Below are 115,559 nucleotides of genomic sequence, written 5' to 3'. Positions count from 1 at the left end.
AAATGAAATTACTGACCCCGGTTTTCTCTACCCCAGGTGAGGCAGCTCCACCTGCGCCGCTCAGACTGAGAAACTTTCGGTGTCATGAACTCCTGCTCCTCTCGCCTCACACCACTCAGGTTGCAGATCAGGTTGGATTTTCAAAATCTGCCCAGAATCTGGTCACTTGTCACCATTTCCACTGCTCTACCTCTATCCCGGCCAGCACCAGCTCTCACCAGCTGCCCCACAGCCTGTTCTCCACCCAGTGGCTGGATGCTTCTCTGCCCAGAACTTTCCAGCAGGTCCATCTCAGTGTCAAAGCCAAGGTTGTCTCCACATCCGCAGGTGCCTTGGACCTGGATGCCTCACCTACATGTTACCACACATGATCCCTGTGTCTACCACCCTCCAGTCTTGCCACCTCAGGGCCTTTGCACCTACTGCTCCAGCTCTCTGGTCCCCTCCCCTCCTTGCCTCCTTCCTGGTGAAGGTGAGGCCAGCTCTGACTGCCCCAAACAGCACCCCCAGCTTATTTACCATCACGGAGAAAGTCAAGTGCACCACCATAGAACACACCCATTTATTTACCTTGTGTGTGCCCGTCCCCTCATTAGAACTGGACCTGCGAGGGCAGGACCGAGGCCTGCTCTGTTCACTCTGCAAATATTCACTGAATGACGGTGTAAACGTTGAAACGTGAGCAGGACCTCAGCAGGCAGAAGGGGGAGGACAGGCGTGTCTGAGAGAATGGGGCTTGCTCTAGGAAGTGGTATTGCCAGCAGAAACAAGGAAGTTCCTCTCCGGGTTGCTTCGTGACTGTGGGGACTTGACGCATTTGTCTCACAGTCTCTGGTTCAAGGCAACTTTTTGGTGTTTCTTAGTAGAGAAAACTTTGGAAAGGCACAGAAATGATGAAATCTGCTAAACACTTTTCTTCAAACAAAAAGAGAAGCAAAGGGTTCAGTTGGTCACACAATTCCTGCTGGTTCCATTTATTGCTTTAAAAGATAGTCAAGAAGTTTGGGAGGTTTTCCAATCTGTTCAAAATTTGTTCTTAACTTCAAAGTTTGTGAACAGTAATTCTAATCCTTCTTGTTTGGTTGAAAAACCAAGATGACAGAGTTTCCCATGATTTAAAGCCCAAGCCTTTGCTCAGGCTCTGTGTGGGCTTGTGGTCTGAGGAGCCGGTTTTTCAGAATGCTCCGGTTTGAGCCACGTTATGGTTTCCCTGAGCACAAAGCCTGTCGCTGTAACTGTGGGGCGCCAGCGTCTCTGGGCGAAGTACGTGCCTGCCCTTCCCTCCGCTTGCTGAGCGGGAGTAAAGGGCACAGCAGGACCTGGAGCTGCCCACGGGGCCGGGGTTCAGAATTCCAAGCAGCTAGAGGGCCAGGCTGGCCAAGTTGAGCACAAATGTGTGTGTCACCTTGTGCAGGAGGTCCTCCTCACGGGACCACGGGGGCTGGGAAACGGCTGCCTGAAAGGATGTGTAAGACGGCTTTGGATAAAAATGTATTTGTTTCTGAAACAGTTAAGCACCTGGCCCTCTGGCCTGCCAGGATCCTGTGCTTGGTAGAATTCTACTCTTAGGTACACTTTTCTTCTGGGCTGCCTACCTCGGCACCCGCAACCTATTTGCCACAAGTGGACCCAAGGACGTCCCTCTGCTCCTCGTGGAGTTAACACTGGATGGAGCAGAGCTCAGAGCCAGCAGTTACACAACCACTGAAGAACTTTCCAGGACCCCTCGCTTCAGCTCCTCATTGAAATTCAGGGAGCAGTGCTCCTCCTCTGGCTTAAGTGCAGTTCTGCTGGGCTTTTGTTTGTCTGTGAATAGTTCCTGCTGGAAGCCCAAGGCAGGATGACTTGGTAAGGGGAGCCCCTCACCCAGAGACCAGCGCTCCCAATGCCTGAACCACCGCAGAGGTAAGTGTACAGATGTGGACCCTTACGTGGTGCACGTCTGCGAACTCTTGTTACCACCCTGAGCGATTTAACATGCTTGGAGTAAACAGCACATCACGGGACTTGTAATTAAAGCTGCTAAGGGAAGTGAAAGTTGAAATGTACAGGGGACTGGACCAGTGAGGCACTTTTAAAGCCTAAAATCCTGCCCTGAATCCAGATTGTTCCAGTTTGTTTTCCTGGAAAAGTGATTTTATTCACTTGTGGAATTAAGTGCTTATTTTCTTCTGCAGATTCACAGTACTTCAATATAAATGATATTTCTTTTATTGAAAGCACCTTAAAAACAAGTATTTATTGAAAACAACTTATTTGGGAGATTTTTTCAGAGTGATCAGAAGTAAAATTTGTCATTTTGTCATCAAGTCCAAACTTGTTCTGCTCACTGCATGACAGGCCAGTAAATCAGGAGACCAGGTGTTGGGGCAAGGAATAATGACTTTATCTGGAAAGCTGGCAGATGGAAAGGATGGGGTACTCAGGTCCTGGAGAACCATCTTCCCCAAGTCAGAATTCAGGCTCCTTTTATACTAAACAGGGGGAGGGGGTGTGCTTGGTTGTTGCCAACTTCTTGGTGCCTGAATCTTTTGTTCTTGTAGCTGTCCACCTAGGTCAGGTCACAGTGTCCCTGTAACCCTCCAACAGCACAAATGTTATTTTCTATTCAACCTTTTAAAATCTCTGTATGAATGGGAAAGCGTTACACCCTTAAAGGTCAGAGCCTTGAGAATGGGCTCTCCTGTGTATTTTAGGCTGTAGGCAACATTCTTTTACAGAAGGTGCAGAACCAGCACGACTCAGCACGGGAAACAGAGCCCAGGGTTAGAGCCAAAGAAGCAGATCCAGTAAGGAGTCAGATTTGTTCTTCCCAGTATAATTTTATAACAATTAAGTGGACATGTAAGTACTGCGGAGCTGGGGCTGCTAACGTCAGTGTTTGCACCCCAAGCGCCATGACCCGGGAGGCGCAGTGCAGGGAGGAGCTGGGCTATGACCGGACCCCCACCCTGGAGCGTGGAAGGCCAGACGTGGGGAGCTGCACCCCAGACGCCAGGCCCAGGGACCTTCAGCTGGCAACGCGGCTCCCCCTGTGCTTCAGCCACAAGACCTGGGTCTTCTCCGTGCTGATGGGGGTGAGTAGCTCTGTGCTAGGACCATGGAAGCATTGTCCCCCAAGGGTGTCCCCTGCCTGGGTGTCCTTCTCAGGTAGCCTGGGTTACTCCTGCTTCTGGAGAGCCTCAGGGGCACAGGTGCACTTACTTGCTTGAGTTCTTTGAGTTCTTTTCCTCAGTTCATGAGCATCTATCATGCCGGCCCTGCTGGCCTCTGGGCTGTGGCTGCTCTGTGTCCCAGGGGGGCTGGAACAGCCCAGGCCCATGCTGACGGTCTGCGGGATCCTGTGTTGTGCCAGGGTGGCCTCTACGACTCTCGATTCCTGGGGGTCTGCAAAGATGGGGAGGGGCCGCTGTGCTCTCAGGACAGGCCTCTTGCAGACTGAATAGTGGGACAGTGTTCTGAGGCAGGAGGGCAGGGCCCTGGGGCAGGAGAAGGCCAAGGGGCCAGAGGGATGGGGTCAGCAGAGAGCTGGGGGGCAGGCCTGAGGGGACCTGGCCTGGGATCCTGGGACATTTCCCTTTTGACCTGCTTGGACAGGCATGCAGACACCTTGGCCTGAGTGGGCGTGGCTGCCTGGGCTGGCCGCTGGACCTGCCTCTCTGCGGCCAGGACCACAGGGCTCGCCCAAGATCCAGGGTCCAGGGCAGGACCTTGCCCCTTCCCCCACCTCGGGATGCACAGACCAGCCCTGCAGCACCCCCAGTGGTCCTGCCCTCCCATCCCCCCAAGCCGTGACCCTGTCCCACAGAGACTGGAGCCTCCACCATGTGGCTCGCAGAGGATGCTCCTCCCTCCAGGCCCTGTGGTGGGTGGTGGGCGGCTGGTCAGCCTCCTCTCACTCCTGGGGTCCTGGACTCTGTGCAGCGGCCCAGCGGCCTGCAGCCACAACACCTGGTCCCATATCGCCTCTTCACTTGGGTGTGTGCCCAGGTCTCTTCTGCCCCCCAGGCCCTCAGGCCCCAGCTCTCCCACTGTCTGGGGTGAGCACAACCCCCTGCCCAGACCCTGGGTCTGAGTGACCTCTTACTGCTGACCTCCACCCCACGGCCTCACCCTGGGTCTGGAGCAGAATGGGGTCGTGTGCTTGGCTCTGTGCCTGGACCTGGGCCCCTGAAATTGTACACATTGGGGTGAAGGCATTTTCTGGGGAGAGGTACCATTTCTTGCTTTAAATTTTGACAGTCTTCCTCCCCCAGATAAGTGTTGAGGCCCATCGTCTGGCCCTGGGGGAGGGTGGGCTACTGCAGTCCTTCAGGGAGGAGTCAGGTGCGGTGGGATCCAGGCGTGGAGGCTGGTGTTGTACAGGTAAGTTATAGCCAGAAGGCCAGTTGTTCAACCATCTGATCTTCACACCCCACTGTGTCATCACCCGCATTTGTGCTGCCATTTCACAGAGCTGCCTGCTCGTGACCTCAGGGTTTTCACTCTACCTGGGAAATGTATTTCCTTCTGAGATGGACTACCTGCGTTGTGCTGCGGGTTCGGTGAGTAATGCTCCTGTTAGCACCAAAGTCTGCAGCTCTGAGTCTGAGGTTTTAGCACTGAGATTTACCTGTTGCTGTTACTCGCTCCTCATTCAAAAATCTCTTCACATGCTTCCATTATTTTAATTTTATATTTTACTGAATTGTAGTTGATTTACAATATTAGTTTCAGGTGTACAGCAAAGCGATTCAGTTATATTTATACATACATCTATAATTCTTTTCTTTTCAGATTTTTTTCCATTATATGTTATTACAAGATATTGAATATAATTCCCTGAGCTGTACAGTAGGTCTTTGTTGTTTATGTATTTTATAGACAGTGGTGTGTATCTGTTAATCCCAAACTCCTAATTTATCCCTCCCCACCCCTTTCCCCTAAAAATCTCTTCATATACGTTGGCTTCAAATAGCATTCACGTTTGAAAATGATCGGTGAAGCAAGTCTGAGTCCTGCTCCACAGACTCCGGGGCAAGAAAGGGACACTTTGATTTCCAACCAGCAGCTGCGTGCTGCCCCCAGCTGTCCAGTGGGCTGGCAGGGAACCCGCCCTGCATGGTTTGTGGCTGCACCCCCACCCCTCCCCAAAGCTTGTGCCGGGGCCTGGGGGGCCACTGGTCCTCATGGAGAGACCACCTTGGACCCCGGCCAGCTTGAGCACAGGGCATATGCCCTGGGGTCCTGTGGGGGGGCCCTCTCGCCCCTGACTCCTGCTCCAGCTGTCAGCACCCCCAAATATGTGAAGATACAACACAGACACAGGCTTCCCTTACCCTGTGCCCCACCCCTGTTGTCCAGCCTCTGCTCTCTTAGACAGAAACTCTTGGGAAGAATGTGACCCACTCCTGCTGTTCTCTCTGGAACCTTCTAGGTGGCCCACTGTCCTCACCGCTGAGGCAGCCCTGGTTGGGGTGACCTCTGAGTCAGGCCAATGTCCCAGCAAAATCTTCAGTGTATCCTTCACCCTCAGGGGTGACAGGCTAGGGAGATGTTTCACGTGGTCCCCCAGGATCCCCCACAGCCCTCGGTGGCCCAGCTCCCCCATCCACTCCCCACTGCCCAGCCCCCCAGGCTCATCCTCTTCCTCACCCTCCACTCCAGGGTGGGGCGGTGGAGGCGAGGGGCTCCGGGGATGTTTCACCTTCCTGGGCAATTCTGACTCAGACGCACTGGGTCTCGGGCAACAGGAAGCCACATCCGACCTCCAAGCATGTCCGGCCGGGACAGGCTTCATCGCTGGACGTCTCTTCATCTCATCAGAACAAATAAAACTGTTTGCAGAATAAGTATTTTGAAAGGCTTGAGACCCTTCAGGGTGGAGCAGAACCCCTGCATCTGGTGGCAGGTGACAGGTCTCGGGCCACTGGGATTTCAGGGCACAGAGTGACAGTGGGCACACCACCTCAATCTGCTCTCTTTTCAGTGCGTCCCCTCGGCCATTGTGAGCTTTGCCGTCTCCGGGAGAAATGTCAACGTGGTGAGTCCAACCTCCTGCCCCCATTGCCCAGGCAGTGCCAGAGACCTGACAGGGGCGGGGCTGGGAGGCTGGGAGCCATGTCCCCGTCCCTAGGGTTGTCAATTAATGACCAGGAACGGGGTTGAGCAGGAAAACCCTCCTGTCTTGTTTTTCAGATTCCCAACTTTCAGATACTGTTTGTTTCCACGTTTGCTATTACCACTACGTGTTTGATCTGGTTTGGATGCAAACTGGTCCTGAACCCGTCTGCAGTAGACGTGAGTCTCTGGTCTCAAAGCCACGTGGGTCCCAATGCTTCCTGTTTCCTCTGGCAGACACAGGTGCCGAGCCCTGTGGGGCCGGAGCTGGTGTCCGAGAGCTTGATCTATTGGGTAGAAAATGTCAGTGATGGGATACACACAGGAAATGTGTATCGTCACTCTTGAGATTGACCAGTTTTGAGGCTTTTGTTTAAGCTTCTGAAGAAAAGAATTATCTTTAACTCTCACTGATTCTAGTGGACGATTTTCAGATTCTGTATCTCTTTCACAGCAGTTCTTAAACATTAATGGTAACACAATAACCTACTTCATCAGATCTGTGATGCTGCCTTTGTAAGTCTTAAGTCGCGCTGTTGCTTTATGTTCTGCTGAGAAAAATGGGAAAGTCTTGTCATTTAAATTATGGTGCAACAGAGAAGAATCTCATAGAGAAATGGGACTGATCAGAAGTGCCTCTGCTCTGTGTGCAATAGTGAACACATTTTCTTTAAGATCAGGAAAGGGTGGGGTGGCCCTGGGATGTCTCAGCCAGGCGTTAGAGACAGACAGGTGGGCCTGAAGGGAACACCTGTGCCACCTCATGTGCAGGAGAGACCATGTGCTGCTTCCTTGACATTCGGATTATTCAGCACACGTAGCAAGGTGGCTGTATGTGAACATCAATGTGAAATAATTGTTTGTGCCGGAAACAGAGTTTTGAAAACGTTATTAAAACACAGAAATCATCTTACGGAAATAAATACAAAGTTCCTGGGAATAGGTGTCACCAAAGGTCTGGAGTCTGTTTTGTAGAAAAGCATAACACCTCACTGAGAACTGTGAGGCTTCCTTCCCAAAGAGACCCTGAGTGGAGGTGGTGGTGCATGTCCAGGGCGTCCAGGGTCAGGGCGTCTGCAGGCCAGGCCCCGCAGGTCTAGGGAGACCCAGGGCCGGGGGCGGAGCCCCACTGGAGAGCAGGTGGGGACTCAGCCCCACCACTCCGCCGGGACGGGAGAGCCGCGCCCAGACCAGGTCAGCCTGAGGAGCCTCATGTGTGCCGACCGGGTGCCAGGCTTGCATCACAGCAGTGCCAGACCCTGGCTCTGGGCCTCTGCCCACTCGCCTGCCACGCAGATCCAGCCCGGAACGCCAGAGCCCAGACACGAGGGGCGCATGGTGTAAGGATGGGGACCAGTTCCCTTGGGACGGTGGCCAGTCCCAGGGGAGGTGAGAAGCTCTGGCCACAGAACCTGGGAGAAAGTTGAGGACAACAGGAGTCCACGCAGAGCACTCGCTGGGGAGGAGGCCACAGCGCCAGCAGGAGGGAAATTAAAACCACAAGGAGATGCTGTTTCCAGTATCAGATGGGCAGAAGCCCCAGGGTGCTTCCCTCAGTCTGGCCACTCTGTACCTGCTGCTGGCTCTTTGGAAAACAGTCTGGAATTCGCAGGCCCTTCCAAAGAAGCACACACACTTGGAAACCTCACAGCACAAACCCTGGAGAAACACGCATGCGTGTGACCAGGTGGTGTGTTCCCAGCCGGGGAAGCCCCGAACCCAAACAAAGAGCACAGCACTCGTTACCCAGAAGAGCACCCCGACACACAGTATGACGAGGACGTGGTGAAGGATGCTGCCCAGCCTTCTGCAGCGTGGCCCGTGGGCCCACGGCGTCCCTCACCGGCCCTCCCTGCCGCACCCCCGACAGAAGCCACGGCGCCAGCACCTGCCGCTCACTGGGCCCTCAGGCTCCGCCCCCGGGGGTGGAGCCAGGCTGCGGGAGGCCTCGCAGCCCGGACACCCGGACGCGCGGAAGGACGTGGGACCACAGGTCGGCACCCCTGGCATCCAAGCACAGCGTCACACGTGGAGACACAGGAGGCCCTGCAGAGCTGAGCTCGAGGCCTTCACGGGCTCCCGCCCTCCCTCCGGGGCTTGCCCCTCCGTGGGCCGTTCGCACCCCCGCCCGCTCCTGCCCTCGGGCCGAGGACTGGCTTTCACACCCTGGGTCAGATTCCCCCACGAGCTGCTCGCTGCACAGGCGACACCAGGCTTCTTACCGAAGCTTCCTAACTCCAGCTGCCTTCCTGCTTCAAAGGTGACCTCTCCTACTTCAGACATGTTTCAGAATAAGTTTACTGGGCGCCTCAAAAAATACAGCAGGGATTCTGTTCTGGTCACTCGGAGTTTCACAGAATAATTTTGTGAGGATGGACCTCATTGTTATGTTGTCACCAACACGTAGACGGTCTCCCCACTTACTCACCCCATCTCCTCGGTCCTCTATTAGTATCGAATGTTCTGTGAATTCTTGGGTAGGTAATTCCTAGAGGAGTCACAGATTTTGTTACTGGTGCAAATGGTGTTTTATTTTTTTAAGTTATATTTTCAGATGGATTATTGCTGGTGCAGAGAGAGGCTATCAGTTTTAATTTTTTCTTTATTTTGTAATATTTAAAGACTAAGAAGAATTAGCACAAATAGTCCAGAGCGTTTCTGGGTACCCCTCATCCAGCTCCCCCCAGTGACGGCATCTTTCTTTGGCAAATCAGGAACGTGACATTGGCACGTGTTAACTCAGGTACAGACCTGATTCAAACCGTACCAGTTTTTTAAAATGGACTTTTTGTAAGTGGACTTTGTGCCCTGAAACTTTGCTGAAACTTTCCTGGGGGTTATGTTGGTTTTTCTGTGCAGGTCACCGTATTGTCTGTAATTAATCACAGTTTAGATGGTCCCGTTCAGTCTTGCGCTCTTTTTCCTAATAGCTTTGTCCAGGACTTTCAGTACCGTGGGCCTCTCTGTCTGATTCTGATTTTAAATGGGTCGTATCTACAGTTTCATTACGGTTTTGATGTGTGACTTTCACCAAGTTAAAACGTCGTCTTCCAGTGTTGGTTTGCTATGAATTTGTCATTTTAAAAACAAACACCAACAAACAGAGACACACGAAAGTCAGAGGTGGTGTGCCTGCCTAGTGACTGGCTTTGGACAGGAAGAGATGCCCAGACTTGGAGCAGACACCTCGGCCTGTCTGCGGGGTGGTCCACGTTGGCGGGATACAGGCTGGTTTCACAGACGGATGTGTCCTCCTTTGGCAGATCAATTTCAACCTGATTCTGCTGCTGCTGCTGGAGCTGTTCATGGCGGCCACGGTGATCATCTCCGCGCGGTCTAGCGAGGCGCATGGCAAGCGAAAGGTGGGTCCAGCCTGTGGCCTGCTGCTCCACTGACCTGGCTACAGAGCCAGAGGTCATGCTCCCCCCGCAGGCAGGTCAGAGGCCTGGGGTGGGGCGGGGGGAGCGAGGACCAGGATGCAGCACCACCTCGTTTGATCCTGATCGAGTGCCCCCACACCCAAGTGTCACAGGCAGAGACCAAGTCCGCTGACAGCATCGCCTTGTTGACTAGGATTCCAGCAGTGGAACCCAAGTCATATGCAAAGAGAAAGTCTGCACTTGAGCTTTTGCTCTCAAACCTGAAGAACCAGCAGTGACTTCCACCTGAGTGACTGCCTGGGCATGGCCCACCTGCGCCAGGGGCTGGATGGACAGATGGCCGCCCCTGTGATGAGGTCTTGTTTCTTTTTAGGGTTCCGTCTCTGAGAGTGCCAATCCTCTGTATGAAGTGACATTTCCTGCTCGGGTCCTGAAATCCTATTCAGTAAGAGGAGCTTTTCTTTCTCCTTGCTTCACTCCATGGCTGGGGGGTGCTGGACGGTACATGGTACATAAACATGGTGCAGGCGCGTCCGTGCTGACTCGCACTGTCCTGGTGGACGGGACGTCCCCTTTACTCTCAAAGCGTCCTGGTTTGAAGGATAAGTTCTATGGCCACCCTCTCTTGTTAGTTGTGTTCTAAGTCTTTTGTGCCTTTTTCAAAACAGCTCAGTCTACGCGTCCTGTTACTGAGCTGTCGGCACTAAGGTCTCTCTGGGTCCCTCTGCAGCTTTTCTCCCTGCAGTTTTGGGGCCTGGGTTTTAGTTACAGATGAGGTTGACCTTCCTTCCTCTTTCCTTGTTTTTCCATCATTCCGGGCAACTCTCTTCAGTAGAGGCTTTTGCCACGAAACCCACACTGTTTTAGGATGCCAGTTACCTTCTGGCCAATACTTCCTAGTGTGCCTTCCTGCCCCACTCAGGGCCTCCCAGCCTCCCGAGTGGGTGGTTTGCACGTGCTGGGCTCTGCTCATGGTCTCTCCAGGCCCGGGCCCGTTCACCCAGAGTGCGATTCCTGACACTGTCACATTTATTCCTCCATCTTTTTGTTGCCTATTTTCTGTGCCTTTTCTCACCTTCCTTGAACTGGCAGGAGCGTCTTCCTTCCTTTTCCCACAAGTTTGGGTTGGAAATACGCATTTTCAGTATTCCTTGGGAGATTATCCTCAACATCTCAGCATGGGTGCCAGCTCCTCCGCCCTGAGCTCTCAGGGACCCGCCCCTGCCTCCCCTCCTCGCTCTCAGGGACCCCGGGGAGCCGCCCCCTCCACCCCATGACACAGATGATCTGCCTCCAGGTCATCGAGGTGATCGCTGGCATCTCCGCTGTCCTTGGAGGGGTCATCGCTCTGAACCTGGACGACGCCGTCTCGGGCCCCCACCTCTCCGTGACGTTCTTTTGGATCCTAGTGGCCGTGAGTACCTCCTGGGCGGCCCTTGTCCTCGAGGCTGGCCGGGCCGCACAGCCACCCCACTGCCCTGGGCTATGCATCCTGTTGGCCCTTGAGCCCAGCTTTGTGGGAGTCAGGCCGGGCAGGAAGCAGCTGGAGGAGAAGGGGGTGGTCGCAGGCAGTCGGAGCAGGACACCTCCTACCCTGGCTGCTGGACTGGGGTCCTTGGGGCCCAGGCTGGAGGGACCTGGGAACCCAGAATTCAGTGGGCGATGTGTTAGCTGCTGTTGTTATTTTATATTTTTTGTATTATTTTTCCTGAAAAGCACTTAAAACAATAATTGTATAACATATAACCTTCAAATTGTTTTATACTACATTTTACGAAGTGTAACATATATTTTCCTTATCAAATGCTACCATAGTCAATGCTAAGATCACACCTAGTGCTTGGGAAGTGCTTACTACGTGGTCACTGTTTTCACCACAGCCCTTTTTGTCATTTTATAAGGAATTCCAAGCTTACTTACATACTTTGATGTTGTTTCCTGTTAAGTGAAGCGCAGCCTGTGGAGCCACAGCCCCCAGACTGCAGCCTCCTTTTGGCTGGGCCTCCCAGCGGGGTCTGGGCCCCCACAGATGCTTGGGACAGTTGCCATGTGCCCGTCACTCCCGAACTTCCAGGTGTCACGAGACGCCCCCCAAACTGACACCCACCTGTGCTTTGGGCTCCTGGAGTTTGGGGTTGATCCTGCAAGTGCCAGGCCCTGAGCGTCCTCAGCCACCTGCTCCTCGCCCGAAGCTGCCGCAAGGGTGTGGCCTTCACGCTGACCTTCACCTCCGCCTCCTGGAGGCTGAGAGACGGGTGCTGGGGCTGCATGGCCACTGGGTCCCAGGGCTCAGCGTCCCAGTGGTGCCTGTGTGGCCTCCCTGGGACCCAAGACTGGCTGGCTTGAGGGGCTCCCCTAAGACAGGGCCCAGGGAGAGAGAGCCACACCCAGGCCGCTGCAGCCGGGGCACAGGCGGGACTTGCAGACAAGCGACGGGCCTGCTGCTCCAGGGGAGGCTTGTCTGTCTGCATGTCCGGCCTCTGTGATGAGGAAGTCCCGGAGTCATGGCCTGTGGGGCGGCTGGTGAGGATGGATGGAGCCTGCCCCCATCTGGGCAGATGGCAGTGGGAGAGGCCTCCAGCATAGACCAGGGGTGCCAGGCAGGGGTCCAGGGCTGAGGGCCCCTGACACCCTGTCCCTGGGGCCTGTCCTGGGCTGGGTGATGTACGCACTGCCCTGACCTGTGGCCAGATTTTCTGCCAGGCCAGGGTTAGGCTGGACTGGACAGAAAAGCAGATGCTGCCCTTCCCTGGGCTTGTCGGGCCACTGCAGGTGGTTCTGAACTGGTTGGTCCCACCCATGGCCCATCCTCTGCTCTCACTCCTGCTGGGCAGAAAGCCTGCTGGAAAAACAGCCCAGGAGAGACCCCTGCATTGACACCTCAGCCTCCCCAGCACCCCCGCCAGGCCCACACTCCCCACCTGGCCCCACTCAGGCGCCACTGTCCCTCTCGCCCCAGGGCCTTTGCATGGCTGCTCTCGCCACCTTCTTTGGTCTGCATCCTCCTTGGTCTTCCTCCTGCTGCCCAGGCTCTCACTGCCCTGAGCCCACCTGTCTGACTCACCTTCTTATAAGCCCCTAACAAATGCAGGAGCCCCCTGGTGTGTTCAGGGGTCTGAGACAGTCCCATGGGGAGGGGTCCACCGCTGCCCAGGGTGTGGACATTTCCTCTGCCTTTGTGGGTGGGGTGTGTGGATGGGTAACACTTGGGGTCCTGGGCTCAGCAGGCTGTGCTGGGATGGGCACCTGGATCCCAGGGTTGGGGGCAAGGGGGTGGCAGGAAGGCGGGCCCAGCATTCAGCAACCTCAGAGAAGACCTATGCTCCCCTGAGCTTCCCCCTGCCGGAATCGTGTAGAACTAAAATCAAGCTCCTTAAAATAAGTGGGAAAAGGCATTTATTGATTACATAGGGGCAGGGGGGCCCACAGACCCACCGAACCCTGTGGTCAGAGCATGGTGGATGGGGGTCTGCTGTCTCCTGGGTCCCCTGGCCTAATCACCCACCTGAGCCTGCCTGCAGCCAGCTGGGCGCTCCCCAGAAATGCCACGTCTTCCCATCACGGAGACCAGCAAATGGGAAAAGGAAATAGGAAGCGTGACCACTGGCTCCTGAGCCAGCAGCAAATTCGGTTGTGACCGGACGTCCTGGGGCCAGTTCCAACACAGACCCTGCCTCAGATGGGGCTGTTGGGTCCGTGTGGTCTCCCCGGTGCGATGCTGGGTTGACCCGCACAGCAGATGTGGGGCCAGTCCCAGAAAGCAGGTGTGTGGGTTCCAGGGCACCCAGCGTCCCCCGCATGGTCCTGCAGCCTCTCTGCAGAGCTGGGGAGCAGGGAGCACAGGAGCCCTGCAGCCGCCTGGCCCGGCCCCTCTCCGCCCGGCCTCTCCTGGTGACAAGGGTGGCCCCAGTTAGAACGCAAGAGCACACGTCTGGGATCCGACTTCCTGGGCTGTCATCTCTGAAGTCTTCCTCTTTCCTATTCTCTTAGTGTTTTCCAAGCGCCATCGCCAGTCATGTGACAGCAGAGTGTCCCAGCAGGTGTCTGGTAGGTGGAGCTGGGGCTCGGGGAACTGCCTGGCTCCATGGCTGCAGTCACATGACAAAGCTCCACTAGGGAGCCAGGCTGCAGGCCCCGGCTGGGGGTGGGGTGGGGGCTGAGCTGCTGAGGGGCGTCCGCAGGCTGGTTGGGTAGGGAGGCTCGAGGCGGGCCGCGGCTGTCACAGGGCAGGACTGTCTGTGGAAATAAGCAGAAAGCATGAGTCCTGTGACTGGGCAAAGGGTGGGGCTCGGCGTGGCCTCTGGGATGGTCCAGTATCGCCCTCCGATGGGGGCAGCGTCTTAGGAGATCAGGTCTGAGGGCCCTGGAAGGAGGCTGTCCGTTCATAAGTGCTGTTTTTCAACAAAGAGAGTTGTGCATAAACTGAGAAAGCACATGTGAGACACATGGGGCACTTGGAATTAACAGGCAAACCAAGTGCAGAGACTTCAGTAGCCCCCCCCCCCCACGCTGAACTGGACTCACATCAACTCAGCAGTTCTCCCACGTGGTCCTCCCGCCGCGCCCTCCGCCTGAGCAGCGGCAGCGACACCTCGCTCTTGCCTCCCGCCAGGTGGAGGTGCTGACCGCCATCTGCAGCCTGGCGTCCCCACTGCTGTTCGCGGCCTCTGGGTACCTGTCCTTCAGCGTGACGAGAATCCTGGAGGTCTTTCAGGACTACCCGCCGGCCTTCAAGGTGCGTCTCCTTTATTTCATTCAACTGCCCGTAGAGATGCGGCGCCGCTGAGCCCTGGCACGTGTCCAGCGCCAGCTTTGCGCAGGCCTGGTGTGCTTGGAGCAGGTTCTGCTAATTTCCTTCTCTCTGGGGACAGTGAGGCGTCTGTGCACCGTTCTCTGATGCCCGTTCTGTCCCCCGACCGCAGGCTCAGCTCAGCTCCAGCCCTGAGCACTCGGTCGGCTTCTGTTCTTCCGCTTGGGGCCTCTCTGCCCAGTCTCGCCAACGCCCTGTGCCCTCGGCCACCCTCTCCACCGGCGTCTTGCATTTTCTCAGTCCTGTCAGCGTGCATTTGAGTTTTAGATCAGCCATCCGTCCAGTTTCATGACAGACCCCATTGGTGAGAGCCTCCCCCCGGGGCCGCTGTCCTCCCGCGGGCTTGGCGGGGGCCAGGGCAGTCCTCACACACACGCCCTGCTTCACTTCCAGCATAGATCCTCTTGGCTCCCAAAGGTTTGGCTCGAGAAATTTCAAACATACAGAAAAGTTGAAAGGTCAGTGCAGTAAACACCGAGGTTCTCCGTGGTTGACCTGCGTGTCCGTGCGTCTGTGTGCGTGTTTATGCTGACGGGGTGGACGCACACATGGGCATCATTTTCTGGAAGCATCTGAAAGCGAGGAGCAGACGTTCAGGGGACCCTTCACCCTTAGATACTCTGGCATTTCAAACGTAAGGGCCGTCTCCCACACCCACAGTCCCACGTGCCCCTAAGACAGCCGGAACGCTGGGTGCTCTCCTGGCGTCTCCCTGAACCATCCCAAGAAGATGCTCCCAGGGCTGAGGTTCTCAGAGCAGCGGGGGCACACCTTGCACTCCGGCCTCTTTGGACGAGGACAGTCCCGCCCTCTCCCCTCTCCCCCCGACTCTGACTGTTTGCAGTCCAGGTCCGTTGTCTGAGAGATGGTCTGTGGGCCTGTTTCCCGTGGTGTCAGCGGGCGTGAGTTCAGGAGAACGTGGTGTCGCTGTCCAGTCCGGTTCGCTGCGGCTCAGTGCTTCCTGGGAGGCAGGTGACCCCGGGCAGGAAGAAGTGCCCCAAGTTTCAGCCCCAGCACCATGCAGTGCCTCCAGCACCTTTGACCTGTGGGTCAGCACTGCTGGCCGGTCCCTGCTGGGCCTGAGGTCATGCTGGGGCTCTCACCTGTGCCTGCCTGTGCGCCCTGTGGAGGACGAGAGCTTGTCGCTGCCTACAGAATGCTGGCTGTGTCACTCCCCAATGCTCAATGCGACCCCGGCCTGTGCTCCTGGACACCACGCCGTCAGCCTCTCCCGTTGGATGCTCGAGACGGCCCGGGATCAGCTGGTCCTGTCCCTGCCCCGATGTGCCCTCATGCTTGGAGGGGAGCTGTACATAGAAATCAGGATCGGAGGGCTCCTGTACCCTTCCCTGCTGGGGTGTCACTACTTCCAAGCTCTTCAGTGGAGCTGAGAAATACGTGTATATTTAAAGATCTTGAACGTATAATCAAATTTTACATTCTAGGGTTTTTTTTTCCTTAACCTCTGTTATTTTATATTTGCATCATTTTTCTCTTAGTCCAAAAATCTTGTTTCCTGGTGACATTGAATATAGTCACGGCTTAGTTCTCTCTCACAACACATGAGTGTTCGAAAGCACCAGACCAGCGTCCTACCAGCAGTGGACCTGCAGGGGAGGCCACTCTGCCTCCCACCCGGAGGGACAGTCTCTTGTTATTGCACAGCCCTGCTGGTCTGCTGCGCAGTCAACTTGAATGGTCTCTGTCTGAATTCAGTCTTAGGCTCTGACGCTTTTTTCCCTGCTAATAGTATTTTTGAAAATACGATACTTTCACATGGCTCAAAAGTCAAACCAGCCCACAGGCAAACTCAGAGGAGTTGTGGTCCCACCATGGCTTCCCTGCTCCTCCCACAGGCAACCTTCCTTCCTTCTAAAACAGGTCACTCAGTCTAATCACATTTCTGTACTTTGCCTTTTTCCTCTTTTAAACTTAATTTATCCTGGTGCTTCTTCAGTCCCCAGAGGGATCGGGTCCCTCTGGGCTCCTTAATTACATGTGTGTACTCCCGCATGACCCAGTGCATCCCGCTGTCACCAGCGACAGAGACGGGGTTGCTCCCAGCCGACTGCCGTGATGCTTGCACTTGGTTTCGAGCCCATGGGTGCGTGGTCAGGGCGAGGAGCTGGGGGAGGGATCGCTGGGTCAGAGGGCAGATGCACCTCTGGTTTTGTCAGGTGTCAGCAGGTTCCCCCCGGGGCCTCCTATGTCCCTCCCCCCGACGGCAGGGAGGTTGTCACACTGGGTTTTGAAACGCGGGTCCAAGGCAGAGCGTCTGGCGGCTGTACGTGCATCTCTCTGAGCACCAGTGACGGTGGGGACCTGTCACGATGCCCAGTGGCGCTGCACTTCTTTTCCAGCAAACTGTCCATGTCTTTTGCCCGCTTTCCAGCGGCCTTTGAGAGTGACACAGGGAGGCCAGTCCTCCGTCTGACACAGGAGACGCAGACACGACCTCAGCGGCAGCCGTTTCGTCCTGCTTCTTGTGATTTCTGTCCCGTGGAAGTTCTGTTGTTCCGTAGTTGGATTTAGCAGCACTTTCCTTTACTGCCTCTGGATTTTGTCATAACGAGAAAGGCTGGTACCTGCATTTCCGCCGGAGTTTAGCCTGGAGCGCGGCAGGTGGGGTGGGGCCAGCTGGTCTTTGCTGGAACAACTCTTCTGTGGTTCAAACACTGTTGATTAAGAAGCCCGTCTTTCCGCGGAGACGCCGCCTTGGCCGGGTGCTGCGCTCCGGTCTGTGCCGCCCCGTCCGACTTGGGGGCTCGCGGTGGGCAGCACCAGCTGACCGCCAAGACCCCTTGCTGATGCTCGGCCTTTCTGGGCTGCTTGTTCTTCTGTGTGAATTTTAGAATCAACCTGCTGGCTCTAGAAAACACAGTGCTGTGTGTTTTTTTTTAAACTGGAGTTCTGGTTAATTGTACATAACCTAATAGGTGTTGAGTTTTTTTTTTAACCAGTGACATTGTATGGACACTGGGTTCTTCTTTGTGTTAACATTTGGTTGCTTTGTATTTCCAAGGCTGGGGGGACATCCGTGCAGCGTGGGGAGGGGGCGAGTGCTCTGGGGATGTCTTTGCAGTCCCTCCTTGGGCTTCCCCTGTGTTGGTGACAAGCCCCTGCGGGTGAGTGCCCCCCTCGCTCTCCCGTCCTGGGCACTCAGACCCTCCTCTCCAGCAACCAGTGCCGGACCCTCCGGCCTTCAGCCTGGGCTGAGCCCAAGCTGCTGCTGGTGCTTGTGTCCCTGCTGCCCCGGGAGCCCGCCCTTCTCTTTCCTCGGCTCAGGGCCCTCCAGAGCAGGCTGCTTCCCCGTCACTGGTCATGCCTGTTCGGGCACCCTCAGCGCCACCATGGGTGGTTCTGTTGGCTCCCTGTTGACCCGTGTGGCTGTCGGGGGCACTGTCACTGGGCTTGGCTGCCTGTGGGTCATTTGTGTGCTCCTCCATTAAACCCAGGACAGGACTTACAAGCGGAGCTGAGTTCCTCGGCTCTCGCAGCTGTCACTGCTCAGGTCAGTGCTGGCAGAGAACACAGGAGGGAGGCCCAGGCGCGGGGAGCGGGGAGGCGGGCGCCGCGCTGCTCACGGCCTGTCTCCGCTGCAGCAGTCCTACGACGTGCTCCTGCTGCTCCTCCTGCTGGAGCTGCTGCTGCAGGCCAGCCTCAACACGGGCACCGTCCTCCAGTGCGTGCGCTTCAAGGTGGGCGCGTCCTGGGACCCAGCACCGGCCGGCCAGCAGGAGCGCCCTGCGGGGGAGGTGAGTGGCCTCTGGGACGGGGACTCCCTGCTGATGGGGCAGCTCTCCCAGGCCCGTGCAGAGTGACTTCCTTCAAGACCTGTTGGGTCACATGGTATTTTTAAAAACACTCCGGAAAAAGCTTGAAAGGGTAAAATATGTTACACATCTCTGAAGTCAGTTAGGCAAACCCAAACCCGTTTCTGAGCAAACAGAACGGGCCGAATGCTTTGTTCCCCTCCTACAAACGTGGGAGAGGGCCTTGCAGGGATTCGCGTGGGTTAGATCCAGGGGTTTCCCTCCTCGGTCCCTCCGGGGGATGCAGCTCTGCCAGGAAGAGGGGGACTGGTCTCTCCCCTCAGAGGATCCTTCAGGGGCCGAGAGACGCTCTCAAAGTAACAGCGCCTCCTCCTGCTACCTGCCACCTGGGCCGTCCTGGAGAAGCAACGCTTGGCTGTCTTGGTCCCAGGTATCCAGAAGCCCCCTGAAGGAGTTTGACAAGGAGAAAGCCTGGAGAGCCGTCGTGGTGCAGATGGCCCAGTGACTGCGGCCCGGCGAGGAGGCCCAGGCCCGCCCGGCCTCACATGTTGCCATTCCACCGGCGGTGGTCCCTGGGGAGCTGCCACTCCCCTCTCATAGGGCAGGCCCGGCTGCAAGGTGGAGTTTTCATTTCTTACAGTAGTTTAATTCTGATATAGGCGAATGCTGACTATTTTGTGCTTGTAGGGGGGTCAGTTCAGCGCTCCTGAGGTGGTCTGACCGCAGAGGCAGTGGCCCCAGTTCGGTGGTGAAGGCGGGGCCCAGGCTGCGGCTGGACTCTCCCGGCGTGGTATTCCGGCAACCACGATTCCCCCGCTGCCGTGCCTGCTTCTCTGCACCTCTGCAGCCCCCCCTGCCCTGTCTGGTGCGCACCTGCTGTCTGCAGCCGTGTAGGTCTCACCCACTGGGCACTCCTCCTCTCAGGAGCCCGGCGGGCCCGGCGTCGTCTCCTTGACAAGGTGGCTGAGCTGAGTGCTTGCATCCTGTCTCAAGAGCCAGCAGAACCACAGGGCAGCCCCCACGGCCCTCGCTTTCCCTGCGTGAAACCCACATGGCTGCATTTCTGCCCTCCCGTTACACTTCAATGCAGTCTTTCTGGGAGGGCCCCGTTCCGCAGCACTGGTGCGCGTATGGGCACCCTGCCTGGAGCCTGCATTCGTCCTGAGCCCTCCATCAACAGCCACATTAGGGCCGACCCTGTCCTCTGTGGCAGCTCACTGCTCTCTGGGGTGGGGCCATCGTCCCTGAGAACTGGCCGCATCTCTGTGTCACGATGGCCTCTGTGTCGGGACGAGGCTGAGCCCCTCCCTCCCTCCTGCCATGCTGTCTCTGCTCCCTCAGGCCAGGCCCTGCTTAAAACGCAAGACAGCCCCCCTGACATCCTCACAGGGTGTCACTGGGCATTCTGCGGCCCTCCCCTCCTCCTAACCAGCAGTTCACCTTGGCCCGCACTCACTCACCCGAGGGCTAGCCCCAGCCAGGGCCTCCTCCATCTACCACCTGCTAGACTGCAGGGACACTTTGGGTGTGAGAATTACACTTGCTTCGATCAGAATCAGCCAAGAACCAGTTGGTGTGACATCTCTTTGTCCCCTGAATGCACCCAGAATCTTCTGGAAGAACTGCACACGTCTCTTAGTTGACGCAGCCACCAATGCACCTCTAGGGAGTTGGCAGCATCTCCTAAAAGGGGAATGCTGGTCGGTCCAGGAACTGTCTTCAGGCCTGCACACTCATTCGCAAGGCTACACATCACGGTGGTTCTGGGTCTGTCCCACCACTGGAAGGAGGCGAGCAGCTGTGTCGGAGATGCTAACGCTGGCTCTTTACTAAGTTGAGGGGCATTAATCAGTCCTCTGTGGGCTGGTGGCAACACCTGGCCACACCTGGGGCCATTCCGATCAACGGGCTACAGCGCCAGGGGACGAGGGCGGGCTGGGGCCGGCCAGCTGTGGACCTGGTGGGGGATTCGAGGGTGGCCCCTGGTTTCTCACTTCTGAGCCCTGGTGACTGGCTGCCTAGGTGTCTTCATGGTATTCACAAGTTGGGTCATGACTTTCAGTCAAATGGGGATGCAGGTGAGACACCTGGAAGGTGGAGGTGCCAGCCCCGGCGGCGTGGTCCTCAGCCCGGCGTCCTTGGCAGCTCCGGCGGTAAGAGCGTGTGAGGCGCCAGGCAGACATAGGCCTCGGTCAGGTCCCCAATCAAGCCCAGGGCAGCGAGGCGGCTCTCACCTGCACCCAAGTGACCCACCCTGCCGCAGCCAGCCGGGGCCAATTCCCTTTCCTGTGGCTCCAGGGGTAGGGCCGGGGGTCTGCCTCTGCCTGGGTGGGAGCTACAAGGATATCTCCCTGGGGATTCAGAAAGTCTGAGTCTTAGAGCTGAAATTGGGTGCCTGGGGGCTTCACACAGGCTTGCCCTTTCTTATTTCAGAGAGAGCTTGAAAAATCCAGACAAATAGGGTTTTAAAAGTATACAATCCTGTCTCTGTCAGTTTGCATTTTTGTGTGATAGAGTTAATACCACCTGAGCAATAAAGGCTAACATGTACACGTGCCCAGTGGCCTATTTAATTTTGAGTCTCCCGTATTTCCATGTGCAGGTTCGGAAGAAACTGAGAGGTAGAGCACAGGAAAGGGGTTGGGGTGACGGCCACCTTTTAATTTATTTATGACTTAGTTGCCCTGAGCCAGTCCGTGCGTGGGGTCGGATGGAGACTGGAAAGGGGCCGGAGTCAACGGTGCCTACCTAGGGGAACAGCCACCATCCCTCACTGAGTCCTCCCTGCTGCTTCAAAGTGGGTGCAGAATCTCCCTTTTGGTTATCTTGGGATGTTAAATGCAAAATAAAGATTTTTAAACCAAGTAGAGATGACATCTAAGTTTTGGAACGTTACCACGAGGAAGGCACTGGTGGGGGAGGTGATTCTTCCCTACTCACCCTCCCTCCACAAAGATGCTGGACCAGTGAGGTGGGACAGCTGGGTGGTCTGGAACACTGAACAGTGGTTGGAATCCCTGGGGGTGGCAGTGCAGGCCCCACGAGTGACCCTGAGGACACCAGAGCTCAGGCCCCTGCCCTGCTCATGACCCGGGGACCATGTGCGTCATCTCTGCCCCCCAGCTTCGGTGGGCGTCTTGTTGGGGGACGTCGTCTGTTAGGTGCAGAGGGAGGCTTGGGGTGGGGGCGAGAAGGCGGGCCCGAGGGTCGCAGGGCAGAGCGTGCCCTGGACCTCCGGGCTGGTCCTGCGGGGGCGGGGGCCTGGGTGTGACTTGGGTCTTTATGACTTGGGGGGCTCTGACTGCCAGGACTGGTCTGTGTGACCCCAACAGCCGGCGCGGGGCGGGACCGCGTGACCCCCAGCGGGGCGCCGGCCACTCGCGGGTCCTCCTCGCCGCGGACACCATGTCCCGCGCCCTGCTCCTCAGACCCCGCGCTGGCCACCGCGGCGCCTCGGACTGCGGCCCCTGCCCGGGGCCCCGCACGAGAGTCCCCGACCACGGCCCGTGGGACCCCGCGCCCTCCACACCCCCCGCGCGACACCATCCCCGGATCCGCCCTCGGAGCCGCTCCCGGAGCCGTCCCCAGACGCCCGCGCGCCCCCGGAGCCCCACTCCCCGTGCCAGCCGCCGCGCCGCGGCCCCGGGGTCCCGCCGCCCGCGCCCCTGGGCTGCACAATGGGCCGCGCGGCTCCGGCCCGTCGCCCCGGGCAACTGCAGGACGCGGGGCAGCGCTACGAGGGGCAGGGGCACGCGGCCTGGCCGGGGTGAGCACGGGCCACCTCCGCTCCGAACCCTGGGCCGGCCCTCCGTCCTCCGCCCCGCGCGCGCCCCCGGGATTCTAGACCAGCGCGGAGCCCCAGACCTACCCTTCCTTCCGAACGCCAGGGTTCCCCTTCCACCTGCCCAGCCCTCCAGCCCTCCGAGCCCGGACCTGCGCACGCCCCCCCCCCCCCCCGCCCTCGGACCGCAGACCTGCGCACGCACCCCCCCCCCCCGCCCCGGCCTACCCCCAGCGACCCGCTCCCCGCTTCGATCCAGCACTGACACCCCGCCTCGCAGGGGCCCAGGCGGTGGAAGGGAGCAAGGGCGAGGTGCTGGAAGCCGGAATGGAACCAGGAGAAAGGAAGAGGCTCCCGTCGGCGGCGGCGTCAGAAGGAGAGCAGAGAGAACACAGTCAGTATTGTTCTGCGCCAGCCGCCCTGGGCGTCCCGGGGGTGGCCGGCGAGCTCAGGCCTTCAGGGAGGTGGCATCTGTCTGTTCTGTTGCTCTGCCTGCCCGTCCTTACTCCGAACCGTCCTGGTTTAATTCCAGTAGCCTTGCAATAAGGCTTAATATTTTGTGGTGTAAGTCTCTGACTTTGTTCTTTAAGATGTATCCAAGTTTTCTCGGATTTTGCATTTTTAGAGTCAAATTGTTAATTTAACACTCCTCCACCCCACCCCACCCGTCCTTGATTTTGATTGTGAGTCCACTGATTGTCTAGATCAATCTGGGGAGAGTGGAGTTCAGTTTCCTGGCGTGGTGTTTGGTGACCCTGCTAAATACACTTACTGCTTCGAATCATTGGATTGGTTGCATACACCAACATGGTCTGCAGACCTTTTTGATCCTTGGACCCCATTTCCTTTTCTCGCATCACTGCACAGGCTGGCGTTTTGTGTGTAGTGTTGAATACATATGGTATAGTGGACACCTCTTTTTGTTTCCAGACGAAGAGGGAAAGTGCTCGGTGTTTCACCATGAAGTATGATGTTGCTGTAAGTTTTAAAGGAAGTTCCATTTTGTTCCTGGCTTACTGAGAGTTTTAAAATGAAGAGTTATTACATTTTATCACATGTTTTCTCCCACAGTTTTTCCTTTAGTCTGTTAAAGGGTCATGCAGTGGCTTTCTCAAATATTAAGCAAACTTTGTATTCCTGGAATGAATACCACATAGTCATGTTGACCTGTTTTATGTGTCACTGGATTTGATTTACAAATGTTTTGTTTAAGATTTTTATATCTATTTTTATGAGCAAGATTGGCCTGTACTGTTCCTTACTTGTAATGTCCTTGTCAGGTTTTGGTGTTAAAGGTATGGCCTCACAAAAAGACTTGAAAAAGAAAAATAAAGGAAAAAAAAAGACAAGTAGGGTTTTCTACTTTCCTCTTCAGTGAAAGGGTTTGTGTAAGGTATTTCCTGAAATATTTGGATAGATTGACCTGTAATGCCATCCAGGCCTGGCTTCATTGTGGGAAACATTTAATTATGGAGTTGATTTCCTTAACAGAAATAGGACCATCCAGATTTTCTGTTTCTTTCATGTCAGTCTTGATAAGCTGTGTCTTTCGAGAAAAATGTCCATTTATTGTGAACTGCCAAGTTACTGGTATGTGGATGTTCACAGTGTCTTATTTTAATATCTGTGCAGTCGCCAGTGATGCCTCACTTTCATTCTTGACATTGGTAACCCAGGTTTTCTCTTTTTCTTTGTTCAATCTGTTAAGAGGTTTATCAATGAAAAAAAATTGTTTCTATACAGGACCTTATTAAAATTTGAGTACCCTTAAAAATTTTAAAAAATTGTTTCAAAGATCCAACTTTTGGTTTTGTTCATTTTCTCTATAGTACATTTTTTTTTTCTTATTTAATTGAATTCGGCCCCTATCTTTATTTCCTGTCTTCTACTGTCTTTTTGTTTAACTGTTGTTCTCTTTGTAACCTCTTGGGGTGGTAGCTTAGATAATTAATTTTCAGTTTGTTTTCTAATATGTGCATTTAAAATCTGTGTATTTCCCTCTGATCATGAGATTAGCCGCATTATAATGCTTTATGTACCATATTTTCATTATCGTTCAATTCACATCATTTCCATTTGATTTCTCCTTTGATCCATATCTTATTTGAAAAGGGTGCTGCTTAATTTTTTACACTTAGGAAAATTTCTAGTTACCTTTTTGTTATTCATTTCTAGTTTGAGTCAATAGTTGTCAAAGAATTTAATCCATATTATTTCAATCCTTTGACATTAGTTGAGACTCTCTAGCCCAGCAGGTGATTAGTGTTGGAAAATGTGTCTGTAAAGAAAGCATGTTCCCGGCTGTGGAACTTAATGTCTCTGCAGGTCCTTTAGGGCTGGTTGGTTAATCATGTTGTTCAAATCTGCTGTATTCCACTGATTCTTTTTTCACGCTTTCATATACTGAGAGAAGTGTGTTAAAATATTTCAGTATGATTGTGGATTTTCTATGTCTTTTTTTAGCTCTGTCAACTTGTGGTTTTATATATATTGAAGCTATATTATTAAGTACAGATACTTTTGAAATTTTCATATCTTCCTGACCAATCGATCTTTTAAATATTATGAAATGTCTCTCTTCTGTCTTTAATAATGGTTTTATTAAAACTTTATTCATATTTTCTAACTAAATATTGGTATGTGCCTAAATATTTACTACATAGCTCCAAAAATGACATTTTTATGGAACCAAACCTTTTTTCACACTCAATGAAATTAATAATAATTCCTTAATAAAATCCCAAGGTATATTCATATATCTCCAGTAACTCCCCAACTAATTTTATAGTTGGTCTGTTCAAATCAGAGTCCAGTCAAGGACCACATGTTGCATTTGGCTGTCTTGTTTCTTATCTATCTTTTATCTGGAATAACCAATCCTCTTGCCTTACGTTTGCAAGATGTAGGCTTATCCATGGGACAGCCCCTTTTCTGTGGATGGCTCTGCTTCGGGGTTTGCCTGACTGTCCTCGTGGTGGCATTTAGCCTGTCCGTCTGTCCCCTGTGTGTACCTGGTGGTCTGGAGGTGAGACCCAGAGGCTTCATGGGATTCCAGTCAAGCATTTGGCTAAGACGCCTCCAGCAGTGATTCCGTGCACCTAACTTTGCCCACAGTGCTGGCTTTCCCATCGTCAGTGCTGCCGGGCACCGGACCAGCGCTGGCCAGACCGCTCTGTTGTGGAACTGCCTTTCCTGTGGCTACTCTGAAGGGTGGCACTTTGGCATCTTGTGGCTGTCTGAGCCCTGGGCTGTGAGTGGGGCTCCCTGGAGAATCCCTCTGAATTGGAATCAGGGTGCAGAGGTGGTTGGGACAGGGCTTCTGGATCAGTGCCTGGGAGGTGGTGACGATCACAGGCCCGGGCATTGGGCAGGGAAGGGGGAGGGGAACTTCGAAGTGGTCATAACGACCCCACTGGGAGCTCTGACCTGGTGTCCTCGGCTCCTGCCGCACCACCTCCTCCAGGGCTTCAGCTGCCCAGGGGGGCCCCTGCCAGAAGGGGCTGCTTCCCACGCTGAGCAGCTGAGCAGCTGCACTGGTGACAAGCACTGCCTTCCCCCGCAGGCCTGCTGGGCCTCCCTGAAGTTCAGGGCCTCCTGGAAGGTCAGCTTGGGTGCTTCTTTCTGCCCCTTAGCTGTGGGTTTCTAGAGAAGGTGTTGGCATGCCAGGCTCTTTGTGTGGCTTTCTCACTTTGAGACCCTTGCTGGACGTCTGGACCGTGTACAGTCAGGGACGCTCATGTTCTGTGCTGCTCCAGGGTCTCCCCTCAGCCCTCTGGGCCCCACGAAGCCGTTTCTGCACCTGTTTGCTTCCCCTTCCCCCAAGACACCTGAGATGACCTGGGCGCAGAATCCCAGGTCTCCTGAGCGCTCTGGCCCCGACTTCCCCCGGGGCTGGGGGCCAGGATGGGGTTTAGAAGAAAGGCTGGGTGCTCAGGAGGGTCACTGCTGGGCTGTGTATGTGTTTTCTAGTTTGTGGGAGGTTCTCAGCAAGAGTGGAGATTAATGTTTAATAGTGAGTTTCTGCAGCTATTTATCCTTTTTCTTTATCCTCTTGACGTGGTGGACTTCACAGTGCTTGGTTTTCTAGTCCAGCCGTGGGCTCTCTCGTGCATGGCTTTATCATCTGTGTGTGTGAGTCGCGCTGGCTGGAGAGTTCACCGTCTGCAGCTCGCTGGCAGCAGTCAGACCATCCCCGCTGAGAACGCCCGGTGCAGGATCTGGTGGGCGGCACTCACCCCTGAGGCCATCAGCCCTGGAGTTTTCCTAACAAGAAGGTTGTAAGATTCAGATTTAGTTTCTGTGTTAGTAGCAAATTATCGATGACTTGTATTCCTCCTTGTAGTAATCTGCGTGTCTCCCGGATTTGTCCATTTTGTCTAAAGTTCTAATTTATTGCTGTAAAGTTCATAGCGTCCTCTTAGTATTTGACCCCCTAAGGAGTTTTCCTCTCCTGTTACTACCTTCTTATGCCTTTTCCCTGTTCATTATTTATTAATTTTATTCGTCTCAGATGCTTGGTCTGGTTGAGCTTCTTTATTGAATTAAAGGTATTTTACTAAATGTCTCCTCTTCATTCATGTTCTGGTAATTTCTTCGGTTTTGAATCTGCTGTGTTCTTCCTCACTGTCCTTAGCTTTATTATTCTCTAATATTTGCACCTACAGCTAAAAATCTCTTTACAAAAGAGCTGAACAGAGAGGCTTGGTACTTGGTACCCTGCCCACCGCTCAGTTAGGGCACACGCCCCGCTCTCCCATCGCTTCGCTGACGCATTGCTCAGAGGCGTTTTTTAGGCGCATCCAGATGTGTGTTGCTGTGTTCCCGGGTGAAACTCCCTCACTTCACGGCTCTGACCAGGGGACCTGAGCTGCATGTCTGCCGTCCCTCTGAAAGTGGTCGAGACCTTCTCTGTGATCAACGTCTAATAAATAGTAATAATAATTAATAAATAATCAACACTTAATAAATGCCCCCAGGTGCTGGCGCTAGCGGGCTCGGGGCCGCTGGGCAGGTGCTCGTGTGAGCCCGGGAGGCGGGGTGTGGACAGTCTCGCTCCGTCCAGCCCGTTTTGCCAGCCCTGCCCTCCCACCCCCGTTCCAGTTTGCACCCGACCTTGTCCTGAGATTCCCGAGGCGGGAGCCCCCCAGGACACGCCCCGGTGTGGGCTTTGTCAGTTACTGTACATTTTTTCCCCACTCTAGAGTTTGGCTTTTCATTGTCTTAGTAGAGCAGAACATTTCAGTTCTGATAAAGTCTGATTTGCCCATTTTAGCTTTGACAGTCGGTGCTTTTGTGTAACCCCGGCCTTGCTGCCTAGCCGGAGGCTGTGCCTCACGGCTGCCCGGTCCCCCGGGGGGGGGGGGCTCGGGCCCTCGCCCTCCGTGTGAGCGCGCTGTGCGTCTGCGTCTCCGCTGCACTGCCTGGGTGGCCTCTCCCCACCGACAGCGCGTCCACACCTCCGAGTGCTCTCTTGGCCACATCGACTGGCCACGTGGATGGGGGGCTCTCGGGCCCATGGCATGGTGGGGGCTGCAGGAGGAGCAGGTGGGTGGGTGGATGGGGTGTCGCTGCCTGCCTGTCCCGCCAGGGGTGCTCCTGAGGTTCCAGAAGACATCGAGAAGGTGGACGGTTTGGGTGGGACATGTCCACCCCAGAGGAATTTAAGCCACTGTCTGGGATGAGATGGCCCAGGGGTGGGCATGGAGGTGTCACGCAGAGGTCTGAATCCAGGCCTGGTGTGTCCATGGTTAGGGCAGTGAGGAGTGGCGGGGCCAAGGGAGAAGGGGCAGGCTGGGACCAGGCGCATGACCATGGGATGGCCTGTGCTCCTGTGGCTCTAGGCTGAGCCATGTCTGTGGTGGAGCCAGCAGATGGGGCTGTGGAGGGAGCGGAGCAGAGAGTGGGAAGAGGGGAGTGTGCAGGGTGCTGAGTGTAGGGTGGAGGGTTTTGATTTTAATTTTTAACACGGACGCTATGGCACTTTGTGTGCTGCTGGGAGTCTGGTGGCCAGGCTGGGACAGGGGAGCAGAGAGGGGCTGGTGGCGGGGAGGGCAGGGCCAGGCTGAGGCTGAGGGGCGACTGAGTGGCTGACAGAGGGTGGGGATCCCAGAGAGCAGAGACAGGCCACAAGGCCAGAGCAACCGGGGAGCGCAGGCAAAAGGCACAGAGCTGGCGAGGCCCGGGGAGCAGGGTGCAGCCTGGAGAGGGGCCCGAAGAGGTGCAGGGGGAGGGTCTGGGGGCTCGAGCCGAGTAGGGGGCAAGGGGGCATGGAGGCAGGGTTGTGGGGGCCCTGCGTGGCCCCTGAGGTGAGGACGGAGTTGGGTACGGGCGGGGTGGGCAGTGGGCGGACTGGACGCTGGGGTTAGGCTGGTGTCTCCGCGTCAGGTGTCACTTCGCTCTGCCCTTTGCCCCGATGTCCATTTCTCTCTTGCAGAGTTAAAACGAGGAATTCCCCAAGACTTGCTTTCTTCCCCCAAGTTAGACAAATACAAAATAGCAAGACAATTGACGGACAAGGCGGTCAAGGTAAGTGCTGTTTGGGGCTGGGGTGTGCAGGGTGCTTTGTATGTTTATTTGGAAGCATGAGTCCCTTGCCTCTGACACACTCAAGCCAGCCTTGTTTCCTGCCCCAGTCCTGGTCCCACGTGGAGACTCACAGCTGAGGCACTACATTTCGGCTGCACTTCTGAAATAGAAATACTTCCAAAACTCAAGAAATGCAGACACACCCGGTGAAAATCTCTCCCGCAGCCACGCGGTCAGTGTGCCCCCATTGTGTGACTGCAGCTGTGGGCTCCTCCCGGACGAGGTTTCTGGGTCAGGGACAGACTCCTGGTGATCCACAGAAGCCCCGCCCCCCGCCCCCAGGCCCCCCAGGGGGACAGGGCCGGCAGCTCCCGTGTGTGAGAGGGCTTAGTGCCGGGACAGGACCCTTGTAGGGCTCGAAGCTCGTGGGGACAGCTGGCACGCCCACCCACTGCCCCGTCCTCCCCAGGGGGACACCTTAACTTTTAACAGAATGGAGGTGTCTTGGGGCGATGAGGGCAGCACAAGCATTCTTCAGGTGGGGCAGGTGCTCCAAGGCAACTGCTCTGAGGACGTGCTTCTCTGTCCTTATCACGTTGGGGAGCCCCGAGTCCCACACTCAGCTTCACGTGGGCGCGCGCTCATCCCTCAGCTCTCTTTGGAAGCACGGTGCACACACGCAAGTGCACAGGTCGTCAGCGCACAGCCCGGCCGTGATGGGCTGGATGCCCGGAGAGAGAAGCACCGCACAGGTGGTGCCGATCAGCCCGCGTCAACCCCCGCCCGCATCCGCGACCGAGCACGTCCACCCGCGGAAGCTGCCTCCTGCCCAGCTTGTTCCGGGATCCTGGCAACCACGGCTGTGCTTTGCAGGCTGCCTCTCACTGTCCTTTCTGCGATTTCACATACACTGAACTTAACTTTCAGGTTTTCTCCGGAGACCTTCAAAAATACAAACATTGTCCAACCTGCAAACATCCCTCTCAGTGCTGCTTTAGCTGCGTTTCACAAAATTTCATTTTGTAGTATTTTTGATGAGATTCAGTTCAGAGTACTTTATGATTCATGCTGTCACTTTTTATTGATCGTAGGTTACTTAAAAGAATAGTTCTTAATTTCTATGCTGGTGATTTTTTCTAGTTATTTTGTTATTGGTTTTTAGTGTGATTGCCTTGTGGTTGAGAATGTAATCGGTACAATGTTATTCCATTAACAAGTGTGTTCAGACCTGCCTCGTGCCTGGAATCCTGTTAGTTTATGTGGAAGTTGGTGTCGAGTGTGGAAGTCACAGCCATCAGGGTGGACTTTGTTATTTGAGTTGTTCAAGTTTTCTAGCCTTATTGAATTTCTTGTCTCTGTGTTCTAGAATTTACTGAGAGAAGCATGTTAAATATCCTGTTGTGGTTGTGGATTTGTTTACTTTGTGTTTCTGCCAATTTTTGCTTTATATAATATATCCCTCTTAATGGGTGCACACAAGTGTATCTTTCTGGTGGGTTGAACGTTTTCTTTAAATTTCGGGGTGACTTTCTTTACTTCAGTGATGTTTATTTGTCCCAAGTCTATTCTGTCTCATATTTAGACCCTTCCATTTTCTGCCTATCTGTAGGCTTGTGCTTTTGAGTTTCTCCTGTAAACAACACAGATTCAGATAAAAAAAGATATATTCTGGTGCTCTGTGCCTTGTCCCTGGAGCACTTTGGCTGTTTATCTATAATTAGACTGTGGAATAGCCCCATCCTATTTCGTTCATCCGGTTTGTCCTGTCTGCCCAGTTTCCTCTCCTTTCACGCCTGCTGGTGGGCCGGTTCCTTTTCTAAGCCCCCTTTCCCTCTCTGTCAGAGGTCTTGTGCCCTTCCTTGTCCCTTTGTAGCTCCTTAGGTGTTGCACTCTGCTGGCTCATTACTCAAGTTTTCTAAAGCTGCTCAGTTTGACTCCAGTCAAAGGGACAGAGGGCTGAGAGTGGCTCGGGGTCTTGCTGGAGCTGCAGACGGCTGACATCCTTCCAGCCGTCACGGTCCCCCACCCCGCCTCTCCTCACAGCGGCCCCTCTCAGGGTGCATGGCCCCGTGGGGGCAGGATGGGCTTTGGACCAATGTTCTGGGTAGAAGGAAGCTCACAGATCTTTCATGTGGGTGCTAGAACCTGAACCCACCACTTCAAGCTACAAGCCCATCTTGGTGTGTGCTCCTGGTCCTCCACTGGGACCTGTGTTAGCTACTGATGCTGTGTAACAAGTCGTTACGAGCTGAGCTGTCCAAACACACCCAAGTGTTATCTCACAGCTGCTGTGGGTCAGCACTCAGGCTGGGCCCTCTGCGCGGTATCTCTCAAGGCTGAAATGAAGCATCAGGTGGTTGGGGTCTCATCTGAAGGCTTAACAGGGTCGGATCTGCTTCCAAACTCCCTCCGCCTGTTGGCAGAATTCATTCCCTTGTGGCTGTGAGTTCGTGGCACCAATGGAGAGAGACAGTGTCTGCTCTTGTCAGCCTCTAACTTGAGAGAAGCCTGGGCCCTCTTTTAAGGGGCATACCTGATTAGGTCAGGCCCACCCAGGATAATCTGTCTTGTTTATTAATTGAGTCTATGTAGGGACCCCAGTGAGTTCGAACCACTCCCTGCTCCTGCCCTGACTGCCTCTCCTGCTCTCACAAACTCATGAGGCCCTCTGCCCACTGCTGACCATGCACCTGTTTCTTGACCCCGCCCTGCAGCCACCACCCTCTGTGACCCCAGTGAACTTGTCCCAGCTATGTCCCCAGCATGACCATTACTCTCCTGCCCCTCAGCCAGGAAGGGAGGGGCCACCAGCCGCCATCTTCCTGCCTGGTCCCCATGCAGCTGAGCTCATCCTCATGGGGATGGGCAGCATCTGCAGCGTCCCCTGGCCCTGGGCCCTGGGCACTGCCCTTCCAGCCTTACTGGGCATTTGAATGGCTCCCCCTCCTCAAACCTTGGATACCTCCACCCCAAGCATGAGGGACAGTCACTTTTGTAGAGAAAAGAAAGCCTGACTGTGTTGTGCCTCCTGGGCTCTGTGTGAGTGTGGGTGTGAGGCCGCCTGGGGCAGTGGACAACCGCGAGGGAGGCGGCCTGCTGGGGGCTGCCGGCCCCGTGTCTCCACCCTGGGCAGGACGCGGTGTCTTCTGCTGGCGCGGCCTGTCGCATCCTGGCTGGGGGCTCCTCCTACAGAGAAGGGATGAACTTGTTTTCAGCTCTTTAATTTAAAATATACTCTTGCAATTTGAGGAGAAGAAGATTTTCTCCATCTACGGACACTACCCGGTGATCCGAGCCGCCCTGCGGAGGAAGGGCTGGGTGGAGAAGAAGTTCTACTTTCTGCCCAAGCCCGTGGCAAAGGTCGAAGGCGATGGGGAAGGGGTGGCAGGTAGCGCCTCGGACATCTGTGTGACTATCCTCAGACCAGAATGGGGTGAGACCGAGCAGCCCATGGTTCCTGGACGTGGGCCTCACCCTCAGGCAGAGGTTGCCTCTGGGCCTCCCCTACCCGAGGCGTCCACCCTGGGCAAGCCCCTTAAACCCTGGCACTGGTCACTTCTCTGTGTCCCCGCTGTCCACGCCTGGGCCTCTGCCTGTGTCTGGAAGGCTTCCTTCGTCCTTTAGTCCCTGGCCTTGACTGCCCCCCTCCGGCCCCAGCCCCACCCTGGTCACTGCTTAGCCTCTCACAGTGCCTGGTCACCTGGCCCTCCCTGACCCCCACCCCTCCTGCTCCGCACAGAGTCTGCACTCTCTTGGCTCCAGGGTGTATACTGGGCCCCCTCCCAAACAACCCAGGCCCTGCTCAGTCCCCTGCTGACGTCTGGGTCCTCGATCCTGGCACGGCTCCTGGGGTGGTGGGGGTGCCATGCGGTGGACACTTGGATGGTACCGTGGCCCGAGCCTGACTCAGCTCTGCTCCCTTTGGGACCCACAGGGGCACCTGCTCAGCAGAGGGGTGGCCTCTCCTGGGGACAAGGTTGCCGAGAGGTCCACAAGTGCTGCCTGGCTGCAGGGGGCTCTGTAGGGGGCTCGGCTGTGGTCAGACCTTCAGGCCACGACGCACTGACATCTCCTGTGTGTTGTATTTGCAGAAAACAGATGTTCTGAAGGCAAAGAAAATCAGGAGGAGGCTTTGGAGAACACAGATGACATCCATGATGTGATGGTAGGTCCCGTGAGCTCCCGAGGGCCTTGCCGCTGCCTGCCGTCTGCCCGCCATATGCCCCACTGCTTGCCTGCCGTCTGCCCCACTGTGTCCGGGGCGGGGTGCAAAACCACAGTTACACCTCAGTCTCTCGAGCGGCCTCGCAGAGCCGGGGACACCACAGGACGTGTGTGCATGTGCACAAGTGTGTGTCCTGTGTTCCTATGTGTCCATACGTGTGTGAGTTGACAAGCTGTGTCTGTAAGTCGGCGAAAATCCTGTAGGAAAGGATCAGAACGGCCCCAAGGCTCCTGAGGAGCAGGATTCTGAGATCGTGAGTTGATGACTGTGGACACAGGGCCGTGGACATGCGCCTGCGGGGGCGGATAGAGCCCCAGGGCTCAGCCCATGTGGCCGTGATGTCGGCCAGGTGGCAGATCAGCCGTCAAAGACGGACTTCCCAGGGCCGGTGCTGGACAGGGTGGCGTCCATGGAGGGGATGCTGGAAGGCCAGGGAGGGTCAGTTTGCAGCTCACAGGGAGGGAAGGAAGTTAGAACAAGACCAGACAGTGCTCACTGTGGGGAGAACGCAGTGCGTGTGACCGTTGAATCAAGGACACCACAGAGAGCAGGGAGGCATCTGCAGCGCATGGGATCTGAAAGGTCTGATAGTCACAGTATGGACCAACGGACAGCGTGGTAACAGAATGACAGTCAGACAGGAAACCGGGAAAGACCAGCTGGGCAACGGGCATGTGATGGCAGGTTCCCGCGTGGATGCTCCCGGGGCGCTGGGCAGGCGGCGGGGGAGGGGTGCGGGGAGCCTGGAGCGCAGGTCCCGGCCTGGTCAGGAGCCTCAGCTCCGGACCAGCGGCTGCTGTGTCCCGGGCGCGGGCGGTCCCCCTGCAGCTCTTCATCCGTGTGTCTGAGCCGCCTCGCCACGCACCTCACCACACAGCTACAAACGAGGCTGACGTGGGAAAGTGGCCACAAAGGCACAGCCGCCCCCTTAGGGCAGGAGAGAGAGCGAAGGGCTTGAGCCCCACGCTCGGGGAGCCCGCGAAGGTGAGTTTTGGAAGCGACGTTGGCATACCGCCCCCCGGGACAGCAGCCCCCACCCCGGGCCCTCTGGGCCGCAGGACTGGTGTCGAGTGGGAGGAGCCGGTCCTGCTGGAGCGCCTGGTGGGGGCTGACTGATCCATGTCACAGACGGTGAGGTGGTCCTCCCTCTGCTGGTCTGCGGAGAGGGACCCTTAAGGGTCTTCGCCCAGGTGTCTGGCTCATCTCTGGGGGCAGGATTTTGGATCTTTTCCTTTTCTAGTATCTCTTTGTATGGTCAGAATTTTTGACCAAACGTGTGAAAACACAAAAGCGCAGACACCAAGGACACCCCAGGCTGGCTTCAGCAGGTGCAGGGGAGGGGAGGAGCCCGTGCCCCAGAGGCCAGAGAGGAGCGTTGTCCCAGGTCACAGAGCGTCACAGCTGCTCCCCGTGCACACATGGCGTGTCCCTGAGCCCGGCACGGGCACCCACGGGGCGAGCAGCCCAGAGCCTGAAGCCCCTCCTCGCTGCACTGGCTTCCTGAGAGGGAAGCCCTGTGCGGTCGCCGCTGCTCCCACACGAGCCGCGGGTGTGCCGAGGAGCGTGCGGGGAGTGAGTGAGGCTGCGGTCAGTCGGGTGGGGACTCAGAAACCACCTGCTCCTCCCTTAACCCTGGCTCTTCCTCTGGGTGTTTCCCACCATCAGAGGAACGAACCTCGGATGCTGGATATTGATGAAGGGTTTTCTTGCCAGTCCAGGTTGGTAAAAAATGAAATGCCGTACTTCCTCTGGACACTCAAAAGGGACATCGTTGACTATCACAGCCTGAGCTGTGACCAGATGCTGAACCACTACGGGAAGACAGCGGCCTTCACCACCAAGGTGAGGGGAGGGCTTGGGCAGGCGCGGGGCCGGCGGCGGGGAGCGCCCTCCCTGCTGAAGCACTAGCGCCCTGGAGCTGGGAGAGCCACGCGTGGCCTGCTCACCTCCGGGCTCCTCTCCCGGACGCTAGCCTCTGCTGGCCTGGCCAGGGGCTGCCACCTGGCATCAGTGCCCAGAGTCACTCAGCACCTGCTCGCCACAAACTGCCCCCTAGAGCCCTGGTGCCCCTCGCTCTGCGTCTGGGTGGCCCTGTGGCCACAGAAGCCCTCTCTTCTGGGCTCCAGGCCAAGCCTAAGACGGGGCAGGTGAGGGCTGCCACCACAGCCCGGCCTGGGCTCTGGGCCCTGGAGGGCCTCCAGATCTCAGGAGGACGGGGCCACCTGGCCTGCACTGTGACTTCCAGCCACTGGGGGGCCTTGGCACAGTGTCTACTACACCAGGCACTTCCCCCTCATCTCCTTTCAGCCCCACAGCCCCTCCTCCAAGCAGCCATCCCTTCTTTACCCTGAAGGCTGAGGTTCAGGGACAGGGCCAGCCCAGGATGGACTGGCCTGCGTGTACCCTCTTGGGAGAGATTGGGTGGAGGGACTTCCCTGGCAACTAGGGGGCCACCCCCTTAACAGTCAAGGATGACATGGGGGGTCAGGGATTAGGCTCATGGCCACGCCCAGGGCTCCCGGTGGGGGTCTGGCCTCCACGCATCCTGGCCAGGCCTCAGACCGCCAGTGTCCTTCCAGGTGTGGGCAATACTGCCAACACCCCATGCAGGGCACTCGCCCGTGTGCCCAGCAGCCAGCAGGCACTGTGTTTCCCTGGCACATGGCGCTTTTCTCCAAACGGGGCAAGCTGGTCCTGGGCCTCTAACAACCAGGCGTTGTGCCCAGAGGGCAGAGTGGGGGTGCGGCTGCACTATAGCCCTGCGAACTGGTTCTCCCTCCTCTCCTGGGCCCGAGCCTGGCCATGCAGGACCCTGGGAGGGGAACGCTGCCCTCCATCCCGGGTGCCTTCAGACACCCCCGCCCTCCCTTGGGCCTGTCTCGCCCGCCACTGACCAGAGGATGAACCCAAGGCCCTGGCCTGCACATGGGGTCACTCTGCTGCCCGGACTGACTGGCCAGAGGTCAGGGAGGCTGGGGAGGGGCCCCTCCTGGAGCTGGTGCCACCCAGTCAGGCCCGCGGGCTCTCAGACTAGTCACCATGGCCTGAGGGCCTAACGGGCCGCTGTCTCTGGAGATCGGGCTGTGCATGAACATGCGGACCCTGCCGTGGTATGTCCAGGCCGACCCCGACTCCTTCTTCCCCCGCTGCTACGGCCTCTGCACCGAGAGCGACAAGCAGGAATTCCTGGGTAAGTGGCTGGAGGATGGGCGGAAACCCAGCAGGACCTCTCCCGTCCTCCTGCCCGGGAGGCCGCAGGGCTAGGGGCTGGGGGCAGGCTAGGGTGACGGCGGAGGGCCTGGTCCCACGCAGAGACCCAAGGCCTTACCTCTTTTCCACGTGGTGAGAGCCGGTCTAGAAATGTCCATGAGCAGCCTCTGCAACGCAGGAGGGGAGGCTGGGAGGCAGATGGAGGCTGGGGAACCCGATGCCGGGAGCCTGGTTCTGAGGGGACTGTGGGAGAGGTGGGTGTGGGGAGGTGCTGGGACCCGAGTCTGGGCACCTGAGGCGCACTGTGGATGACAGGCTCTGGACTGGGGACAAAGAAGGGTTCCTGGTTCCACTTGCCAGGAAGCCACAGGAGAGAGGAGGGGAGGCCTCGGCAGGAGGGGTGGGGTTGTTCACAGGGGCCCATGTTTCCCGAGCACCCCATCTGGGGGACTGGGAAAATGCAGCCCAGAACCCCTGCCCTGTGCCCTGAATCCACCTGGGCTCCCAGGAGGCAAGCAGGACAAGGCAGGGTCCTGGGCTGAGGTGAGAGTGCAGTGGGGGCCTCACAGGGGGAGCTCGAGCGGAGACTTGGAGGGAAGGGAGCTCTGGCCGCTGGAGCGGGGGGTGTGCCTGTGTGTCCCGGGGCAGAGGCACTGTTGTCTGGGGAGGGGGCGTTCTGATGGAGAGAGGAGGCTCCGGTGAAGGCCCTGGGGCCGTGGGGGAGGCTGCGAGGGGACTGAGGTTCTGGATGTTTCCAGGGTGGGGGTAACTGCTGGGCCGGTGGATGCCAGGTGGGGTGGCCTTCAGTGCGATGAGGAAGGAGCAGGTTTGAGAGAGAAGGTGCTGGAATATCTCTCAGACCTCCCAGATGGCTTGGATTAGGGTCTGGGCTGTGGTCGGGAGCAGCCTTGTGACCTGGGCCCACTCACGAGGGCAAGGCTCCCCTGCTGTGGCCCTGGTGTGTGCCAGGTGCTCAGAGCCAGCCTGGGCCCCAGGCCCCAGATCTGGGGGACCCCAAGCTGCCTTCTGCACTGAGTGGGTGCCTCAGGATCCCCAGGCATCCAAACTTAGAGCTGTGGAAGCCAGCACGTCCAGGGAGGCCCAGGGACGCTCCTGTGATGGGGAGGGTCCTGTGCTGTCAGCCGGCAGGCTTCTAGAAAGATCCCTGTGTGCAGGACTGAGGACACAGGGGCAGGGAGAGGCGGCGAGGCTGCCCACGAACCATGGCCCTGGGGGCACAGGACAGGTCCAGGAAAGGGAGGGCCTAGGTTCTGCCTCTGGGCCTGCAGTCAGGCTGGGTACATCGCTGGGGTGGAGGTCCCAAGGTGTATGAGACTCCCATCGCGAGGGGTGGGGACGAGGCTGGAGGCGGAGACTGTGGGCGGAGTGGGCCAGTCCTCTGAGGGCTGTGATGCAGGAAGTGAGGCCCCGCACGCTGCCCAGCGCCTGGGCTGAGAGTGGCTGGCGCTGGCTGAGGCCGCCATCCCCAGCGCAGGCAGAGGGGTGAGGCCTCGGTGTCCTTCCAGACGACTTCCGGCGCACAGTGGCCTCCAGCATCCTCAAGTGGGTGGTCAGCCAGCAGAACGGCAGCAAGAGCAAACGCAAGAGCAGCAAAGGGGAGGCCGGTGACAGTGACCCCAGCAGCAAGCAAGGTGTGTGTGGGGCCGAGGCCGGACATGCTGGGAGGGCAGTGGGGCGGCGGGGGGCAGGGTGTGCACCCAGGGTGGGACTGCAGCTCTGCCCCGACCCCCAGTCTCTTCCAGCAGAATGCCACTGCGGAGGACAGTGGGTGGCACTCTCATGTGGTGTAGGGAGACCTGGGCACAGTGGCTTTAGGCCTATGAAACCCCAATAAGTGTTTTGTTGTTGTTGCTATTTGCTTTTTAGAGCAGTTTTAGGTTCACAGCAAAATTAAGCAGAAGGTACAGGGATTTCCCACGCATGCCCACAGCCCCCTCCAGCCCCCACTGCTATCAACACCCCCCACCAGATGGGACATTTGTTACAGTGGATGAACCTACACTGACACATCGTCTTCACCCGGAGTCCGTGTTACATCAGGGTTCAGCCTTGGGTTGGACCACCGTTACTGTGTCGCAGAGAGTAGGTTCACTGCCCCCAAGGCCGCTGTGTGCCCTAACCCCTGGTCTTTTCATTGTCTTTTCCGGAATGTCACAGAGTTGGAATCACGCAATACATAGGTTTTCCAGACAGGCCTCTTACACTTACTGACACATCTAAGGTTTCCCCATGTCTTTTCATGACTTGATAGCTCATTTCTTTTTAGCTGAGTAACATTCCGTTGTCTGGATGGACCACAGCTTCCCTATCCTTTAATCTCCTGGAGGGCTCCCTAGTTGCTTCCAAGTGTTGGCAGCTGTAAATAAAGCTGCTGTGAACATCCATATATAGGTTTTTGTGTAGACATACGTTTTCAACTCATTTGGTAAATCCCAAGGAGCACGACTGGGCAATATGGCAAGAGTATGTTTAGTCTGGTAAGAAACTGTAACTGTCATCTAAAGCGGCTGCACCACTTTGCAGCAGTGGTGAGAGTTCCCGTTGCTCCACACCCTTGCCAGCATCTGGTGATGTCAGTGTTCTGGGCCTTGGCCCTCCGACAGGCGTGCAGTGGTGTCTCGCGGATGTTTTAATTTGCATTTTCCTGAAGTTGAACATCTTTCATTATATTTATTTGCCGTCTTCATATCTTCTTTGATGAGATGTCTGTTCAGCTTCCCTGACCATTTTTAAAAGTTGGGTTGTTTGTTATCTTGTTGTTGAGTTTAAGGATTCTTTGCATATTTTAGATATCAATCCTTTATCAGAGGGGTCTTTTATGAATATCTTCTCCAAGTCTGTGGCTTGTCTTCTAATTCTCTTGATGATGCTTTTCACAGAGCAATTTTTAACTTCAGTGAAGTCCAGCTGCCACTTATTTCTTTCATGGATGATGCCTTTGGTGTTGTACCTAAAAAGTCACCGTCCTACCTGAGCTTACCTTGGTATTCTCCTGTTATCTTCTAGGAGTTTTAATAGTTTTGTGTTCCAGCTTAACTCAAACTATCCATTTTGAGTTAATTTCTATGAAGCATGTAAGGTTTGTATCTAGATTGATTTTTTTTTTGCATGCAGATGTCCAGTTGTTCTAGGACCATTTGTTTAAGAAGACTGTCTTTGCCCCGTTTAGTTGCCTTTGCGACTTTGTCAAAGATCAGCTCCTGTATTTGTGTGGGCCTGTTTCTGGGCTGTCTGTTCTGTGTCATCGATCTGTTTGTCTAGTTTTCATCAACACCACACTGTCTAGATTACTGTAGATTTACAGTAAGGCTTGAAGTCGGATGGTGTCAATCCTCCAGCTTTGTTTTTCTCCAGCATTGTGTCGGGTGTCCTGGGACTTTTGCCTCTCCATGTAAAGTTTAGAATCAGTTTGTCAGCATCTACAAAATAACTTACTGGGGCTTTAATAGGATTGCCTTGAATCTACAGATCAATTTGGGAAGAAATGACATCTTGACAATGAGTCTTTCCTATTCATGGACACGGAATACCTGTTAATTTAGTTCTTATTTGATTTAATTCATCAGTTTCGTAGTTTTCCTCATATAGGTCTTGTACATACATAGTTAGAGTTATTTATTTATGTATTTATTTTCTGTTTGTAGTGCTGGTGTAATGGTACTGTGTTTTCAACTTCAAATTCCAACTATTTATTGCTAGTATATAGGAAAGTGATTGACTGTAACCACTTACTAATTCCAGAAGGTCTTTGTCAGTTCTTTCAGATTTTCTACATAGACAGTCATGTCATCTCTGAATAAAAGCAGTGTTATTTCTTCCTTCCCAATCTGTATCATTTCCCTTACCGTGTCAGCTAGGGTGTCCAGTGTGAGTGGTGAGCGGCGTACTCGTTTCTCACCACAAAGTGTAACGTCAGCTGCAGGTTTTGGTAGCTACTCTTCATCAGTTTGAGGCAGTTCCTCTCTGTTCCTGCTTTGTCGACACTTTATCACGATTGGTGTTGGGTGTCGTCAAATGCCCCGTCGCAGTGTGGATAAGATCCTGTAATACTGCTGCTTTAGCTCATCCATGTGATGGATCACATTAAGTGATTCTCAGATGTTGAACCAGTTTTGCATAACTGGGATAAATGCCACTTGGTCATAACGTATAATGCTTTTTATACACTGTTAGATTTGATTTGCAAATGCTTTGTTGAGGATTTCTGCCAATGTGTTCACAGAGATTTTGGTCAGCAGTTTTCTTTTCTTGTAATGTCATTGTCTAGTTTTGGTAATAGGGTAATGCTGGCGGCATAGAATGAGTTGCAAAGTCTTCCCTCAGCTTCTGAAAAAGATTGTAGATAATTTGGTGCAGTTTCTTCCTAAATGCTTGGTAGAAATCATCTGTGACCCCACTGGGGCCTGGCACTTTCTGTTTAGGAAGGTTATTAATTATTGCTTCTATTTCTTTAATAGAAATAAGCCTATTCAGATTGTCTGTTTCTTCTTGTGTGAGCATTGGCAGATTGTGTCTTTCAAAGAATCAATTCATTTCACCTAGATTATAAAATATGTGGGCAGAAAGTTGTTCATAATAACCCTTTATTACCCTTTTAATGTTCATGGGATCTGTAGTGATGTCTCCTCTTTCTTTAATGATATCAGTAATTAATGTCATCTGTATCTTTTTGTTTTTAGTTAGCCTGGCTAAAGATATCGATTTTATTGATCTTTTCAAAGAAGCAGCTTTTAGTTTCACTTATTTTCTCCATTAATTTCCTGTTTTCAATTTCATTGATTTCTACTCTCATTTTTACTAATTATTTTCTTCTGCTTCTTTTGTGTTTGTTTTTCTTTTTCTGGTTTCGTAAGGTGAGAGCTTAAGTAACTGGTTTCAGATCTTTCTTCTTTTCTAATATATGCATTCAATGCTGTAAATTCCCCTCTAAGCACTGCTTTCATTGCATCCCACAGATTTTGATAAATTGTATTTTAATTTTCATTTAGTTCAAAATATTTAAAGTTTTTCCTTGAGATTGTTTTCCTTTGACTTTCGTGTTGTTTAGAAGTATGCTGCTCAGCCTCCAAGTCGTTTGGGATTTTTCCTGCTGCCTGTTGCTAGGCACGTAGCTGTTGAAGATTGTTGTGTCTTCTTGGAGTGCTGGCGCCTCCTCGCTGTGTAACGTTCTTTTCCTCCCTGGTGGTTTTCTTTGCCCCGAAATCTGTTCCGTCTGAAATTCATGTATCTGCTTCCGCTTTCCTTTATCGGTGTTGGTGTGGCTCATGTGTCTCCGTCCCTGTTCTTTCAGTCTGTATGTATCTTCATATTTAAAGTGGAATTCTTGTTCAAAGCATACAGTTGGGTCTTATTGTTTGATCCACTCTAAAACTCTCTTTTTAATTGGTACATTTACATCGTGAACATTTAAAGTGATTATTGATATGGTCAGAGTAACAACTACCATATTTGTTACTCTTTTCTATTCATTGCTCTTGTTCCTTGTTTCTATTTTTTCTTCTACTCTTTTTCTGCCTTTTGTGGTTTTAGTTGAACATTTTATATGGTTTAATTTTCTTTCTTTTCTTAGCATAGCAGATGTGTATATATATGTATAAAATCTCAGATGTATTTATATACATATAAATATATATTTAGTGGTTGCCTTATAGTTTGCAATATAAATTTACAATGACTCCAACTTCATTTTCAAGTAACACTGTCCACTTTAATGTGAATATTTTATAGCAAAATGTTCCTAATTCCTCCCTCCCGTGCCTTGTATCTTTGCTGTCATTTATTTCACTTATCCATAAGCTATAATCTGAATACATTATTGCTATTATTTTTTAAAATAATCATCAAATTACTATGTTCTGTCAGATCAATTAAGAATTAAAAGAATAAAAGTTTTATTTTACCCTTATTTATTCCTTGTCTAATACTCTTCCTTTCTTTATGTAGATCTGAGTTTCTGACCTTGCCTTTTAACTTCTCTCTGAAGATTTTCTGTCTTTCAACATTTCTTGCCAGGCTGATGGGTGTCCCGTCCCTGGAGCTCTTTCCCACAGAGGCTCTGCTCAGTTGGACTATGACTCTGTACCTGCTTGTCCGTCTCCCAGTCTGGGCCAGCGATTTGCCCTGTGACCTCAGTTCTTGGATGCATCTAAGAGCAGCTGGTGATCTTCCAGTCTGTTCAGCTTTTTACTTGTTCTTAGGATGGAGAGGCAACTTCCATGCTCCTTACATGCTGGACCAGAAACCAGAAGTGCGGTTTTCACTTTAAAAATGGTTATTTTAATGTTTTGTGAACTCACCTCAGTACATTTAAAAATGCACCCTGCAGTCTGTGCAGCAACCCCAAAGCTCAGGTGCCCTGTCCTGGGTCCGTGATTGCTGGGGCTGCTCCGTCAGGGCTGCCTCTGCAGGCGGTACCCGAGGCCCGTGGAGGTGTTTCCATACACCTTGTTCTCCGGGCTCGTACCCTGCAGCCTCACGGCAGTGCTTGTTCTCAGCCCATTCTCTCATCCAGGTGGGGGGCCGGCTTGCTTTATGTGAGGGGCAGGGCACTGCCTGAGGTTGGGAGCCAGATGCGTGGGGCCCACCTTCACCTGGAGGGCCTCCCTGTGTTCAGTGCTCCCAGAGCAGCAGTGATCTTGGCTCATGGGCTCCAGTAGGAGAGGGAGATGCCATGTGAGAGGCCAGACACACAAAGCTGCCAAGCACACGTGTGCTGGGCCTGAGCCACGCTGGATGGATAGGGAGATGCCCCTCCAGCCCCTGTGGGGCTTGCGGGCATCACTGCCCAAGTGGGGTTGTTCACGAACACCTGTTCGTTGTGCTCAGAAGAGTGGGGTTTTCTGGAGAGCTCATCAGAAGTGCCACTTCATTCCCATCCGAGGGGCTGAGAGTCTGGCTGGAGGGAATGAGGGGTGGAGGGAGGGGGCGCTCAGAGCCATGGAAGGGCGGCTTCGGGAGGGGAGAGGTTACCTGCTCAGACCCAGGTGTGGGACCCAGGATGGCTGCTCAGAGGCATGAGCCGTCACCGTGAAGCCTTGCGGCTAGAGGGGTGGGGTGGCCCCTGCCAGCACCCCCAGCAGTGCCTCCCCACCGGGCGGGTTGTGGCTCCGGCTCCACATGCCTGTGCTTGGATTTCAGTTCCTGAGAACACGAGATCGAGGCTCATGGGCCTCTCGGGGCAGCTTGTGGATGCCGCGTGCAAGGTGTGCGAGGCCTACCTAGGGCGGCTGGAGCACAAGGACATTGACCTTTCTGAGGATGCCGCCGAGGACCTGACAGAGGACGAGTGGAAGGACCTGACCCAGCAGTACTACTCCCTCGTTCGGTGAGACGCAGGCCAGCACCCGGGGGGGCCTGGCGCCCCTGCTGGAGGTCGCGGGCAGCCGTCAGGAGTCGTCTAGGGGAGTCCAGCCTGCGGGCGTCTGGGCGCCTGCAGGAGGTGGGGTGCCTGTGTGGGTGGGGGGTGCCTGTCTGGAAGTTGGGGCTCCTTCTGGGAGTTCAGGTGCTTGTCTGGATGTTGGGGCATCTGTCTGGGAGTTGGGGCACCTGTCTGGGTGTTGGGGTGCCTGTCTTGGAGTTGGAGTTCACAGCTCCCTGTTGGCTGATAAGAGGACCACACCCCTTGGGGGTGCCTTTGGGTAATAGTTGCTGTAAGCGCCTCCCAGCCTCTGTGTCCTTTGCGTCATTGGAGTCCCCAGCAGACTTGGGGTCCCTGCCGCGGCCAGACCGCCTGCTGGCTCTGGGTGGTGGGGACTAGCAGAGCCATTGCGTGGCTTCCAGTCTCCACGACCTTCAGCTGCCCCTCACTGCCTGGGGGTCGGGGGGGAGGGCCCAAAGGCTGAACCTGGCTCTCCTCCCCTCTGCCAAGGGCTGTGCCCTCTCACGGGGGTGACAGAGAGGAGCTCGGGCAGCGGGGGCGCACCGGGGGCGGGGCAGCTGTCGCCGAGGGCCCAGACCAGGAAAGCCAGAGCCCTCCTCTGGAGGGTCTGCCTGCCGCCCACGTGCACCATCCCAGGTTGTTTCCATTCTTTTATTCCTTCCTTCCTTCTTTTGGATCCCGTATTTTCTTCTTTCTTGGATATAAATACAGTAAAGGGGTGTTTGTCCAGTGGATGAAACGTTGCACGTGTGCTCCCTGGGTAGCTACAGCCCAGATCAAGATAAAAGACACCCCGGCTCCCAGGCCCCCGCAGCCCCCCGCAGCCCCCCCCCCCCCCCGGCAGCGCGCACGGACGCCACGCCCCCGATTCCCGCCACCTCCCCCAGGGGCCCTGTGGGAGTTCACGTGCACGGAGCCGTGCAGGCTGCGCAATCTCGGTGTGACTCCCGCACGACGTAAAACCTGTGGGACTTCCCCGCGTCGGTGCGGGTGGCGGGAGCTCCATCTTCAGCCCTGTCAGCGACCGCAGAGCGCCGGCCCGGCCCGACGTGGGCCGACGCGGGGCGCAGTGGCGCTGCCGCCCCGTTTTGAGCGGTTTCCCGCGCGGCCCTGCAGATTCGCACACGGCGCTCCGCGTCGGCAGGCGTTCCGGTTTCCTCTTGCTGGTCATCTCACCGGGCCTGGTTTGTGCTCCTCTGACGACGGCGCTGAACAGTTTCAGATGCTTATCGGTCACGCGGACATCTTCTCTGGGAACTGATTGTTCACATCTTTTGCTCATTGAAAAACAGGTGGTTTGTCTCTTTACGACTGATTTCTAAGCGTTCTCTCCGTATTTGTCACCAAGTCCTTTGTGGGAGCTGTGCGTTCAGGATGCCTTCTCCCAGTGCGTGCCTTGTCTGTCATCTCTGAGTGGTAGTTTTTGATGAGGTCCCGTGTGCAGTTTCTCCTGTTGTGGCAGGGCCTTCAGGGTCCTCGTTAAGGAACCTTTTTCTATTCAGGGTCGTGAGGGTGTTCCCCTGTGATCTCTTCCGCACACTGTACTGTTCCCTTTCACTTCTAGCTTTCCATGAGTCACTAATGTTATATTAATTCTTGTGTAAAGTAAGAGATAAGGATCAAGGGGGTTTTTGTGTGTGTGTGTGTATACACACCCACTATGGATAAAGAATCAGCGTGAATTTTGCTGCACTCACTTCTGGCCCAGCACTAACCTGTTGGGTGAATGTTCCATGTATTCCTGAATACAGTGAGTGTTGGCTTATTTCACTAATTCTCATGTCCTCACGTTTCACCAGTGCTGTAGGTGTGCTGGGCACTTGTGTACCAACGTCTCCTTCCTTTCAAAGCTGAATAGTAGTCCACTGTGCGTGTATACTGCAGTTTGTTTATCTGTTCATCTGTTGGCGGGCTTGGGTTGCGTCCGTGTTTTAGCTATTGTAAACAATGCTGCTGTAAGCACGGGTGTACAAGTGTCTCTTTGAGACCCTGCTTTTAATTCTTTTGGGTATGTACCCAGAAGTGGAGCTGCCGGCTCAGATAGTAATTCTAATTTGAATTTTTTGAGGGCCTTCCATCTGTTTTCCATAGTGGCTGTGCCATTTTACATTCCCAGCAGTGCACAGTGGTTCCAGTTTCTCTGTGTCTTTGCCAACGCTTTTTATTTTCTGTGTGTTTCGATAGTCCTTATCTAGTGGGGCATGGTGGTATCTCACTGCAGTTTTGATTTGCGTTTCCTTAGTGATCAGTGACGTTAAGCATCATTTCTTGTGCATGTTGACCATCCGTACGTCTTCTTTAGAGAAATTTCTGTTCAAGTCCTTTGCCCATTTTGGAATCAGGTTGTTCTGTTGTTGACTTTTAGGAGTTCTCTGTACATTCTGGGTACTAACCCCCTATCAGATATATGATTTGCAAACACTTTCTCTCATTTTGTGAGTTGCCTTTTTACTCTGTTGATGTTGTCTTTCATTACATAAATTTAAAAACCTTTTCTATAGTCCAGTTTGTCTATTTCTTTCTTTTGTTGCCTTGTTCTTTGGTGTCGTGTCTAAGAAATCACTGTGAAATCCAATGTCACAAAGATTTTGTCCTGTGTTTTCTTCTAAAGGTTTTATATTTTTCGGTCTTTACACTTAAGCCCTTGATCATTTTGAGCAAGTTAATTTTTGCATATGGTTTTAGGTAGGGGTCCAACTTCATTCTTTTGCTTGTGGATGTCCAGTTTTCCCAGCACCGTTTGTTGAAAAGATCATCCTTTTCCCATTGAACAGTCTTGGCACCCTTGTCAAAAGTCATTTGAGCATTTGTTTTGGGGATCGCTGTTCTATCCCATTGTCTGTATGTCTGTCTTTATGCCAGTGCCACACTGCTTTGATTACTGTAGCTTTGTAGTAAGTTTTGAGAACAAGAAGTGTGAGTCCTCCAGCTTTTTTCACCTTTTAGAACCTGTTTTGGCTCTTTGGGGACTCTTTGAGGTTCCATGTGAATTTTAGGATGGGCTTTTTTATTTCTGCAAAAAATGGCATTGGGCTTTTGATAGGGATTACATTGAAATTGTAGATTGCTTTAGGTACGATTGACAGCTTAACAATATTAAATCTTTTGATTCAGAAACGTGGGACGTGTTTCCATTTATTTAAGTTTTTAATTTCTTTTAGCAATTTTTTTTTGTAGTTTTCATTGTACTTTTCACCTCTTTGGTTATTTCCTAGGTATTTTATTCTTTTCGATGTGATTGTAAGTAGAATAGTTTTTGTAATTTCCTTTTCAGATTGTTCGTTGTCAGTGTGTAGAACTGCAACTGACTTTTCTGTGTTGACTTTGTCTACTGCTACTTCACTGAATTCGTTTATTAGCTGTGGTAGGGTTTTTTTTTGCTGTTTGTTTTTTGGTGAAATTGTTAGGATTTTCTACATGTAAGATTATATTATCTTCAAACACTGATAGTTTTACTTCTGCTTTTCCAGTTTGAATGCCGCTTTTTTCTTGCCTGATTGCTTTGGCTTGTGCTTCCATTACTATGCTGAGTGCTGAAAGCGGACATCCTTATCCTATTCCTGATAATAGAGGAAAAGCTTTCTGCATTTCATCATTGAGTATGATGTTTGCTGTGGGTTTTCACATATGGATTTTATTATGTTGAGTTAGTTGCCTTCTATTCCTAGTTTGTTGAGTGTTTTTATCAGGAAAGGATTTTGAATTTTGTCAAATGCTTTTTCTGCACCAATTGAGATGATTGTGTAGTTTTTTCCCTTCGTTCTGCTAATGTGGTATATTATATTGATTGAGTTTCATACGTTGAAGTATACTTGCATTCCAGGAATAAATCGCACCTGTTCTTGATGTATACTCCTTTTAATACACTGCTGAATCTAGTTTGATAGTATTTTGTGGATGACTTTTTGCATCAATACTCATAAGGAATATTGGTCTGTAGTTTTCGTTTCTTGTAGTGTCTTTACCTGGCTTTGGTATCAAGGTAATCCTGAACTCATAAAACAAGTTAGGAAGTGTTCCCACCTCTTCAGTTTTTTGGAAAAGTTTGAGAAGGACTGTTACTGGTTCTTTAAATGTTTGGTGGATTTCTTCAGTGAAGCCATAATGTCTAGGGACTTTGCTGGGAGATTTTTGATTGCTGACTCAACTCCCTGAGTGGCTACAGGTCTGTCTATACTCTCCATGTCTCCGTGACCTGGTCTTGGCAGGCTCTTTGTTTCCCGGCACGTGTGTGTTTCATCTAGGTTGTCCAGACTGCTGGTGTACAGCTGTCCACAGTTCTCTCTTACAGTCTTTTTCATTTTTGTAAAATCAGTAGTGATGTCCCCAGTATAATTTTTGATTTTAGTATTTGAGTATTCTGTGTTTTTCTCTTAGTCCATCTAGCTTAATGTTTGTTTTCTTTGTTGATCTTTTCAAAGAACCAACTTCTGGTTTTATTCATTTTCCTATTGCTTTTCTGTTTTGATTAATTCTACTCTGATCTTTGTTGTTTCCCTCCTTCTGCCAGCTCTGAGTTTAGTTCTTCTTTTTCTAGTTTCTTAAGTTGTAAAGTTGGGTTGTTGGTTTGAGATCTCTCTCGTTTTGTAAGTGAGCCCTTGTAGCTGTAAGTTTCACCCTTAGCAGTTCTTTCACTACATCCCATGAGTTTTGGTACATTGTGTTTTCATTTTCACTTATCTCTAAGTATTTTCTAATTTCACTTGTGATGTCTACTTTGATCCATTGGTTGTTGAAGAATGTATTGTTTAATTTCCACAAATTTGGGGATTTTCCAGTTTTACTTCTGTTACTGGCTTCTCACTTCCTCCCGTTGTGATTAAAGAGGAACCTTTATGTGATACCTATCTTTTAAACTCTGTTGAGAGTTAATCTGTGGCCTAGCAGGTGGTCTGTCTCGGGAAATGTTTCATGTGCATTTTAGAAGAATGTGTACGTTGTGGGGTGGGGTGCTCTATACTTCTGTTAGATCTGGTTGATTTACTGTGTTAGGTCACCTGTTTCCTTAACTTCTGTTTGGTGGTTCTATTCATTATTGAGACTGTGGGGTTTGAAGTCTCCAGTTATTGAAGAACTGTCTATTTCTCCTTCAATTCTGTCAGTTTTTAGTTCATCTATTTTGATGGTCTGTCATTAGGTGCATACATTTTTATAATTGTCATATCTTCTTGCTGGAAGACAATATATTATGTCCTTTTAATATATTATGTCCTTCTTCAGCTCTTGTAACTTTTTGCTAAGTCTGTTTTGTTTGATATTAGTATATCCACATCTCCTCTCTTTAGTTACTGTTTGCGTGGAATATCTTTTCCATCCTTTTAATTTCAGTCTATTTGGGTCTCTGGATCCAAAGTGAGCCTCTTATAGACAGAATATGATTGGATCATGCATTTTTATCCATTCTGCAGATCTCTGTCTTTTGATTGGAGAGCTTAATCCATTTATATTTAAAGTAGCTGTTGAAAAGAAGGCACTTACTTATATCACTGTGCGACTCGCTTATTAGCCGTGTGGATATGCTCTTTTGTGAAGCCACTCTTCAGGCTTCTTGCTGATTCTTCCATTGTCCGGTCTCTTTGGCGTTGCTTTGCAGGGTTTTTTTAATATATTCTGAATAAGAGTCTGTTGTCTGACATTTGTGTTGCACATGCCTCCCATTCTGTGGATTTTTTCACTCTCTTAATGATGTCTTTTGATAGAGTGAAAATCTTTAATCATAATACAATCCAGCTATCTAAGTTTCTCTTTGTGATTGATGTTCTATAATACTACTCAAGAAGTCCTTGCTTTTTCCAAGTCATGAATTAATGCTACTATATTTTCTTTTAAAATAGTTGCTGTTTTACCTTTCATATGTTTTTACATGTAGTCCATTTGGAATTGACTTTTATGTATGGTGATAGGTAGGTTTCAAGATATACTTTCCATATGTACATTGGAAATAACTTACAATTTATTGAAAAGTATTTTCTTTCCCACTGTATGGCATTGTCATAAATCAGAGTTGCACTAATGTAAAATCTAACTAGTCTCTTGGTCAGCAAACAGTCTGGCCTATTCACAGCTGGACAGTCTTTGCTAGCATAAATCTTTGTATTAAAACAGGAGGAATTTAATTTTTCCACTTCTTCCAGTTCATCTTAAGTTGTTGTTTTTTTTTTTTTAATTTACTTTATTTTATTTTTGGTGAGGGTGGAAGTAATTAGGTTTATTTTTTTTTTTTAGAGGAGGTGCTAGGGATTGAACTCAGGATCTCATGCATGCTAAAGCATGTGCTTTACCACTGAGCTGTACCTTCCCCCCAAAGCTTAAGTTTTTAAAATACATTTATTGAATTATAATTTGAATGCCGTAGAGCCCATTAATTGTAAATGGACAATTCAATAATTTTTGGTAAATTCACAATTATATAACTATCACCACAATACAGTATTAGACCACTTCTGTCCCTTGTCCCTATTTTCAGTCACTGTGTTCACAGCCCCAGTCCTACCCAGCCACTAGTCTTTTTCTGTCTCTGTAAGTTGTATTTTCTGGTTTTTAATAATACTGAGGCTTCCAATCAGCAGATACAGACTGTTTCGCCACTTGCTTAGGTCCTTTAAAATGTGCATCAACAGTGTTTTATAGTCTTCCGAGTTCACATTTTATACTTCTCTTGTTAAATGTGTCCCTATATATTTTATTATTTTGATACTATAATGGATGAAATTAATTTCTTAGTTTTTAGGATTTTTTTTGTTGGTAGCATATAGAAATATAACACTTTTGTATGTTGATCTTGTAACTGATTTTTGGTGAGCTCATTCATTAGTTGTAATAGTTTGTAGTGTGTGTGTGTGTGTGTGTGTGTGTGTGTGTGTTCCTTAGGATTTTCTACATACAGGCTATGTCACCTACAAAGGAAAACAACTTGATTTCTTCATGTCCAGTCTTGAGTTCCAGGAACTCAAAGTTGGTCTAACATACAAAAGTTCATCCGTGGAATATTGTTCATTCTTGAAAAGGAAGGAAGTCCTGGAACTTGCTACAACATGGATGAACCTTGACACATTGTAATAAGTGACATAAGCTAGACACAAAAAGACAAATACTGTATGATTCCACTTATATTGACTCAGAGTAGTCAAAATCGCAGAGACAACGTAGAACGGTGGTTCCCAGGAGCTGAGGGGGTGGGGACAGGGAATGGGGAGTTACTGCTCAGGGGGTGCGGAGTTTCAGTTTTATGATGAAGAGTACTGGAGGTGGATGGTGGTGATGGCTGCACAATGTGAAAGTGCTTAATGCCACTGAACTGAACACTGAAAAATAGCTAAGGCAGCGAAGTTTATGTTATGTATATTTTACCACCATAAAAAATTAGAAAAAAGTAAATAGGTAAATTTCAACAGATTTACAGAATAAAGAAATAAACTGTATGATCATCTCAACAGATGCAAAACATTGATGAAATGCAATTGGACCATGTTAAGTTTTGTTGTTGTTGTTGTTAGCAAACTAGGAAAAAAAGAAGCTTCCTTAATTTGACAAAGTTTATCTGAAAAAATCCTAAAGCTAACATATTTCTTAATGGTTGTTAGTTGAAAGTGTCCCCCTTGAAATTAGAGGGAGACAGAAATGTCCACTGTCGTGATTTCTGCTGCGTCTTGACTGCGTGATCTGCTGAGGTTGGCAGTAGTGCAGGAGAGAGGAAGGGCAGGCTTGACGGTGGGAGACAAGGCACAAAGCTCTTCATTTGCTGGTGGCCTGACTGTGCACGCAGGAAACTTTAAAAATCATAAAGCAAGTGCCATAACTAAGTGAGCTCGGCAAGGTCAGCAGGTGTCAGGTCAGTATACGAGCGTCTGCTGCTTCTATGTTCTACAACAATCATAAAACGGAGTTTAAAAAATATAATTTACAGTAACATCAAAACCAACAAATACCCAGAAAAAATATAACAAAACATATTGAAGACCTTAAACTGAAGATTATAAAATTAGAGAAATTAAAGACCTAATAAGTGTGTGTGTGTGTGTGTGTGTGAAACCATGTTCATGAATTAGAAGACTCAGCGGCATAGAGATGTTTGTTTTCCCTGAACGACCTGTAGATTCAATGGAACCCCAATCAGAAGCGAGGGAGGATTTTTTGGGGGGGAGGAACTGACGAAGTGATTCTGAAATTTACTCGGATACATAAGTGATTCAGGAAAAGCCAAGACCACTTCGATCAAGAAAAGCAAAATCGGAGAACATATGCTCCGTCCCTGAAGGCTACCTTGAAGGTAAATCTGCAGTGATTAGGACAGCGTGGTGTTGGGACAAGGCAGATAAATAGACCAGTGTAACCGACCAGTCTAGAAACAGATCCATGGCCTGAGCAATCAGCAGGTCCTTATGAAAAGAAACTGTACCTTGACTCCTGCCTCATAGCCACACAGAAGTTAGTTTGAGACGTATCATGTGATATATGAAAGATTAAAAAAAATAGTAACACGTTGGAGTGTATCTTCATGACCACAAGGAAGGCAAAGATCTTAAACGGTTCACTCGAAGCACTAATCATGATAGTTGATAAACTGCTTTTTTGACATCAAGAACTCTGTTGATAGCAAACACTACAAACAGAATGAAAAGACAACCCACAGACGGGAGGACAGACTTACAACACGCGGATCCAGCGAAGCCTTGTGTCTAGAACGTGTAAGGAACCCCCGTAAATGAGTAAGAGAAACCACCTCACTGAAAATGTCTGAAGACCTAAACCGGCACCTTCCCAAAGAAGAGAGCGCGTGGCCAGTGAGCACATCAGGGGGCACTCAGCATCACTGACCAGAGAAGCCGGACTCAATCCCCGGACCCCGCCGCACGCCAGCCAGAGCGGCTGAGGGTCTGCTGGGACGTAAGCCGCCAGGCTCTCGTCCGCGGCTGGCGGGGTGGAAGCTGGTGCTGCCGGCTCAGACAAGCCCCCAGTCTCTTGTAGCGTAGGCGCCTGCGTGCCTGTGCCCCAGCTGTGCCGCGCCGAGGCGTTTACTGCAGAGACACGACACAGGTCTTCAGAGAGACGTCATTCCAAACCCGGACGCACCAGCGGTGTGAGGAGGAGCTGCCGCGTCTGCAGCGCCACCCGTGGCTGTCGTGTTTCCACCAGGGAGCTAGCCACTGGTGTGACGTCCAAGGTCAGGAGGCGTCCCTGCTCGGGAGCAGGTCAGCAGGCAGGGGTCTGGCGGACGTGGTCTCCAGGACACCCTTTGGAGGGGCTGGAAGTGTCTGTGTCCCGACCTGGGTGGCACCTGATGAGAATGGTCAAATCTTGAGGAGGGCGCTGTGCCCTTGGCCAAAGTCCCAGGAGTGGCCACAGGGTGGCAGCAGTGACCCTGCCCGGGGACCGGGGACGTTCAGTTCAGCCTGCGCTCTTCCTTCCTAGTTGAGGCCCACGGGGTCCCCACGCGAGGCGTGCGTCATCAGGGCCAGCGGGGCGCTTTCCTATCAGCACCAGCGGGGACAGTGCTTGTTCTCCGCTGATGACATGGTGTCGGGGACCGGAACTTGGCCAGGCTGGGCTGGCGAACAGCTCCCCCGTCCTCCATCCCCTTCTCCCGGGACAGGACACCATGATCCTGCCTAGGTGCTGGAGGGGCGGGGGGCGGGGGGCTCGGATGCTCTGGGGGAGAGACCGTGGGGACCCCTCCCTGCAGCAGGACCAACTGCCTGTCTTCCCTCTGAGCCCAAGTCGGAACTGCACCGATGTCCACCCGTCACCACGCGCCTGCTGGTCTCCCGGGCAGCTTTGACCCTGGCCAGCGTGGTGGACGCTCCCGGGGACCTGCCCTATTTCACACGGCACCCGGGGCCGTCTCTGCTGCCAGACGAGAGGGTAACAGACGGCACGGGACTTGCTGCTTCCACCCCGTCCTGGCTTCACCCTGGGGTCAGACAGAGAGTGTGCACCACAAAAGCGGGCCTGGTGGCTCTGGGGGCCCCCTTACGTGTCCAGTTAGGAACAGGAGGGAGGCCTGTCTGACCTGGCACCCGAGTTCCCTGCACCAGTGGGGGCTCCGGCTTTCCTGTGCCCCAAACACAGCTCCATGGTGTGGGGGCCTCTCGCAGACCGTCAGGGACACTACCACACTTCACCTTGCCCCTCCCTGTGGCCTCCCATCCTCAGCAGGCGTGGGTGGGACACTGTGCACAGACGACTGTGTCCCAGGAAGCTTTGCTCCACGTCCGGGCCATCACGTGGGCTGCGACAGGCGGCCTTGGAGCCCAGCACAGCCTCCTCTGCTGCAGTCCGCCCTTGTGGAGGGGTGTGATGCGGCCTGGGAGCGAGTTTCTCCATCCCAGGTGCCAATAAAGCACCACTGAGATCTAAACCCACCCAAACAGTTGGGCTGCCTGCCGGCCCTATTCCTCAGAGTTCTGGTGGCCTCTTCAGCCGGCCCCACTGCTGCCAGGACTATGGCTCCAGCCCACCTGATGGACAGTCGAGCCCACAGGACACTAAGCTGGCATCCAGCCACGACGGCTGCAGGACCCTGCTGGCATGGGCATGTCGGCCGCCCTCACGGGCCTGCAGGGTCACCCTGACCTGGGGCCCCGGCACCAGGACCCCGGGCTCTGCCTCTCTGTGACTTCACTGGGCCCCAGGCATGGTGGCCAGGGGGGCACACACAGCCGACCTTCAAGTCGGGGTCCGCACGTCTCCTCGAGGTCACACTCCGGGCGCCCCTTGGGAGGGAGGCGGGCGTTCTCGGGCTGCCCCTCGCCCTTGTCTCCGGGGACCCTCATGGGCTTCCTGCGTCCTGCTTTGCAGTGGCAACGCTTTCATCTCCAGTTCGAGAAGCCGCTTTTCGCAGTGCCAGGCTCTGCTGAATAAAATCACCTCTGTGAACCCGCAGACGGAGATTGACGGGCTTCGGAACATCTGGATCATAAAGCCGGCGGCCAAGTCCCGGGGCCGAGGTAAGGCCCAAGCGCGTCCGGGTGCCAGCGCCCAGCGGACAGCAGCCGCAGGAGCAGAGGGGCTGGACCAGCCTCCTGGGACTGGGGACTTGTGGGTCCCCGGGGAACGGGCGTCCCAGCAGCACTGGCCTCTGAGGCTCGCGTTCGCGGGCTTGCTGACCAGTGAGTGAGTTCCAGCTGTATGCCTAGTTAGACTGGCCTGCAGGGTTCCCTGTACGTGGCCTCGACTGCGAGCTGCTACGGTGGAGGGAGGACTGTGGTCTCGGCCGCGAGGGACCCTGCATCCCGGGTGTATGTGAGCCCCGGGCCCCTGGGAGGCGCGGCCCAGCACCCTGTGGGCTGTGTCTGTGGTGACCACGTCCTCAGAGAACACTGTCTGTTCTTTAAAAAACAGGGTTTCAAGGTGATTTTCTAATCTCATAAGCTCTTGTGAAGAACTAACTCTGGGTTCCATTTCTTTTCAGTTTTCCTGTGAGGGAACCTCCTCCCGGCTCTGACTTACATGCTAAGCTCATTTATTTCCAAACTTTCTCGCGCAGCAGTGGAAGCTGCCAGGCTGTGGAAACGTGCTCCCAGCGCGGCCTTGCCTGTGTCCTCTTGTTACGTGTGTTCTCTTTTTCCTGAGGCTCTAAATAGACTTTACTTTTCGTTTGGGTGCTCCGTTTGCCCCTTGAGTTATTCGAGTTTTATTGTTGTTCCTGTAAATTCCTAAGTGGTTCTTTCTATGTGATTTTAAAAAAATCTTAATGAATTTGCCTCTGGTCCTAAACATCTCCTGTCCCTGAAACATTGTCTTTCCTGGGCTGATGCCCGATTTCAGCGTGCACCCTTCTGGGCCGGGCTGGTGCCCCTCCCTGGGCTCTGTCCCAGCCCAGACCTTCCTCCCACAGGACACTGGGGACGCTCCACAGACTCCTCAACCCCCCTGTTCAAAACCCAATGCACCGCATCCTGGCTGGTCACTGCTGTGCCCTGCCAGTGCCCCTGTCCCTGTGTCCCACCAGTGCCCCCGTCCCCGCGACCCACCCAGTGCCCCGTCCCCGCGTCGCACCCCAGTGCCCCCGTCCCTGTGTCCCAGGGCTGTGCTGCCCTGTGGCCCCGTCTCCTCTTGGCCCAGGATAACTTTCCCAGTCCGTTGCTTTGTCTGAGATTTTGGTTTCAGGATGATGAGGTCCCAACTCACTGTCACTGAAGAAACTGGTCTTGCGTTTTGTGAGGAAAGCTCCCCTGCCCCGTGTGCTGCCTGTGCCTCTGGCCTCTGCAAGTGGTGCCCCCCACCCCGTGTGGGTCAGGACAGCCAGACTGCCCCGCATCGCGGGGGCTCCCACCAAGGCCAGTGCATGTCTCCACGCTTGTTGTCCATGACAGGTTGGCCACTAGTTGCCTGTCCCCCGCTCCCCTGCTCACCCCACACCCACAGCTCCCTGACTGCCTCTTAGCAGTGCCTCTGTCCCCATCCCCAGCCCTCCCCATTCTGGCTGAAGCCCTGGGGGCTGGCCTCGTGGCTTTCTTGCCCTCCCCCCGACGCCGTGCCTCCCAGTCCCGGACAGCAGCCGTTTCGGGGCTCGGGACTGAGCAGTGGCCTCTTGCAGATATAGTGTGCATGAACCACGTGGAGGAGATCCTGGAGCTGGTGGCCGCAGACCACCTCCCTGCCAAGGACAAGTGGGTGGTGCAGAAGTACATCGAGACGCCGCTGCTCATCTACGACACCAAGTTTGACATCAGGCAGTGGTTCCTGGTCACCGACTGGAACCCCCTGACCATCTGGTTCTACAAGGAGAGTTACCTGCGGTTCTCCACGCGGCGCTTCTCCCTGGACAATCTGGACAGGTCAGTGGGGGTCAGCTGGGCACCACAGGGCTCCAGGGCGTGTGGCGGGCTCCCTGGTGCACCTGGAGCACGGGGCGGGTCTCGTGTACCCAGTGGGGTGCCAGGTCAGGGTTGCTGTCGCCCGCCACCGTGTGAGGCACAGACGAGGAAACTGCGGCTCAGGTTACATGACCTCCCCTGCCAGGGGCAGGCCCAGGCCCCTTCCCCATCAAAGCCAGTGCTCTGCACCCCCACAGGGTGCGTATTGTCTTCAGAAAATCCTAAAAGCACTGTATGCCACGTGCTTGTGAAGCACCAGGCAAGGCCCCGGTGTGACAGGTCTCAACCACTGGTCAGACCCTTCTGTGGTGGGTGCCACCGGCCCTGTGCGGGGGAGGCTGAGTGGCCCAGCTCGGGGTGCCTGCTCTGCCCGCCATGCTGGCCTGCTCTCTCTGTCCGCTCAGCATGTGGAGGGAGCTGGACAGGCTAGGGCACCTTTGGGAGGCCCCAGGGACCCCGGCCTGTGCCAGCCCCTCGAAGCCCTCAGTAGCCCCTGCAGGGCCTTCTCTGTGTGAGCCTAGAGGCACCAGGGTGGGGAATGCTGCAGGGGGGGATGGCTGCTTGAGCTTCTGGGGAGGTGGGGGTGCAGCCCCCTGACGAGGCAGCCTGTGGGATGTGGGACAGGCTTGAGGGGTCCTGAGGACGACCCTGGCCATGCCGGCCAAGACCAGAGGGCAGAGGGCACTGGAGCCAGGAGAGGCCAGGACAGTGCGGGCAGCACCCATCCCAAGGTCCTGGGCCTGGGGGCGGGGTGCAGGGGACGGTGCTGTGTGGGGGTGGGGAGTGCTGGGCAGGGGGAGACTTACAAGAATGGGTGCCCTGTTGTGGATGAACCTGCACCCTACCAGGTTCCCAGATTGGGCAGGGCGTGTGTGTGGCGGGAACAGGAGCCCACCAGACACCTCTCTGTCCAAATGGAGCGCTTCTGTGATCACGTGGTGTGCAGGGCCGGGTGCCTGGGCGAGGGGGGTCAGTCAGAACCAAGAGGGCTGAAGGTTGCTTAACAGAGACCTTGAGGGGGTTAGCTATGCTCAGGTAAGGGGCTGTGACCACACCTGGAATCATGCCTGGCAGGAGCAGGAGCTGGGCCAAGGGGTCCTGGCCGGCAGCTCAAGGAGCACATTTGTCCCCACCAGGCCAGGAGGGCCTGGAGGAGGAGGGGTCCTATGGGCGCCACCCGGGCAGTGAGAGCCTGGGAGCCCCTCCCAGCCCCCTGGCCCTGCCAAGACCTGAGCAAGGCGCCTGGTGGGTCTCTAACCCTCTTGGAGCCATTTCTCCGTCTGAGACGATAGCCCTCACCCCAGGCTGACAGGAGAGTCTCTGAAACTGTTTCTGAACGGGCGAGGCCCAGCCTACAGCATCAGCACTGAGTGTCAGCTCCCCCAGTAGCAGTTACCAGTTTCTGAAGCCCTTCCACACGCCTGCGTCTGTGCCTTTTCTCTGCCCTATGGAGGTGCGACTCACCCGTGGCCACAGGGGCAGGTCCCATGGCCCAGAGCAAGACGGCAGGTCCGTGGGCCCAGTGACACGTCTAAGGGAAACTGACTTTCACAGGATGCATGGTGTTTTACAGTCTCCTAGGAGATGGTATTGACTTTAAATCCTGCTTAGAAAAAGGCCAGAGCATTAATGAAATAATGAAATTTTCCGTTAGTGACTCTTTCTAACCTTGGGAGGGCTTCAGCTCTCCCCTCAGGGGCTCATGCGGAAACAGGTTCAGGAGGTTGTCACTTGCCGAGGCCCCTAGTCTGCGATCCTGGGCTGGTAGGCTTCTGCCCTGCCCTCTCCTGCCCCCCATGGTGCCTCCCAGGCTGGATGGGAGGGCTGTCCTGAGGTTGCCTCAGAGGTGCCCAAAGTGTCAGAGAGGTCTCGGGACGGGGTCTCAGAGGTGGGGTCTGCGGGCGGGGTTGTCCAGGCTGGGAGGAGTGACAGCTGGCGCACCTGACCCTGGTCTTGCCGCACAGCGCCATCCACCTGTGCAACAACTCCATCCAGAAGCACCTCAAGAACGACAAGGGCCGCAGCCCCCTGCTGCCGTGTCACAACACGTGGACCAGCACCAGGTTCCAGGAGTACCTGCAGAAGAGGGGCCGCGGGGCCGTGTGGAGCAGCATCATCTACCCGTCCATGAAGCGGGCCATCGCCAACACCATGAGGGTGGCCCAGGGCCGCGTGGAGCCGCGCAAGAACAGCTTCGAGCTGTACGGCGCCGACTTCATCCTCGGGCGCGACTTCAAGCCCTGGCTGATCGAGATCAACTCCAGCCCCACCATGCACGCGTCCACGCCCGTCACGGCCCAGCTCTGCGCCCAAGTGCAGGAGGACACCATCAAGGTGGTGGTGGACCGCAGGGTCGACCGAAACTGTGACACTGGCAACTTCGAGCTGCTGTGGAGACAGGTGAGGGTGGCGGGGGCCTGTGCCTCTCCTGCCGGCCACTTCACGATGGGCTCACTTCCAACACCCCAGAGGTCTTCTCCAGCCCAGCTGGCCTTGGTGTCCAGCCTTCCAGCCTCTGGTCCCCAGCCATCCCCAACTCTGTGGCCACCAGGCGGGTGGGGAGGCCTCTGGCCTGGGCTGGCAGGATGTTCCTGGCCTCCAGGCCCTTCTAGGCTGTTCCTTTTCTGACCTGCAGTGTCCTCCCTCTTCCTCGGAGGGGTCTTTCCAGGGGCCCCCCCGTGGAGCTGTCCTGCAGGCCGGGCAGCAAGACCCCGCACCCTGGCCTCCCTGGAGCAGGGCCCCAGCAGGCAGCCCAGCCATTGGGAAGTGTGGCGGGCGCTGGTCTTGGAGGCCTTATCTCGCCCCCCCTCCACCAGCCTGCTGTGGAGCTGCCCCCGTTCCAGGGCTCTGACCTCTTCGTGGAAGGCGTGGGCACTAGGAAAGCCAAGAGGCAGATGCCGCCCATCTCCACCTTTGATTCTGCATCTTCGCTCTCGAACATTCAGCCACTGAAGGAGAGGTGCCCCTCGGCCCTGCCAGGCCTGGCTCCAGCACCCCCACGGACAGCTCTCCAGCCTGACTTGAGAATGAAGGACGAAAAGGTACTTGCTTGCACCTTGCCTCTGCCCTTAAACAGGCCAGCAGGGAGAAGCGCTAAAGTGAGCTGCGACCTCTCCGAGCCTGGCAGCGGGATGGAGCTCCCCACCTGTCACCTCCAGCATCTAGACCACACCGCCCCGAACACTGGGCTCACCAGAGTCGAATCCGACAAACGCTGGGATCCAAACTTATTAAAGGTGCACCCACTGCGGTCTGTGCTGCCGAGCATGAAGACAGTGGAAGGTGCCCAGTGTCCGCCACCCAGGCCATCAGGTAACAGAGTGGGGCTGGTGCCTGTCGGAGCCCCGGGGCTGCTTGGGGCTGCCTGCTCCGTGTCCTCTAGAGGGAGGGTTTGGGGCGCCTGGCCAGGTTGTGGGGATAGCAGGGGGGACCGAGAGCAGCAGTCCCCTCCACAGGACCAGGTGGGAGGCAGTCCTCATCTCCCTCCCTTGTGGGGTGTGGTGGCCGTGGGGGGTTGAGCTTGAGATCTGAATAGCACCAAGTGCCACAGATGGGTGGCTGCCAGTGATCACTGGGCCCTTGTCTTTAGTTTTCTGAAGCTTCTGCTGGAGCTGACCACACGTGGCCTGGGTGCCTGTCCTGGGCTCGTGCTTGGAGCCCAGGTAGACAGGTGTGGGGCTGCCCCACGTATCTAGGGGTGGCCTGGCTGTGTCTGCCCCTCCGCTCAGTTTCCAATGGGCCTGGTACCCAGCAATGGCCCAGAGAGTGACACCAGCCAGGGCCACACACCCACTGTGCTCTGCTCCAGGTGCGCCCGCCTCCCCAGACACACCGGAATATCTGCCCCTGCTGTTCGCTCCGCCCACCTGGTGTCTGTCCGTCTCTCTGTCTCTCTCTTTCTCTTCCTCCCTCCCTCTCCCTGGAACTAACAGCCTCTTTGCCTGTCTGTCTGCTGGTTGTCTGTCTCCCCCTGGATTGTAAGCTCCTGGGGGCAGGTGCTCAGTACACGTTTGCTGGATTGGCACATGCATGGACTGCCCCTCAGAGGAGCCAGCCCCAGGCACCAGGAGCATGTGCCTTCAGAGCTGGCAGGGCCCTCAGAGGACATTTCCAGGCCCGCCCTCCCTCCCCACCCCACGCCCAACCTGGCACCAAGGCCCGTCAGCCCTACTGCATGGCAGCTTGCCTCTCCAGGGGTTTCGATAGTACACCATGTGGCTTCCCACGGGCATATTCCTAGCAGCGAGTGTCAACAGCGTGCACCACCTTCAACCTGAGGAGGTGTATCAGCTGCTGAAACAAAGTACCACAAACTTGGTGGCTTAAACCACAGTTTATTCTGAAGGCCAGAAGCCCGAAGGCAAGGTGCTGGCAAGGCCGTGCTCTTGGGCTGCAGGGAAGAATCCTTCCGTGCCTCTCCCAGCTCCTGGGGCCACTAGCAACCCTTGGACGCCTTGGCTCATAGATGGTCACTCCAGTTTCTGCCCTGCTTCACACGGTGCTCTGTGTGTTGCTGTGCCCAGACTTCCCTCTTAAAAGGACAGTTGTTGGACTGGGTCCTGCCCTGCAGTGTGACTCATCTGCCTTGATTACATATGCAGGGACTCTGTTTCTGAATAAGATCACATTCATAGATTCCAAGTGGACGTGACCTCGGGGGGGGGGGGCTGTTAAACCTGGAGCACTGGGTCCTGTGAGAGTGGCCAGACGGACGCGCGTTGGCCAGTCACGCCAGGGGCCGCTGCTCCCGCTGCTGCCGATACTCGGCGTGGACGGAGGTCTTTGTCTCTGGAGAGAGAGTGTGGGGCTTGCTCAGTTTCCTGCTTACCAATAAAACGCGTCTTACCTATTTTCAGACGTGTGTTGGCCATTCAGGTCTCCTCTTCTGGGAAATGTCCACCCAAGTCTTTATTCCATTTGTCCTTAGAATCATGATGAGCTGTAGGGGTGACATCCATCTATTCTGGATTCTCCTTTTTCAGTTGATTTGTGTGGCGAACACTGTCCCCCACTTTGTGATGTCTTTTCACTCCTTTATGGTGTCTTTTGATGGAAAGCCACCTTAATTCTAATGGACGCAAATAGGCTAAGCTTCTCTTCTATGGTTGGTGATTTTTGTGTCTTGCGTCCTCAGGCTGAGGTTGTGAGGACCTCTTCTTCTAGAAGCATCATTGTGGCCCATATGAAATTTTTTGCTGAGAGTTGATTTACGTATCAGTGTGGGGAGAACTGACTTCTTTACATTACTGAGTCTTACAATCTATGAACATGGTGTATCTCTCCATAGGTAAATCCTTTAATGTCTTTCAACAAACTAGAACTTTCTTTGTAATGGTCTTGCACTTTTTTGTTGGATTTAGTCTTATATATGTCCTATTTTTTATTCTAATGTAAATAGTATCAAAATTTTAATTGTTTTCTACAAATTGCAGCTGGTTGACAGAAAGGGAAGTGATTTTTGTGGACTGATTTTTTTAAAAATCCAGCTGTCTGGCTATCATTTCTATCACTTTTGTTAATATATCTGAAGACTGTTTTGGTTTTTTCACATACACAATTACATCAACTGAGTTTTCCATTTCCTTGCAATCACTATACTTTTCATACCTTTTCCTTATTTTATTGACTATCCAGGACCTTGTTCATTCATTCAAGTTTCTCATCCCATGGACTCTCAGGTGCAAAGATTCTGATTAATCATAACTCTTGGTTCATGACACAGTTTCATGTTTGTTCTGGTGTGGCTGCTTTTACTTGGATAGTTTTAGTTGTGTTTTAATTACACAATTATTGATTTTTAATGTGGCCAAAGTTGTCATTTTTTTTATTTTAGTCAATACTGTTTTGTCTTAAAAATTTTCTTACCTGAGGTTTAAAAGATTATTTACGTACGTTTATCGCTAAGAGTTTCAAATTTTGTTTTTGACATAGAAGTCCTAATCCATCTGGAGCTGATTTTTGTATACGGTGTGAGGTAAGAGTCAAATTTTACTTTTGTCCATGAAGATAATTTTTTCAGTTATTTATTGAAAAATGTATTTCTGACCCCCAGGATTGATACCCCACCTCTGTCTGTGTGTGGGTCTATTTCTGGAGTCTCTAGTCGATCCTACTGGTGAATCTGCACCCCCGGCACCAGTGCCACTGTCTTCGTGTCTGGTGGGGCAAGATGCCTCTCTCTGCTCATCTTCACACGGGTCTTGGTCCTTCCTGGCCTCATTCTCTTCTATGCAAATGTCATAATTGTCTTATCAGGTTCTACCAAAAATCCTATTGAAATTTTGGTTGGATCTGCATTGAATCTATAGATCAATTTGGAGGAAATGGACAAATTAATGAAATCATATCCTTCTACCCATGAACATGACATATCTCTCCATTTACTTAGGTTGCATTTAAATTTTATAGTTTTCCCAGCAGAAATCATCTACATCTTTTGCTAGATTTATTTTTGTTACTTGATACTCAGATACTACTGCACATAGTGTCATCTCTCTCTGTAAATGTTCTCATGGTTTGCTGCTGGCATACAGAATGAAACTGACTTTTATATGTCAGTTTTCTAATTGCCACATTTCTAAACTCTCCCATTTTCTAAAAATTTGTACATATCTTCTTTTAAATTTCTAAATGAAATTACTCTGTGTAAATAATTATATCATGGGCAGGTAGCTTTGTATCTTCCTCTCCAATCTTGTTGTCCCTAATGTCTTGTCTTACTGTACCAGCTAGAACCTCCTGTGCAATGTTCGCACATTATTGAATTCCTGATTTTAAAGGGAATGTTTCTAACATTTCCTCATTTATAGTGACATTTGCCGTAGGTCTTAATAAAGGCATGCATATGACACCTAGATGTAAAAGTGTAGTTAAAGAGGTTTCTTTCTAATCCTTACCAAGAATTCCTATTGGGAATGTGCGGTGAATTTTCTCAATGACCTTTTTTGCATCTATGAGATTATCATGTTTTTTTTTATTTATAACATTAAGGTGGTAAATGACATCAATAGATTTTTCTTTTTCTAAGAAGTTACCCTTAGCACTTAACATCAATTGATTTTTTAATGTTAAACCAACCCTACATTCCTGAAATGCACCTCACCTGGTTGGGTGTTGAGTCAGATGGAAGGCTAGCCTTGGTTTCTTGCAGGTATTAAAATTTGTTCTCAACCACCATTTATTTACATGCGCTGCTGATAGGCATTTACATTGTTTCTGGCTCAGACTTTTTACATGTGCTGCTGATAGGCATTTACATTGTTTCTGGCTCAGACTATTACAAATAGTGCTGCTGTGAACACTCTCGCTTATGGTGAACGTGTATACACCTTTCTGTAGGAATGGAATTGCTGGGCTATGCATTCAGCTTTGGTAGACACTCAAGGAATTTCCCAGTGTGACTGGGCCACTGTACATCCCACCACACTCTTCCAGTTACTCCACACTCTTGCCAACACTAGAGATTGTCTGTCCTTTTATTTTAGCCATTCTAGTAGATGTATACTGGATTCACAAGAAAGATAGCTTGAATTTGCATTTATCGGATGATTGAAGAAATTCAGCACATTTTTACAGTCCATTTGAACATACGCTTGCAAACTACTCTTTTGTATTTGGGCAAATTTTTCTGTTACCTACTCCTGTCGACTTGTAGGAGCTCTCTATATGTTCTGGATACAAGTCCTTTGGTGAATATATGTATTAAAAATATCTTCTTTCCTTCTACGGTTTGCTTTTCACTCTCTTCATAGTATCTTTTGGTGCACATAAATTATTAATTTCAGTATATTCCGGCATCAGTTTTTCTCTTATGATTAGCACTTAATGTTTTCTGTTTGCAAAATCTTTGTGTATCCCAAAGTCAAAACAGTCGCTCCTGTTTTCTTCTTAAGGTTGTATTGTTTCAGTTTTCACATTTAGAGCTATATTCTATCTGGAACTGTTTTAGTGTGTGGTATAACGTAGGAGTCAAGACTCATTATTTTTTACTTGGATGTTCAACTAATTCAGCATGATATGTTGAAGACACCGTGTTTTCCTAACTGCACCATCTTCATAAAACAGGTGACTGTATATATATTGCTCTGTTTTTGGACTCTATACTGTCCCAGTTGTCTGTTTTGCTATCTTTTAAGCCTTGTTTCTGTAGCGAAAACGCTACATAACAAAGATACCCACCTCCCCAATCTCAACGGTATTTATTCAGCAAGCATTTGTTTCTCACATGTCTTCAGGTCGGCTGTAGCGATGTTGGGTTCCACTGGGGAAGGCTGAGCCAGGCTCCGGGCTGCAGGTTGGGTTTGATCTGCTCCACGTGTCTCCTCCTCCTGGGACCAGTGGCTCCCCAGGGCGTTGTCTTCAAGCGGCAGATGATATAAACATGAGAGGGCAAGTCAAACCTTGCAGGGATACGAGAGCTTCTGTGCACATCACATCCGGCCGAACTCGTCAGCGGGCGAGGAAGGGTGCTTCTCAGTGGGGGTGGGGGAGGTGGACGGAATATGTTCTGAGCAGTGACCAAATACACAACAGTCCAGTCTCCTGGTCACCAGTATTCACTTACCTTCTGCAAACAAAATACACTTACTTCCCCCAACTCCAAAAGTCTCCCCAGTCAGAGAACCAGGCTCCGAGTCCAGGATCTCATGGTTCTGCTTCATTCCTCTGGATAACTTAGAGCCAAAGAGAAGTTGCCCAGTCCGGGATGTGCTTTCCCTTCCCTGCAAGCGGCTGGCTTAGCCATGGCTGATGTGTGGATGCTGGCAGAAGACTTGTGACTCCTGGGTGGGAGATGAAGGACTCTGTCACTTGTGTCACAGCAGGCAGCGTGCACATCCATACATTGTGTCAGCCGTGTGGGAAGGACACGATAGGGCCCAGGTGCATGCCACACACGGTGAGTCTGCATCACAGCCGAGGGACCCTGAACCTGGGGCATCCGCCACTCTTCTAACAAGCAGTAAGCAAGCCTGCTCTTGTCCTGGAGGGAAACATTACCTCATCCCCCAGGACTGCTCACTGCAAGCGTGATGCTGAGAATGGTGATCAGGACCTGGTTCTTGGCCCACCCAACAAACTATGTAGGCCATTTGGGAGACCCAAGGAGGACCGTCACTTCTGATAATCCACCCTTCGTCCCACATCCTCTTAGCCCCTGGTGAGTTTTCACCTGCCACCCTGATTGACCTGACCAGCAGAGGTTGGCACCGAATCCATTCATTTTGTCTCATGTGCATTTAAGATGACCATCATCAGCACCAACCTGCGACAGACACTGACCTCAGCCACATCCCCCAGGGCCCTGGACTCTGCTGTGCGTCCCAGAGGCATCCTCCCTGCCAACTGCAGGGACTGGGCTGCCTTCCCCTCCTTACAAGCTGTGGGCCCGGCTTATGGCTGTCGCGTGGATGCTGGCAGAAGACCCGTGACTCCAGGGTGGAGATGAATGACTCCATCACTCGTGGCAGCTGTGAGCATCAGCCAATCTGTGGCAGGGCACGGGGTGATGCACTGTGGCCAGATGGGTGGGGCTCGTACAGTGGGCCCAAGCCACTGCTGAAGGGCACTGGGTCTGGGGGTCCACCGCTTTCTCGGGAGGCAGTAAGAGGTCTGCTGTTTGTCCTGGAAGGAGGCATCACCTCGCCCCGAGGAGTGGCCCAGGTGCGGGTGGTCAGGGCCTTGCATGGACCAAGTGCACCTGGAAAGAACGTCGGAGGGCACCAGAGTCCCAGGGAGTGTCTCCCAACAGGAGTCATCTGCGCGCACACATGCTCACTGCCTCCCCCCCCCCCCGCACATGCACAGTCCCCACACCGCAGTGGGGGGCAGTGGGGGGTCCACTGCCCCCTGGAGTCCCAGTGGCAAGCCCTGTGCCCCTCCCGGGGGGCTCCCGGCCACGATTATGCGCCTTAATCCATTTCTCCAGCGAGGCCTGGCTCTGCCCGCGAGAGGGCCTGTTTCGGAGGCTGGCCGTTTCCCGGTTGCTTCGCCTTCGGAAGCAGGGCCCTGGGCCCGCACCGCGCGCACAGGCGCCGCCTCCGTGGGTCTGGCCGCCGTCCCTTCGCCAGCGTAGCTCTTCCCGCAAAAGGCTGCTTCGTTCCACCAACGCTGGGCGCCAGAATCCGCTCCCACATTCGTTTTCCAAACGCACCCTTCTCTCCACCGGCCCCTGGACCCTCCGGGAGCCTCCTGTCCGGCGGAAGCCACCCCGACAGCCCCTTCTGAGCTGCGGCCAGAGGGCGGGGCAGCCGGCCCTGCACCCGGTCAGGACGCTGAGCCCCCCGAGGCCTTTCTAACGGGAAGCGGTTCTGGGTTTCGCGTGCTGCTGGACTGGGGTGAGAACCCGTCTCAAGGCGCGGCTCTGCAGGGGCTGCATCCCCCAGCCCGCGGGTTCCGCCGCCCTCCGCGCGCCCACCTCCTCCCTGTGGCGCCGCCTCCCAACATCGGGTCCCTCGGGCTCCGCCAGACGCTCCGACCCCCTGGCCGTCTTCGGGCCGCGTGGCCGGTTCGCAGGGAGGACAGAAGGCAGCTGGCCAGCAGCTCCATCCCCTCCAGGGGCCCACGCAGGCCCGAGGAGGGGACTCGGGGCGCAGGCGCCTCCGGCCCGTGGGCACCGGCGCTGCTCCCGCGGCAGCTCCAGGCGAGGCTGCCGGGCCGCTCGGGGTGCACACCGCCAAGTCCCGAGGGCCGCTCAAGGAAGGCGAGCGCCGCGCCCGCGACTCGGCCGGCCGCCAGCCCACTGCCGCGCGCGCTGCACGTGCTCGGGTTGCCTTGCTCGGGGCGGGGGCCGGGACGCGAGGACTCGCCTCCTGTCGGCCCTCCCGCAAGAGAAGAAGGCTGTGGGCCCTCCCCGCCGCGCCGCGGGTGACGGGGGGGGGCGGGACGGGGGGGGGGGTCCCAGCGCCCCAGCGTTTGCTCGCCCCCCACGGGCTGGCTTTGACGCCATCACCACCTGTCTGGGGTTATTCTAGGCCTTCGTGCGTCCGCGTCGGCTTGCGCTGCGGGGGTGGCGCGGGGCACCCTGCGACCTACCCGGCCCCGCGGCCTCGGCTGGGGGGCTTCAGCGGGACTGGCGGCACTTGCTGCCAGGCTACCGGTTGGGTTCCGGCCAGCACCGCATGACCCTCGTCCTCGCGCCAGGGCTGCCCAGGGTGTGTGTGTCTCATGACAGCCAGGCAACAGGCCAGGTGCTTGCAGCCTGTGCCACACCGTCCGTGGGTGACAGCAGGTCACCAGGGCCGCGCCGCCAGCAGCGCGGGAGGCACGCTCTGCACCAGCAGGCGTTGTGGCTCTCTGCCCCTTGCGTTTCCATATAGATGCCAAGGTCAGCCTGTCAACCTCGAGAGAAGGGAAAAAGGAGAGGGAGAGAGGGAGGGAGGGAGGGGAGACAAACTGCTGGGGTTTTGACTGAGGTCACCTTGAACTGCAGAGAGGAGACCTCACAGCTTCCTACGTTGAGCCTTTCAAGCCACCATCACATCAACTCCATTCAATCCGGGCATCTTTGATTTTCTCTCAGTCGTGTTTCGTGGTTTTTCAGGGTAGAGGTCTGGCATGTGTTTTAGTAGGTTTTTTTCCCCTGGCTATTTTGGTTTTTGTTTTTGTTTTTGTTTTTTGATTGAAGTATAGTCAGTTTACAATGTTGTGTTAGTTTCAGGTGTACAGCAGAGTGATTCAGTTATGCATTCATACACTCCTTTTCATATTCTTTTTCATTACAGGCTATTGCAAGGTATTGAATGTAGTTCCCTGTGCTGCACAGTAGGACCTCGTTGTTTATTCTGTATATAATAGTTTGTTATTTGATGGCTTTTTATGTCACAGTAAATACTATCTCCCTTTACGCAGTGTTAAGGCACAACTTCCAAACGGTAAGTTCAGGTCTTAAGTAGACACAGGGTGACATGTTTGCCTGTCCGATCACCACCCCGATCGAGACAGGTGACACTGCTCACTTCGGAAAGTCCCTGTGCCCCATCCCCTCTACCTCCTGCCCTTGGGGTGGCCACTGTCTGAGTTAAGTCCACACAGGCTGCGGTGTCACTCGTGGATCCACACGGCGAGGCTCCCCTGTGTCCGTCCTCCTTCGCCCAGGGCGGCAGCCGCGCTGAGTGCATCCGTCCTGCACCATTTTCCCTGCCGAGCGGCGTCTGGTTGTGTGAGTGTGCCCCAGTGCGTGTGCTTGAGCTGTGAATGGAAGGCAGGTTACCTCCCCTTCAGGACTGTCACAAATGCAGGTGCCCTGCCACCCCGGCGCAAGCCTCCACTCAGATGCGTGCATCCTTTCTCCTGGTTATGTACCCGGGGTGGCGCCACAGGCCATGGGGGACGCTCAGACCTTGCTTTAGAAGAAGCTGCCAAGCCGTCTCCCTGAGTGGTTGCGACGTGTCCGTCCCCCCAGCAGCGTGAGAGCTGGGGGTGGCCCCAGGTCCTCGCCAGCACTCGGAATTGTCACGTCCTGCTTTCAGCCAGGCTGGTGGGGGTGGGTCTCTCGTCGCGGTTGTGCTTTGTCCCCTGGCGCCCAGTCACACTGAGCACTGTGCTTTCTGTTCACTGGCCGCTCTTGTCCTTCCCTGTGAGTGCTTGTTGAAGTCTTTTACCCATTTTTAAATTAGGTCCTTTGTCTCTTGTTATTCATTTGCTGTGGTTTTTATATATTCTGTATATTTATTTCTCATATATGTGTATTGGTAATATTTCCTCCCAGTCTGTGGTTTGTGTTTTCACTTTCTTAGTGAGGCCTTTTGGAGAGTAGAAATATTTTATGAAGTGCAATTTATCAGCTTTCCTTTTGCGGCTAGTGCTTTGGGCACCCTGCCTAAGGTAACTCTGCTTCCCCCGCAGTCATAAGGACAGTCTCCTAGGTCTCCTAGAAGCTTTACGATGTCGACTTTCCCATTTGGGTCCGTGATCCATCCTGAGTTAGTTTTTGAGCAGGTCTCAAGTACCAGCTGACCCAGAACCGGTGTTGAAGACTTTCCTTTCTCCCATTGAATTGCTCTGGCATCTTTGTCAAAAACACTCTCTGCAATGAATTCTGAGTTCTCAGTTCTGTGCCATCAGTTACTGGCTTATCCTCATGCCAAGACCACAGTTAATTCTTAATTACTGCAGCTTTGAGGTAAGTTTTGAAAAGCAGTAGTTAAGTTCCCCAGCAGTTTCCTTCCCGAGGCCTCCGGGGCTGTTCTGTCTTTTGAGCTTCCATGTAACTTTTAGAATCAGTGTGTAGAGTTCTACAGAAACAGCCTGGCGTGTTGTGATTGGAACCACGTCTACTCTGTCGATCACTTTAGGGAGAAGTGGCATCGTTACAGCACCGAGACCTCCAGGCCATGTTGAGATGCGTCTCAACACTCACATTCTTTAGTTTTCCTAAGCAGTATTTTCAGCATGGAGGTTTTTCCATTTAAAATTTGATATTTAGTCCTATGTATTTGGTATATTTGACACTTCTATAAATGTGTCTTTATTAGTACATTTTGCTACTTTAATACATTTTTTTCTTGGTGAGAACGTTTAAGATCCACTCTTAGCAAGTTTCAGTGATGCCCTGCCTGCGGCCTGGTCGCCATGTCTTACAGCTGGTTCTCAGGCCTTCGTCGCTTGTGACTGAGTGTTTCCTCCTTTTCCCTGACCTCTCCCTGTTTCCCCTGCCCCCAGACCCTGGCAGCCACTTTTCTACTCTGTTTCTATGAGTTTGACTTTTTTTTTTTTTTTAATGATTCCGCATATCAGTGACATAAATAGTGTTTTAAATTTTATTTCCCAGTTATCTGTGCTTACATGTTGAGTATCTCATCGGCGTTTGTCTGCTGACCCTGCAGCCCACGGTGTTGTGAACGCACACCCTGGTCCTGGCAGGTTGTGGATGCCCTGGCTGGATGCTCCAGGGCTGAGGGGGGCGGGAGCCCGTCCACCAGGCCAGCCGGAAGGCTTCACAGACGCACACCATCAGAGGGCAGCTGCTCCTGCCGCGCGGCCTGTTCGCTGAGAGTTGCCTCCTTCCCTCCGTCTTCCCTCTCTTCCTTCCTTCCTGCCTTTTCTTTCTTTCTTTTTTTAATCAAGAATGACACAACTTACTGGGTGTTTTTCCTGACTCTGTGGAGATGGTCGCCTCACCCTGTTCACGTCAGTGGCTTGGCCGATGCGTGAGTGGGAAACGGACCTTGTCTTCCTTTGCTGTCTGTACTCTCTGGGGGCGAGCAGTGATGTCTCACTTACGCGTCTAACACTGCGCCCCCGTCAGCGTCACCGGGGCGCACCCCTTTATCCGGCTTCTCGAGAACCAGCCTCCAGCTTGGCTGGACTTTCCATTTCGCTTACTTTTGCTTGATTTTTATTATTTGGGTTTGTTCTTTTTCTAACTTCCTGAACTCAATGGTTGGTTCGTAGTTTTCAGCATTTCTTCTTTTTAATATATTAAGTGTATTTAAGAATGGCAATTTCCCTTTGCTTTCTGCTTCAGCTGCGTATGAACTTTTTAATGTAGTATTTTCAGTATTATTCAAGTCAGTGTCTTCTAACTTTCATTACAGTTATTTCTCTGGTCTCTAAGTTACGTAGACATTGGTTTCCTGTAAGTGCGTTAGCGTCAGGTTTCAGAGTTAGGCTGTATTTTCTTGTTGGTGTAACTGTATTTTGATCGGACACCATTGTCTGTGTCACTTCGACACACAGGCGTTTGTTGTGGGTGCTTTATGTGGTCAGGGCTCCTTGGTGCTTGAAAATAATGTGTGCTCTGCAGTTGCTGGTTATCAGAAGTGGGGTCAGGTTGGTTTACTGTGTTGTTCAGACCTCTCACATTCTTACTGACACTTCCTGTCTGCTGCTTCCATCAGTTCCTAAGCCAAGTAGGATAAGAATCTTCGGGGATGCTTCAGTTTCTTAAGATCCTGTCCACTTTGGCTTCATATTTCTTCAGACTCTGTTAATTTTATTTTGCTTAGAATTTACCTGGTATGTTTTTTCCTCTGGATCATTCTCTAGTCTCACATCTCAGATATTTATCTGCATAAAATTTGACCTTTTAAATTCAGACTGACCACAGTCTTTTAACCAGTGCACCTAGTGGTTACGTTTTATGTGATCATATATGTACACCTGTACGTGGATTCTGCACACCAGATCACTCCCGAACAACACACACTAATCATCCCACACATTGCAGAGGCTCAGGATTCACCTTGTGGTACTGGCTCCAGGCCTTGGCCAAGCTGCGTCATCTGAAGGCCTGACCGGGGCGGGGCAGCCACTTCCGCGACGGCTGGCTCACACGGCTGTGGCTGGAGGCCTCGCTCCCTGGCCACGTGGGCCTCTCCAAAGGGCTGCCTGAGTGACCTCACAGCATGACGGAGCTTCCTCCAGAGCAGGGATTCGACAGACTGCAGTCGCATGGCTTCTGTGGCCCGGCCTGAGAAGTCACCCGCCGCTCATTCTGCTGGTCACACACCAATCCTGGCACAGCGTCGGAGGGGCTTGCCCAAGGGCACGGATGCCAGAGGCAGGGTCACTGGGGGCCGTCCGGGAGCCTGGCAACCAGGTCGGCGTCTGAGTGCGTTTGATTTCTGTTTATTCTCCCCCATTTCACGTTCCTTTTTCTCTTTGTTCTTGCGCTGTGTTCGTTATTCTTTTCTCATTTCAGTGATTCCGTCTTCTAGTTTGGAGGTTACACACTCTGTTTCTGGTCTTTCGGTGGCTGCCCAGGAATTACTAGTTACATGGTGAGGTTATCAAAGTCTAAAGTTGAGAAAACCACACTTTTACTCCCACCCGGACAGTACACTGGCCTTCAGGCTTGGAGAACTTGAGGCCCCACTCCTGACTGCTCTCTCTTGTTGTCCTGCAGTTAATTCTGTTGTTTTGTTTCTGCCTCCACCCGCCTTAGCGTCACTGCCACTTCACCCTCCACAAGACCCGAACTTTCAATCTGGAATCTCTCCTTTTTTAAAAATTTTTCGCACGCTTACTCTTGAAAGAGACAGACTGTCCACAGAAGGAGGCCAGGTTGCCAGCAACTTTCCCGCAGCACGGTGGAGGCAGCACTCCACCGTCTTGGCTTTCCCCGCTGCTCTGCGAGAATACAGCCTAGCCTGTGGCTTTCCCAGAGTGAGCTGTCTGTGTTAACTGCCTGCTTCATTTAGGACTATTTGTATGTGTGTGTGTGTATGTGTGTGTGTGTGTGTGTGTGTGTATGTGTGTATGTGTGTGTGTGTATGTGTGTATGTGTGTGTATGTGTATGTGTGTGTGTGTGTGTGTGTATGTATGTGTATGTGTTTGTGTGTGTGCGTGTGCGTGTGATGGGTCTGGGTGTGGTTTTATTTTTATCTATTCAAACTGGGAGTCTTTGGACATCTCTAACCTGCACACTCACATCAATCGATTATGAGAAACTTCCAGCTGTTACTTCTTTAAATATTGCCTCCGCCCCACTCTCTGTCTCCTTCCCTGGGGAGCTCAGGTGGGATGCTGGCTGAAACCTTCTCTCGCCCTGTCTCTTACCTCTGTCCACTGTCTGATGTGTTGGCTCCCTGCGCTGCAGTCTGCACGTGCCCCCTTCTCTGTCTTCCAGCTCGTCTTGTTCCTGTCAGTGTCTAGCCCAGTGTTCAATCCCATCCATTGAAATTTTAAATTTACTTATTAGAGCTTCACTTTTAGAAGCTCTCCCTTTTAGTAAACTTGGTTACTCTTGACAGCGTCTTCCCTCTGCCTGTAATTTCTAAGTTGCATGACGCTGTGGAATCGGTTTGTACTGTGTCTGAGACTCTAATAGTTGACGCCTTTGGTCACGTTTGTGCTACTGTTTCTGTGGGCACTCTCACACTTTATTATAAACAGCTATTTTCTCTAAAAAATTAATTACGGGGACTCTTTGCCTTCCTTCCAGAATGTAGGTGAGTCTTCCCCCAACTGGCTTTTGCCCCGCCAGGCCCTCCTCTCCCGGAGAAGGCTGCCCGCACCCTCTCACGTTCAGAGCTGGGTGCTCCATGCCCTCCCTGCCCCACCCGAGCCCAGGGGTAAGGGTTTGTCACCGAGGTCTGTTCCAGGGTTAGCCTGGGGCTCCAGTTTCTCTGGGGTTTCCTCCCACATTGCTCAGCACTGCAGACACTCCTGGCGGTCCCGTCCCGGGGGGGGGGGGGCTGTATTTTGGGCTCACCCTTGTGCCAGGGTGTCACTCTTCAGGGGATGCTGCTTTATTGAGGGGTGGAGTGTCTCTCACTCCTCTTGGGGGTGTCTTCTGTGCCCCACACCCACAAAGCCTTGGAACCTCGAGCCTTGTGTGGGCCTGGTGGGCAAAGCCCCAGAAGGAAGGGCTTCCTCCCTCTCTGAGCCCCATACCCACCTGATCATTCCTTGCTACTTTGCCAGTTTTCTTGTTGCTTTTAAGATTCTTTTCATGTTTTGTGCTCCAGGTTTGGTGTTTTTTCCCAGAAGGGTTGGTCTGGATCCCAGAGTACCAGTTCCTGAGTGGATACCCCATCCACATTGGAGCTGCACTCCCCATGCGCCTTAAGCACCCCCCACCTCCTCTTCTACCCCAGGGTGTACAACACCCGGCTCTCCAGCTTCTCAGCCCCTCGGCCCCAGCCCTAAATGGGACGGCTTCCTTCGTCACAGTCAGCTGCCCCTCACCACCAGGGCCTGGCCCTGTCCTCCTCGGCTTGGAGCTGGCCCAGTCTCCATCTATTCTGGCCCCAGGCTGGGCCCTGTTGAGCCCTGGGGTGCACTGATGGGCAAAGCGCTGCCAGTAGAGCAGCCCCCAGCCTCTCTGCCTGCCCACCCCAAAGCCTCCGTTGCCCCGCCCTGTGCCCAGACAACCTGCCTGCTACAGCCTCCATGTCGCGCAGGCCCTGGCACGTCCTGTGGGACAGGCTGGCCCCAGCCCCTTGGGAAGGCCCCATTCCTGGGCTGTGCCTCAGCATCTGCTGGAGGCTCAGGGAGCTCTGGGGCTGCTTTGCACAGGGGCTGGGTGGCCCTGCTCCAGCCCACCCCCCAAGACCTGCCTGGGCCCCAGGGAGGAGTGACTCAGCACAGGTCGCTGGAAGTGGGCGGCTCTGAGGCCTCGTGTCTCAGCCCATGGCACTCTGGGCAGGCCGTTGCTGGCTGGGCGCCGCCCTGGCTCCAAGGTGGGGAAAGCCTGGGAGACCCCGTCCTCCCGGCCCGCCCCCAGCAGAAGCTGCAGCAGGCCGGCAGCCAGCCTTCTGAGGCCTGACTCATGGGCCCCAGCACGGCAGGGGTGGGCAGGGAGCTTGCGCAGGCCCACCCCAACCCCTGAGGAAGGCCAGAGACCTGGTGGGGAGGCACTGCAGAGCAAGGGCAGAGGCTAGAGGCCCCAAGGATGAGGACAGAGGCCTGTGGGAGGCTGGCCAAGGTCCCGGCCTCTTGGAGGGGCATGTGATCCCCCCACCTGCTGGCCTTACCCGTCCTGCGGTGTTGAGGGACTGAGTGAAAATCCTCGGGAAGCAGCAGCCTCTGCACAGCACCCCTGCCTGTCACAACCACTGCTGGGACCACCAGCCACAGGACCCTCACCCAACGAGCTCACCACCTCCTGGACCCGCGGACCGGCATCCTGAGTGGCCAGCCCAGAACCCAGCCTGCCTGTAAGGCGGATGGCTCCCCCGGGTGCCAGGTGGCCAGTGGGCAGAACAGCTTCTGATGGATGGGGGCTCATCCATCATTCTTGGTGAAACCCTGGCTCTGATACTCCGGTCTCACTTCAGCCACTGACCTGCCTGGGGCTCTGGCCGCTGGGTCAGTGCGCTGGCAGTGGGCACGGTGCTGCTGCCCAGTCCTCAGCTCTGGCTCCCGCCCCAGCCCGTCGGGGTCCAGGCCCGAGCTCCAGGGCTGAGCTCAGGAGCTGGGCCCTTCCAGGCACGGCTGTCTCAAGGAGGGCAGGGCAGGTTAAGGGCTAGAGGAAGAGCTGGAGAAATTGCCCCCTATTCAGGCACCTGTGGGATGGGGACTGGAGGACCTGGGTCCCCAAAGTCCCTCCTGTGCCCACATGGCCCTCTGTGGGGCTGCAGGCATCCTTTGCCCAGCCTCCTAAGCAGGGCCTGAGGGGCAGTCCAGGGGTGCTAGGTGGGTGCTGCTGGGCCCTGCTCCTGGGTCCTGCTCCTGAGGCTGGACACCCAGGCTGGCTTTGGGGGTTGACTCGGGGATAGTTGTGGGGCTGTGGGCTCCAGAGACCTTGCCTTTGCACATTTCCTCTAGCAAGCCCTCTGCCTGCCTCCCCACAGTGGGAGGGCCAGGGCCAGTGCCCCAGCCTTGCTCCCCTGCCTGGGACCACCCCGACCTGGGGGTGGAGGAAGATGAGCAGGGCCGAGGGGACCTCCCTGATCCCTGCAGCCTTCACCTCAGAGACGCGATGGCCCCAGGGCCTCACCCCTTGGCCTTGAGTGGAGGTCTTGAATGTAGGTCTGGGCTTTCCTGAGAACTGGGGACAGCTGGGTGGGGTCTGTGCGGGATTAAGTGGGCTTGGGAGCCAGCGGGGACTGACCGCCCAGCTAGCCACTGGTTTTGCAGGAGGTGAGGGCAGCCTTGAGGTGGGCGAGCCTGAGGTGAGCACGCCATAGGAGCACAGTCTCAGGGTCTGGTGAATGTGGCCAGAGACGAGGTCTTGGGGCAACAGGCGTGGTTTGTGGGACCTGTGGGCGTGGTCTGGGGTGGTGGACGTGATTTCACAGACCGATGGACCTTGTCTGGGGACAGGTGTGTGGGTTCAGTGGGCGCGTCCTGGGGCTGGACGTGGAGCCTGGGCAGGTGGGCGTGGTCTGGGAAGGAGGCGCGGCCTGGGGCTGGGAGGGGGCCTGGTCAGGTGGGCGTGGTCTGGGGAGGAGGCGCGGCCTGGGGCTGGGAGGGGGCCTGGGCAGGTGGGCGTGGTCTGGGAAGGAGGCGCGGCCTGGGGCTGGGAGGGGGCCTGGGCAGGTTGGGCGTGGTCTGAGCAGGAGGTGCGGCCTGGGGAGGTGGACGCGGTTTCACTGCAGGTGGGCGCCGTCTTGGGGCCGCGCGCTGTCTCTCTCTCCCTCACCGCGACCCTCCCAGGGCTACCAGGGGCCCTCCGAGCGCCGCCGTGCCTGGTGTGCCGCGGCTTGCTGCCGCCCGCCGGTGCCTGCAAGCGCTGCAGCTCCTTCCGCGCCGCGATCCAGCAGGGCTCCTGCTTCGTGCCCCTGGGCGGCGAGCGGGGCGGCGGCCTGTGGACCCCATGACGCCGAGGACCAGGACCAGACCTTCGCGCCCAGGCCCCGCGGTCTCCAGAGCGTGGCTTGTATTTTGAAAGCCTACACATGGATGAGGAACCTTGTATACAGTTATTTTAGCGAAATTGTGCAATCTTCACCATGGTATTTCTTACGGAGCCCTGCCCCAAAGCCCTCCCGCTGCCTGCGCCCCATGCCCGCATCCTGGGCCGCTCACTACCCATGGGCCACATCCGTACACCCACCCAGGTCCCGAAACCCGCACGGCTCCCCTCACCCCACAACCGGCATCCCCACAACCTGCGCTGGAGGAGGACACCTGCGTGGGCAGGTGGGAATGACAGCTTCCCGTGCGCGGCCTCCTCCCCAAGAACCCCTCTCTGCAGCCCCTCCTTGCTGGAGGGCACCCCCCTGCGCCCCAGTGGTCACTTGTTTGCTCATTTATTCAACAAAAGTCTGGCTGTGCTGGTCCAGGTTCTTTGCACCTAAGCACCTCCTTCCAACCTGGCGCTGAGCAAAGGGGCAAAGGGGGCATCTGCACGGGTCAGATCTCTCAGGCCCTGCCGCAGGGGGTCTTTGGGCCCTCCGGCTTCAGCGGGCCCTGCAGGCTGTGGAGACTGAAGGTGGGGGGGAGGCCCTGCGGCCTCTTTGGTTTCAGGTTGGGGTGTCCCAGTCACCTCAGTCTGCAAGGGACAGGGGACCTGCAAGGGGTCGAGAGGGCCAGTTCTTTGTGGACATTGGGAGGGTCCGTAGCCCGCAGTCCTCAGATACAAGACAGGAGCCCAGGGGAGAGGGCCGGTCCCCACAGTGCTCCTACCCCCATGGGCCTGGCTCCCCCATGAAGTCACGTGGCTGGTTTGCCCTCCGCTTCTCATCACCTGCATGTGGCTCCTCGGCACTGAGATGGTATGGGTACAGGGTGCCAGCTGTATCACCTGGTGTGGGCCTGTCCTGGGGTGGCCATGGGGAGGGGTGCACTGCGGTGTCTCTCAGGCCACGTGGGGCCTCCTCGCTCCAGGTAGACACAGTGCCATGGAGTCATTTGGTGCAGTGGTCCCTACCTGTCCCCCCCCCCCCCCATTCTAGTAAAGCAGATTGTGGCGCTCACTCTGGGCCTCAGGCCTAACGACCGAGGCCTGCATCCTCCTGGCCTGGCCTGGGGCAGCATCTGGCCACGCAGCACCAGCGCATTCTCTTCTGACTCACGCATCTCGCTGACCCGGAGGCCAAGGGTGCTCTGGTGACCTGACTCAGAGCAGGCCAGGCCAGGGACAGCGAGAAGACTTGCGGCTGGACTTCCTGGGCCCCCAAACACGCCCGCCTGCTGCTGCCTGCACCAGGTCACAGGGGTTGCTGTGATCACAGGTGAAGCTGCCAGGACTGGGGCTCCATCCCCATCCGCTCTGCCTCACCAGCACATGGGCTGGGTGCCCAGAGCCCAGCAGTGACCCCCAAGTCCCTGCCCACATGTGTTCTGGACTTGGGGGAAGCAGGGATGAGGCGCTGGCCAGGAGGAAAGGAGGCCAGGCTCTGGCTCCTGGGACAGGGTGGCAGGATGGTGGGGACCATGGTCTTGGGTGATGTCTGCCAGTGGGTCCGGTCCTCTGGGGCTGAAGCTCCCTCAGGTGTTCCCCAGGTTCATTCCTGCCTCAAGCCTGAGTCCAGTTCAGGAGCACGTGGGCTCAGACAAGGGCCTGAGAGACTCCTGTGTCCGCACTGGGCTCACCCCAGGGACCCGCCTGCCCAAGATGCCTGCCTGGGAATGGTGCTACTCTGGGCCAGCTCCCCTCCACACTTGGGGTGCCCTGTTGGGGTTCCAAGAAGATCCCCAGTCCCCCCAGGCCCAGCACGGCTGGAGGATTCCCCAGGCTCCCCAGCCGTACACCCTTTTCCATGCCCCTCAACTCACAAGACAGTGCCCTGCGGGGCAGAGGCATTCACACCCGCCCGCCCCAGAACCACACCTTGGTTCCCTCATTCCCACTGCCCTGCGCACGGCCGGCAGGGGCTGGAGGGAGGCAGGATGCTGTGAGGAGCCTGGAGGCTTCCCCTCTGCACAGGAAGATTCAAGTGGGAGATGGAGCAGAGTGAGCCCCCCAGCAGGAGACAGTCTGCAGGGTTACAGGGCACCGGGGACACGGAGGCAAGGGCTCAGCTAAGGGAGGGGCACCCTCTCACATCGGGGTGATGGGTGCGGACACCTGGGAATGCTCCCACCCGTCTGCTGGCCCAGCTGAGCTCGATGGCCAGGGCTGTTGGCCACCTCCCATCCCCAGATGCCAGGATGGGTGCCTGGGAGACGGGGGACGCCCAGAGCCCCCTGACCCCACAGACCCACAGCCGGCCCCGGGGGGCCTGGGGACCCGAGGCCCTGGAGGCTCAAGGTTCCAGGATGTGTCTCTTGTCAGCCTAGAAACTTCATAGGTACCTGGCCAGAGTCCAGGCCTGCAGTGGGAGCCTGCATGGGCGGGAAGTTGTGGGGCTGTGGCCAGCTCACGTGGAGGGGAGTGTCTGCCCCAGGGAGCAAACTCACTCCAGACTCCCTCCTGCTTGTCTTTGGGGCTGCAGCTGTGGGCTGGGAAAGCAAGGGCAGTCACCACGGGGCACCCTGCGCGTCCTGGCGTCACAGTCACTGTCCGGCGGCCAGATGCTGGTGGGGCGAGCCCTCGCCTTCCTCGCCCTGACCTGGAGTGCCTACCGGAGCCTGGCTGTCCCCACGATTGCAGAATGCAGCCTCTCCTGTTCTGAGGTGAGCCCCTGCTCCTCCGAGGCTCTGGTCTTGCAGGGGCCCCGGTTCCTCTACAGGTGGGCACCACCTCACCACGCAAGCAAGAGTGGCAGGAGGGTGCAGGAGCCTCAGGGCGGTGGGCGACAGGAGGCTCGGGGGCCCTGGGGGGCCCGGCAGGGAGCGTGCCTGACATTGCAGTGCCACTCCAGGGAGTGTGTGCTGAGATCCTGAGGGCAGGGGCGCTGACGCACCTGTGACCCGCCCCTCCCGCGCTCACTGGTTTCATCCTCGGGGCACTGGGCTCCGCGGCGGCGTCTGGGCTTGTGCGGCGCCAGGCTGAGAAACGCTTGTCCCGAGTAGGGAGGGGCCAGGGCGAGGTTGCAGCTCAGAAGTGGGGCGTCCGGGGACTTTCACTGTGGCCGGGCTGACACAGCCTCGCCCAGGGAGGCGGGAGGCGTCCCAGCAAGCAGCACTGCACCCTGGAGTGTGCCTGCGTCCCTGGAGGTCCCCAGCGTGAGACGGGGCCAGGCACGGGGTGGGAGACGCAGCCCACGGGGATGGGGGCAGGGGTGTCACTGAGAACCTGCTGTGGGCACTCTTCCCGGTGTGGGGATGGCAGGGAGGGAGATGCAGCTCCTGACCTCAGGGAAACGCACAGCAGACCAAGATTTAGGCAGTGGTGACACTGAGGATGAGCGGGGGCGGCCGGGGTGAGGGCTTCTGGGTGCTTCTCAGGGGCAGTGGCCGGGCCCTGGCGGCACTTGGGGACGCCTGGCCCCCATCAGGAGGAAAGGCAGCTCCACGAGACCTGGGACTGTGTCCAGCAGAGGGTCTAGGGAGCTCACTGAAGGACAGAGCAACTTGGGGGGGGCGGGGTCAGGCAGGACCTCAGGGGCTGGGGCTGGGCTCGGATCAGAGGTGCTGTGACCCACGGACAGGGCCAGGCCGGGGGGTCCTTCTGGCTGCTGGTGGAAACCAGGGGGTGCAGAGGAAACAGCCGGGCACAGGTGGGAGGGGATGGAGGCCTGGACCCTCCCAGTGGAGACAGAAGGAGAGGGGCTGCTTCGGGGTGTCCTTCGGAGATGGAGCTGGCAGGACTGGGATCCTGGACCTGGGGTGAAGGAGAAATCGAAGATGGACCTTGAAGTGTGACTGTGGCCCCTGGGCTGGTGGGGGAGGTGCTTCCTGTGATGCGGGCCTTGGGGGCACGTTTTCAGGGAGGGAAGTCATTTCTGAAATACGGGCTTTGAGAATTCTATCAGATACGGAGAACTGATGTGGTGGGGGGCAGCTGGGTGCAAGCGGAAGTCAGGGCCAGGCCCCAGCAGAGGTGTGATGGGGCCTCCCCGCTTTGGGAAGGTGCGGGGGAGGGCTGAGCCCAGACCCGGGCTGTGAGAGGGGAAAGAGTCCTGGAAGGACAGGGAGGAGGAAGGGGGCAGAGGAGCCGGAGGAGGGAGAGGCCAGGGAAGGAGGCGGTCCACTAGGCCAACAGGTAAGGCAAGGCACCGTTTTGGACTTAGCCACCTTGGTGCCCAGCTGGGGTGGTGGGGTTAGGGGATGAGGGGGTGGGGGAGCAGGGGCAGAAGACAGCCTGAGAGGCCTGGGTGGCCTGCTGGCCACTGAGGGAGGGACATCGGAGAGGGGGACAGGGACAGGTGACCGCAGTGCTGCCTGGGGCAGAGTGGGTGGTCAGGGCCCCTCCTGGGCCGCCAGGAGGAAGCCCGCGGGACCCCCGCCCCAGCAGGCGGGAAGCTGAGCCCCATGCTGGGTCCTGTCCGCTGGGGAGCCTGGAAAGTGGGACAGCAGGGTGGGGGGCTCAGACCCCTCCTGATGCCCTCCCACCCGGGAAGCCCCAAAAAAGCCCAATGGAAACCCCCAGAGGGTGGGAGTGGCCACTTCTCCGTACCAGCTCCACCCCAACAAAGGGCCCAGGGCACAGGGCCAGCCCCTCCCATGCCCCCCTCCCCCAGAGGCATGGTTCACAGGTGCTTTCTGACCTCGACCTTTTCCCCTGTGGTTCCCTCCCTCCCCGTGGGAGGAACCCCTCCTGAGCGGGGACGGGTTCTGTTCTGGGCGCTGAAAGGCCAACACCACATGTACTCACCCTGCACCAGAAACCCAGGACCTCAGCTCCCAGCCTGTGTGGTCTTTGGGCTCAGGGAGGAGCAGGCGTCCGCAGTGGGCAGGCAGTGCCCAAGGGCCAGGAGGACACCGGTGTGCCCTTCCCCTCTCCGCTTCCCGGCAGCCCCCACCAGCTTGGGAGGCGGGGGGTGGGTTCAGGCCTCAGGTAGCATAGAGGATGCCAAGGGGTCGGGGGTGGTTCCAAGACTCTGGGGCTGCGAGAGGGAGTGAGGCTGGCCAAGGATCCAAGCCACTGCCCCTCTCTTGTCCACTCAGGGCCGTGGCCCAGGCCCAGCTGCTGCTCAGACGTGCTGGGTCTGCCCGGCGCACTCCTGGGCTGGCCGGACTGGGCTGCTCACCCCTGCCCTCCGCCAACCTGCTCAGTCACGTTCTGGACGGGGCACCCAGCTCCTTACCCCCAGGGGCCGTGGGCAGGGCCCCAGGGCCAAGGCATCCAGCCCAGGCTGTGCTGCTCCAACCTCGGTGGGTCCTGTGCAGCTGGAGACCGCAGAGGGGCAGATGTCAGCATCTCAGGGAGATGTCATGGTCAGAAGACAGGGTGGCTACGGGATGAGAGGCCAAAGGCCGAGAGGGGAAGGCACGGGGAGCAGGAAGGAGCCTTGGTGGAAACAGGCGAGTCCCGCAGCTGGGGCTCCGCCAGGAGAGACACCCAGTGTTGCTTCCTCATCTTTATAGACGCACCTCCGTTCCCCGGGATATTAGCGCTGGGCACGCTGGCTAAACCTTGGGGCTACCTTTGCAACTTTTCTGTAAATCTAAAGTTCTTCCAAAATGAAAAGTTTATTTAGAAAGGGAGGCGGAGCTGGGCCTCTGGTAGGTCCTGCCCCACAAGCCCCAGGACAGGAGAGGGCCCCACTTCCACTCCACGTCTTCCCACTGGTGCTACCAGCGGGGCCCACGGTCAGAGCTCCCGCTGTCACCGCGGAGCTGATCCCCCTGCGGGCCCGGACTCCTGCCGCCTCTGCCGCTGACCTCATATCCCCAAGCTCAGCTGTGGAGCCAGCTCCTCGGCCCACCTGCTGCAGGGGGGTCCGCAGGCAGGGCCTCAGCTACGTCCCACACAGGCCCTGCCCGAGCCTGGTCCCTGGGCCAGAGGCCTGCGGTCCTGGGCCAGTGCCTGTCCTGGGAGCTGCGTGTCCAGAGGACAGGCAGTCTGCCCTCTCCCAGGTCTCCCCACATGCGGACTCACCGAGGCCCCTGGCCCCCCGGCAGGTTCACAGCCCCGGCCTCCGGACCCCCCTGTGATCTTCCTGCGTCCCCCTCGACGCCTGGCGTGACGTGTGGTTGATGGACATCTTGACGCCCGAGGTTGTGGGCTCCTCGAAGGCAGGCGTCTTTCCCCAGTTTCTTTCCTCTCTGGACCCCAGCAGCTAGACAGCTCCCGCACAGAGGAGGGGCAACCAGTGCCCCACTAATGAGCGAATGGGGCCTGTGGGAGCTTTGAATGCCACCCCCCGAAGCTGGGCTCGTTGGCAAGGGGGCAGCAGGGCCTGGAGTTCCATGGGGTCCAAGTCACGTTTACTGAGTGACCCCTGTGTGCAGGGCCTTGGGCCATGCTTTTGCAGGGTCAGCACCCCCAGACACTGAGGGGCACCTGGGGCTGCGGCCCCCCAGCCCCCCTCATCCCGGGCTGGGTGCAGAGGTGGATGGGAGGTGGCCAAGCCAACCTCTCTCACTCGCTCTCATTGTTCTGTCCCCAGGGCTTCACCTGCAGGAGCCGCGTGAACCGTGAGTACATCTCAGGCAGGGGGACAAGCCACCCTCTGGTCCTTGGTCACCTTATCCTCCCTGGAGCCAGGTCTGCCCTGCGCTGGCCTCCCCCGCCCACCTCCCGTAGCAGCGCACCGGCCGCCCGCCCCTGCCCCAGGCCGGTGCACGTCGGCGGACCCGGGTTCATGACAGCTGTGTGCTTGCTGGATGTGCGAGTCGCTCATTCCTGTCCTCTTGGAATTTACTACTTTCCAAAGTGGCCACGCCAGCTCCACCCCCACCAGCAATATACGGAAATCCCCATTTTCTCTTATCAACTGTTTCATTTCTGCCCAGTATAAAACGGTACCCCATTTTAAAGAGCTTTATTGTCTCTGCAAACACTGTTGGTATTTGTTAAAAGGGATACAAATGATGCAGGATGCATAAGGGGGAAAGTTAATCCAGCCTCAAAGCCCCCATATGGGAACGAATATTATTTACATTAGGAAGATATTTTTGTAGGCAAGTTTACTGCTGGTCGAGTAAACAGACAACAAATATTTTAGATAAATGAAACTACCTTCCGCCATTTAAAATAAGTATTTTATTTAATTTGATTTGAATTTAATAGGAAAAATAAACAAAAGAATTAAATGTTTCTTCACCTCAAGAGGTGTTATATCTACGAGGACCCCCCCAGCGAGGTTAAGGCACGGTGTTGTGACCCACGTGCTGGTCCCTGAGCCGAGCGCACGTCCCCCTCCCCAGGCGTGGCCCACATCACCGGGTGTTTGACCAGCGGTCAGTGTCTGTTGGCCATTTAGTGGCATCAGGTCGCCAACAGCACTTCTGTTCCTGGACCTCCCCCACAGAGGCTTCTCCAGGGCCACACTCGGTCCTGCCTCTGCCCCATGGGGGCTGGACCCTGCCTTCTGCCCCACCTGTGGAGCCCGCTCCTGTCCTGCTCTGTCTCTGATCCAGCCACACCTCGTGACGCCTGCTCCTCGTCCGGGGTCCCAGTGCGCCCTCGACCCGCCGCCGGGTTCTTTCACAACATCAGGGAAAGTTCTTCGCTGTTCCACCCTTGGGCTCTCCTGAGCCCTCTGGTCCGGCCTTCAGCCATCTCTGCCTCCCCCACCACGTCCAGTAACTTCTGTCTTTCTCAGCTGTTTTTGCCCTGATTCTCTCAACCCTCCCAAGTCTCCATCAGCCGTGTCTCTGATTCCAGTTTCCAGTGTGCGTGCTCGTCCTGGACTGGGCTGCTGGGCTCCCAACTGGTTCCTCTGGTCCTCACGCCTCATCTTCTGGGGCTCCTGCTGTCTGGTGGCCTGTCCGACCCCTAGTTTTTCTGAAGCGTCGTCATCACGACGGAGGCAGTAGAGGAACATCTCCCTCTGTCCCACGTCCTTCTTCCGTCTTTTGAATCCTACATTCCTTTCTCTCCTTTCTTCCTTTCACTCTTTCTCTGTCTGGGTCCCAAGGTGGCCACTCCTGCCGACCCCCAGGCCCCCTCCTCACTGCCTCTGAACCGGACCCGGACTGCGGGGAGCTGTGTGTGGGCTGGGGGTCAGGTCGCTTCGGACACAGAGAAGCTGGCGGGGCGGTGGGGGTGCAGGGAGGGGCCCCAGGGCCTCCGCGGTGCCCCCTCCCTCCCTCCCTCCTGCTCCCAAACCCTGGCAGCTCCCTTCACTCCAGGGTAGGGGGGTGGTGTCAGGAATTCCAAGGCTTTGTCATCCCACCAACAGGGCTTCTGGGGTGCAGAGTCACCAGGCAAGGAGGCCCCTGTCTTCTGCATCTGTGGCATCTGGGGAAGTGGCTCTGGCCCGTGCCCTGGCAGGGGGGCACCTCTGGCTTTATGACGGTTGGTGCTGTCAGGTCTGGGGAGGGGTGCTTTGTGAGGTCACGGCTCTTCCCTCATCTCTGCTTGTGTGTCTCTGACGACACCGAGGCCACGTGACTGACCTGCGGACCCTGGGCCAGCAGCGTTTCCTTTTTCCGCTGTCACCCGTGGGCCGTCTCGGGGTGGCTGTTTCTGCGTCACGGAAAGCACCTCCATCTTTCTCCCATAGCCTCGTGATGCCGTTCAGTTTTCCACGTGGACAGAATCTTACTTACACGCCTCCCCTTTAAGGATTTTGTGGCATTTCCCCAGTCCCGGGGTCATCGAGATTTTTCTCCCTGTATTCCCTGTATTTGTGAAGGCTTTAAAGTTTTGCTTTTCAGGTCCAGGTCTTTATTCTTCTAGAATCTATTTCTGTGTGTGGGGTGAGGTAGGAATTCAACTGTAACTGTTTGCTACCTGGAAATCCAGCCGTGGCCGCACCACTGACTGAACGCCGCCCCCACCCCCGCCTGGGTCTGACTTTCCAGATGTCAGATGTCCAGGCTGCAGGGTTGGCTCCCTGACCCACCTTCACCTCTGAGCAAGGCCACATGATCTCAGCTGGTTACTGACTCCTGGTCCCCTCTCATTCCTCCCTTCCCTAAATTGTCCTGGGAGGTGGTGGCTGTGGTTGTGGCTTCCCTGAATCTTCAGACGCAAAGAGCCCCAAGGCAGCAGAACAGAAGTGGGGCACAGGCTCCCAGACCCCAGGGACGAGTACCAGACGGTCAGGTCGCAGTGTCTGTGCAGCGGGGCAGAGGGGAGTCCGGCAGGCTGCGCGCCCTGAACCCCATGGGCAGTGAGGCTGCTGGGAGGACGCAGCCACCTGGAGGGGCTGCCCAACTCCTGCCGTGGGGAAGGCAGGGCCCCGAGCTCCGCACCGGGACCCTCGGGGGACAGCTCCACGCAAAGAAGCTCCTAGTGCATCACAGTGAGCAGCCAGGGACAGCAGAGGCAAGGAAAGAGGAGGTACAGGCAGAGGAAGACCGGGGGAAGAGCTAAGAAATGGAACACGCCATCCACCCGGCTTAACACTACACAAAGCCAACAGAAGAGGGCGCTCTGTGGCGTTGGGAAAGCAGGCGGCACGAAGCCTCCGCCTGAATCTCAGGGATGTTCAACCCACATAAACGTGAGCAACAGAGCAGCATCAAAGATGAATTCCAGACAAGCTATGGTAATTAAAAAGAGAATAAGGTAATGTTTTAATAAGTGAATTTAAAACAGAATAACATCCCGACAGGCAAAGGAAGTGCACCAGAAGGGCACACTGAAAAAAACACTCTATTACAAAATGGTTTAGAATACTCGAGACAATGGTGCAGGACATTCAAGAACAATAGGAACAAGAACTAGAAATAGATATGGGGCGACAACCCTCAGAATCGGAAACAAAGGAAAACATCATTTTAGAGGTGAAGACTGCTTTGGAGGTAGTGAATGCCTCGAGAGAAATAGAAGGCGAAAAGGAAGAAACATTTGTTTTAATCAAAAAAGAATTTAAAGTAGTGGAAATGTTAGCTGTCTTGATTGTGGTGGTGGCTTCATGGGTGTAGACATCTACCAAATTCATCAAAGTGTACCTCTGCGATATGTGTAGTTTACTGTACAGGAGCCATACCACAATAAATGTGTTTTTAAAAAAAAGGCAGTTTTTAAACTAGATTAAAATGATGTGTGAACAATGGTAAATGTTGCAGGTAGGCAAAGAATGTCTCAAACGCAGATGACATGAAACCCTGAAGAAAACCGAAGTAGCAGAGCAAACGCTAAGAACTACGTTCGAGGAGATTAAACTGCTCCTCCTTTGACACCAGACATTGAAAAGGCAAACTGAGAATACTGCTCCTGAGTACCTAACACCAAAACTGACTCTGGGCCTTAAAATACCACTTTTCACCAAAATAAACCAGGCAGGGCTTCTGAGGGAAGTGGCTGACCTCCAGTCTGGAGCAGAAAATGTCCAAAAAGAGCCTAGGACACCCTGTCACACACGACTGGGGAGGCTCTCGGAGACCGTGGGAGCCTGTCTGCCGGCTGGCCAGGAGGACGCCACTGGCACTTCAGAAAAGAACAAGAACCGCGATGAGTTGCAGCCTGTGTTTAAACCCATGCATTCCTACAATATTGTTAAAAAAGAAAAAAAAAGAATCGTTCATCTCTGTGGATGACAGGAGACCAAGTTGTCTTGAGAGCTGAGTAAATAAAAGAGACTCAAGCCGCAAGCCTGTCTTTCTTCTGCGCATGCTCCCTGGTGATAATAACTCCAGCGAATAAATGGAAGCAAAATGACAGACCTGTCGTTTCACCATTTCGCATCTCCCAGTGACTCGAGTGTCCGCGACAGCTGACGTCAGACGTGGCCGAGGTCCAGACAGCACACGAAGGTCTGCACCAGGTCTAGTCCCGCCGAAGAACTCGGCCCTGAGCGCCAGCATGCCTCTGTGTCCGCTGCTGGATGCCAGAAACGCAGAGACGGAGGTTCTTCTGTGCTTTTTGGGGTCTATGTTTCATCTTTACGGTAAAAAGACTTTTGAAAGGGCCTTAGCATTTTGTGTGCCTCCAGCTCTTCATTATGAAGTTTTGATTGTCAGGTTTCCTGAAAATTTCATTGGGCATTTTCCAACATGTGTGTTTTCCAAACACCAAGCAGTTAAGTCGGTTCTGACACCATCTACCCAGGGGGAGCCTCAGTTCCCACAGGCTGTGGGCTCCGTCCCGCAAGACTGTCCCCACTGCAGACGCCAACCACAGGAGTCACTGCGCTGCGGAGTGCCCGGCTCTAACTGGGGGCCCCCACGACCCCTCCTCAGTTCAGTTAACTCGGCTGAGTGGCTCACGGAACCCAGAAGAGCATCTCGCCTGCTAGATTCACGCGTGTTTTACCAACGCCTGTGGTCACTGCTCCTGACCTGACCCACTTCTTCCCTTTGACTTCATGTTTCTCCTTTTTAAAGTACAGCTGTTAGGTCTCCTCTTAGTAAAGCCTCTGTGATAGGTTGATAGGTTTTGGGTTGTGTTTTTTTTAGGGGGGGCGGGGGAGGTAATTAGGTTTTTGTTTATTTATTTGAGTGGAGGCACTGGGGATTGAACCCAGGGGCTCGGGCAGGGAAAGCACATGCTCTACCCGAGCTGTACCGTCCCCATCCCGTGATACTTCTTAAATCTTTGAATGAGACCAAGTGTATTTCCTTCTCCTTAAGTATTTGTGATGAAATTTTGGGTTCCCAGTTATTTCCGTACAGTAACAATGAATTATTTTCCCCATTTTGAACCACAAGTAAATCAGCGTGTCTCCGCCTCGCTTGTCCGTCCTCTCTGTGCTCTGTCCCCGTAGTAAGCCCAACCGGGGACAAGCACGTGTTCCTGCGTTTATGCACTTCCGTGCGCCGGGCGACCCCTCCTCTGCATCCATTGTGCTTCACTGCACATTTCATCACTTTCCACGGTCACCGTGCTCTTCTAGGGCTCTCTCTCTCTTTCTTTTTCTTCTGGTTTGGATCCTTTCTTTGTTTGGCTGGGGTAGGTCTTTGGTTTTTTCCAGAAAAGGTCAAAAGATGCAGACTTCTCATTTTCCTGCACAGAGGAGGAAGTTTTCACACGCACGAAGGACAACTTAGACAGAGAGAGAATCCCAAATCACAGTTGCTTCTTTTAAGAACACTGCGTGCCCAGCTCTGCTGGTGACCGTCCACACTGAGGGAGCATCGGCCGGGACAGAGTTCTCCTCACCCCACGCTGCCCAGCCCCCGGCTGGACCACGAACCCCTGTGGCCAGGCAGGGACTCCGCTGCCTCCTGCAGGTGGCCTCTCCTCCGATTCCGGCTGCTGCCCTTGGGTGGTGACCTTCCAGCAGGCTCTGAATTGTCCATTTGATGTGACACCTTAATTCCATTAGCTCCCTTGAGGAGCCAAGGGTGCAGTGTGGGGGCCACACAGATGTGGGCCATCATTTAGAATTTCACCAACGGGGAGGATTTTATCACCAATGCTCTTTAGAACTGCCAGCACGTGTTGATAATTAAAGGCAGACCAACCACTCGTTAGCTCTATCATTTTCTAAATCTCTGTTGATCTGGTGGGGGGAAGCGGTTGGAAGCCTGTGGGCCCCTCGCCCCTGCCCCCGAGTCTACCCCTCCTGCCACTGAGGGCAGGAGGGCACTCGTTTTACACTGGGTGGCTGGTTTCCTCATTATTGAATTTGAAAAGTTATTTATAGATTCTGAACAGAAGTTCCTTATCAGGTGTACGATTTACAAATATTTCCCCCCAATCTGCGACTTGCCTTTTCCTTCCCTTAACAGTGTCTTTCAAGGAACAGAAGTTTTAAATTTTGATGAAATCCAATTTGTTACCTTTTTTCCTTTTATGAGTCATGATTTCAGTAGCTAGGACATTTTTGCCTCACCTAATGCCACCAAGATTGTTTAAAATATGTTATCTTTTAAAAGCTTTATAGTTTTAGGTTTTACGTCGAGGTCTGCAGTCCGTTTTGAGTAAACTCTGTGTGCCGTGATTCACCGTGGGCATCCCCCGGCCCAGCACAATTTATTGAGAAGACTGTCCTTTGCCTGCTGAGCTCCTGGCATGTTTGTTGAAAGTCAGTTGTCCATAGGTGGGCGGGGGGAGAACCCTAGGTCAGCGGATTCTGTCTCTCAGTCCTAGGGGTCTTGCTCCATCACCTTCTCACTTGCATCGCGTCATCCCGACCTTCGTTCCTCTGTACATAACGTGTCTTTTGCCTCTGGTGTCTTTTAGTTTTCTCTTGATCTCCCGCTTTTGAGCAAACTTATCCTGGTGTGCCTTGTGATTTCTTCATATTTCTTATCATTTGTCTAGCTTCTTGGATCTGGGAGTTACAGTTTTCATCAGGTTTGAAAATTATCTCTCATTTCTTCAAGTGTTTTTTCATCCCCCCCCCATTTCTTCTGGGACTCTATCATACATTAGGTCATTTGAAGTTGTCTTATAGCTCAGCAATACTCTGTTCTATTGTATCACCCTCATCGTCATCATAACCACCACCACCACCATCATTGTCATCACCATCGCCACCACCACCATCATCACCACCACCATCACCATCATCACCACCACCATCACCACCATCATTACCACCACCATCATCACCACCACCATCATCACCACCATCACCACCACCATCACCACCACCACCACAATCATCATCACCATCATCACCACCACCATCATTGTCATCACCATCACCACCACCACCATCATCACCACCACCATCACCATCATCACCACCACCACCATCATCACCACCACCATTACCACCACCATCACCACCACCATCACCACCATTATCACCACCATCACCACCATCACCACCACCATCACCACCACCACCACAATCATCATCACCATCATCACCACCACCATCACCACCACCATCACCACCACCACCACAATCATCACCATCATCACCACCACCATCATTGTCATCACCATCGCCACCACCACCATCATCACCACCACCATCACCATCATCACCACCACCATCACAACCACCATTACCACCACCATCACCACCACCACCACCATCATCACCACCATCACCACCATCATCACCACCACCACCATCACCACCACAATCATCACCACCATCACCACCATCACCATCTCTCCATCCACTTTTGGGTGTTTTCTATTGCTATGTTAAGTTCCCCAGTCTTTTTTCTCCACTGGCTAATCTGTTATTAATCCAGCTGACGTACTTTTTCTTCTCAGACATTGTAGTTTTCATCCCTAGAAGTGGGACTTGGAATTTTTAATCTTTCATGTCTGTAATTAACTTTTTGAATACATGGAATACAGTTATAACTGTCTCAATGTTCCTGCCTACTAATTCTAACATCTGTGTCAGTTGTAATTCATTGATTTTTCTCCTCATTCTGGGTTATATTTTTCTGATTCTTTGCATGGCTTGTCATTTTTTATTGGATGGTAGACATTGTGATTTTACCCATTTTGTGCTGGATATATATATTTTTTCACCTTACAAATATCCTTGAGCCTTTTCTGGAATGCAGTTAAGTTACTTGGAAACAGCTTAATCTTTTTGAGGTCTTTCTTTTAAGATTTTGTTAGGTGAGACTAGAGCAGTTCTCTGCCTAAGGCTAATTGTTCCCCCTACAGAGGCAAGACTTGCGTACACTGTGCCCATGGCCTGTGAATCCTGAGGTTTCTGGCCTGGCTGGGAGCAGGGGCGTCCCCGGTCCTGTGCGGGTACAGAACGCTGCTCCCTCAAACCCCTTTGGCTTGTTCTCTCCCTGCCTCTGGTAGCTCCTTGCACCCATGTGCTCACTGATGCTCTGCTGAACACTCATTGCCCCATTCTCTCTGTATCACTCCTTTGGCTCACGCTCGATCTTCAGACTCTGGGCCCTGTGGTCTTCCCAGACTCTCTGCCCCATTTCTCCATTCAGGGAGGGTGCCAGGTACCCCCAGATGCCCCTCCCTCTGCCACCGCCTGGAAACTCTCAAGACAGCAGAGCGCTCATGGGGCTGCACCTCTGGGCCATCACTGTCCTGCCTTTCCTCCGTCCAGTGTCTTGACACCGTTGACCCACACGTCTTGTCTGGGGCCCAGGCTGTTTGTGGCAGGAGGGCAGACCTGGCCCCTGTGACTCCACTTTTGGCCACAGCGGGATCACAGTGCTGGGTTTCTTTCCCAGGAATCTTTCAGACCTCAAGGTTCCTGCTGCCATTTTGAGTGGGTTTCTGAAATGGCCAAGTGGGAGCTCTGCTGAGTGGCGGGCTCCACAGTGGCCCACTGGCAGCCTGTTGTCCGGGCCTCAGAGGCAGTGCCTCTGCCCCGCTCCTACAGGCAGGCCTCCTCCACTGCCCACCTGCTCATGTTGGGCTGGAAAGAATTCCCTGAGTGGAAGCAGCTGGGGGCCCCAGGGCTGGGGGGGATGGCTGCCCTCAAGTCAGAACCTCCTTTCAGTGCTCAGCTGGCTTGGCCCTCAGGGAGCCTCATTCCTGCTCTGCTGTCTCTGCAGGGAGCCCGGCCTTCAGTGCACCCTCTTCTCTCCTCCCGTCCTATTACATGGATGTAACAGTTCAACCTGGTCCCTCCTGTGCGTCCTGGGGGAAATGGGCCGTGGGCCCAGGGCCTCCTCCCTTCACTTCCCTTTGACCGTCAGCCCATTGTGGTCTTCCTGACATGCTCCTCAAGTTTGCCGGGGCCTGTGCCCCCAGAAGCACCGCTGAAGGCACACCGCCCCCTTCCTGGGCGCACTGTCCCAGCAGGGGTTACCCCCCCCATCTGCTGCATCACCAGGCCTGAGTGCAGGGGGAACCTGGGCTGCCAACCCCATGGGTGCAGGTGTCCCCAGGGCATGGTGCCTCCCGAGGAACTAACTCCACTGACCCCAAGGTGTCTGCCTGCAAATCCGGCCTCACCAAGGCAGAAAACACTGCTCAACATCCCTGTGCTGAAGGTGACAGCCCAGGTCCCCACACAACACTTGTCTGGCCACAGCTGCCCATGCCCTGACCAGGCCGTCGGGGCTGGTCCCACCTGTACCAGCGCGGCCATCTACCCAGGGACAGAGCCCTAGCCGCAGTGACCTGGGGTCATGTCCCAGGTGCCCCCAGCAGACCTTTCCTGTTGCTCATCTTTGAAGTCAGTGGGGCTGGCCATCTGGCCCAGGATGGGCTCCTCTGCCCCCTGGCTGGCCAGGCTGGCCAGTAGCTATGCGTCATCAGGTGCAACCTGCTCCTTGGACCTGGGCGCTACTCCTGACGCCCAACGGACAGTTCTGCGTGTGGCTCAGGGTGGGCCCACCGCTCCCCAGGGGCCTGGTTCCCTGATGGTCTTGGGGCAGGGAGGACCCTCCCTGGCTATGTAGCCCCAGAACTCCCCTCCCCCTGACCTGCCCAGTCACCCACAGGGCCTCATGCAGGCACCAGGACCTATGACACACACCCTCCTTATCCCCTCCCCAGGAAATATTTTCAACAGCTTCTGCCGGCAGCCCCCCACATCCATATCCAGGTCTGTACTGGAGGCCCTGACGCTCTCCACAGCCATGAAGTGTCCCCCCCACGATGACTGCTCCCTGCTTCTGCACGTGAATGCCTCCCTCATGCTGCACGGTGAGAGGCAGCCTCGAAGGGTGGTGCTGGCTTCCTTGTGGTGGTGCTGACACTCAGGAGGTGGGGCAGTGGGCTCAGGGCTCCTTTAATCCCCATGACCAGCTGGGGGGAGGGGGAGGGCTGGGGGGTGGGGGATCCTGCTAACTGCACTCACAGAGGAGGGGAGGAAAGGAGTCTGACAGCCCTGCCGGCCCCTCCCTTCACCCAGAGAGCCTGTGGGGCCTGGAGGCCTGCTCCATGAGCCTGGACACCCAGGAGGCGCAGTGCCAGAGTGTGCGGGTCCGCAGGGCCTCCCGTCAGCTGCAGGTGGGGCGGCAGGTGAGGCCCAGGTCTGATCAGGACCTACCGCAGTCCAGCTGCAAACCTTTGCCAGGCAGCAGCAGCTGCTCCCAGGACCACTCCAGTCTGCCCTCGCCTCTTGGCCACCTGATCACAGCCTGTCTTGGGGTCCTGCCACCTAAGGCCCAAGGAACGGGCACCCCCTCCTCCCCACCCCGGACCATGCGTTCCAGCTGTGTGAGGTGGAGCTGGCCAGGGTGGGCGGGCAGAGGCCCCAGGTGCAGCGGCTCACACCTGTCCCCCCCAGCTCCAGGTGCACTTTGACTGCTTTGAGGTGAGCGTGGCCCAGAGCCTCTACGTCACCCTGAGGACTGTCCCCCACTTCTGCGGGGTCCAGCTGGACCAGCAGTACCACGTGGAAGGTGGGAGCCCATGGGACTGGCAGGGGCATGGCTGCAGTCCAGCCTCCAGGGACTGACAGGATGGGACTCACCCAGGGCGGGGGGCAGGGCTCCCAGCAAGTGCATTTGGCTTAATTCCCGGTTGCGGTCCCCCTGGAGAGGAGGGACTTCGGAAACCACATGGGCAGAGGCCCAGCTGGTGGGGCGGCCTTAGGGCAGAGCCAGCTGGGCCCACTCTTGCCCCTGCCACTTGCAGACTGCAGAGACGAGGACGTGGGGAGGAATATGCCCGACTGCTTCGGTGAGGCCTCCTCCTCAGGCAGGGCCCCGGCCCCGCGGCCCTTGGGAAGACTCATGTTGTGGCGGCACCCACAGGCCCCCCCCCCCCACCCGGGATCTCCTGCCCTCCCCACTTGGGAAATCATGACTGGTCCTGAGGGGGGCGACTCCCTAGTGTCTGGGTCTAGCAGGGGCCACCACCCCCAGGCTTTCTGGACAGGTGGAGCACTCTGCCTGGTGACCTCTGGCTCAGCGTGACCCCACCTGCCGCCCTCCTACAGCTGGGAAGCTCTCCTACTGGGTGGACCACAGCCGCAAGGTCGTTCGGGTGCAATTGCCAGAGGCCCCCGGGGGCCCCGACTACTACCTGCGGCTCTGCCTCAAGAGGTTCACCTGCGAGGACGCCGGCGCGGCGGTGCGGGTGAGCCTGGGCCAAGCCCCGCCCCGCCCCGCCCCGCCCCGCCCCGCCCCGCCCCCGCCCCGCCCCCGCCTGCCGCCAGACCTCGCTCGCCGCGCTGGGTCGCTGAGCTCTTCACTCGCTGCAGGTGACGGCTAGCAGGGTCTCCCGGAGCGTCTCTCTGCCCTACAGCCAAGCGCTACCATGCCTGTGCCTTGAGGTCAGTGAGGGTGTGGCCTTGACAACAAGTAGGGGACAAAAGGATGGGCAGACCCTGCGCTGACCCGAGCCCCTCCCTCAGGGCTGGTCTGCGACCCCGGACGCGGTGCGGATCCAGACCTGCCCCTTTGAAGATGGCAAGTGCTCTGTGGTACCGGGGGAGGGGGAGGGGAAGGGAAGGAGAGAAGGGTGGGCGGTGGGCGGGTCCGGCGTGCGTGCCCAGCAGGGTGGGGCCGGCCTGGTCCAGCTGGGAAGGCTGACGTTAGAGGGGCTGAGGCAAGGGGGCAGGTCCAGCCTCAGCCCTTGAGCCCCCTTCGGACGGCAGGTAGCCAAAGTTGTGCCGGGGCAAGCCCACTGGGAGGCGGAACCTGTGTGTGGATATGCGTGTGCATGAGCGTGTGCGTGTCCCTGGCATACAAGCCATGACCTGGCTCGCCGGGAAGAACCACGTCTGCAGGAGGGGCTCTCTGAGGGGGGGCACATGCTCTTGGCTCTGCTCAGCAGCGTGGCGCAGGCAGAGTCCCCGGCAGGGCCCAGAGACCCACAGGAGAAGGCACTCAAGCAGGTGCTAGGTCCTGTGGCCCATTGGCAGCTGAGGGAGAGCCCGCTGACTCGAGCCCTGGGGGAGGGTCCCTGCAGACACAGAGATACTGTGGGACGCCATCAGCTACCACCCAGGGAGCCGGGCGCTGACCTGGGAGCCCGCCTGTCCAGTGAGTGGCCATGTGAACCTGTGCTGGCGCCCGGGGCCAGGGGCCCACTGCCTCAAGCTGGAGCACTCAGGCCGGCCTGCACATGGCAGGGTGAGTGCCCACCAGGCAGGGATGGGGGTGGGTATGGATGGCCAGAGCCTGATGTGAGCCTTCCTCAGGTGCGGTACCCACTAGTGGACCCACAGCCCCAGCTCTGCCTGAAGGTGAGTGGGCAGCCTGCCATGGGCACAAGCAGGGCATGGGGAGGGGCCTGGGGCTTGGGGGCAGGGACCTGCTGCCACACATCCCCCAGTGCCTGGTCCAGCGCTCCAGTGGCCCCTCTGACCCCTTCCTGGCCTGATGGTGGGTGGAGCTAAGGGTTTTGCAGGGGGCAGTGTGGAGGGAACCAGTCCCAGAGGGCCGTGAAGGAGCCCAGCCTGTTCAGGCCCCACTGTCCCTGCACCTGCGGCCCCACCCCATCTCTCTGGCCTCCCTGCAGTTCTCCACAAGCCTGGGCTTCCGGGTGAGGTGCCCTTTCGAGAAGCTGCTCTTCCCAGGTGAGCACTCTGGTGGGGCCTTCACAGTATGGTCACTTGCGTCAATGCCTCTTGTCAGGGGGGGAGACAACAGGGTGCCTGTCAGTGGGAGGGAGGAGGGGACCGCTGGGCCTCATCCCTCCACCCCTGCAGCCTGGAAGATGACCACCCAGCCAGCACCCTCTCCCGGCCACCTCCGGATCGCCTTCTTCTCGCCCAGCCCCGCCCGCTTCCAGGTGTGCCTGTGTCACCAAGGGAAGACTTGGCCTCCTGCCTGCCACCGAGTTCTCCGGGCCATGCCCCTCCCTCCAGCCTCAGTGAGCCAGGTGGGGTTGGCACTGTCCTGGGGAGGGGGGCTGACCCCAGCACGTCCCTGCTTCCTGACCACCTCCTGCGGGGCCCAGAGCCAGCCCCTGGAGGCCGCCCTGCAGGGAGGATGCTGAGAGGGCCGACCCATGCACCATGCTCAGCTGTGGGCGTGTGGGACATTGACATGGCATAGCCTGGTCTGCACACCCACACCTGTGACCCCCTCCCCGGCCCAGGGTGACCCCACAGAAGACCCTACAGTTGCCTTCGTGGACATTCCCAGGGATGATGCCTGTGCACCCAGCACCTGCATCCAGGTGGGTGGTACTGCCCTGCCCAGCCCTCACCCACCTCCTCCACCCCCAGACCTCAGGGGAGCTGCCACCTCCCACAGCTGCCCCAGGGCCCTGGCCTGCTCTGGGGGCCCCTTCATCCCAGCAGCTTCTCCAGGAGGGCGTTCCGGGGGATGTGGGCGAGGTGCAGGGCAGGGCTGCAGGCTGTGCTGACCCGCTGACCCCCTCCCCGGCCTGCAGGGCTGGAGGACTGATGTCCACTTCTCCGCCCCCCAGCAGCTGTGCAACCTCCAGTGCGGTGAGTGTTGGAGCCAGGCCTCAGCCAGGGGGGTGCAGGCAGACGTGCACTTGGGGGCTGCAAGAGGCCACAGGCTGGACCCCAGCCTCTGCTCAAAGCCTAGCCCCCGGCACCACTGTCTTCCACTGTCTGGGTGGGGGTGGGAGACTGGAGACTGGTAGGGGACCCAGGGGCCACCCGTCTTGAGTCAGGCCAGGCCCTGAGCCAACTTGGAGGCAGTCTGGCCTGGCCCTGCCCTGACCTGGGCCGTCAAGGCCCCTCCAGGGCCTCCAAGCGCCCAGCCCTGGCTTCACTGTGTGGGGGTGGGGGCTGCTCCCTCCTCCTGGGCATCTGCTGCCCCGACCAGGGCTCCGGTTCCAACTGCCCACTAATTCCCTTCACCCACCCAGCCCCTGAGGCCCAGGCTCCTGAGCAGTCCAGGCTCAGCTCTCCCTCCTGCCTTCTGAAAGACACTCAGGGCAGGCTGGGGGCGGGAGGTATCCCAGATGAGGCTGGTGCTGGGGGGCCTGAGCCAGCCCTTCATTCTCTCTCCCCAGCTGCCACCTAGGGGACAGCAGCCTGAGGCCATGTGTCTCATCAAGAGGAAGCAAGCGCCGGGCCCGATTGCTGCGATGTGGCGGGGGTCAACTCACGTCTGGACACCCCAAGCCTCAGACAGTGAAGCTGGGCCTCAGGGTGTAGGGGTGGTCTCACCTGGCCCCAGACCGTGGGGTGCCTGTACCTGTCAGCTCTCCAGAGGCCTGCAGCTCCACAGGGGCCCTTGGTCAGATGAAGGACCTCCAGTCCCCCTGAATCCCCTGAGTGGGGGACAAGAGAATGGCTGGGTGGGGTGCCCCCTTCCCCAGACAACCCAGCCCCTGGCCTGCCCTGTCTCGGTGTGGTCTAGGCTCCCTCTGGACAACCAGTGGTCACGGCCAGCATCCCTGGCCCTGAGGACAAGGGCTCTGGAGTGCAGGGTGTGACCCCACCCTTTGTGTAGTTGACCCAATCCCAGGGGCCCAGGACCATCTCCACTTCCTGCCCGGAGCACCCACCCTGCACCAGCCCTCCCAGAGGCCAGACCATCTCCACTCCCCAGGCCCCTCACCAGGCCAGTCCAGTGAGGGCTGGTTGCCTCCAGTGGCCCCAGGCAGGAGCCACCTGCCAGGACGCGCCATTCCCAGATGTGTTGCACTCATGGAGGGCCACTGTGTGCCGTCTGTGCTCAGGGACCACAGAGGGACTGCTGGTCCTGCAGCATGACTTCTGTGCCCTGGGCCAGGGGTCACTCAGCAGTTGGCTGGCTTACTCTGCCCTTGTGGGACTCTCCCGCTGGCTCACAAGGACCACCGAGGTGCCCTTCCCAGGTTGCCGTCTGGAGTCCCCGCCACCTGACTGCAGTGCACACAGGGACAGGCACCCAGGCCAGTCAGCGGCAGGTGCACTCCTACCTCTGGGCTCTGGCTTGGCTGTTCCTCCTTCAGCCGCTATGGGTCTCTGAGCCTTCTCGTCCCTCTATTAGGGGCTGCTGCCCCCAGCTGACCAGGGGGTGGGCAAAGCCAGCATGTCCCCTTGCTCAGTAAACACCTGTCCGCCTGGCTTGCCTCTTCCCTTGAGGACAGAAATGGGGTCTGCAGGGCAAGGTGGCCCCCTAGGGTGGGGGTGGGAGGACCATGGGGCCTGGTATACCTCCTAAAATGGTGTAGTGGTCATGACTGCAGCCGGGGCTGGTGAGGGTGGACCACAGACACAGAAGGAGCTGCCCCCCAACCCCTGCCACATGCAACCCCCTGGCTGTATTGGAGGACATTCCCAGGCTGGGGACACCAACATGCCTACCGGCTGCCATCGGCAGGCCAGGGCCACCCAGTGCCACTCAACCCAAAGGCCCGCCTACTGGATGATTGACAGGACTGCCCCACTCCTCCAGCCCCTAGTTCCCCTCCTCCAGCCAGGTTGCAGGCTGGCAAGCTGTGGATTTGGGTTCCCCACAAGTACTCCTTATGGTCCTCTGGAGACCCTGTCTGCCTCTGGTGCCTTCTCCCCATCGAGGCACAGGGTGAGGTGGGGGACCAAGGTCCCAGCCAGGGCTCACAACTGACCTGGGGTGAGCCTTTGGATGTCCGTGTGCCTCATTCATTCACTCGTACTCATTCCTCGAGCAGGCTCTGAGCACCCACTGGGTGCCACCCTGTCCCAGCACTAGGAACCAACAGCACTGCCCCCAGAGCCGGGGCCACGGCCAGGTCTGTCCTGGGCTGAGGGGCTTCTCAGGTCTAAAGCCCAGGAAATGGGGCCGTCGGTCACCTCCCCTGGCGCTGAGCTTCGCGTGGGGGAGACAGACCACAAACAGCTGCACATGTACCTTACATGGGGTGCCCGGCGCCTGAGGGGGAGAAGGGGATGGGAAGCACACAGGAAGTACAGGAGGGCTGCCATTCAGAGCAGCGTGTTCCCGGCAGCCTGGCTCTTACAGGATGGGCAGGGGAGGGGTGTGGCGGGCAGGTGGGGCCACGGGGCGTCCTGGCTTGGGTACCATGGGAAGGAGTGAAACAGCGCCTGGAGGGCGGGGCTCCTTGGGCTGAGATGGGGATGCGGCAGCGGGAGTTGGCGTTTGGAGGAGGTAGATCTGAGCCACCAGCGATGCACTCGTTAATGCTTGTATAGTGCCTTCTGTGACCCACGCCTTTCCTGAGCAGAGCAGACCCAGATCCCTGACTGAGGCAGAGGAGAGATGCATAAACCCAAGAGTAAAATATCTAGAATACAACAATGGCTGTTCAGAAAGAAAAATTGGAGCAGGATGAGGGGAAGGAGACGGTTTGGGGGCAGAGTGGCAGGGCGGGTCTGGAGCAAGACAGGAAGGATGCAGGCGGTAGCAGACACCGGGGGACAAACAAAACCCAGTGAGTCCTTCCATAAAGGAGGAGTGGGATGAAACCATTTTATGACTGGATGAGCCTTCAGAGGTGGAAAAGTCAGAACCCTCACTCTTTCACGTGGGCCAGGCAGGTACAGCCCATTCCACACATGGTGTCGAAAAAAACCGTAACTGTCCTGAAGGGCATGTGACATACAGTCTACTCCGTGTGATGACGGCACAGCCACCCCAGCCCTCTGAGTCCTGCTTGCAGGGAATGTCTCATTCCATCCTTCCATCTTCAACCTCTTTGTCTTTGTAAAGTGAGTCCCCTGTAGGGATCATCTTTGCCAGGCTCTGCCTTTTCATTGGAGAGTTTAATCCATTTACATTTAAAGTGATTACTGAAAAGAAAGAATTTACTTCTACCATAGCTGTTCCTCAGTTCCTCCATTACTGCCTTTCGGGGTATTTAGCTGATTTTTGTAGTGTACTATTTTGATGTCCTTCCCTTTTCTGTAGTCTTTTTCAGTATTAATAGTTTCCTTGGGAATTACAATTAAAATCTTAAACTTATAAAAATCTAGTGCAAATAATACCAACTTAGTTTCAATTGTATAGACTTTGCTCCTGTAATTCTCACCCCCCCCCCCGCTGTTACAGATTCATCTTCATCTGTTGTGTGTCCATTAGCATAGATTTATAATTATTGTTTCATGCGGCTGCCTTTTAAATCACATTTTTAAAATTGAGGAGTTACAACCCCAAAGCACACTAATACAAGCTTTTAAATTCCCCTGTGCAGCCCCCCTCACCAGTGCTCTGCACTTTCTCGAAGCTTCACCTCAGCCTGAAGGACTCTCCTGAGGGTTTTTTTTTGGGGGGGGGGGGTTGCCTACTGCTAATGAACTCCCTGAGCTTTTATTTGTCTGGAAAGATCTCACCTTCTTCTTCATTTCCAGATATAGAATTCTTGGTTGACAGGTTTTTCTTTTTCTTCAGGACTTTAAATTTGTCACCCCATTGCCTTCTTTCCTCCAAGGCTTCTAATGCGAAATCTGCTCAAAGTCTTGCGGGTTTCTGTGGAGAGGCCGGCAGGGCTGTGGCCGCAGAGCCCCCAGTGTGGGCACAGTGGGCCATGGAGCGGCTGGGGCAGGACGAGGGGAGGGGAGGCGGGCAGAGCCGGGGGAGGGGCCGGGAGTTTCCTGCGGGGAAGAGCGACTGTCAAGGTGCTGTGGGCTCCTAGCACCAGCAGCTGTGCGTGGGGCTCCGCCTAGGCAAGATGAGCTCTGGGGGAGGCACTAGGCTGGGGAGGGGTCTCAGAGGGAGGGCGGGAGGGAACAAAGGAAAGAGTGATACTCAGAGTGGCTGGGATCAGAGGGCTGGTGGTGTGGGGTCTTCTCGTTTTGGGAAGTGGTAACTGCGGCGCTGCAGCTGCGAGACGGGTTCTGCAGTGAGACGGGCGGAGGCCCAGGTTCGGGTGTCCAGCCCGGTCACCAGAGGAAGGGGAGGCAGCTCGGCAGGGCAGGGAGAGGCGCCTGGCAGCGGGGCCCCCGGACCGCAGCGCCGGCGTCGGTGGCGTCCGCATCTCTCCGGGAAGCGGTGCTCTCCCATCCCGCCAGCCCCTGGCGACCGACTGGAACCAGTCCCGTATTCGCCCTCTTCCAGCCAGGACGCCTCGGTTCCTGCAGTATCTTCCTGAGAACAGCTTCCAGTAGGATCCTCTAATTTTAATGCTGGTTTTAAATGGCTGCTTATTTAAGAGACGATTGGGTATTTTTTCCTACGACTCCTCTTGTGCACGTTTAAACGTATGGTTTTCTGCGTTTCGCTGGGCACCCCAGAGAACAGCATTAGGGCGGACGCGGACGCGAGCCAGGCTGGGGAGTGGGCCCAGGGCTGGGCGGGGGGTGCGGGGTGGGCGGGGCGCACTGCACGCGGTGCGGAAGGTGGGAAATTGGCCGTGAGGGGAGAGCAATGGTCATGTGGACGTGGACGGAGGGGATGTGGGATGTGGACACACCAGGGACCAGATGACTGCGGGGGGGGGGGGTGGCGGGGGGATGTTTCGGGGCACCTCTGGCCGGCCGTGGACCCAGCAGTGACTACTGGGGAGGGCGTGTGCCCCAGCCGTTTGCGAGAGAAATGCTGTGGGTAAGCCAGCCGAGAGCTCAGGGGGCGGAGGGGCGCCCGCCTCGCCAGTGGAGCCACCGTCCCTTGGCGCCCTAGGCGAGTGTCCCCAGTAGCCCCGACCAGCACCTGCGTCCTGGAGCTTCTGGGCCTCAGCCGGGTGGACGGCTAGGCTAGGAGCCGGAGGGGCGGGACTGGGGCGCCCGCCTGTGTCTCTCCACTGCCCCCCGCCGCCCCACGCACACTTCGAGATCTGGTTTCCGCCGGGTCCCCGCGGCCAGTGGGCAGGGTCGCGGCTTCCCCTGGGGGTCGGCAGCCGGGGCGCAGCTGCCGGGGCGGGCCCGTTGGAGGAGGGAGGCTGTCCCGGGGGACGAGGCTGGGGCTTGGCTTACAGGCCCTGGAGGGCGAGGGGAGAGGGCTCATCTGCTGTGGGAAGGGGCGGCCCCGTGAGGCCGAGCAAGTCGGGCTGTTAGGGAGGGGCCTAGCGGCCTAGCGGCCAGGGAGGGGATGCCAGGGCCCGCCTCCCTCCACCCCCAGGTCCCCGCCCTGCTTTGGCTTGTATGGGTGAGAACGTCCTTGAGGACACCTCCCTCGTCTTGGGCCCCCAGTGCAGATGTCTTTTTCGCCTCTGACAACATCCCCCAGGAGGGACCCGACGACCTTGCGCCCAGCTCCTGGGCACCTGCTCCAGGCCGTGGGCCCCGGAGGCCCCGAGGGAGAGCCGCCTTGCCTCTCGCGCCCGGTGGGAGAGCTTGCTCCAAGGCGAAAGAACCGGCACACGGAAAAATTGCTGGAAACACGCATTTTAAAAATATTTTGTTCACCTAGTTTTTCATTATCTGATTGTAAAATGGACCTTTTTATTTTGGTGCACAGTGAGTTGTAGCATGTTCCGATAGTCATCCCTGGAACAGGATCCAGAACGGTTCCATCACCCCAGAAAACGCCCTCCTGCCTGGGCTTCCGGGCCCACGCCCCTCCGCCCGTAACCTGGCAACCGCCGCTCTGTTCCCCGGGATGGTAGGTTTGTCCTGTAGATGGAATCAAGGCAGTAGGCAACCTGCGGGATTAACCACTTGGTGTGACGCCTTTGAGCTTCGTCTGGGTGGCTGTGTGAGTCTGCAGTTTGCGCCTTTCCTGACGGAGTGGTCCTCCGCATCCGGATCACCACCACCGGTTTATCTGTTCACCCACTGGAGGACGTTTGGGTTGTTCCCAGCTGTAACGAATAAAGCCACTTCCAACATTCACATACAGGTTTTTGTGCGAACACACATTTTCATTTCCTAGGATAAATGCCCGAGGTGGGGTGCCTGGGGTGGGGTTGCTGCGTCCCATGGGAAGCAGGTAGCTACTGCACGAGAAGCGGAGCCGGCATCTCCCGGGTGGCTGCGTCCCCGGCATCGGCGTCTGAGTGTTCCCCTCGCTTCACATCCTCATCAGCACTTGGCACTGTCAGTGTGTCCGTGTTTCTCTGTTAGTCATTCTGGCAAGCGTGTGGCGGCCTCTTACCAAGGTCCCACCTCGCATTTCACGCGTGGCTGGAGACGCCGGGCCCCTGTCCGCGTGCGCCGTCGGCCCCGCACAGCCCTCTGGTGCCGCAGTGGCTCAAGCCCCTTCCTGTTTGTCAGCCGTGCTGTTTCCCTGGTGCTGAGCTTTGAGAGCTCTTTTACGTGCTGTGTACAAGTCCTTTTGTGACAGGCAGTTTGCAGACATTTTCTCCTACACTTTCTTCCTGAAACAGTATTTTGTAGTTTCTCTCATTATTCTTCTGACAGTGTCTTGGGTAGAGCAAACGTTTTTAATTTTGATGAAGCCCAGTGTATCCAATGTTTTTCTTTTATGGATCAGGCTTGCGGTGTCACTTCTGCAAACTCTTTGACTAACCCCATGTCACAAAGATGTTCTCCTACTTTTTCTTTGAAAAGTCTTATAGTCTGTGCTTTACGCGAAGACCTAGGGCTCACTTTGAATTCATCTTTGCATCAGGTGTGACGTTTAGGTCATGGGTGGTCGCTTTGAATATGGGTGACCAGTGCCATTTGCTGAAAAAACTATTCTTTCTCCACTGAACTGCACTTGCACAGCTGTCAGAGATACCTGCGGGTCTGTGTCTGGGCTGTCTGCCCTCCTCCGTGATCCGGGAGGCCATCTCTCGGTTCACCGGTCCCACACAGGCCTGACGACCGCAGCCGTGCTCTGGGTGCTGACTTGGGTGGTGTGGCTCCTGCAGTTTTCTTCTTCTTTTCCAATTACTTTAGTCGTTTCAGTCCCGTTGTCCTTCCACATAAACTTCACACTTGGCTTGTCTGCGTCCACAAAATAATCTTGCTGGACTCTGGCTGGTTACATCTGCAGACCACTTTGCGGAGAACTGGCATCTTTACTATTCTGAGTCTTCAAACCCGTGAACATGCTCAGTCTTTCTGTTTATTTAGATTTTTTTTTATTATTTTTTAACAGCATTTTGTAGTTTTCAGCACACCAGTCCTGTTCATGTTTTGCTGAATTTACACCTAGACATTTTCGTCTGTTAAGTGGGAGCTATTATAAACGGTAACGTTCTTAAAAACTTGGTTTCCAATTATTCATAGCTTCTATATAAGAATGCAGTTGTCTTTTGTGTTGACCTTGTGTCCTGCAACCTTGCTAAACTCATTTATTGGTTCTAGGAGTCTGGTTCTTTTTTCTTTAAAAAAAAATATTGCCTAGGATGTTTTACATAAATAATTGTGTTGCTAAGAAAAAAGGACAGTTTCATTCTTCCTTTCCTGTTGGTCTGCTGTTCCTTCCTTTTCTTGTCCTCTTGTGCTGGCCGGAAGTCCTGGCACTGTGGTGAGTAAGAGTGGTGAGACGGGCACCCCTGCTTGGACCCCGCTACCTGGGGAAGAGGTGCAAAGGCTTTCATAGTAAGTCTGACGTTAGCTGTAGGGTTTTTGTTGAAGCTCTTCACCAGGTTAAGGAAGTCTGCTGGATACAGGAATCTGAACAGATAGTTCTTCTCTTTTGGGACTCAGAAAATGTTGCATTACTTCCTTCTGGTCTCTGCTTTCTGATGAGAAGAAGTCCAGTCAGTCATTCAAATCCTGGTCCTTCTACATGTAACACATCAGTTTTCTCTGGCCGCTTTGAAGGTTTTTCTTTGTTTATAGTTTCCAGCATTTTGATTCTGAAGTGTCTTGGTGTGGATTTCCTTCCATTTATCCTGGATGGGATTTGCTCTGCTTCTTGAATTGTAAGTTTATGTCTTTCACAAAACTTGCCAAGTTTTCAGTGATTATTTCTTTAAAATATTTTTTCAGCCCCACACTTTCCCTCCTCTCCTCCCGGGGCTCCAGGGACACAGATGTCGCCCTTTGTTGTGGTCTCACAGGTCCCTGAGACTCTGCTCATTTTTTGAAATCCGTTTTCTATTTTTCAGATTACTTTCTAATGACATTCTTAGAGTTCATGGATTCTTTCCTCTGTCGTCTCCATTCTGCTGTTGAATCCATACAGGAAGGGTTTTTTTGTTTTGTTTTGTTTTAGTTTTTGAATTTTTTTTTCAGTTCCAACATGTCCATTTCTTTGTGAGTCATTCAAGGTTAATATTTTATCAAGACTGCACGTTCTTGTTCACATATTTTTATAAAAGCCGCTTTAAAGCCTGTGTGAGACGACTCAGGCAGCTGTGTCAGTTGGCCCATCGTTGCTGTCTGCTGCTTTTCCAATATGAGTGGAGACTATGAGCTTTCTGTTACCGGGTGCTGCCGGTTTCTGTCCAGACGCCTGAGGATTCTGGGTCTCTCCGCTGCCCGTGGGGAATGTCCGTGTCCTTGTTTCGCTCTCCCGTGGGCTGTGGTGCCCACGTCTGCCGGGTACTTAGTCTTTGCTGTTATGATCAGGTCTGCCCCCTCATCTGCACCGCCTCACGCTCGCTCTGAGACTTGGGTGGAGGTCTCCCTGTCAGATCAGTTTTCCAAATACTTGATATGCTAATTAGGATCAGACCCATGCGCTTGGATTAGGGGTGAGACGAGGAGTCAAAACTATGATTCTTCTGGAGTCACTTCCCTGGACTGCTTCCTCTTTTATTTGCCTGGCACTTACCAGACACCCAAGGTTCCCCTTTCCTCCACCAGAAACCACCCATTTCTGCATTTGTGACGCATTTGGGGCCAAATGGCACGAGGACATAGAGGGAAAAAGCTGCTAATGAGTAAGTCCAGCAAGGTTACAGGACTCAAGATTGGTGCATAAAACCAACCATATTTCCATACGTTAGCAGTGGACAATCCAAAAATGAAATTGAGAAAACACCTCTATTTACACCACCACTTAAAAGAATACAATGAATAGGAACATGTCTAACAAGAGGCATGCGAGACCTGTACGCTTAAAGCTGCACCGCATTTCTAAGAGGTGTCAAAGAAGTCTGAATAAACGAGACAGTGTTCACGGGTGCAAAGACTGAAGATTGTCAAGGTGACAATACTCCCTAAATTGATTAATAGATTGGACGCAATCCCATTAAAACGTGAGTGGATTTTGGGGGGGCAGAAATCAGCAATCCGATCATAAAATGTGTATGGAAATGCAAACGACATAAAACGGACAAAACAATTAGTAACAGCTTTACTGTGGTCTGGCTCCTGTACAGTAAACTACACATATTTCAGATGTACACTTTGATGAAGTTCATAGACGTCCACACCCATGAGACCACCACCACAATAAGACGGCTAACGTTCCTGTTGCTCCCCAAGAGGTGCAAATTTCGGATTCCCAGTGTGTCTCTTCCCACCCCCTTTAACTCCTGGTAACCATACGTCTGTTCTCTATGTCTGTGAGTCTGTTTCTGTTTTGCAGGTGAGTTCATTTGTGTCCTTTATTTTAGATTCCACATATAAGCGGTGTCATACAGTATTTTTCCTTAGCCAAAACAATTTTTTAAAGGAACCAACCTGAGGAATTTACAGTTCCAGCTGTAAGACTTACTACAAAGACACAGCAGCAAAGACGGCGTGCTCCGGCACCAGGGCTGATGTACAGGTCAGCGGGACGGACTCCAAAGTCCAGAAATAAACCCAGAGACTTAAGGTCAAGTGATTTTTGGCAAACATGCCCCAGCTTTCAGTGAGGAAAAGGACACTCTTTTCAGCAAATGGTGCTGTGACAGTTGGACATGCACACGTAAAAGGAGGCATTTGGACCCTTACCTCACACCATACACAAAAATCAACTCAAAGTGAACCGTGAACATAACTGTAAGAGCTAACGCTATACAACTTTTAAAAAGGAACATAGGACAAAACTTTTGTGCCCTTGAGTTATGCACAGTGTTCTTAGCTGCAGCACCAAAACAGAATCCATGGAAAAAAATATATAAGTTGGACTTAATCAAAAGTCAATGCTTTGTGCTCAGATACCAGCAGTAAGAAAATGAAACCTGGGTGTTCATTAAGTGTTTGCAAATCATATATGTAATAAAGGACTTGTATTTACAATATATAAAGAACACTCACAACTCAAAATAAGACACACATGCACTCTGAATTGTTATGTATTAGCACAATTTACAATTACACGCGAAATTTTAAATAACAGCAAGACAAACTGCCCAAATGAAAAACAGGCCAAAAGCCTGACTAGATGTTTCGCCAAAGAAGGAGGAGGGAAGCTGGGTGCCTTCTTTGGCGTAACATCTAATCAAATTTGAGAAGACGCCCAGCATCACTAGCTGTCAGGGACCGAAACCGAAGCCCGCACCGCGTCACACCTGCTAGGGCGGCTGCAGTCGCAGTGAACACCGGCGACAAGTGCTGACAAGGCGCTGGGGACCCCGGGGCTCACACGCTGCTGGCGGGATGTACAGTGCAGAGTGGACTTCTGCAAAAGTGAAACATATGTTTCCCATTTGACCCAGCAATTCCATTCCCGGGTATCTACCTAAGAGAAATGACAGTGTAGGCACAGAGAAAGGCGTGCGCATGAAGTCCATAGCAGGCTTATTCGTAACGGCCAAAGCAGCCCCAAACAGCCCAGGTGTCCATCAGCTGGGAATGGATAAGCAAACTGTGGGGTTCCCGAGCGCGGAGCATGTTTATGGGAGCCCGCCACGGACACGTTGCAGCACGGATGAGCTGCACAGTGCTCGTGCTCAGTGAAACCAGCCAGACACCGAGCACCACCAGTGGTAGACTCTGTCGATACCAAACGTCCAAATAAGGCAAGTCTGTGAAGACAGAGATCAGGTGGGTGGTTGCCAGGGGCCGGGGGTGGAGAGGAGCGACTGCTCGTGGGGACACGTTCTAAAATTGGACGGCGGTGGTGGTGGCACAGCTCAGAGATTTTACGAAAATCACTGAATTGTGGGCGGCTCATTGAGATCACTGGAAGTGGGTGGACTGTAGGATATGTAAATTACACCTCAGGAAAGCTGTTTTAAAAATACCTTTCACACTCACACAGACTTTTCACAGATCTTATTAAATTTCCATTGAACTGTCTGAGAAATGTTTAAAGTAGCTCCGAGTGTTTTTAAGAGGAGTTTAGACAGTGTGGCTGGGACCCTGCCCCTGGGGCTCTACGCTGGTGGTGGCCTCCTTGTCACCATTGCTCCCCAAGTCCTGGAGCGAGCATGGCCCCCCAGGGGTGGGGACCAGAGAGGATCAGAGGGAGGCTTGGGTGCTGTCCGGGGAGGTAGGGGTGCCCTGCCACATGCATGGGGACGGGCTGGGAGAGCAGCCTGGGTGAGGCAGACACGAGCGCCAGGAGGCCAGCCCCGCAAGAGCCTCCACCTGGCCCTGGGCTCTGCCCCTCCCTGAGACCCCCACACCCAGGCCAGGGCTCCTCCACTCGGTGCTGCCTTGTCCCCAGTGATGAGATCATTGAGGCGTGGCCAGGGTGAAGGTGGCCTCCACCCCACCCACCCGGCCATGCACACCCCTGTGCGCCAGGCCTCACTCAGCCCTGGCCTTCCTGTCACCTGACAGATCCCCACTGACCTGGGGCACCTCCCAACTTCAGTTCCTTTTTGTCCAGGAGGGAGTCAGGTGACAGAATTGAGGCCCAGAGATGGAACACCCAGCAGGTGAACCCTACAGCTGGGGATCCGCACACCTGGCCGGCCTCCCTGTGTATCTGTGGGCTCGGGCGGGGGGCCCATGTGGGAGCTTGGACCTGTGGTCCTGGAAACAGTGCAGCAGCAGGTGCCCGCCTCCAAAATTCTGGCTGGCTCCCGCCTCCAAAATTCTGGCTGGCTCCCACCTCCATCTTCCTGTCCCAGGGCCGGGCGTGGACCCCAGCCTCCCCTGGCCCACCAGCTTCTGGTGCCAGGGCACTGCCAGACAGCTCAAGGTGCCCACAGCTAACCTGGCCATTAGGGACAGCCACCCTCGGCAATAGCCAGGCATGGAAGTCAGGTGCAGGGCAGACGGAATGGCTGGGCCCTGGTGACCACGTGTGGCAAGGATGGGGACAGAATGTCGCAGAGGCTGGGCCAGGGTGTGAGGGTCAGTAGGCCAGTGGACTACAGCTCTGAGTTCTCAGTTGCCCACAGGTCCCAAGGTCCCCCCACCAGGGGCAAGAGGCGTCCTCAGGCCCAGGACAGGTCAGCGCCAGCCAGGCCTTCCCTGGAGCACTAAACTGAGGGGGTGGCTTGCTGAAGGGAGGGGCCCCCGTGCCCTGGGCTTCCTGAGCACATGGACAGGGTCCCGGGGAGCCTCTCCTCCTGGGACCCACCCCCTTCCTGGTTTTGCTTGGATTGTTGGCATTCAAACAGGTCACACCACCCTCGAATCTGTCTGCTGGCCCGACCGCATCACCGCAGGGACCCCTCCCAACCCCGCACACCCATGTTCTCTCTGCACCTTCCTCGGCCCCAGCCCCCAGCCCCTCCTGCCTCAGATCTCAGCACCGGCGGCCCTCGGGGAACCCCCACTTCCCATGCCCCCGTTGTGTCATGGTTCTTGAACCCCAAGGCAGGCAGCAGCTGGAGGGTGGAGGGCTCAAGGGCGGGGCCTCACTGCTGCAGCATCGTGCTCACCCCTCTCTCCGCCCACCCCAGGCTCCTCCCCATCGCCAGCTTCCCCCACCTCCCACCCACCACGGGCGCTGAGTCACAGGGACACCCCCACGGGCTGCTGTGCCCTTGGAAGGGGGATGAGTCACACAGCAGAGGCAGCCTGGGCCCAGGCTCTGCCTAGACGAGGTTGTGCACAGGTGCACACACGTGCACACACCTACACACAGATACCCAAGCACGCCTGCACAAACCCGCGGATCACACATACACATACCTACACACATACAAGTACATGTGCACACACAAGCACCCAGACACGCACGCCCTCGGACCACGCAGATTGACACACCCACTGCCACCCACACAGTACCACATGCACACTCACAGGTACACACAGGTGTGCACGTACACACACACATCCAGGACAGGCACACACCCGTTTTGTAGCCCTTTCCAGAGGGGAGCCTGAGCTGGCTGCCGAGCAGCAGACCGGGCAGGGCAGAGCTGGGACGCGGGGACCTGCCCCAGGGATGGCCAGGCCACCAGGCGAGCCGGGAGCTTCCTCTGGGCCTGGGCGTGCAGCGCCCGTGACTGTGCTGGCCTGCTGAGAAGTATGCTGAGCTGGCTGTGGCACTGGGGCCTCCGGAGCCCGTGTGCCTTGGATCTGCAGACCCTGGCCTGTCCCAACCCTCAGATCTCAGCCAGAGCTGGGGCTGGGCCGGAGCACCAGTAGGACGGCCCAGGGGCAGCCCCAGGGCTCAGCTCAGGGTCAAGGCCTCTGAGGTCCTCACCCTCTCCCCTTAGCTCCCCTCACCCTTAGCTTACCCTGGGGGAGCATATTGTTTGTGGGGGGGGAGTGGAATCTAGGACCATGGGGCCACCAGAAGGCCAGTGTACAGGGAGGAGGCTCTGCATCCCTCCTATGCCTGCCCTTCTGTTCCTGTTCAGAGTATGGCGGCCTGAGCCCCTCTGCCTACCTCAGGGCCTTTGCACCTGCTGCCCACCCCTGCCGCAGCTCCCCCTCCCCAGATCTCTGCAGAGCTGCGGAAGCCATCTCTCAAGCCCCACTCAGTAGCCCATTCAGCAGAAAGGCTGACAATGACTGCTGAGGGTCCCACCGCCAGGTATCTCTGTCACATCCTGAAACTATCATTCTGATTAGTCTGGGCCGCTGCCCCTCTGGCAAGGGTGAGCCCCGGGGTTGGGAAGTGTGGATTCTCTCTGGAGGGAAAAGGGCCCTTTGAGCTGGCTTGGGGGCGGCATGGTGAACAGAAGCCAGACGGTGGGGGAAGGGGAGGGGCAGGGGGGCGGGAGGCTGGGGGGGACCCACTCTGCAATGCTCTGCAGGGTGGGGCCCTGCACCCCACCACACACGAGGGTGCCTCTGTGGGGACCCGCTGGGCGGGCTGTGCTGTGATACAAACCCCAACCCAGGTGTCTCCAGGCCCTTGGCACTCCCGCCTCCTACAGAAGTTGGGGATCAGCAAGTGGCCCACCCACAGCCGCGGGCTGTGCCCGGTGGTCCGGGATCCCTGACTCCCTGCCTGGTCTGGCCCGGGGCTGGAAGCAGGGACCTCCCAGTCCTCCTGGTCAGCTGGTCCCAGGATCCAGGGCACCTACAACCCAGAGAGGCCCTGCTGCCTGGCACCAGCTGGGCCTCATTGTCCAGCCCCATCCCCAAAGCCCAGGCCCTGCTCAGAGCCTGAGGTCCACAAGGAATGGAGTGGACGGCCCCGGGCTGCGTGCGCCTGGCCTGGTGCCTCGGGCATCAGCACCTTTCTCCCCATCCCCCCACTTGCTGGACATGAGGAGCCCACGGAACCAGCTGAGGGGTATCGCCTGCCAAGCTGTGTGGGGCGGGGAAGCCTGAAGGCCCTGGACCAGAAGCCAACCTCCAGGGCAGGTGTGTAGGGCCAGTGACAGCAGGGTCCCTGCCCACCATAGGCTTGAGCCTCAGATCAGCAGGGTCCCTGACCACCAAAGGCTTGAGCCTGGCAGGAGGGTGGGCAGGAGGGGCCAGAGGCCATGTCAGAGCTGGCCCACTTTCCTGAGCTCAAGAGGATGGGGTCCCACCCTAGGGCCCCTCCCCCTCCTTGGGTGGGTTGGGCCCACCTGCCTGCTTATGACTTAAGCCTCAGTCCCCTTCACCTGGCTCATTCAGTGCCAGGTGCTGGTGACCCCCCACCTGCAGAGGCCCTTCACTCATTCACCCAGGAGCGGACCCCCCCACTCCCGCCTGGCCAGCATCTGCAGGGACCAGTGCTGGAGGGCCAGGCCCTGCCCCACCTGCCTGGACAGGCCTGACTGTCGGGAACTTTTAGGAGTTGGGGTGGTACAGGGTGTCAGTTGTGTAATTGAAGCCCGGGTTTTGCCAAGGCTGCCTGGAAGTCACGTGGGCAGGTGGTGGCCCCTCTGCCCCTGCTGTCGGGGCCTCCACTGTCCCCTCTTCCTGTTTCCTTTTTCTGCTGCTTTTGCCGACACAGGGGATTCCCGGCTAGCCAGCCAGCCAGGGTCTGGAGGCTGAGCGGGTTGGGTGGGGCTCCCAGGTCCTGTCAGGGATCACTTCCCTTTTCCAAGAATCTTCGCTGGGGGTTCATTTGGGGCCGCACTGGAGGAAGGAAACGTAGTGAGGCTCTGACGGCTGTGGGGGGTTGGTTTGGATCGGAGTCCCAGACTCTCCTCCTCGGAAGCTGGGCAGGCCTCGGGCAGGTGGGTGAGGGGGCTAGAGAGGCAGCTGCCCCCGTCACCAGTGGGCTCGGTCAGCACCCACCAGCCCTCAGGGGGCCCACAGCCAGGGTGTAATGTGTTGCTCCCATGGGAGGGGGCGCATCTGAGCAGAGGCCACTCCTGCCCGCCAGGGGCCACGGTATATTCAGAAATCGTTCTTTCCATGATTGATTTCTAGGTTCTGTGCAACCCCAAGGAAAACCGTTGAGGGCAGGATGCTACTCAGAACTTGAGCCAGTGGTTCTCAAGGAGACTTGATACTAAGCTGACCCAAGATACTATAAGATGGGTGGAGACGGGGGCTAGCCTGGCAGAGAGCGTCAGAACCACTGGACCAGGTGAAGCTGGAGGCTGGGCGGCCTCCTGGGGCCAGGGGAGCAGGGGGGGGCGGGTTGGGGCAGAGGGCGGAGGGGAGGTGAAGAAACCCAGGACTGTCCCAGGAGCCGGCAGCCTGGAGGAAGGCAGGGCAGTAGCCTGTTCCCTCTGCTCCAGCCCCAAGCCGTCCACGAGGCCGTCAGTGCCAGCAGCCCCAAGGCGGGTCGGGGTCCTGCCCATGGAAACAGCCCCATCTCAGTCCCAACAGGGCCTGGGTCAGAGAAGCCCCTATCCCAGCGCCCATCCCCAGTGCGGCAGACAGGGTTAGTTCTGACAAGCAGAAGGGATCCCACCCCAGTAGAGGGGGGCCTGCAGACACCTGGGGACACACACAGCCATGCTGGCATGGCTGGAGGTGAGGGGCCCACAGTGGCTCCCTGCCCTTCGCCTTCTGCAGAGCCCCCTGGCACTGAGAGTGGGACAGCAGGAGGGCTGGAGGCTGGCCCACCCCAGGCCCCACAGCACGACATCCAGTGGGGCCCCTGCCCTGGCGCCTGCACCAGCACCTGAGGATGGGGTACTGCTGTCCTGGGGGCTGCCTGGGCAGGGGGGAGGAACTAGTCTGGGGGGAATAGGCCCAAACTCCAAGAGACAGATCCCTCCCAGGAGCAGGAAAGAGGCCTCTATGTGGACAAATCTCCAGGAAAAGAAGTGGACTCTGTGGACTTCCTCCCCCACGGACAGGCCAGCCCTCAGGGCTGGGGAGTGCTGGGGGACCGCAGGGCAGGCCAGCCACTCGGATCCTGACAGAGCCCCAGGTTTGTGTCTGGAGTCAGGAAGCGCCAGCCATGGAGAAGAGAGCCTGGCACACAGGTGGCCCCAGGGAGAGGACCCGGGCCCTGCCTCCGCCGTCCCCACCCTACAACCCAAGCCCAGCAGAGCCCAGACGGGCCAGAAGGGGTGGCAGGCAGGGCTGGGCCAGGGCAGGCCCCTCCCAGCCGGAACCCTGGAATTCTGCCTGCGTCTCTGAGACCTGGGACTACACCCACGAGGGATTCTCTGAAATCTCACCACCCCAGGGGCCAGGGAAGACCCCCACACACACAGCGCACTGCTGCTTCTGCGCCACTCCTGTGGCCCGCACCCACCACGAGAATCCTGGGCCACCCACACCCCCCACGGGCCTTAGCCACCAGGAGTCTCCAGTCAGGCCCTCAGTAGCTCCCTGATATGTGGGGGCACAGCAGTGAGGATCCCTGCCTCTCAGGGCCTCAGTTTCCCCGAAGGCAGCCTGGGCAAGCAGCCTTGCCTAGGGGGGCCGAGGGCGGGGGACCCGCCCAGCACGCAGGCTGGCACTGGGCGGCAGCAGCACCAGGGGCCCAGGCCGGGCTGGGCCGGCGGATGGGTGGGGAAAGCGGTGGTCGTGGGGCACCCAGCGCGTGCAGAGGCAGAAAGGTCGCGGGCGCAGCGGCTCCCCTCCGCCACCTCCCCTCCTGCCCTGGGGACAGGCTCTGCAGGGTGGGCTTGGCCTTCCACCCCGCTGCTGTTGCATGTCAGGTAGTACCTCCCAGCCCCCAAACCCCTGGCCTGACCTCGGGACCCACCATCTGGCCCCAGCCCACGTCTGCTGGCCCCACTGGTCCTGACACACACAGTCCTGGGCTTCCTCCTCCCCCAGGTAGGAGAGGCGCTGTCATCTGTGGCCACAGCCTCTGTATCCATCAAACCATCAGGGGTCACCTCTGTGACCCTAGAGCAGCCGACACCCGCCTCACCTTCGTGGGCATCCCTACACAGGCTCTCAGGCCCAAGGAGCCTCCAGCAGGCCTGGCAGAACCTCAGAGCAGCGGCAGTTCCGAGGAAGGCCTGGACTGCAGCGGGGGGTTCTCTGTTCTCCAGGCTGTGGTTTGTGGGTGGACCCTGCACGAACAACCCTGTGGAACCCTATGGAGTCTGTGGAACCAATAAAATGCGAGTCAGAACTTGCGAGTGGGACTCCATGTGTGACGCTGGAAGGCGCCGAGGACAGAGCACAGAGTGGGTCCACTGGGGCCCAAGCTGCCTGCCCGCCCGCTCACCTCCTGACTGCACCACTTCCCTCTGCCCCCAAGCCCTCCCCAGCCATCTCCCGCAGTGGCTCCCCACTCGGCCCCCTGAATGTCCAGCCCTGAGAGCCCCCAGCCTTCCGATCAGGCAGCAGCGCCCCCACTGCTCCACCGTCCCGCACAAAACAGCTCAGTGAGCGGTTATCAGGTGGTTTGGTAGGTGGATGGATGGACTGAAGGATGGATGGAAAATGGGGGAGTGAATGGGAGGGGTGCCCAAGACTGGCACAGCACCCCCAGCTGGCAAGTGAGGGACAGGGACCATAGTGACACGTGAGTGGCTGTCACCAGGGTGAGATGTGGGGGCCCAAAAGCTGCAGAGGTGCTTGCTCTCCACCCCCAAGTGCAGGACTACTGCCTGAGACTCCCGTTCCGGTGGGGCAGGGTGAGCATAAGGAGATGAGCCCCACAGGGCCCAGGAGGACTCAGGCCAGGTTGGCTAGGCCAGGGCCACGGACACAGACTGTGTCCCCATACACACCCCACTGCTCCACGGTGTCAGCCAACACCGAGCGGGACTGCCCCCTGGGTTCCTGGGCTCAGCAGCAGGCCCTCAAGCCCTAGGCAGGTCACCAGCGCCTACCGACTCCCTGAGTGACCAAGCCCAGAGTCCCCACCCGACGGCCTCTGCTCACCATCAGAGGAAAGGCCGACTTCATTTCCTCCAGCTCCACTTCCCAAAACTTCCTGCCTCTGCTCTTCCCTGCAGCTCCAGGACATCCTTTGTCCAACTCTGGGTTCCCAGGGCCCAGCAGCAGGTGTGCAGGCCGGACACCAGGGCCAAGGGACACAGGAACAGGCCTCTAAAGGCTTGGGGCCACATGCCTGGCCCTGCTGGACTGTCTGGACAGCCTGCTCACTAGGCCCAGTGGGTTCCCCTCTGCCTCACAGAAGCTGCCAAGCAGAGAACCTATGTGGGGGTGGGTGGGGCCTGGCCAGACCCTCCACCAG

The 115,559-nt window shown here is 55.5% G+C and overlaps 2 protein-coding genes and 1 long non-coding RNA gene across 15 annotated transcripts; 2 read left to right on the top strand and 1 right to left on the bottom strand.

The window, feature by feature from the left end:
- The first annotated feature begins 1,424 nt into the window (after positions 1 to 1,424).
- MLC1 (modulator of VRAC current 1) lies at positions 1,425 to 20,617 on the top strand. Of its 5 annotated transcripts, none has more exons than XM_032492549.1 (13): positions 1,439 to 1,905; positions 2,721 to 2,789; positions 2,894 to 3,077; positions 4,455 to 4,544; positions 5,969 to 6,022; positions 6,178 to 6,279; positions 9,363 to 9,461; positions 9,853 to 9,924; positions 10,777 to 10,893; positions 13,470 to 13,526; positions 14,092 to 14,214; positions 17,895 to 18,044; positions 18,493 to 20,617. In XM_032492549.1, the coding sequence occupies exons 1-13, from the start codon at positions 1,886 to 1,888 to the stop codon at positions 18,565 to 18,567; spliced, it is 1,212 nt and encodes a 403-aa protein (XP_032348440.1). In that variant the 5' UTR covers positions 1,439 to 1,885; the 3' UTR covers positions 18,568 to 20,617. The 5 variants fall into 5 exon arrangements, with proteins under 5 accessions (XP_032348441.1, XP_032348444.1, XP_032348440.1 ...); XM_032492548.1 differs by having other exon boundaries at positions 1,443 to 1,905; positions 17,892 to 18,044; XM_032492550.1 differs by lacking the exon at positions 18,493 to 20,617 and having other exon boundaries at positions 1,425 to 1,905; positions 14,402 to 18,037.
- On the bottom strand, positions 6,293 to 14,142 carry LOC116667562. The gene is made up of 3 exons (XR_004324423.1): positions 14,004 to 14,142; positions 11,587 to 13,715; positions 6,293 to 6,647 (listed from the first exon to the last, which is right to left on the bottom strand). It is a non-coding gene; the product is annotated as an uncharacterized LOC116667562 (long non-coding RNA).
- A 145-nt stretch (positions 20,618 to 20,762) lies between the features above and the next one.
- On the top strand, positions 20,763 to 98,065 carry TTLL8 (tubulin tyrosine ligase like 8). 9 transcript variants are annotated; one of them, XM_032492544.1, is made up of 28 exons: positions 20,763 to 21,828; positions 22,124 to 22,237; positions 28,277 to 28,368; positions 31,618 to 31,801; positions 32,460 to 32,533; positions 34,307 to 34,435; positions 35,669 to 35,783; positions 37,330 to 37,455; positions 42,962 to 43,148; positions 54,000 to 54,148; positions 55,741 to 55,981; positions 57,985 to 58,420; positions 58,837 to 59,061; positions 59,179 to 59,332; positions 92,635 to 92,784; positions 92,993 to 93,102; positions 93,371 to 93,485; positions 93,721 to 93,765; positions 94,025 to 94,164; positions 94,289 to 94,360; positions 94,442 to 94,496; positions 94,999 to 95,162; positions 95,231 to 95,275; positions 95,551 to 95,608; positions 95,741 to 95,913; positions 96,133 to 96,213; positions 96,430 to 96,487; positions 97,024 to 98,065. In XM_032492544.1, exons 1-28 carry the CDS (start codon positions 21,162 to 21,164, stop codon positions 97,032 to 97,034), a joined length of 4,170 nt encoding a protein of 1,389 aa, XP_032348435.1. In that variant the 5' UTR covers positions 20,763 to 21,161; the 3' UTR covers positions 97,035 to 98,065. The 9 variants fall into 9 exon arrangements, with proteins under 9 accessions (XP_032348435.1, XP_032348430.1, XP_032348432.1 ...); XM_032492539.1 differs by having other exon boundaries at positions 31,621 to 31,801; positions 58,837 to 59,332; XM_032492541.1 differs by having other exon boundaries at positions 31,618 to 31,756; positions 58,837 to 59,332.
- The last annotated feature ends 17,494 nt before the right edge of the window (positions 98,066 to 115,559 follow it).

The sequence above is a fragment of the Camelus ferus genome, chromosome 12 (genome assembly GCF_009834535.1).
Source record: "Camelus ferus isolate YT-003-E chromosome 12, BCGSAC_Cfer_1.0, whole genome shotgun sequence".
In the NCBI taxonomy this organism is placed as follows: Eukaryota; Metazoa; Chordata; class Mammalia; order Artiodactyla; family Camelidae; genus Camelus; species Camelus ferus.
Note: the sequence above shows the minus strand (reverse complement) of the source record. Positions and strands in the feature narration are given on the sequence as shown.

Bases quoted from the DNA above. Each gene is read 5' to 3' on its own strand.
- MLC1 (XM_032492548.1), top strand. From the start codon at position 1,886: ATGCCTGAACCACCGCAGAG. The intron at 9,925-10,776 runs GTAAGAGGAGCT...ATCTGCCTCCAG, and splicing joins GGGTCCTGAAATCCTATTCA to GTCATCGAGGTGATCGCTGG. The intron at 10,894-13,469 runs GTGAGTACCTCC...CTATTCTCTTAG, and splicing joins TCTTTTGGATCCTAGTGGCC to TGTTTTCCAAGCGCCATCGC.
- TTLL8 (XM_032492538.1), top strand. From the start codon at position 21,162: ATGTGCGTCATCTCTGCCCCCCAGCTTCGGTGGGCGTCTTGTTGGGGG. The intron at 93,766-94,024 runs GTGAGGCCTCCT...GCCCTCCTACAG, and splicing joins GAATATGCCCGACTGCTTCG to CTGGGAAGCTCTCCTACTGG. The intron at 95,914-96,132 runs GTGGGGTTGGCA...TCCCCGGCCCAG, and splicing joins CTCCAGCCTCAGTGAGCCAG to GGTGACCCCACAGAAGACCC.